We start from the raw sequence: 144,179 nt of genomic DNA on the forward strand, positions 1-144,179 counted from the left end.
TTTCCAGAATTAACAGATTGTATCATATGTAATTTTTCCCATAAAATAACCTCATCACACGGATCTTAGAACATTTAGTGGTTTTGGTAGATATAATATTTTATTCTTGTCTGCTCATTTAATCATGGATTGTACTATGTAGAGGCTAATTTTTGCAGATAAGGGATTTTCTAAGTGAAGAAAAGGCATGCAATTTTTTCAAAAGAAGAGAAAGAACTTAAAAAGCATTGATGAGTAGTCAGTCAAGTAAGAGGTTTACAGTTTCTTTCCTAGAATCTACTAATTGCTATAATTTCTCAGATGTACTAGAAAAGGTTTTTTTTTTTTTTTTTTTTTGTCTGAGCAGCATATAGGATCTTAGTTCCCCAGCCAGTGATCAAACCCTCGCCCCCAGCAGTAGAAGCCCCGAGTCCTAACCACTGGCCCACCAGGGAAGTCTGGAAACCATTCTTTCAATGGTTTTAATTCTTTAAATTCTCTGAAACCATTCTTTTAATTAATAAATTAATTAATTTATTTTGGCCGCACCGGGTCTTGGTTGCGGCATGCGTACTCTTAGTTGTGGCGTGCGAGATCTAGTTCCCCAACCAGGGATGCAACCTGGCTCCTTGCATTGGGAGCTCGGGGTCTAACCCACCGGATCACCAGGGAAGTCGTCCCTGAAACCATTCTTTTGACATGCATCTTAACTATCCAGGGCCAGTATCCTGTTTTCTCCCTCCTGAATCCCCTCAGGGCACACCTTGGGATGGGAGTTGGGATGCCATCCCTGAGGGCTTTATGACCACAACGCCTTTTGTTTACTGATAGGACACTTTTTTGTCCACATGACCCAAGTTAATATTCCGCTTTGACAAAAGAAAAAATGCATTTGGATTAGCTTTAAAAAGTTTTCTCATAAATATTTGATTTAGTACATAAAATCTAATACCTATCTGAATTTTTGAAAATTAGTCTATATCTGTTTCTGCAGATTAGAGTCCTAAAGTTAGAATGAGAGATCATTGCTCATTTCAGCAGCACATGTACTAAAATTGGAACGGTACAGAGACGATTAGCATGGCTCCTGTGCAAGGATGACATGCAAATTTGTGAAGCGTTCCATTTTTTTTTTAATTTTCAAAAAAAATGTAAAAAAAGAATGAGATCATAGTATATGCAAATTTTACCTCTAACAGACATCTGTATTCATCTACCAGTTTGTATTCCAACTATTAGTACTTGAGATTAACTCTTTTTCTCATACTTCATCAGCACTGGTTTTTAACAGTTTTTATTGTTATTTAAGAAGCAAAAAATTGTAAGAAGTTAAAAATTGTAAGATTTTTGTTTCAGGATGCCTACTGCAGCGAAATTTGTGATTGTAAAAAAATTGAAAATACCCTAAGCAGTAATTAATATACAAATAATTACAAATTAGGGAATGTACTTATTGCAGAATATCTACTATTAGCCATGAAGAAGGAGGTGGAACTACAGGGTATTTCTCCCAAACTTAGGCAGTTCATATCCCGTGTGCCTCTCCTAAGTTCTCCACGTATATCAAAGCTTCCAACTCTCATTACAACCCCATGTAGACAGTACTATCATCATACCTAACTTGTGTTTAAAACAAAATTCACCTAAGTTTGGAGAGCTAATTGGCTTTATTCAAAGATTCATGAAGCAGGCAGCATCCCTTCTAGCAGATGGAAGGGCCCTCCGCAGAGCTGTACAGAATGGAAGGTTTTTATAAGCTGGAGGGTGGGGCAAGTAAGTCATTAGCAAAAGAAAAGAAAGGGTTATTTGGGGCCAGGACATCACTTTTTGGGATAAAGGACTGGGCAAGGGTTTTGTCATGCAGACTGCCTCTGCTTCCTCTTGGTTGGGGGCGGGGGGAGGGGCGGGGGTGAGGATGGTATTATTTCATTGGTGCCAACCAGAAAATTCCAAACTGGTTGGTTAAGATTACATTTCTGGGGAAGGTTGAAACTGTAATTAGATTAGGTGTTAAATCTTGGCTTTAGCACAAGTGATGCCATTTTGGGCCTATGGTTTTTTTCCTTTAACAATTACAAATAAGGGTACTTATTGCTATGTGGTACCACATAGCAATACTGTAGACTACTAAGCAGCAATTTAAAAGGATTAGGTGGGCGGCTTCCCTGGTGGCACAGTGTTTAAGAACTTGCCTGCCAGTGCAGGGGACACGGGTTCGAGCCCCGGTCCGGGAGGATCCCACATGCCGTGGAGCAACTAAGCCCGTGAGCCACAACTACTGAGCCCGTGCGCCTAGAGCCCGTGCTCTGCAACAAGAGAAGCCACCACAATGAGAAGCCCGAGCACTGCAACGAAGAGTAGCCCCTGCTGCAACTAGAGAGAAAAGCACGTACAAAGACCCAATGTAGCCAAAAATAAATAGATAAATAAATAAATTTATATATATAAAAAAAGGATTAGGTGGACCTATTTGTACTGATCTGGCACATGTCTGTACCATATCATTAACTGAAAAAGCCAATGTGAGAGTGATAAATGATACGATTCCATTTTACATTTTAAGAGTATAAATGTTTATGTAAACATACCTGTGTAAGCATAGAATCAAATACAGAATATTATTCTATTAATAATTTGGACTTGAAAGATTTGTGAAGAGCGTTCCGACTGATGTCTTAATGTCTAATTTACCTAATTTTAAAGGAAAGAAAGAAAAAAGAGGAGGAAGGAAAAGAAAGAAGTAAAAGAAAGAAGTGAAGTAGGGTTCATCCTTGGGACCTCCCTGGCAGTCAAGTGGTTAAGACTCCATACTTCCAATGCAGGGGACGCGGGTTCGATTCCTGGTGGATCCCACATGCTTCGTGCTCAAAAAAAAAAAAGTGTTCATCCTTAATGGTAAGCCAAAATTGGGTGCCACCATGGTTAAGCAGCTTTTTTCTTCCACGTAGTGATGGAGAGAAGAAAATTATTAACCTACTCAGAATTTGGAAGCGATTCAAAGCAAATGTGTCCCCTTAGTTTATTTAAACAAAGTCATTATAACCGTCTGATTATTACACGATCTGATATTTACTACATTACACACTGGTCACTACCACACCAGCTTCCTCCCCATTCCCCACTTGCAATACTAACTGGCCTCCAAATTTTTTTCTGAAAACAACAAAAGATTTTGTTTCTTAAGCCAATTAGTTCCAAATAACTCTTACATCTTCACTTAGCTTTCCCGATGTTTCTGTAAGAGAGGCCCACTGGACTATATTGCAAATGGCTTGGGGCCATTTACTTTGTTTCAATTCAGTTTCTCTAGGTAGAACCAGACATTTTGTCAGTGCATTTGGGGATTACAATGCATATTTCCCCAGAGACACGCTATAACCTATTCCCACTTTAAACTCTAGGACATGCCCTATATTAGGAACATTTTTATGAACTATATAATAGAAATAAATTAGTAAGTATATGTTCTGCATCTATAGTTACAACGCGCATGGGAATACAAAGATAAATAACCTATCATTCCTGCCCCCCAAGAGAACAGGGAGAAGACCTGTAGACAACAAATATTTCCACCTACGTTACAGTATTTTCTTCACTGTAGCAAAGTTCTGCGGAAGAGGAGGGGAAAAGGGTAAGGGAAATTCGACAGAGGAAGTAATGTTTCAGCTGGACCTTCAAACAACAGCCTTAAACTTTTGCTCACATACTTTCTAGAAAGATTTTGATGAAATATAAACCCTTTTACACATATAACGTGACATCTAACATAATTTCTGTGTAGTGCAAATATGTCCATTAAAAATACAAATTTTTTTTTTTTTTTAATTTATTTATTCATTTATTTATTTTTGGCTGTGTTGGGTCTTCGTTTCTGTGTGAGGGCTTTCTCTAGTTGTGGCAAGCGGGGGCCACTCCTCATCGCGGTGCGCGGGCCTCTCACTGTCGCGGCCTCTCTTGCTGCGGAGCACAGGCTCCAGACGCGCAGAGCTCAGTATTTATAGCTCACGGGCCCAGCCGCTCCGTGGCACGTGGGATCCTCCCAGATCAGGGCTCGAACCCGTGTCCCCTGCCTTGGCAGGCAGACTCCCAACCACTGCGCCACCAGGGAAGCCCAAAATACAAATCTTAAATCACTTTTATTAATGTGTTCAATGGCATCTAAATACTGTATTGTCAGGCTTCCCTGGTGGTGCAGTGGTTAAGAATCCACCTGTCAATGCAGGGGACACGGGTTCGAGCCCTGGTCCAGGAAGATCCCACATGCCGCGGAGCTGCTAAGCCCATGAGCTACAACTACTGAAGCCCGTGCTCCCTAGAGTCCGTGAGCCACAACTACTGAATGCGCATGCCACAACTACTGAGGCCTGCGTGTTCTAGAGCCCATGCTCCGCAACAAGAGAAGCCACCGCAATGAGAAGCCCACGCACCACAATGAAGAGGAGCCCCTGCTCGCCGCAACTAGAGCAAGCCTGCGCACAGCAATGGAGACCCAACGCAACCAAAATAAATAAATAAATAAAAATTTAAAAAGTACATGAACAAGAAATTCTTCAGTAGTAGGAAATTTTACATGATTCGTTCTTCTCGCTTGAACTTCATTTCCTTTCTACTTCCCCCATAGAATTTTATCCTAGTGTAATATATATCTGTTCTTAAAAGTCTGCTGGCAATCATCCTATGATATTGCTCTGCAACAAAAATATGTAAATAAGCTTTCATTGAAAAATTTCTAGGCCCATAAAGCTAAGTGTTAGACATTTTTTAATCAATGAAATATGAATTACATTGCTAACTTTGAGTAAACCGACACAAGGTACTATGCACTTCAATTAATAATGTATAAAAAGTAGAATTTTATAGAAACTCTTACTTAAGGTATTTTTTAATTCCCTTTTTGATTTCCTCGTTGACCCACTGGGTTTTTTTAGTCGCATGTTGTTTAGTCTCCATGTAATGATTTTTTCCCCATTTCTTTTTCTGTGGTTGACTTCCAGCTTCATGTTGTTGTGGTCAGAGAAGATGCTTGGCCACAGGGAAGATGGCGCCAAGGACCACGCAGCGCACGACCCAGTGGCCAGGGGATGGGGCCCGCGGCTCTGTAGGTGCCTCGAGCTCTCACAGATGGGGTGCTGTTCAGGCCACTAAGACCAGGACGATGCAGAGCAAGAAAGCTGACCCCAGGAGCCTGCTTCTTTCCCTCACGTCCTCTGCTTCCCCGGCCAGCATTAAACTCACAGCATCCAGGGCAGAGGGGATCCACCGTGGCCACCAAGCAGGGAAGAAGGGACAGGTGTCAGCACGGGACAAAGGGTCCTGTGGTCCACCATGGGTGGCATGGGAGGCCTGCGAGACACCCAGGAAGAGGATCATTCCTCCCGGTGATCCCTGTGAAAAGGGGCGGCGAGACGTATCACTCGGGCCTGCAGTCTGATCCTGAACGACGTCTTTCGGTATGAGACGAAGTTTCTAGCGCTTCGTTACGTCCCTGGGCTGAACAGTAGAACTCTGCCCACACCTCCGCCCCGGCTCCAGAGGACGGCCAACCCCCGGACCGCCTGGACGGATCCTGGAGCCGCGGAAAGGCCTTCTACTCTCTACCCTCCTGCGGGAAGGTGGACCCAGAAGACCGTCCTGACGGCGCTCCCAGCGCAGCAGGCCCGGGGGCCGCAGCTCCGGGGGCAGGACTGGGTGGGCAATGACCTAGCGCCGGGCAGGGGGCGTGAGGGAGAGGATCGAGGGCTCAACAAGCAGGCCGAGGTCGGGGGATGGCACCGTCCATCGCCCTCACCTGATATCCAGCCGCTCACCGCGGGTCGGCCCCCGGCCCGGGCACCAGGAGGCTCTGCAGCCACCGCCCACCGTCCGGCCCCCCACCGGCCCCCGCGGAGCTCGTTCCCCCCAACCCCGCCCCGGGCCGGCCCCCGCCTCCTTCCCCGGCCGCGGCCCGTACCCCAGGCCTCCCCAGAGGGGCTCCCGCCCCGCGGCGCGCGCCGGCCGGGGGTCTCTAGAGCCCGAGGCCCCTCTCCCGAGCCCGGCCTCCCGCCCTCCACCGGCACGTTTCCGAAACGGGCCGAGGCTGCACAGTCACCTCGGGCCCCGCTGCTGCAGCCGGTCCGCACCCGGGAAGCAGGCTGCGGGACGCGAGCTCCCCGGGGCCGGCCTCGTCCGCGGCTTCGCGCTCCCGCACCTGCACGGCGGCTGCCGCTCTGCCCTCGGGCTGCGCAGCCTGCCTCGCGCTTCTCACATCGCGTCTGCTGGCTGCCCCTCGGCCCCTCCTCAGCCGGCAGGGGGACGTCCGGCGGGGCCTGCGGCGGGGGCTGCGCCTTGCAGGCGGGGGCCCGTGTGTCCTAGGGTGGGACTGGGGGCCCTGCCCCACTGGCCACCCAAAGACCCGCGCCACGCCCGTCAGGTCCCGCCGGCCCAGGTCTTTTTCCGGGACACCGGCAGCTGGGCGACGATAGATAGACAGATACATAGATAGTTAGATAGATACCTGGGCAGCTGAGTGATCCTGTATATACACCTGGGCAGTTGGCGACGATAGATAGATAGATAGATAGTTAGATAGATACCTGGGCAGCTGGGCGACGATAGATAGATAGATAGATAGTTAGATAGATACCTGGGCAGCTGGGCGACTCCAGGGCAGCTCGGTTAACTGAAAAACACATAAAACAAGAACAAAATGAAAGAAAAAACGCTTCAAAGTTATTTCTAATATTATAAAGAACTATTATGGTATTATATGAAAATAATTAAATTGGAAAAACAGAACTTGGACAGCTTTGAAATTAGTTACAAATAACAGTCATTTATTTGTATTCAGAAGCATTAATGTATTCCTAACAGCTGTTTTTCCAAGTTTGTGGAAAAAGAAAGTAAAAAGCACTCATGAGTAGATCGCTCAATAACGTTTTACTTACAAAAGTTTGGACTATATTTCTTTCCAAAATCCAGTCAATTCAAATTAGGATTACTTTCTTGTTCTCCTATCAGCTGCTCTTCTTGATAGATAGATTTTTGTGTGTGTGAATCTTCTCATCTTTTCTTGAACAAAATTTTTTTTTTTGGCCGTACGCGGGCCTCTCACTGTTGTGGCCTCTCCCATCGCGGAGCACAGGCTCCGGACGCGCAGGCTCAGCGGCCATGTCTCACGGGCCCAGCCGTTCCGCGGCATGTGGGATCTTCCCGGACCGGGGCACGAACCCGTGTCCCCTGCATCGGCAGGCGGACTCTCAACCACTGCACCACCAGGGAAGCCCTCTTGAACAAAATTGATCAGATTTGCTAACACTTTAATATCAGAAAGTCTTTGCGTCTAAACTTTAAACTAGCTTCTAAGTTTTTTTGTTTTGTTTTGTTTTTTAATTTTGTTGGCCACACAGCGCGGCTTGTAGGATCAACAGTGGCAGCCTGGAGTCCTAACCACTGGACCGCCAGGCAACTCCCTCCTAAGTCTCAGAAGTGACTTTCAGTGTGCATTTGTACCCCGCACCCTTCTATCTCAGTGCAACCTACTGACTGCTCTACCTCCCTGCTGAGGCCAGTAGCATCAATTCTTGCCCAGACCACAAATCAGCTTCCCAAATTCTGCTCTTGCTGCCCTCGAGCCATCCTCCACAAAGTGGCCAGCGTTATCCGCTTAACATTCACATCATACTGTATCACTTTTTCACTTAAAAATCCTCTTTATGGCTTCTCCAGGCACGAAAAGAAAATTCAGACTCCTCAGCACGGCCTACAAAACCCTCCTTGAACTGCTCTTGCTGGGCACTGCCTGCTCAGGAGGTGTCACTGCTTCCCCTGGTCCGCTACGCTCCACCCTGTTCATCTCCACTTCTTAGGATGGGTTTAATTCTTGCTTTGCCGGCAGTCTAGAACAATATTCCCCTTGTTATTCTAATGGCTGCTCCTAGGGCAGATCTCCATTTAAATGTTACTTGCTCAGAAAGGTCTCCCACGATCAGTAGCACAGGTCTCCACTGATATTCCCTATTAAGAAGCTCTGTTTAATTCCTTCCTAGCACTCAACTGTAATTATTTTATTCATATTCATTCATTTTAGTGTTTGTCAGATCTTTCTAATCGAGTGTAGACCATACTCTCTATGAGGCTAGGGATTATATCTGTCTTATTCACTGTTCTATCCCTTGAACTCTTATCATAGTACCTGGCATAACTCAGTTAACATTTGTGGTGGAATGAACGAACATCAAAGATCTGAGGGACTTCCCTCGTGGCTCAGTGGATAATAAGAGTCCGCACTCCCAATGCAGGGAGACCAGATTCAATCCCTGGTCAGGGAACTAGATCCCACACACATGTTGCAACTAAGAGTTCTCATGCCACAACTAAGGAGCCCGCGTGCCGCAACTAAGACCCGGTGCAACCAAATAATAAATTAATTAATTTTTAAAAATCTTAAAAGTTCCACACAATGCTAATAACATGACTAATTTTTGTTACTACCACTAAGCGTTAGGGTTGTTTTTTTTTTTCATTTTATTGGAGCATAGTTGATTTAAAATGTTGTGTTAATTTCTGCTGTACAGCAAAGTGACTCAGTTACACATATATATATTCTTTTTCATATTCTTTTCCATTACGGTTTACCACAAGATATTGAATATAGTTCCTGTGCTATACAGTACCACTAAGCATTAGCTGATAAAACTTTTCTGTCTTATCATGCTTGATGACTCTAACCCTGATTACAATTCTTATTTATTACATTTAAAAAATGACAATTGAATTCAAAATTAGTTTCTTATCGACATATATATGGTGTCTCAAAAGTATTTCCCACAAACCGTTTTATATCACATCACACATAAAAAATAAGCATGTCTTCCTCTTTTTAAAAAAATTTTGCTACCTGTCATGAGTATGCAGTCATTCCGGGTCCCACTTTTCCATGGAGAGATCCTTGGACATGATTTCTGTTTTAGGGGTAGAGGAAAGCCAAAGCGCAAGTCTTCTGTAGCTACATATTAGTCTCCACTGTATGCATCTCATCTTAAAATCTTTTTACTTATCTGACAACAACAAAACAGAGATGACGATTCTATTCTCAATGACGATTTTTTTAAAACAGGTTTTTTTTCTTCATTTATTTTTATTTTTGGCTGCCTTGGGTCTTCATTGCTGCTTGCGGGCTTTCTGTAGTTGTGGTGCAGGGGCTTCTCATTGCGGTGGCTTCTCTTGTTGTGGAGCATGGGCTCTAGGCATGCAGGCTTCAGTAGTTGTGGCACATGGGTTCAGTAGTTTTGGGTCATGGGCTGTAGAGAGCAGGCTCAATAGTTGTGGCGCGCCGGCTTAGTAGTTGTGGCTCGCGGGCTCTAGGGCGCAGGCTCAGTAGTTGTGGTGCACGGGCTTAGTTGCTCCGCAGCATGTGGGATCTTCCCGGACCAGGGCTTGAACCCGTGTCGCCTGCATTGGCAGGCGGATTCTTAACCACTGTGCCACTAGGGAAGTCTTCAATGATGATTTTATTCTAGATATCACCAGTTTTTTACTGGATCTCTTCTTCACTTCTAATAAGATATATTTTTTATTGGTGATATAAATATTTGAAAACATTCTGTGGGAAAATATTGATACATCAACATGTTAACAATGTAAAATAGCAAGGAGAGACCACTACACACCTATTAAGTGGTGAGACTGCAAAACACTGACAGCACCAAATGCTGATGAAGATGTAGACACCAGGAACTCTCATCATTACCAGTGGAAATGCAAAAGTTCACTTTGATCCATGGTATTTATCCAAATGAGTTGTAAATATGTCCATACAAAAACCTGAACATGGATGTTTACAGGAGCTTTATTCATAACTGCCAAAAACTTGGAAGCAACCAAGATGCCCTTCTGTGGGTGAATGGATAAATAAACTGTGGTGCATCCAGACAATGGAATATTACTCAGCGCTAAAAAGAAGTGAGCTGTCAAGCCAAAAAAGCCATGGAGGAATGTTAAATGCTTACTGCTTAGTGGAGAAAGTCAATCTGAAAAGGCTGTGTAACCAGCCTTTGGAATCATAGTATGATTCCAAGTATAAGACATTTTGGAAAATATAAAACTATAGACCTTTTCACTAAAGGTCAGGGATTGGCACAAGTTACGGGGATGGAGTTCCATAGGTGGAACACAGAGGATTTTTAGGCCAGGAAACCATTCTTATGATGGTATAATGTTGGGTACATGCTATCATGTGTTTGTTAAAACTCACAGAATGTACAACATCGAGAGTGAACCCTAGTGTAACCTATGGACTTGGAGTATGTTGTGTCAATGTGGGTTCATCCACATTGACACAACAAATGCACCACTTTGGGACTTCCCCGGTGGCACAGTGGATAAGACTCCACGCTCCCAATGCAGGGGGCACGGGTTAGATCCCTGGTCAGGGAACTAGATCCCACATGCATGCTGCAACTAAGGAGCCCACGTGTTGCAACTAAGGAGCCCACCTGCAGCAACTAAAACCCCATGAAACCAAATAAATAAATACTTTAAAAAAAAACCCCAAAAACAAATGCACCACTTTGGTGGACATTGTTGATAGTGGGGTGGGCTGTGCATGTGTAGGGGCAGTGGGTACATGGAAACTCTGTACTTCCTGCTCAATTTTGCTGTGAACCTAAAACTGCTAAAAAAAAAAAAATGTCTGTTGAAAAAAAATGTTACCAATAGCCATCCTTGGGTAAAGAATTACAGGTAATTTTCTTTTTCTTTTGCACTTTTTGCACAGGTTTTCCAAGTTTTGTTGTTGTTTGTGCTTTGCTTTTGTCACTGACTGTGAATTTATTAACTATGGAAGTAGGAAAAATATTTTAAAAAGTAAGTATGCTAAATTCAAAACTGTTAGACTTGCTTAATTTTAGGTTTTAATCTCTTAGAGCATAATAGCTACCTAGTAGAGAAACTCAAAAAAAAAAAGTTGATAATATAAGGAATACTTAAATGGGCAAAAATTAAGCTTTAAATCATTATTTTCAGCTTATGATTTTATAAAAACCATAGAATTTAATTACTGGAGAGAACCTCCATAATCACTGGATATAATTTTCTTTGTAAAAATTTGCTTCTGGTTGCAGTCAGGACCTCTAAAGCTCAGAAGGCACTTGGGTGGGCAATGCTGCCTGCGAGATAAAATGAGAAACATGGTGGGTTTTGTACTCAAGTGTGAAACAGGTAAGGTGGAGCGAAGAATATAGTTAAGAACATAGTGGTATGGGACTTCCTTGGCAGTCCAGTGGTTAAGACTTCATGCATCCGATGCAGAGGGTGTAGGTTCGATCTCTGGTTGGGAAACAAAGATCCTGCAAGCAGCATGGTGTGGCCAAAAAAAAAATACACACACACACACACGTATACACACACACATATGTATATACACATATATGTATATATGCACACACATATATGTATACACACATATATGTATATATACACACATATATATGTGTATATATATATATATATATACACACACATATATAGTGGTAAACATTGGAATATTTAATAATAAAAAAGCCACAGGAACTGAGAGGAAGGCAACCTTCATAATAAGTTAGGATAGTGAGAGGGGCTGGAGGAGACACTGGGATCCTGAGGGATGAGAAGGCTGTGAAGATAAAAGTGGACTTTACTTCAAGAGCATATTATGCACAATTCCCTTATTTTATTGAAGGAGAAACTGAGGCTCCAGAAGGTCCAGGGTCACAGAGCTGATGAATGGTGGAGTCACATCAATGTCAGTTCTGCGTTCTCTTCCAGCTCATTACAATGCTTGTCCAGAGACTTGCTCATCAGCTGCATTTCAGTCTCATCAAATGTAATGCAGTTTTTTAGAAAGGAATAAGTTTTCATATATTAGGAAGAATGGCCACTTAAATCTCTATGTTTTAAAAAATGAGTTTTTCAACCTATAGTTCATTCCAGACTACTCTCAGTGTTCAGTATCATCTTGTGTTTTCACTTCTGTTTTAGAATCTGAATTTATCCACGATTTGCTTTCTCTAGAATAATGTTTTTCAAACCACAGTTTGTAAGCCATGTAGTCAACTTGGTGGGCTGGAACCAGTTCATTAAAAAACAAACAAATAGGGGCTTCCCTGGTGGCGCAGTGGTTGAGAGTCCGCCTGCGGAAGCAGGGGACACGGGTTCGTGCCCCGGTCCGGGAGGATCCCACATGCCGCAGAGCGGCTGCGCCCGTGAGCCATGGCCGCTGGGCCTGCGCGTCCGGAGCCTGTGCTCCGCAACGGGAGAGGCCACAACGGTGAGAGGCCCGCGTACCGAAAAAAAAAAAAAAAAAAAAACAAACAAATAAACAAAAAACAAAACAAAAAACAGTATAGACTAGATCTAAATAGATTAGAAAATATTAAAATCCATCTAAGATAGTAAATGAAACAATTCTATGAAACTTTTGATTCAGATATGTAATTAGGTATGAAGGTGGGTTTGCACTATGTCTCCATGTATAATATATATCCTAGTGATTGTCATGATCAAAAAATTTCATAACCCCTAGCCACAGCAATCAGGCAAGAAAAAGAGATAAAAGGAATACAAATTGGAAAGGAAGAAGTAAAACTGTCACTGTTTGCAGATGACATGATACTGTACGTAGAAAATCCTAAAGATGCCACCAGAAAACTGGGAGAGCTCATCAAATGAATTTGGTAAAGTTGCAGGATACAAAATTAATATATAGAAATCTGTTGCATTTCTATACACTAACAACGAACTATCAGGAAGAGAAGTTAAGAAAACAATCAAAACAATCTTGAGAAAGAAGAACGGAGCTGGAGGAATTATGCATCCTTACTTCAGACTATACTACAAAGCTACAGTAATCAAAACAGTATGGTGCTGGCACAAAAACAGATGCATAGATCAATGGAACATAATAGAGAGCTCAGAAATAAACCCACACACTTATGAACAATTAATCTATGACAAAGAGACAGGAATAAACAATAGAGAAAAGACAGTCTGTTCAATAACTGTTGCTGGGAAAACTGGACAGTTACATGTAAAAGAATGAAATTGAGGGCTTCCTTGTTGGTGCAGTGGTTGAGAGTCCACCTGCTGATGCAGGGGACACGGGTTCGTGCCCCGGTCCGGGAAGATCCCACATGCCGCGGAGTGGCTGGGCCCGTGAGCCATGGCTGCTGAGCCTGTGCGTCCGGAGCCTGTGCTCCGCAATGGGAGAGGCCACAACAGTGAGAGGCCCGCGTATCGCAAAAAAAAGAAAAAAAAAATGAAATTGAAACATTTTCTCACACTATGTAAAAAAATGAACTCAAAATGGATTAAAGTCCTAACTGTAAGACTAGAAACCATAAAACTCCTGTAAAAAGCATGGTCAGGAAAGTCTTTGACATAAATGGTAGCAATAGTCTTTTGAGTCTGTCTCCTAAGGCAAAGGAAACAAAAGCAAATACAAACAATGGGACCTAATTAAACTTAAAAGCTTTTGCACAGCAAAGGAAACCATCAACAAAATGAAAAACCTACTGAATGGGAGAAAATATTTGCATATGATATGACTGATAAGGGGTTATTATCCAAAATATATAGACAGCTCATACAGCTCAATATTAAAAAAACAAACAACCTGATAAAAAAAAAATGAGCAGAAAAGTTGGGGAGTGATAAATTGGGAGATTGGGATTGACATATACACACTACAATATAGAAAACAGATAACTAATAGGGACCTACTGGGAACTCTATTCAACACTCTGTAATGACCTAAATGGGAAAAGAATCTAAAAAAGAATGCATATATGAATATGTATAACTGATTTACTTTGCTGTACAGCAGAAACTGATGCAACATTGTGAATGAACTGTACTCCAATAAAAATTAATTTAAAAAACGTGGGCAGAAGATCTGAATAGACATTTTTCCAAAGAAGACTTACAGTGGGCCAACAGGCACACAAAAAGATGCTTAACATTGCTAAGCACTAGAGAAATGCAAATCAACATCACAATGTGATATCACTTCACACCTGCCAGAATGGCTACCAATCACATGGAGAAAAGGGAACACTTGTACACTGTTGGTGGGAATGTAAACTGGTGCAGTCACTGTGGAAAACAGCATGGAGGTTCTTCAAAAAATTAACATATGCCAGGGCTTCCCTGGTGGCACAGTGGTTAAGAATCCACCTGCCAATGCAGGGGACATGGGTTCGAGCCTTGGTCTGGGAGGATCCCACACGCCATGGAGCAACTAAGACCGTGCACCACAACTACTGAGCCTGTGCTCTAGAGCCCACAAGCCACAACTACTGAGCCCATTCACCTAGAGCCCATGCTCCACAATGAGAAGCCACAGCAATGAGAAGCCCGTGCGCCACAACGAAGAGTAGCCTCCACTCGCCGCAACTAGAGAAAGTCCGCGTGCAGCAACAAAGACCCAATGCAGCCAAATAAATAAATAAATTTATTTAAAAAAAAATTAACATATGCCTAAAATCACCCAGCTCGTTGTGGGTAAAGCAAGTTCAAACTAGGGCAGCCTGCCTCCTAAGCTGTTATATTGCATCTCAATTACTGGTGAGCTCTTGGTTTCCAAAAATACAATTGTACCTAACACTTATTTGTATTGAGGTATAATTGACATATAATATTATATTAATTTCAAGTGTAAAACATAATGACTTGATATATGTATACATTGTGACATGATCACCAAAGTAACTCTAGCTAACATTATGACCACAGAGTTACAATTTTTTTTCTCCTGATGAGGAATTTTTTAATTAAAAAAAAATATTTATTTACTAATTTGGCTGCTCTGGGTCTTCATTGTGGCATGCGGGACCTTTCGTTATGGCATGCGAGTTCTTAGTTGTGGCATGTGGGACCTAGTTCGAACCTGGGCCCCCTGCCTTGGGATCATGGAGTCTTAGCCACTGGACCACCAGGGAAGTCCTGTGATGAGAACCTTTAAGATCTACTCTCTTAGCAACTTCTAATATTTGTATATTGCTTTCCTAGGAGTTATTTGGTCCTTACAACACTGCATTACTATATATTATAAATGGCTAAACTGAGCCTTAGAAGATAACTTGCTCAAGGGTTTGAGTGGCCAAACAAGTATTTGAAATGCAAGTCCTCTGCTCAAGACTTCATGTTGCCTTCCAGCAAAGCTTAGTATGCTTTTGTGATTAGTACAGAATAACTCCACACACACACATACACACACACAATTTTAGTAACAGACTTATCAAGTTATAATTCCGTACCATACAATTCATCCACTTAAAGTGAACAATTCCATAGTTTTCAATATATTCAGAGTTGTCCAATCATCATTACAATCAATTTGCTCCAAAAAGACACTCCATACACTTTAGCTATAACTCCTCACCTCCCTAGGCCTAGGGAACTAATATTCTACTTCCTATTTCTATAAATTTGCCTCACCTGGATAATTCACATAAATGGAATCATATAATGTATGGTGTTTTGTGTCTGGCTTACTTCCTTTAGCATCATGTCTTCAAGGTTCACCCATGTGGCAGCCTGTGTCAGAACTTCATGCCTTGTTATTGCTGAATAATATTCCATTGTATGGATCTACCAGATTTTGTTTATGCATTCATCAGTTAATGGACATTTGGGTTGTTTCTACCTTTTGGAAATTATGAATAGTTCTGTTGTGAACATTCAAATAATTATTTTTATAAGTACTTTTCTATATAATTAAGTGTAGTTTTTCTTTAAATTATGACACAAAACTTTTTTTTTCCCCAGCTTTCAACTCTCAGCTAAAATTCTCCCTGATATCATGTAGGTAACCCAGTGAACATTTTCATGCACAAATGGATTTGAATGAATACAAAATGTGACTAATATATACTACAGTAATTATTAGTCTTGTTAATTAATTATAAAACATCAATAATTTCATAATTAGTAGCAGTATAGAGCTTCCTTAAATTGAACAGCACACAGCAATCCAATCTATCGCTGAAGTCTATGACAGAGCTTATTTGGAAGTACCTCTACTTAAGCCTTCTAACTAACTATAAATTCAATGAAGAGAAGTTACTGCAACAGTACATGGTGACAGGAAAGGGATGGTACTGTAAGTTTTCACGGAGTGATTACAGTGTTGCCCTGCATTTGGTAACAGGGGACATTTCTGTTGTGAAGATACTGACATCGAGAATGTCAATGTAGAACAGTACTGTGTGATACACAGAGTCTTACAAGGATATTTTGTTTTACCAAAAATTGAAAAAATTTATAATTAAGAAATAAAATGCAGAAAAATAAACGATGCCATTTTGAGAAAGTGGTTTTAAATACATATTGGACATCCTCCAATTTAAATAAAGAGCAGTATATTTATTGCATTTAGCCATAGGTGTGAGGACTACTTGATTGTTTTATTCATAATGAATCTCACTTTCTACTAGACTATGCTAAGTGGCATCTCTATAAAGTCAGTCTTTATTGAGAACTTCATGGATAACTTCATTAAAAAGTTCACGTTGACTTACTTCACTCTGTATGACAGGCTCTAGGTCCATCCACCTCGCTACAAATAGCTCAATTTCGTTTCTTTTTATGGCTGAGTAATAGTCCATCGCATATATGTGCCACATCTTCTTTAACCATTCATCTGTCGATGGACACTTAGGTTGCTTCTATGTCCTGGCAATTGTAAAGAGTGCTGCGATGGAACATTGTGGTGGGAAGCTGCTGCATAGCACCGGGAGATCAGCTCGGTGCTTTGCGACCACCTAGAGGGGTGAGATAAGGAGGGTGGGAGGGAGACGCAAGAGGGAGGGGTTATGGGGATAAATGTATGCATATAGCTGATTCACTTTGTTATACAGCAGAAACCAACACACCAGTGTTAAGCATTATACTACAATAAAGATGTAAAAAAAAAAGTTCATGCTGTTCACCATCGTGTTGAACTTTAAAGTGTAACAACACCCGTCTATTTACGAGTAGGCAATCCTGAAATCTGGGTCCACTTTATCCATCCATTTACTCCCCAACATCGTCGGCTGCAGTCCCACCGACGGCCGCCAGGGCGGCCTCCCCGCTCGCCTCCTACGTGGAACCTCGGGACCCGCACAGCCCGTGACGTGCGCCCGGGACATAGGTGTAGACGGCGAACAAAAGCCGAGTCCTGCCGCCCAGGTGGCTCCTTGGTCGCAACTCGCCCGGCCCGACCGGGCCCAGCGCGGCCGGCACCTGCGTTCCCTCCCGCCACGGGGACGGCCCGTCCGCCTCGGGGCCAACGAGGGCAGAGGCCCAGGGGCTGGGACGCGGCGGCCCCGCCGGGGGCGGCCCAGCCCTTCCGACAGGCGGGCGCCCGGCTCGGGGACCCGCAGCCGCCTCCATCTTGGCTAGCGGAGGCGGGAGCGGCGTCCGGCCCGGGCCCGTCGCGCCGGCCGGGGCCAGGTGCGGAGCCGGCAACGGGCGCCGTCCCGGCGGCCGGGCGGCGGGGCCCAGCCCGGGCTTCCCGGGACGAGTCGGAGTTGCCCCCAGTTCCCCCCGCGGCCCCGACAAGATGGAGGACGTAGTCTCCTCCCGCAGCCATGACGGGAGCGAGGGACGCCTCCCCACGGGGCTGAGGCGAGGGGAAGCGCTTCCAGCCTTCGGAGCGCGCGGTCCCCCCTGCCGCCGGCCTCCCGGCCCCCGGCTCCCGCCCGCGTCGCCGTAGCCCCTGCCCGCTCGGCCCTCACGGGGCTCCCAGACACTGGACAGGGAGGGCGTGGGGGACATCGAGGCCGTGGCGCTCCTCGGGCGGCGTCGCTCGCGGCCGCTGCAGGGTCAGGCGGCCCAGCTTAGGCCCTCGGGCCGCCCGGCCCCGATAGCTCTCTGCCCCCAGGGGCCGAGACGAGGCGGGTGCGGCGGGCAAGGCACTCAGCGGCCCGACCCTGACGGGCCGGGCCGGAGTGGGGGCGGGGAAGGGGGGGGGAAATGGAGGTGCGGGGGTGTGGCCTACGCCTGAAGGACAGGACGTCGGACCACCCCCTCGAGGGGGGGTCCTGAAGGAAGGCGGACGCAGCCAATGGGCGTGCTCGAGGCCCCTGGCCCGCCCTCCCCGGCCGCCAGTGAGGGCGTCGGGGGCGGGGCTTGCCGGGCCGGGCCGCGCCGCCGCGGCCGCAGCCTCCGCCTACTCACCAGCGCTAAAGCCGGGACTGGACCGAGCGGAGTTGCGCGTGTTGCCGAAGGGGGGGGGGGGTCGGGGGCGGGGAGGTTCGTTCCGCGGAGCCGCAGCCAGAACCGGGTGAGGCTTGTCCCCGCCGAGTCTCCAGCCCAGGGCCGCCGACAGTGGGGGTGGCCGGGAGCGGCGCAGCCTCCGGAGGCGGAGGCGGAGGCGGAGGCGCCGGGAGGCGGAGATGGGTGAGGGCGGCCTCCGGAGCCTCCCACCGACCCGGGACAAGCGCCCTGCGGCGCGGCCGCCGTCGCCGCTAGCGCGTCGGGGCCTCGGGCTGCCGGCGGCTCCGCTGATGTCCCAGGCGCCTTGGCGGGCGGCCCGCGGGCTGCGGGAGTGCGGGCGCGGCCGCGAGGGCCTGGTGAGGCGGCCGCCGGCGGCTGGGGTCGCTCGGGGCCGCCCGGGGCGGGGGCCGGTGGCGGGGGTCGCGGGGGTGGGGTGGGGGTGGGGCGGGGTGGGGGAGGGGCGCCTCCGTGGGTGCTCGGGGCCGCCCTCGCACCCTCTCGGCGGCGGCGCGAGGTCCCCAAGTTTGCCGGCGAGGGCTCGGGCACCCCGCGCCGGTCCCCTTCTCTGCCGCCCCGGCCCCGGCGCGCGCGCGTCTCGGCTCCGCACGTATTGTTTGGCCGGGTCTCTAATGGCGGACGGGGAGGCAGCGCTGCCGGTCGCCGACTGCGGGGGGGCAAGTCTCGGGCCCGGGGCAAGAGCTCGGGGTAAATGCGGGGGGTTTCCGCCCCGCGCTGACGCGAGCCGCCCCCCGCCCCTGAGTGGATGCGGGCGCGATGGGGACGGCGCTGGGTGGGCCGATTCGGGGGATAGGATTCCCCGCTGGCGTCGAGGCTGCGCTCGCCCTTCCCCCTCCCCCTCCCGGAGCAGGCCTGCTGCCCTCCGCCTCCTCCCTCCAGGGTTTGCCTTTCACGTGGGTTTTGGTCCCAAATAAAAATTTTACGTCGTTTGTCTCTACGTAGGAGGGGGTTGTTGGTCACGGGCTGGGCAGCAATAATCGAAGGTCCGAACCTCCTTGACCTCTTATTCCCTTCTCTGTCTTCTCCTGGTGGAAAGGGCTTGGTTCTCCCACCTGGTTAGGTGTTCTTGACCCATTTTTCATTTTTCCTCTTACCCAGGACCAGGAGTTGCCTTCATCTCTACCTGGTGCATCCCTGGCAGAACGTGAGGAGGAAAACACCCCCATTGTGAGTCTTTTGCCCCTCATTTGAGGCTCTTAGAGGACGTTGTCAGGTTGTCGGGCCGGAGCGTCTCCGTTGTTTTGAGGGGGAGGAGCTTTTCCCTGGGTGGCAGCTGCCCCCGGGGCGCAGCCTGGGTAATGGCTGGTGAGGCAGCTGGGAGTGGGCGCTGCTGTTTGCACCGCTGCAGACATCTCTCCTGCTGCAATACCAACCTCAGCAACCAGACGACGGGCTCCTGCAGCTGCTCACGTTACCCGGGAGGAGGGGTGGGGGAAGGAGGGCATATTGCTGGCGCCCTCTAGAGTTCCAGGGCGGGAAGTGAAGTTGTTGCGTTTCCGATGCTCGGTGTGCAACCATCTTTAACACTTTCTCTTCCTTTAAATGGAGAATTGATCGAAGGGGTTGGAGGAACAGAAAGACGGATTTAACTCTGTGTGTACGACGTAAAACACAGATTTTGACTCTTGGGGTTCACGAATTGGTAGATGTCTTTGATATGTTTGCTTAGGAAAGGGCATGAGGTCCACTCCTCCAGTTCTCTTAGTTTACCAGCTAGTGTGCTGGTGAGACCAGTCCGCTGCTCTAGTTACTCTTAGTCCCCCATATTTTGGGATGCTTAGTCTTCACTCGAGTTGTTCTTGAACGTGTTATCTGAGGGTTATCGTTTATTGCTTGCAGTTTGTTGGTTTTAAGGTAGTCTTGGAATGTGCGAGACACTAAGGTAAACATAACGAGTCATTTTCCATCAATTGAAATTAGTTACAAAATATCAGTGAATTTTAGCATTCTAGAAAATTGTATCTCTGGAGCCTCCTGACAGTTGGTATTGTAACTTGCAGATCTCTGTCAGAGGTGAGTCATGAGTATAGTAGCTCATGCTTCAATATTAAGTCCCAAATGGGCCAAAAAATAATTGATGATGAACATACTGATTGTGAAGGATGGTGTGAGGATGACAACTCGTATGAAACAAACACTAATTGAGGCAGGTGCCGGGCACTTTCATGTATTATTTCCTTTACTCTTGGCAAATAGGCTGCAGGGTAATAAAAATAGCATGTATTGAGCCCTTATTGTATGCCAGCACAATAGTAAGCTAAGCTTTTTTAAAAAGTTAACTATGAAAACTTTGAATTTATGAGTGATAATAGTATATTGAACCTCTTTGTACCTATCATTTACATTCTATAATTATCAACACATGTCCAGACTAATTTTTAACATGTATTAAGTAATTTAATCCTCGTGAAAACCTAGTGTTTTTATTCCTAATTCATAGAGGAGGAAACAGAGGCATAGACAGATACCCAGGTAGTAGTAGTATTTGGTAGAGCAAGGATTTGAACTTAACCGGTTTGATTACAGGCCTAAGTTCAGCAACTGTGTTGTCCTGTTTTTTTACATTATTTATTTATTTTATTTTATTTTGTTTTATTTTTTGGCCACGAGGGGGTGGGGGGTGGAATGTGGGATCTTAGTTCCCCCACCAGGGATTGAACCCATGCCCCCTGCATTGGCAGCTTGGAGTCCTAACCACTGGACTGCCAGGGAAGTCCCATGTGTTGTCCTGTTTTAAAGTATATAATATGCTTGCTTTACAAATTTAGAAATTGAAACTGAAAAAAATTGAAGCTTACAATTTTCTCAGCGTATATTGTTTTCATGGAGAACAGTGGGTAAACAAATACGAAATGTTTGACTCTTACTGAGTACCTTTTAAAAAAATAGTAGTACCACAGTTATCAATTAGATTATTTGACTGCCTTAAAACTAACAGGGTCTGTTTGAAACAGAAATAATATTTTCTCTTTTTTCAGTGTGTCTGCAATTCAGTATCTATAGTTGTTTCCTAAATACTGCAACTTGAATGACTATGACTTCTGTAATGAGTTTAAAGCTCTTTTCAGGCATTAGATCATTCAGAAACAGTGGAGCAAGGATTAGATCTTTCAACTAGATGGGCAGCGCTTATTTTATCACCCCATATTTTCACAAAAGATTTACCTTTCTGAAGTTTTTTTCTCTGTTCTTATTTGTGATGTTGATGGGGAAAGGTCGATTGGTTAAGTAAACATTTGGAGATGAGGACATAAAAAAATGTATAATCAGGACTTTTCTGTAATGTCAACACATGTATACTAATGAAAACCATGGTTCTTTCTAATACAGTTGATCCTTGAACTACATGGGTTTGAATTGTTGGTCCACTTAACCCAGATTTTTTTCAATAGTACTACACCATCTGCAGGCAGTTGGATCTGCGGTCACGGAGGAACTCAGTAATAGGAAGGACCAACTATAAGTTATACATGGATTTTCTTCCTCCCTCCCTCCCTCCCTCCCTCCCTCCCTCCCTCCTTCCTTCCTTCCTCTTTCCGTGCATGAGGGATCAAACCTGTGCCCCCTGCAGTGGAAGCTTGGAGTCATAACTACTGGACCGCCAGAGAATTCCCTATACATGGATTTTCAACTGCTACCCCCTGACTCCCCCAGTTTTTGAAGGGATGTAGTTCTTGTTTTCCTTAATGATTTAGCTCAGAATTAAAAATTCTTTTACTTAAGAACACCAACTAATGGTGCTTTAATGTGCCAGACAATAAGATGAAGATAAGCTGACAGTTTTAAATTGACATTGATTAAATCAAAGTTCTTTATTATACATAAATTTGTTGCACACTTAATGTGAGTTAGATGCTTTTAGATGTACTTAAAAGTATTTTGATATTTAAAAATACTTCACATATTTATGGTACCTTTCTTTAATGCATCCTTAAGAGTATGTATTCTTCCCACTGTCCTTTTAAACAGTTGAGCGAAAGAGAGTGGTCCCTGCTTTTCCATGTTCTGCTTATATAATCTCATGGGCTGGAGTTTTGTACCTCATGTGGTGGGACATCTCTGAATCACTCAGATGACCCACAGATGCTGACAACGAACGTTTCAGACTTTTGTGTGGATATGGAGCTTGACATACCATCTTTGTACAACAGTGTTCATATCCTTAAAAGTTTTATTGTATGTTGCCCTTGTTTGAGGTACATAAGTGCCTAAACTTAATGCATTTGAGACAAAATGAATCTTCACCTTTAGTCAGATGCTGTGTTATTACTGTGATGGAAACAATGTGTATGAACGCTGGAACTCTGTCTTTGTTGTCGAAAGGTGTGGTATAATTAGAAATTTTATATCTTTTTCTAGGCATTCATGTCTATCTGCCCCAATAACAATATTATTCACACATATTATTATATTGAATAACACTTGCTCTAGGAGGACTTTGGCGTATTCAACTTGCAGGTGTTTTTTTTAGGCAATGCAAGATGAGCCTAAACCCAAGTGCTTTCTCCCGTCGGATTATCTAACAGTATTTTATGTAGGACATTTTAAGTTAGGGAACAAGTACACAGAGAGATTGTGTTGATTCCATGCATTTTCCATTTTTTCATTTCAGTTGGTTAATTTTTTTCTGTTCCTGTCAGAGCATAGAATTGGGATTTTAGAATTGAACAGGACTTCTGAGCTAATGAAATCTCAGAGTTCTTATGGACAACTCCAGTATGTAAGAACCATAAAGTTGTCACTGAGAAAAGTTGCTTTTAGATAAATCAGTAATTTTGAACTATGGGGCTCTGGGTAACAACTGTAGTTTTTTGTTATGGTTGTTTACCAGCAAGAGAATTGTTTTACGTAGTTGGAATTGTAAATTTTTATATCTGTAACCTGTTTTTTAAACAAGTCACTTTTGTAATCTTAGGTTTCTGTTGTTAAAATAGTAATGAGAAGAGAATTATGAAGGCCAGCACTAAACACTTAACTTAGTAACAAGATAAGTTGGTCATCTTGAAGTGTGTTAAAAGTTGGATTACAACACATTTGAGCATATCTGTTGTTTTATTGCGTATTTTTAAATGTATTAATCTTTTGGATCAAGTTTTGCACAACACTTGAAGCACTTTGTAACTGCAGAATAAATTTTTGTGAACTATTGAAAAGTCTAGAGTTAAAATGTGTAGAGAGGTTTGCTAAATTGCTTGCTCACATGACTAGTTTGGGATTTGTTCTTAGTTCTATTTTATTTTTAACTTCATAGCAGTCCGTTGAAAATTACAAGTAATAAAATTTAAGAAAAATTTGGGGTCTTTAATTTGAAAGAAGGGTATGACTGACTGTTGGGGGTTTTATTTTTACTGATTTGATCAATGTCCCATAAGTGTTAATGTTTACTACTTCAAGAAATGATTTAAGAGTAAACTTTGGATATTAGGGTAAATATTTGATAGTCCTGGCTTTAAAAAAAAAACAACAGACTTTCACATATTTGTGTTATTAATGTGATCTTGTTTTTATCTTTCTTAAAGAGTTACCAAATTATTGTTAGAGAATTTCAGCCATTCTCTTTAATATCAATAGGGTGCCAGGGGTCAGATTTCTCTTCCCCAGAGGGTTCTAGATATTTTTCTCTCTATGTTCCTAGTGAATTTGAAGGTCAGATTTGTTTTTGTGAATTTAAAGTATTTTATCCTTAAATTATTAAATATTTTAGTGTGATATATTAAATTGTGATTTAAGATAAATTTACTAGGAATAGGATTAATTGTTGCAGCCTCATTAAAATTTTTGGGAAGGATCTGTTATAGTTCTTGCAATAAACATTTTTTTTCTAACTATACATTTTGATTGGATAAGAAGAATACTTAGGACTTCCCCGGCGGTCCAGTGGTTAAGACTCCGTGCTTCAACTGCAGGGGCTGTGGGTATGATTCCTGATGGGGGTAAGACCCCACATGCTGTGCAGCACGGCCAAAAAAAGAAAAATACTTTTTAAGTAAATATTTTAAGTAAAATTGTGATGCGCAGTTAGCGGTTTCAGACAGAAGAAAGTTTATAAAATGTGACTTAATACAATGAAACAACTTATTCAGTTGTTTTACTTTATAGCAGTGCCATGTATATGTTACTTTTTCTGTAGTAGCCTAGATTCCTTTATTTATTGTAAGAATTTAATCTGAAATTATGGTTTTGTAACTTAAAAACATTAAAGAAACTTCGTAATACTGGAACAGTTTCATAATCATTTGTTTCAAAGAGGTATATCTTTTGCCTAGGAAGAGTGGTGTTTCTTGGACTATTGAGCTGGACCAGACTGAGAATAGTTCAGGGTAATCAGGGTACTGTGGAAATCATTTATTTAACAAATTGTGTATCGTATACTATCTATTATATATCAGGTAGTCATAAAAGATGTGTTCTGTTAATGTTGGTTAGCAGTTTCTTTGGTGCTAATGCTATTTGGGGTGGCCCCAATGATTATCAGATTAGTGAACTTTGTTTCCAGTTCTGTGGAAGTAAAGAAATATTAGAGTGGAAGTGAAAATTTAGGTTAAAGGAAATTTTTATCTTGTCTTTTTGTTTTAGATTTCTATTGGTATTTTTTTCTTTGAAGCTTGTTCTATTTTAATTATTTTAGTTTATTTTGATTATTTCTGGCCCTCATGTGGTATCTGAATTCTTGTATGTTCATGTTTGTTTTTTCCCTAAATTCTTTTTTTAAAAATAATTAATTTCTGGCTGCGCTGGGTCTTCGTTGCTGCACGCGGGTTTTCTCTAGTTGGGGCGAGTGGGGGCTACTCTTCATTGCAGAGTACGGGCTCTAGGCGTGTGGGCTTCAGTAGTTGTGTCGTGCGGGCTCAGTAGTTGTGGCTCAGGGACTTAGTTGCTCCGCTGGACCGGGATTGAATCTGTGTCCCCTGCATTGGCAGGCGATTCTTAACCACTACGCCACCAGGGAAGTCCTGTTTGTTTGTTTTGAAGTAGTGAAAAATTTGCTCTTGTTTTAATTATATAAATTTGTCGCTTTAAAATTAAACTTGTTTTAGCTTTACAACTTTTATTACTATGAATATTGTCTTACTCTCTATGTTTATTTTTGTATGTCTGTTTTAATACTCTGAAGTCCTGTTTCCAGGAAGTCATTACATTCTATATCTGCGAACAGTTTTTGTTGCCCATCAAAGCTTGTGTTGAAGTTGGTCTTTTTCTTCCATGGCACAGGCTCCTGACTGCCACTCTTCCTTGTTGTCTTCATTTCATCCTATCTTCCTCTTGGACTTAAGTGTTCATTTGCCTTTCCTAACTTCCTTTTGCATTAAAAAAAAGAAAAATTACCACACAGTATCTGAAAAAGCATCCTATGTTGTAAGTCTGATTTTGCTGTATTTATATGAGGCGTATCCAGATTTTATTAAACTTTTGAATTTGGTGAGATCATGGAAGAAATTTGCTGAAAATTATCAAATTTCACTTAAAATAAATTTTATTTTATATAAATTATGCCTCAGTAAAACCGTTAAAAACCATTTTTGTTACACCATTTACCAATTTGTGGTCTCTGGTAAGTCATTTAACCTCTAAGCCTTAATTTACTCATGACAAATAAGTATAGTACTGCCTGCTTTCTTGAGATTGCTGTTAGGTGGGTTAAAAGTAATACAGAGAATGTGATTGGCCAATAGTAGGTGCTCAGTTAACAGCAGCTACAGTTCTTCCCTGTTTATACAGAGCAAACATCATGAATTTGTTGCCACCAGTGGGACAGTAAACTCAGTGAATGCTCATGCGATAGAAGGAATTATGTTCCTGTTCACAGCCTTCTCTCTGACGGCTCCTTCATTAGTCTTTTAAGTGTGCTAACATGCTCTCTCCTCCAGAATCTCTGTACCTTTCCCAAACTTCCTTTTCCTGTACTTTTCCAAAGAAACTCACTGATTTGCACTCTCAACACTATACCAAATCTGCTGTTTTGAGGTCACTAGTGACTTAATTTTCAAATCTTAGGTGCCTTTTTTTGGTCTTAATTCTGTAAGATTTGAAATTTATTATATTCCTTGAAACTCTGTTGACTTCTGGGACTTTGAACTTAACATTATCTTATACTTTTTTTTTTTTTTTTTTTTTTTATCTTATACTTCTGATGATCTCCTTCACTTCCCCTCATTAGATTCAAATATGGAGACCTTTATGTATCCTTATTTCCTAAGGTACTTAGCCCTCTCTTGTTTTGTTTTGTACTTTGACCTTAGTCCATTTTGTTAGAAAGTGGGAGTTATATTTACAAGGCACTTTCATCCTATTTCTTTCTGCAGTCTACAGCCAGATTAATTTTCCCTAAAGCCCAGTCTGATCACATCACTCACTTTCCAAAATCTTCAGGGATTCTTGCTGGCATGTGAAACAAAATACAAACTTACAAACTAAGCCTGGGCTTTAAAACCCTTAAAAAGAAGAAATCAATTAGGAAATGCGTAATATGTGATTTTTTTTTTTTTTAAGGTAGATTCTCAGTGTTCAGTTTGTGGAGACAGTCATGTAAATGAATAACTGTAAACAATGAAGCATAATCGGTGACCTACAGAAATGAGTAGTTGTATGCATATCAGAAAGGACAGTTCTTAATATTTTGGTTATAAAGATAAAATGTGCCCTTACAATCAAGTAATAAAGAAGTATGTGACATAGAAAGTGTAAGTTCCCCCATAATTCCATGATGATTTTTTCCTGCTCATCATACTAATAATTTTGCATATATATTGTTATCAACAGTCAACATTTTCGATAATTGCTTCCCTATCCTTATGTTGCCAAAGTCTTCAGCTGATCAGTGTTTGAATTCTACTAATCAGTGTATTAGAGCAGGTCACAAGTCTCAGTTCTATATGATAGAGGGTAATGTGGTAGCATTAGTTCAGCAGAAGCTTAATGAGCAAGGTGGGAAGAGTGGTGCTGAAACTGAGCCTGTCCTGAAGGCAGGGTCAGATCAGGCAGGAGTCTTATAATGGAAGTAGACTGGAAAGCCACGGAAGAAGCAATTGATGTAGTCTGATTTAATTTTTAAAAAGATCTTTAGATAGTCTGGGGAATATAGTAGGTGACGTCAGTAATCCAGCAGAAAAATGGTGATGAATTTCTAGGGCTAGAGGAGTGTCAGAAGAGATGGTTAAAAGTGGACAGTTTCAAGATTTATTTTGGAAGTAGGATAGGAATTGGGGATGGCATGGGTGTAGGTGAAGAATGGAGAAGAAATTAAGGCCTCCAGACTTCTGGTATGACTAGCTAGACACATAACATCCCCAAATGGCAGAGGCTGGAGGAGGGGCAGATAAAGAGTGAAAGAGCGTGCTTGAATAACTAGATGTAGGGAGTAGGCAGTTGGGGGCTTTGAAACATCTTGATTGAGATAAATTAAGGACTCTGGGACATTGAGGTATTATTTAAAATCATGGGAGTGGATGAGATCCCCAAAGGAAGTTCAAATTACTTTAAAGTACATTGCAGTTAAAGTTGGTCCTATGGGAAAGAAGAGATTATTCCTTACCCCAGAAATTCTGTGCCCTAGAGCTAACCTGAATCAATCAATTAATTAATTAATTTACTAGATCAAAAGGGATTTTTGTTTAGACGCTGTCATAGCCCTTGAATGGATTTTTAGTATGTTAATTAAATGATTCCTGTCAGCTTCTAAAGCCAGAGTAGCATTGTTGTGGATCTCTGATAAAGATATGTTATAAAATGATTTTGCAGCTAGATGGTAAGCAGCATGAGGTCATATGCAGAGGCCATAATCTGTGTTCGTCTGTCACTGACCCCTGTCCCCTTCGCTCACTCCCCAGAGGTTGGTGGTAGCATCAGTTTAGTGTGTATTACTATAAATCCTTTTTGTGCATATACTAACATGTACCTATAAGAGTAATAAAGTAAATTTATATGGGCATTTTAAAAACATGGGTATGTATCTTTCTGCAACTTGCTTTTTTCACTTAGTGGTACGTCTTAGACATTTTTCTGAGTTAGTATGTAAAGGTCTCTTTAAACTGTTGTGTGATACTTCATGACATGGATTTAACAGTTTAGCTATTCTGTTGGTAGACACTTAGTCTATTTGGAATTTTTTGTTATATATAAAATTCTGCATGAAATATACATGTAGTAGTTTCTTTGGGTTCATGTGTGTTTTCTCTGGGGGAGATTCTGGAGAATAGGAATTACTGAGTCAGTATGTGCATATTACATGTTTTTATAGGTACTGCCTAATTGCCTTCCACTGGAACACAGTACTGACTACCCTTTCTACTAGTTTCTCCACATTCTTGACAATACTGGATGTTCTCAAATAGTTAAAGTTTTGTCAATTTAATTTATGTTCTTTCTAAAGAATGGATATCAGTTCTTGTTATATCGATTACAAGTGTATATACACATTATATATTATATATAACATATATCTTTTTTTTTTTTTTTTTTTTTTTTTTTTGCTGTACGCGGGCCTCTCACTGTTGTGGCCTCTCCCATTGCGGAGCACAGGCTCCGGACGCGCAGGCTCAGCGGCCATGGCTCACGGGCCCAGCCGCTCCGCGGCATGTGGGATCTTCCCAGACCGGGGCACGAACCTGTGTCCCCTGCATCAGCAGGCGGACTCTCAACCACTGCGCCACCAGGGAAGCCCAACATATATCTTTTGTAAAATTTTATACCTTACTTATGGTGCTTCTTTGCTATGTAAACATTTTATAATGTAACGGGAAAAATCCATTTCACTATTGCAAGAAATAGGAGCAGTTATAATGAATATGCAAGACTTTTATGAAGGAAATTGTAAAATAATACAGTAGGACATACGAGAAAACCAGAATGGACAGATATACATATATCTGGATGGGAAGACTTCAATAATGTAAAAAAATTAATATTTTTGTCTTCAAATATCTCTAAATTCAGTGAAATCCTAACTAAATACCAGAATAGATACATATGGTACCAAATTTGAAAAGTAAAAAGGGTAGAAAGGTTAAAAAACAAAACAAAACAAAAAAGGAAGACTCCCCCCTCTCCATCCACACAGTTCTCTTCCTTCGAAGCAAATCACTGTTGTCGTATTCTTGGCCGTTTACTCTGTGCATGTGTGCGCGTGCTCATGGTGCGTGTGTTTATCCTTTGTTAGGTGCCTTGCTTGCATTTATTTTATGGGAGAGGTGGTTCCATGTTAGTGTGGAAGTATGTTGAGAGCTGCCTCAGTTGTTTCCAAGGCTGCCTAATGTTTCACTGTTTGTCTTTATTGTCATTCATTTTATCAGTTGTCTGTTGAGAGACATTTAGGGTGTTTCAGTCTTTTAAGTTTACAATGAATGTCTTTCTATGTTTTGTTCTTAAAAACATGAGATGATATCTGTAGGAAGAATGTCTGGAAGTGGAATTGCTTGGTCAAAGAAATATTTTTTTGAGTTGCTGTCAGTAGAAGTTGTACCAGTTTACACTGATTTACACTATGAGAGTACACAGTTAAACCTTTTGATTTTTGTCAGTGTGTTAGGAGAAAATTGGTGGCTCTTTAGAGTTTTAACTTGGATTTCTCTTAAATATTTCATATATTTAAGAGACATCTGTATTTTCTTTTCTTGTGAACTCTGTTCACATCTTTTTGGTCCTTTATTCTCACTGGTTGTTGGTTTATCTCATTGTAGGACCTCTTTGTCTTCATTTTTTTAGGCTATGAGTTGCAAATATTTCCTTTGTAGTTAATCATTGTCGTATGTTTGGTATTTTTTTCCCCCATAGAGGTGTCTTCTATTTTGTTTTTTCAGAAAAAATTCTGGTAAAATGTATTAACATAAAATTTACCGTTTTTACCTTTTTTAAATGTATAGTTCAGTGGTATTAAGTATATACATAAGTGTTTCTTAAAAATCACCACTGTTAATTTCCAGAGCCTTTTCATCATTCCCAAACATAAGCATCATACTCATTAAACATAATGCCCGGTGCCTCTTTACCACAGCTCCTAGTGACGTCTCTTCTACCTTCTGTCTCTATGAAATTGCCTATTGTAGGTACCTTAAATAAGTAGGATCTTAAAATGTTTGCCATTTTGTGCCTGGCTTATTTCACCTAGCATGTTTGCAAGGTTCATCTATGTTGTGGCATATATCAGAATTTCTTTCCTTTTTAGGAGTGAGTAATATTCCATTGTATGCCTACATTTTGTTTATCCATTCATTTGTTGATGGACCCTTGGGCTCATTCTACCTTTTGGTCATTGTGAATAAGACTGCTGTGAACATTGGTATGCAAGTATCCATTTGAGTCCTGGCTTTCAGTTCTTCTGTATATGTGTATATAAATAAATCTAGACGTGGAATTGACTGCTCATATGTTAATTCTACATATAACTAATTTTTGTACGTCTCTCCAGGACTTGTTATTTTCCTTTTTTAAAAAATAACATCCAGGGCTTCCCTGGTGGTACAGTGGTTGAGAGTCCGCCTGCCGATGCAGGGGACGCAGGTTCGTGCCCCGGTCTGGGAGGATCCCACGTGCCGCGGAGCGGCTGGGCCCGTGAGCCATGGCCGCTGAGCCTGCGCGTCCGGAGCCTGTGCTCCACAACGGGAGAGGCCACAACAGTGAGAGGCCCACGTATCGCAAAAATAAATAAATAAATAAAAATAACATCCAGGGCCTCCCTGGTGGCGCAGTGGTTAAGAATCTGCCTGCCAGTGCAGGGACCGTGGGTTCGAGACTTGGTCCAGGAGATCCCACATGGCGTGGAGCAACTGAGCCTGTGCGCCACAACTACTGAGCCTGCACTCTAGAGCCCACGTGCCACAGCTACTGAGCCCACGTGCCACAGCTACTGAAGCCAGTGCACCTAGAGCCCATACTCTGCAACAAGAGAAGCCACCACAAGGAGATGCCCACGCACCACAACGAAGAGTAGCTCCCCCTCGCCGCAACTAGAGAAAGCCTGCGCACAGCAGCAAAGACGCAACGCAGCCAATAAATAAATAAATAAATAAATTTATTAAAACAAAACAAAACATTCAGGGACTTCCTGGTGGTCCAGTGGTTAAGACTTCGTGCTTCCACAACAGGGGGCATGGGTTTGATCCCTTGTTGAGGAACTAAGATCCCACATGCCGAATGGCACAGCCAAAATCAAATAAACACACAAACAATCAAAAAATCCATCTTCATTGCTGTGAAATGGTATCTCATTTTTTTTTTAATTTTTACTTTTAACTGTGGTAAAAAAACACATAGCATAAAATTTATCATCTTGGCCATTTTTAAGTGTGTAGATCAGTAGTGTTAAGTACATTCACCTTATTGTGCAGCAGACCTCCAGAACTTTTTCATCTTGAAAAGCCGAAACTAACGATTAAACAGTTCCACATCTGCTCCTCAGCACCATCCTACTTTATATTTGTATGATTTTTGACTTCTTGAGATACATTGTATCATTTATGTGTGATCATACAGTGTTTATCTTTTTTCACTTAGCACAGTGATCTCAAGGTACATCATTGCTGTAGCATATAACAGGATTTCCTTTCTTTTTAATGCTGAATAATATTCCATTGTACGTATGTACCACATTTGGTTTATACATTCATCTGCTCGTGGAACTTTTGGTTGCATCTACCTTTTGGCTATTATGAATAATGCTGCTGTGAACATAAACATGCAAGTATCTCTTCGAGATCTTGATTTTAGTTATTTTGGGTATACCCAGAGTTGGATTGCTGAATCTTATGGTAATTCAATTTTTAATTGCTTGAGTAACCTCCATGCTGTTTTCTGTAGCTGCTGCACCTTTTTACATTCCCATCAGCAGTGCACAAGGGATCAAGTTTCTTCAACCAACCAACCAACCAACCAACCAGTTTCTCTTCACTAATACGTGTTACTTTTTGTTTGTTTTGATAGTAGGCATCCTAATGGATGTGACATGTTTCCTGGTTTTGATTTGCATTTCCCTAATGAAGGATGAAGTTGAGCATAGCATCACTGGGAAGAATTTGAGAAGGATCAGTGTTAATTCTTCTGTAAATGTTTGGTAGAATTCACCTGTGAACCCCTCTGGTCCTGGTTTCTTTGTTGGGAGATTTTTGATTACTGATTCAATCTCTTTGCATATTATAATTCTATTCAGAGTTTATATTTCTTCTTGAGTCAGTTTTGGTAGTTTGTATTAGGAATTTGTCCATTTTATCTTGGTTATCCAGTTTGTTGGCATATAATTGCTCATAATGTTCTCTTATTCATTTCTGTAAAATCAGTAGTGATATCTTATTTTCATTTCTGATTTTTTTTTTTAACTTTTTTATTTTTGGTCTGCTATTCACATATCAATTACTTTCTTTCTTTGTTTTTGGCCGCACCACATGGCTTGTGGGATCTTAGTTCCCTGACCAGTGAAAGCGCCAAGTCCTAACCACTGGACCCCCCAGGGAATTCCGTTCGTTTCTGGTTTTAATAATTTGAGATTTTGTTTCTTTGTCATACTGGCTAAAGATTTAATATTTTCAAGGAACCACTTATTTTTTTCTGTATTTTTCTGCTTTCTGTTTTGTTTATCTGTGTACTCATCTTTATTACTGCATTCTTTCTGCTAGCTTTAGTTTGCTCTTTTTCTGGTTTCTTAAGGTGTAAAGTTGGTTTATTGATTTGAGATTTTTAACCTAGGCATTAATAGCAGTAAGTTTTCTGCTGAGCACAGCTTTCATTGCATCCCATAAGTTTTTTAAATTAATTAATTAATTTGGCTGTGTTGGGTCTTCATTTCTGTGCGAGGGCTTTCTCTAGTTGTGGCAAGCGGGGGCCACTCTTCATCGCAGTGCGCGGGCCTCTCACTGTCGCGGCCTCTCTTGTTGCGGAGCACAGGCTCCAGATGCGCAGGCTCAGTAGTTGTGGCTCACGGGCCCAGTTGCTCCGCGGCATGTGGGATCTTCCCAGACCAGGGCTCGAACCCATGTCCCCTGCATTGGCAGGCAGATTCTCAACCACTGCGCCACCAGGGAAGCCCCATTGCATCCCTTAAGTTTTGATATGTTGTGTTTCTGTTTTTTGTTTCAAAGTATTTCTTCACTTTCCCTAGTGATTTCTTCTTTGACCCATTGGTTGTTTAAGTGTGTTAATTTCTACCTATTTGTGATTTTTCATTTATGCTTCTGTTATTTCTAATACCATTCCATTGTGATTAGAAAAAATACTGTATCATTTTGATCCTTTTAAATTAAAAAAAATAAGTTTATTTTATTTGTTTGGCTGTGTTGGGTCTTTGTTGCTGCATACTGGCTTTCTCTAGTTGCGTTGAGCGGGGGCTACCCTTCGTTGCCGTGTGCGGGCTTCTCATTGCGGTGGCCTCTTGTTGTGGAGTACGGGCTCTAGGTGCACAGGCTTCAGTAGTTGCAGAATGCGGGCTCAGTAGTTGAGGCATGTGGGCCCTAGAGCGAGTGGGCTTCAGTAGTTGTGGCGCATGGACTTAGTTGCTCTGTGGCACGTGGGGTCTTCTGGACTGGGGCTCGAACCCATGTCCCCTGCATTGGCAGATGGATTCTTAACCACTGCACCACCAGAGAAGTCCCTCATTAACATATATTGATAATTATTGTTTTATGCATTTGCCTTTTAAATCATAGGGAAAAAAGTAGTTATAAACCGAAAGTACATTAATACTGGCTTTCTAGTGATTTTCTGTATTTACTTTATATATATATTTATATATTCATTTGTATTCTTTATTTCCTATGGCTTCAGTTTACTCTATGGTGTGTTTTTAGTTTTGCCTGAAGGATTCCCTTTAGCTTTTCACGTTGGGTAGGTCTGCTGGTAATAAATTCCCTTTTGTTTATCTGGAAACGTCTTAATTTCTCCTTAATTTTGGAGGAGTGTTTTTGTTGGATATAGAATTCCTGGTTGGCAGGTTTTGTTGTTGTTGTTCATCTCTTTAAATGTCACGCCGTAGCTTTTGGCTTCCATGGTGTCGGATGAGAAATACACTGATGATGCAGATCTTTTTGAGAACCCATTGCATGTGACGAGTCACTTCTCTCTTAGTTTCAGAATTCTCTTTTACTGTCGGGTCCACGGTTTGATTATCACCTGTCTTGGTGTGGCTATCTTTGAGCTTAACTGGCTTGAAGTTTGTTGAGCTTCCTGGGTGTGTATATGCATCTTCATCATATTCGGGAAGTTTGCAGCCATTGTGTGTTCAAATATATTTTTTGTCCTTTTTTTCTCTTTTTATGTTACATGTGTTGGTGCACATGGTTTTGTTTCACAGATCCTTCAGGCTCTGTTCATTTTTCTTCATTCTTTTTTTCCTTCTCCTCAGACTGGATAATTTTAATTATTCTGCCTTTCAGTTTACTGATTCTTTCTTCTGCTTGCTCACGTCTGCTATTGATCCCCTCCAGTGAGTTCTTCATTTCTGCTATTATATTTTTCATCTCCAGAATTTCTGTTTGGCTACTTTTTTTTTTTTTAATTGAAGTATAGTTGATTTACAATGTTGTGTTAGTTTCAGGTATACAGCGAAGTGATTCAGTTATACATATATATATTTTTCATATTTTTCTTCATTATAGGTTATTACACGATATTGAGTATAGTTCCCTGTGCTATACAGCGGGTCCTGTTTATCTATTTTATGTATAAGAGTAGTGTGTATTTATTATAAAAGTAGTGTTTATCTATTTTATATATAAAAGTAGCATGTATCTGTTAATCTGAAACTCCTAATTTATCCCCCCCCATTTCCCTTTTGGTAACCATAAGTTATTTTCTCTGTCTGTGAGTCTGTTTCTGTTTTATAAATAAGTTCATTTGTATCATTTTTTTAGATTCCACAAGTAAGTGATACCAAGTGATATTTGTTTTTCTCTGTTTGACTTCCCTCACTTAGTATGATAATCTGTGGGTCCATCCATGTTGCTGCAAATGGCGTTATTTCATTCTTTCTTCTCGCTGAGTAATATTCCGTTGCATATATGCACCAATCTTCTTTATCCATTCACCTGTCGATGGACACTTAGGTTGCTTCCATGTCTTGGCTATTGTAAACAGTGCTGCTATGAACACTGAGGTGCACGTATCTTTTTGACTGAGAGTTTTTATCTTTTCCGGATGTGTGCCCAGGAGTGGTATTGCTGGATCATATGGTAGTTCTATTTTTAGTTTTCTAAGGAACCTCCATACTCTTCTCCACAGTGGCTGCACCAATCTACAGTCCCACAAACAGTGCAGGAGGGTTCACTTTTGTCCACACCCGCTTCAGCTGTTTGGTTACTTTTTTTTGGCTATGCCACATGGCTTGCAGGATCTCAGTTCCCCAACCAGGGATTGAACCCATGCCCCCTGCATTGGAAGTGTGGAATCTTTTTTTTTTTTTTTTAATATAAATTTATTTATTTATTTATGGCTGTGTTGGGTCTTTGTTGTGGTGTGCAGGCTTCTCATTGTGGTAGAGCATGGGCTCTAGGCGCATGGGCTCAGTAGTTGTGGCTTGCGGGCTCTAGAGCACAGGCTCAGTAGTTGTGGCGCACAGGCTTAGTTGCTCCGCGGCATGTGGGATCTTCCTGGACCAGGGCTCGAACCCGTGTCCCCTGCATTGGCAGGCGGATTCTTAACCACTGAACCACCAGGGAAGCCCTGGAAGCCTGGAATCTTAACCACTGGACCGCTAGGGAAGTCCCTGTTTGGTTACTTTTTATGATTTGTATCTGTTTATTTATGTTTTCATTTTGTCCATACCTTGTTTTCGGATTTCCTTTAATTCTTTGTCCATGCTCTCTGTTAGCTCATTGAGCATATTTAAGGTAGTTGACCTAATTTTTTTTTTTTAATATTTATTTTTTTATTTGGCTGTGTGAGGTCTTAATTGCAGCATGCGGGCTCTTTTAGTTGTGGCGTACAGGATCTAGTTCCCTGACCAGGGATTGAACTCAGGCCCCCTGCGTTGGGAGCGCAGAGTCTTAGCCACTGGGCCACCAGGGAAGTCCTGATTTAATGTTTTTGGCTAGTTACTCCAGTATTTGGGATTCCTCAGGGATGGTTTCTGATTCTTTTATTCCTGTGAATAGGGCATACTTTTCTGTTTCTTTGTGTGTTTATACCATTCTGAGAATATTATACCTCTGGATATCTGATTCTCCTTAGATTGCTGATTTTTCCTTGGGGATGGAGCTGTTTATTTTTGACTGTTTAAACATTTTTTTGCAGAGTGTGAATTTCTTATTGCTTGTGTCCTTGAAGTTAATGTTCTATCACCCCTGTGGTGAGCTAGTGACCTGACAAAAAGTTTTTGTAAATGTCTGGTAGAAAAGAAGAAGAACGTTATACAGGGTTGTGTTTCATTAAATCTGAGAGATGCTACTGGGAATGCTTCTGCTGCCCAGAGGGCTGAGGCCAAGAGGAGCCCAAGCCACAATCCCAGATTTTGTTGGAAGTCCCTCACCGCCATTCCTGTGTTCAGCCAGACCCCGGAGGACTGCAGGTGCTGTCCCCTTGGCCGACCTGGGGGGAGGAAGGCGGGGGCTGCTCACCCACTTAAAGTGAGCAGCAGCCTCTTCTTCACACACTCCCCTGGCGCTTAGTGTCCAGTCAGGTGCAGAGACCCCAGAGATTGCTTCCAGTCCCTCTGTCCAGCTCATTAGTTACTCAGGTAAGGGGACCCATACCCAGAACTTCTGATGCTGCCATTTGGGGTGACATCTGTCTACATCTGTTTTTAAGGACCTGTGAGGACCTGTTGCCTTATTCTTCTAAAAATTATGTTGATCAAGATACTTCCTACTTTATGAGAAGTGAATGTTGACTATAAGTTTAACTTCATTTGTAATCCAGTCATTTCAAAACCTTATTTACCGTGGGTTTTTGAGGTGTGCTGAGTCGGGTACAATGAGTCATGCTCCTTTGCTTTCCCTCTTCCAAAGTTTTGGTGCTGTTGAATTATCACTTGTTCTCCTTGTTCTTGTGGGTTTGTCTTTTTTTTTTTTAATCTCCTTATTTAGTTGGTCTTTTGATGGAAGCAACATTTTATCTCTGTCTCCAGTTGACCATCCAATTAATTTAATATTAATTTCTACATATTAAGTTTATACCCATCACTTGACTAAGTTACAGGCATACCTCGTTTCATTGCACTTGTCAGATGTTGCACTTTATTACAAATTGAAAGTTTTTGTTAAAAATTGAAGGTAGGGCTTCCCTGGTGGTGCAGAGGTTGAGAGTCCGCCTGCCAATGTAGGGGACGCGGGTTTGTGCCCCGGTCCGGGAAGATCCCACATGCTGCGGAGCGGCTGGGCCCGTGAGCCATGGCCGCTGAGCCTGCGGGTCCGGAGCCTGTGCTCCGCTGCGGGAGACGCCACAGCAGTGAGAGGCCCGCGTACCAAAAAAAAAAAAAAAAAATATTGAAGGTGTATTGAGCAAGTCTATCAGTGTCATTTTTCTAACAGCATTTTAAAATTAAGGTATGTACTTGTGTTTGACATAATGCTGTTGCACACTTAATAGACAACAGTATAGTGTAAACATAACTTTTATATGCACTGGGAAACCAAAAAATGCATGTGACTCACTTTACTGCGATATTTGCTTTCTTGCGGTGGTCTGGAAGTGAACCCACAATATCTCTGAGGTATGTCTGTATCTCACTGTAGTAGTTTTTTGGGTAAATTATTTGAGTCTTTGAGGTAATGCTAATATAATTTGCATATAATGATAATTTTCCTTATTTCAAATTGTTATATCTTTTTCATATTATTACATTGGATGGTACTTCCAGAGCAGTGCTGTGTAGTAATAATAAAGAATATCCTTACCTTAACCTTGACTTTAATGCTAGTATTTTAATGTCTCCCATTAAGCTGGATGATATCTTTTGGTTTGATACATATATATTTATAAATCCATTTTTCCCATTTTATTAGGAAATTTTATTCTTTCTTTTTTTTCTTTTTTTTTTTTTTTTTGTGGTACGCGGGCCTCTCACTGCGGTGGTCTGTCCCGTCGCGGAGCACAGGCTCTGGACGCGCAGGCTCAGCGGCCATGGCTCACGGGCCCAGCTGCTCCGCGGCATGTGGGGTCTTCCCGGACTGGGGCACGAACCCGTGTCCCCTGCATCGGCAGGCGGACTCCCAACCACCGCGCCACCAGGGAAGCCCCCTGTTCTTTCTTTATTTTGTGGCCACGCTGTGTGGCTTGTGGGATCTTAGTTCCCTTACCAGGAATTGAACCTGGGCCACCGCAGTGAAAGTGCCAAGTCCTAACCACTGGACTGCCAGGGAACTCCCAAGAAATTTTATTCTTAAAAATTTTAATTTGGGGCTTCCCTGGTGGCACAGTGGTTAAGAGTCCGCCTGCCGATGCAGGGGACACGGGTTCGTGCCCCGGTCTGGGAAGATCCCACATGCCGTGGAGCGGCTGGGCCCGTGAGCCATGGCCGCTGAGCCTACGTGTCCGGAGCCTGTGCTCCGCAATGGGAGAGGCCACAGCAGTGAGAGGCCCGCGTAACGGAAAAAAAAAAAAAAAATTTGTTATACTGCCTCAGAACTGTTAGAAGTGCCATTAACACATGTTGAATAATACCCTTTCCTCTAGAGTAGAGTAATTCACCTTAGCTTTCTTTGTACCGCTTATGGCACCTAGAAAGCTCTGGGGCTTATTAATGAGAAAGTGATGAATGTTTTTCTTGAATCACTTTGAAATGCTTTCTTTGTGATTTTCTTTGAAAGTTCATACGCTTTTCTCAGCAACTACTGATACTTTATTGTTATGAACGTCAACATTTTATTTTTTAACTACCTTTTCTTTGTTTTTTCATGAGAACATCGAGTATTATGTTGATTCTCACTGAATCAAAATATAAAGCTGAAAGCATTTATAATTTATGATGATTGTCTCAGTCCATTTGGGCTAGTATAACAGAAGTACCATAGACAACAGACATTCATTTCTCAGAGTTCTGGAGGCTGGGAAGTCCGTGATCAAGGCTCCTGCAGATCGGGTTGTGTAGTGAGAGCTTGTTCCTGGTTCATAGAAAGACTGCCATCTTGCTGTGTCCTCACATGGTTGGGGGGGAAAGGAGCTCTCTTGGTGTCTTTTACAAAATGGTCCCTAATCCCACTTAGAGGACTCCACCTTTCTGACTTTAATCACTGCTCAGAGGCCCCGCCTCCTACTACCATCTCTTTGGAGGCCAGGATTTCATCATATGAATTTGAGGGGAGACACAAGCATTTGGTCCATAACAATGATGGAGTGGAAGCTTAAAAATGAACCTTAAAAATGAAATCTTGAGGTATAGGCAAAAACTGCCTGGTGGTTATTAGGAGTTAACTGTGTTAATTGATTTTCACATTCAGTTATTTATCTCTTTAAATTCTAAGAAAAACCCTGGGAACTATATTTATACCCTTTTATTCTAGGGAAAATTGAAGCCCAGAGAAGTGAAGTTATTTGCTTGACGTTAAATAGCTAATTAGCATTGACTTAATGTAGAAAAGTGGCTAAAAGGAATAGATTTTATTTGGATAAGGTAGAAATGATCAACTTTAATCAGATTCTTTTCTTTATAGGACTAAATGAGTGTTTGGTAGTTGAAGCCTATTCTCAGTGACATATAGAAGTTACCAAATTTATTTATAGTATAGGATTTGAAAATAACTGTTACAGTTGAGTAATTATTCTGCTTGGGAAGTGGATTACTGCAGAGAACTGTGTAGTAAGGAAAGTCCTATTCTCTGCTCCACGGTTATCTCGTGAGGAGAATGAATGGATACCTTGCAGCCACCAGAGGGCACTGTGGATTCAGTTGTGGCTTAAGCCCCAGAAATTGTTGTCTTCTGTTTTAGGTATGCTAAAACATAGACAAGATCGAGAAAACTCGTGCTTTAAAACCCTTTGCATTCCATAACCTCAGTAGATTTACGCCACATTCCTCTGAAAATTGTTATTGTTGATGAGGATACTTCCTACCTTCTGGCAAATGAATGTTAACTAGTTCAGCTCCATTTGTGTTTAAAAAGCTCAGCTCAGTGCTCTGTGTCGACCTAGAGACGGGTGAGATGGCGGTGGGGGTGGGAGGGGCATACATACAGCTGATTCACTTCGTTGTGCAGCAGAAACTAACGTAACATTGTAAAGCAATTATACTCTACTTTAGAAAAAAATCTCATTTTAGCTTGGCACTTTGGGCTTGATATTTTTCTTTTGATACTTGTGTATTTTGAATATTGATTTGGTTACTGTTCTATTGAATGGCTGTGTCCTTTTTTAATTAATAAGAGCTGTGCTACATTATTTAATACTTAATCACATATTACAAAGTAGTTATGAATATTCAAATCCTGACCTCTCCCACTTCCTGGCTGTGGTTTTGGACAGCTTACTTTTTTTTTTATTTATAAATTTATTTATTTTTGGCTGCGTTGGGTCTTCATTGCTGCACGTGGTCTTTCTCTAGTTGTGGCGAGCGGGGGCTGCTCTTCGTTGCGGTGCACAGGCTTCTCATTGCAGTGGCTTCTCTTGTTGCAGAGCACGGGCTCTAGGCGCTTGGGCTTCAGTAGTTGTGGCACAAGGGCTCAGTAGTTGTGGCTCGTGGGCTCTAGAGTCCAGGCTCAGTAGTTGTGGTGCATGGGCTTAGCTCTTCTGCGGCATGTGGGATCTTCCCGGACCAGGGCTCGAACCCATGTCCCCTGCATTGGCAGGTGGATTTTTAACCACTGTGCCACCAGGGAAGTCCCTTGGGCAGCCTACTTTTTTTTTTTTTTTTTTTTTTTTTTGCGGTACGCGGGCCTCTCACTGTTGTGGCCTCTCCCGCTGCGGAGCACAGGCTCCGGACGCGCAGGCTCAGCGGCCATGGCTCACGGGCCCAGCCGCTCCGCGGCACGTGGGATCTTCCCGGACCGGGGCACGAACCCGTGTCCCCTGCATCGGCAGGCAGACTCTTAACCACTGCGCCACCAGGGAAGCCCGGGCAGCTTACTTTTGAGGATTGGGTTTTTTTTAAAAAAATAAGGGAGATAATGATTTTACTTCATGGTGTTGGTTTAATGTTTAACCATCATGAATATTTGGCTCATACTAAGCATTAAATAAATGTTAACTGTTACCGGATGAATGTACTTGTATTTTAAGAGAACCTAATTGAATTAGTTATAAAAATTTTGAATCAAATATTATTCAGCTTATTTCAACCTTTAAAACTTTCTGTAATGGTAATGTTAAAAGATTTTTCATGTTTGCTTAAAATTAAGTGAAGGCCTTATGTGAGGGTTTCCCAGCACATTGCTATTGTTTTACCATAAAGAAGTCTTTCTCACTGAGGAGCTGTTCTGGGGTAATGTAGTATATATCTTAGTATTTGAAAGTATATTTAAAGTGTCTTAGACTATGGAATGGTAATTGGTAGCTCGTTGGGTAAGGCAGATAGTCACCCCTTAAGTTTTTAAATGGAATTATCCATTTTCTTTAAAGCAGATATAAATGTGTCTTTTCCCATTTTCCAATATTAGCATGTCTTCCATCCTGACACACACAGCTTTGGTTTAAGAGGAACAAAGAGGGTTTTAGCATCAAGCTTGATTGATAGTGCTTGAATCCTGATGTTGTCTTGGAACCTTGGGCACTTTTAATTAATGTATCTGAGCTACTGTTTTTTTCTTAATTGAGGTGTAGTTGATTTATGATATTATAAAAGTTTCAGGTGTACAACCTAGTGATTCAGTTTTTTTGTTGTTTTTTTTTGGCCATGCTGTGTGGCTTGTGGGATTTTAGTTCCCTGACCAGGGATTGAATCCGGGCCTTAGCAGTGAAAGCCCAGAATCCTAACCACTAGACCACCAGGGAACTCCCAAATTCATGATTTCTGACGGCGGGGATGTTTATCTGTTTTGTTTATTGATTTTTCTCAAGTGTCTAAGACAGTGTCTTGTGGATATTGGGTGCTCCATAAATCTTTGTTGAATGCAGTTAATTACTTGTTGCCTTTGGTAAGTTCTGTGCTTGTCTTTATATCTCATCTCATCCAGTTCTTCCCCACCTACCTTGTTCCAGCCACATTGGCCTTTATTCTGTTGCTTGACCTTCCCAGCCTCACTCCCTTTAGGCTTTTGCAGGAGCTGCCCTTACCTCAGTTTTCCCCCAGTTAGATGTTGCTCATCTCTCCAGATCTCAGCAGATACCGCCTGCTCGAAGAGGCCTTCTCTGACTCCAGAGTACAGTACTTCTCTCTTTGTTCTGTTACTATCCCTGTTTTTTTTTTTAAGTTTAGCTTTAAAAAATAAGTGAGAAATCATGCTCAAAGATTAAGAAAATGCAACAAAATATACAGTGAATAATTTCTCCATCCCTGTCAGCTGTCTGTCAAAGTGATACTTATTTATATTAGTGTTGCCCTCATCCTTCCAGAGGCTTTTATAACAATGAAAGCAAAGGGCAATATATATGAAACAGTAAGTGTTCTTTAAGCCCCTTTGTTTTGAGACTGGGCTGAGTGGCCTTATAAGAGAGAGGATTACCGAAGAGCTAGGAGTTGGCCTTGGGGCCCTTAAGCCAGTCTTAATGCCTGTACAGCTGGTGTCTCCTCACCTTCTCTGAGGCTGCAGTGAATAAACCACTTCACACTCGTATCTGTCCGTCTGCAAATTGACCTGCAGTCTATACTCACCCTTCATTTTCCCTTCTAGTTGGTTTTTTCCTTGTTTAGTCTCTGCGATTAAGGTGATCCATGTTCCGGACTAGTTGTACTACCACCTGTGCCCATGACCTCATCCTCTCTGTGTGCTCAATAACTTATTTTCTTTCTTTTCTGGCCTTTTTTTAACCATTAACTGTCTGCTGTCTCTTTGGCTTTAGCACAGCTCTGCATATCTAATAGGTGCACAGAAATACGAGTTAACTATGGCAGTCATGAAGAGTTCGGATTGTTGAGTTATAAAGAACTGGGAATGAATTCTAGCTGTGTGACTTGGGTTAGTTAGCATCTCTAAGCCACAAAATGGGACAATATTGTAACCATATCAAGGGTTGCTTTGAAGATGTAACCAAGGAGTGGATGATATTTTCCTAGGGCTGTTGTAACAAGTCGCCGCAGACTTGGTGGCTTAAAACAGACCTTGTTTCCTTTAACAGTTCTAGAGGTCACAAGTCAGAAGTCAGTGGCCCTGGGCTCAAACCAGGGCGTCAGCAGGGCCATACTCGCTCAGGAGGCTCTGGGGGAGGGCTCACTCCCTGCTTCCTTTAAGTTCTGGTGCTGCCAACATTCCTTGGCTACATCACTTTCATCTCCTCCTGGCACCTCTGTGCTTACGTTGCCTGGAATCTCCTTCCACCTCTGTTGATGAGGCCACTTAAGATGCAGGTAGGGCCTGCCCAGGTAATCTCATTTTTAAGTCCTTAACCATAATCATCTCTGCAAAGACCCCCTTTCCATCCGAGGTAACATTTACAGCTTCCAGGGATTAGTATCTGATTTCTTTGGGGCCATTATTCAGCCTGATACATGGATATAAAGGACATGGCAGATGGGGATTTAAGCTTTCTAGGTGGGGTCAAGAAAGATTTCAGATTCTCAGAAGGATTTAATCATACAGCTGTGGGAGCCAGGGAATATGAGAACAGTGGATTAAAAAAAAAAGATAAGGGAAATTAGGGATTAAATCATGTCATTTTATTTAATACAGTAGATAAATGGGATAGATATGGAGAAGAGATTTTTATGATCAGATTTTAGTTATATTTTTGTTCACATGTGTGTAGAAGGATTTATCTGTGTTTTCAGTGTTAAAATTATAGGGTAAGCAGTGGTGGAAAGGAGGTGGTAGAGATGGGAACATACTGCATATTCTTACTGAAAATTCAATAATTACCTTTCTTTTTATATTGCAAGAAGTTCACATGTAAACTTTATGAAATGATTAGTGAATGAGAGAAGATCACAGAATGCATATAAAAATTTTCCTGGATATTAGATAAGAATGACTTTCATTTAGAGTAAGAAAGAAAGTAAAAGTACCTTTAAGAAATTTTTTGAATTAGAATAACATCAAAAGCCATACAGTGACATTTGTAAAAAAAATTTTTTTCCATCTCCTTAACAGGTTCTTTGGCATGGACACAGGTTCATCAGGAGGATTAGAATTGACTGATGAGACTCCTGTTCTGCTGGGGAGGACGGCCATGGCAGCTAGCCTCACGGACGTAGGAAATTCATTTAGTGGGCCACCTAACCCTTTAGTGAATAGATCTAGTAAATTTCAGAACTCATCAGTGGAAGATGATGATGATGTTGTGTTTATCGAACCTGTACAACCTCCTCCGCCTTCTGCACCAGTGGTAGCCGATCAAAGAACCATAACATTTACGTCATCGAAAAATGAAGAGCTACAAGGAAATGATTCCAAAATTCTTCCTTCCTCAAAAGAATTGGCTTCTCAGAAGGGAAGTGTAAGTGAGACAATTGTCATCGATGATGAAGAGGACATGGAAACAAATCAAGGGCAAGAGAAAAATTCCTCCAATTTTATTGAACGGAGACCACCCGAGTCTAAAAACAGAACCAATGATGTGGATTTCTCCACTTCCAGTTTTTCAAGAAGTAAGGTAAATGCAGGAATGGGTAATAGTGGTATCACCACAGAACCAGACTCTGAAATTCAGATTGCTAATGTTACGACCTTAGAAACAGGTGTCAGCTCTGTGAGTGATGGCCAATTAGAAAATACTGACGGGCGAGATATGAACCTAATGATCACACACGTAACATCACTGCAGAATACCAGCTTGGGAGATGTCTCTAACGGACTGCAGTCGAGTAACTTTGGTGTTAATATGCAAACATACACCCCGTCTTTAACTTCACAGACCAAGACTGCAGTAGGACCTTTTAATCCTGGTAGAATGAATGTGACAGGAGACGTATTTCAGAACGGAGAGTCTGCAGCTCATCACAATCCTGGTAAGCTTGGAGGGGGCTTCTGCCCCGTGGAAGGGATTTTGCACTGGTGGATTCTTTTTTTTATTATAGTAATTGGTGCTACTTTGGTTAGTTTATTCATGTAAGATATATTAATTCTATTGACTTTTAAGTTTGAAATTTTAACTAATAAGAGATGTAAAACCATGTATATAGTATTTCTCTGTAGATAATTAGAAAATCAGATAAATTAATGTCTAAAGGAAGTAAAACAAAATACTCTTTATATTCACCACCACTAAAGTCTAATAATTTGGCATCTTATTTGTCACATACTGACTTTATGCTAGTGTATTTTTTTTTAATTCATTTATTTTTGGCTGCACACGGGCCCTCTCCAGTTGCAGCGAGTGGGGGGCACTCTTTGGTGTGGTGCGCGGGCCTCTCATTGTGGTGGCTTCTCTTATTGTGGAGCATGGGCTCTAGGCACAAGGGCTTCAGTAGTTGTGGCGCACGGGCTTAGTTGCTCTGCAGCATGTGGGATCCTCCTGGACCAGGGCTCGAACCCGCGTCCCCTGCGTTGGCAGGCGGACTCTCAACCACTGTGCCACCAGGGAAGCCCTATGCTAGTGTATTTTTAATAGTATTGTTTTTATGTGTAAAAAGAGAACAAAAAGATAAATAGCACATGTAAAGAGCAATATGTTGTATAATTGCATTTAGATTTGTTTTTACTTTCCCTGTGTTTATAATTTTGACTGCCTATCTGATTATGATTTTTACTTATTAGCACTTTGTTATTTTTTCTTATATTTAAAGATTGGTAAATTTCTTGACTACTTGAAAACATTTTCTGCAGGCATCTTTGCTCTGTGGAAGCTGTGAGAAGAGCTCTGTGGCTTTTCCTGACTGTGTCTGTGTCTGCCCCAGGCCTCTGTATGGCCTGCCTGTCTCCCACGTACCTTCTCTCTGTCCTTCTCGGGCTTCATCGTTGTAGGCTCATTAGCAGCTTTATCACCCTAGGATTGTGGAGAATAATAAGGAATGACTGAAAGCTAGGCCGTGTAGAATGTTCTGTGAAATGCTAGTTTTTCCTTTCATACTTACTATTCTTTTGGTTATGAGAGTAATGTGTAATTATTGAAGAATGTTTGGAAAATCCATAATTAAAAAATGATGAAGAAAGGTTACCACTGTTGTTAATGCTTTGAGTGGTTGTCTTTCAGTGTTTTTCCTTTGTATTAACTTGGTTGAAGTGCAGTTCTTCATAATTTTGCTTCCTGTTTCCCCCCATTTAATATTACTCTGTATTTTCTCAAACAATTAAAATTATTTATACACAGAAGTTTTAATGACTGCACAATGGATTTGGTTATACCATTCCCATATTTGGTTTTTACATCGTTTCCCTTTTTTGCTCTTGTCGGTCTATGATGAACTTTTTTTTTTTTTTTTTTTCAAATTTCTGATTATTTCTTAGAGTATATTCTAGAAGTGAAGTTACTGGGCCAAAGACTATCACTACTCCCATCCCTCCAAAGAGTTTTGGTTGTAAAAATTTTCTGCTTTGTAGTGATTTTGAAAGAAATATGTTTCTTATTACTCAGTTTTGAAAATTCCTAATGTCTTCCAAGATCCTTTCCCCCGTATGTATTTATATATATCTGTTGGTAGGTCATCGTATGCATATATGTGTATGTGACGTCGTATGAACATTTTTAAGTTGTGGAAATACATTGTCATACGGCCTTCTGGAAAGTTTTTACCAATTTATACTGCTATCAGCTGTGTATTAGAGGGTCTTTCCTTCTAGCTCACATAAAAGTTTAAGACATGATAATAGTCAAAGTAGTTTCAAAATAGCTATTTTGTCTTTCTTATAAGTATATTAAAAACATAAGTGTATGAAAAAGAACATAATGTTCAGGCTTACTGTTGAGAATATGGTACATTTAATTCCAACCTGAGATTGCAATAGAGGTATAGCTTTGCAAACTTTCCCTTTCTCCTGCTCCTTTAAATACCTAACAATAATCTTGAACTTTTGACCATATCAAGAGTATATGTTTGATTTTGTTAATTCTCTATTTAGTTCACTTACAGTTTTTACTACTTAAATAACTCTTTTTTTTTTTTTTTTTTTAAATTCATTTATTTATTTTTTGGCTGTGTAGGGTCTTCGTTTCTGTGCGAGGGCTTTCTCTAGTTGCGGCGAGCGGGGGCCACTCTTCATCGCCGTGCATGGGCCTCTCACTGTCGTGGCCTCTCTTGTTGCGGAGCACAGGCTCCAGACACACAGGCTCAGTAGTTGTGGCTCACGGGCCCAGTCGCTCCGTGGCATGTGGGATCTTCCCAGACCAGGGCTCGAACCCGTGTCCCCTGCATTGGCAGGCAGATTCTCAACCACTGCGCCACCAGGGAAGCCCTTAAATAACTCTTAAGAATATTCTTATCCATGTATGTCGGGATAATGTAGTACCTGAGGACTATTGCTGGGTCAAAGCACATTTATTATAAGAATTGTGTTCCTGTTCACACAAACTCTTAACACAGGGAATGTAAAGTATGCATCAGGAAACCAGACAGATACACCTCTTGCTCCTGAGTTTATGGATTAGCTCCCGTTTGTGCTGTCTTTGTTTGTCATAGAGAATTATAACATCTTGGCTGTTTATACTGGCTCTCAGACCAATGGTGACTTGGGCAAATTAACCTCTGTCCCTTAGTGTCCATTGTATAAAGTAGAGAATGATTAGGTCTCTTCCATTCCTAGAAGTATTTTGATATTGGAGGAGGTGAAAATTTGAAAGTAGGGGAATGTAAGAACTGAAGCATAGATAAAAGGAGCCATTGCATTATTTATACAGGGCCTAGCACGAAATTGAGAATAATTGCCATTTTTCAAAATCAAGTTAATAGATAGATGCCTTTAGGTTTAACTAGGTTCCTTTTTTAAAAAAAAAAAATTATTTATTTATTCTGGCTCTGCCGGGTGTTAGTTGTGGCACGTGGTATATTTAGTTGAGGCATGCGGACTCTTAGCTGTGGCATGCATGTGGGATCTAGTTCCCCAACCAGGGATCAAACCCAGGCTCCCTGCATTGGGATCAGGGAGTCTTACCCACTGGACCACCAGGGAAGTCCCTAACTAGGTTCCTTTAAGTATATATTCAAATGACAAGCCTGCAGGATTGAAAATCCTAAGGAGCCACTATTTATGTTGCAAAAGCTATTACTTCTAACATGTATTCAAATATAAATTTTTTAAAAAATTATTTATTTATTTTTGGCTGCATTGGGTCTTCGTTGCTGTGCATGGGCTTTTCTCTAATTGCAGTGAGCAGGGGCTACTCTTCATTGCGGTGAGTGGACTTCTCATTGCGGTGGCTTCTCGTTGCAGAGCACAGGCTCTAGGCACATGGGCTTCAGTAGTTATGGCATGCGGGCTCAGTAGTTGTGGCTCGCAGGCTCTAGAGTGCAGGCTCAGTAGTTGTGGTGCACGGGCTTAGTTGCTCCGCAGTATGTGGGATCTTCCTGGACCAGGGATCGAACCCGTGTCCCCTGCATTGGCAGGTGGATTTTTAACCACTGCGCCACCAGGGACGTCCTCAAATATAATTTTTGATTGAAGGCCCTTCATAATATGGAATTGCCAGTTTGTTTCAGTGATTTGCTTTCTTGGTGTTCCTTAGTATTTTTACCTCTTTATTAAAACAGGTCAGTTACCCTGATGATAGCAGGATAACAGGATTCCAGAAGGTACTCTGTTTACTCTGTGTATAGAACATATATTTATTTGGAGGGGTTGTGGCGTAAAGTAGAATTTGAATAGCAGTATATGTAGCCCCTTGAAACCATTAGGTTGATGGACTGGGTCAGAACCAGGAAATTGCCCTCTTCAAGGTTTTGGTAGTAAAGAAATTTCCTCATACTCTGGATATATTTATACATTGTTTCTCATATGAAAGGGCATCTTTTTTGTATGGAAATACAAATTTCAGAAGAAACTAGAAAGGAAAAGTATTACAAGAGACCAAAGTAGTAGAAATTATAATAGAAGTGGTAGCATGAAAAGTTTCAAAATGAAAAAACATTATGGTGTATTGGTATTGTAGTGTGAGTCTGTGTAACAGTAAGTAGTATGGTGAGCTGGAGACATCCTGCTAAGTCCCAAAGAAGCTTACTAAGAAGAGGAGGGAGAACTTAGCACCCTGGCGGTCGGTTCCCCAGGCCTTAATGCTGTGCCGTTGAAGCTGTGCTGCTGGCAGCGGTAGAGCAACGGGATGTCTCATCGGTCACTGGACGTTGGCTTAACATCACCACTTCTGTGTAACACTCTAATTTCTTTGCTATTATGTGGTATACTTAGAAGCCATGAAATGAAACATGTATGTGGAAAAGCTGTTCTTAGAAAGGTTTTTTAAAAAATTTTTTGGGGCTTCCCTGGTGGCGCAGTGGTTGAGGATCCGCCTGCCGATGCAGGGGACATGGGTTCATGCCCCGGTCCGGGAAGATCCCACATGCCGCGGAGCGGCTGGGCCCGTGAGCCATGGCTGCTGAGCCCGCGCGTCCGGAGCCTGTGCTCCGCAACGGCAGAGGCCACAACAGTGAGAGGCCCGCGTACCGCAAAAAAAAAAAAAAAAAAAAAAAATTTTTTGGCTGCACCACGTGGCATGTGGGGATCTTAGTTTTCCGACCAGGGATCGAACCTGAACCTCTCGCATTGGAAGCGTGGAGTCTTAACCGCTGGACCACCAGGGACGTCCCTAGAAAGATGTTTTGAATATAGTCATTTGTAAACTTTATCCGAGCTATATTGTATTTTTTTTTTCTTTTCTTTTTGCGGTACGCGGGCCCCTCACTGTTGTGGCCTCTCCCATTGCGGAGCACAGGCTCTGGACGCGCAGGCTCAGCGGCCATGGCTCACGGGCCCAGCCGCTCTGCTGCATGTGGGATCTTCCCGGACCGGGGCACGAACCTGCGTCCCCTGCGTCGGCAGGTGGACTCTCAACCACTGTGCCACCAGGGAAGCGCAATCCGAGCTATATTGTATTTGTCAAAGGTTCTGGTTGGTAAAGATTTTATTATTTATATATGTTGATGTATGTGTTCCTCGCTTAAAGTAATATTTTGTAAATTCTTCCTGTTTAGTAACTAATGGCTAATATTTTTTAGTGCTGCATATGTGCCAGTGATTGTGGTTTATAAACCATGTACTATCTCATTTAAAGTTACCATTTCCAGTTTAGAGAAGAGTTAGGCACAGGGTTAGTAACTTCCCAGTCTAGTAGATAATGGGGCCTGAATGTCAGCCATCAATTCTGACTCCAAAGTTTGTGCCCTTGACCGCTCTGCTATACTGCGCCTTATCGATGTCTGAAACTTGGACAGAATGGGAAGTTAAAACTGTGTCTCTGATATAAATTTCAGTGTATGTGTTTTTGTTTTGGTTTGTTTTTTTAGATTCTTGGATCTCCCAGTCAGCATCATTTCCCCGAAATCAGAAACAGCCAGGGGTGGATTCCTTATCACCAGTGGCCTCTCTTCCTAAACAGATTTTCCAGCCTTCTGCCCAACAGCAGCCCACTAAACCAGTTAAAGTCACTTGTGCAAACTGCAAAAAGCCTTTACAGAAGGGACAGACAGCTTATCAGCGAAAAGGATCAGCTCACCTCTTCTGTTCTACCACCTGCCTCTCTTCCTTCTCTCACAAGCCTGCTCCAAAGAAACTTTGTGTTATGTGTAAAAAGTAAGGTTTACCTTCCAGTATATTTCCTTATGGTTGAATATTGGTGGTATAAAATGTGAGAAAAATTGTTTTAGAGGTGAATTACTATGTTTTAAAAATTTGTAAGCTTGTTTGAATATTAAAGCCAAACTCAAATTTGTAATGGCTTTGGAGTGTTCTCTATCAAGCTGAGGTGGCTTAGGATTAAAAGCCTTCCTATTTGGATAGGCTTTGGGGTTGATTTAGATACTAGGCCCTTATAATTAATTTTATCTGTAATCTCCATTGGACTTGAATTCGTAAAAATACATACATGCTTATTTACATTATTAATTATAAGAATTTAGTTCTAGCCAGACAAAATTGTTAAGCAATTTATGTATGACTAGTTTTGTATTAAAATAGGTCAAAATTTGGACTACCTTCATGTTAAGATTATTAAAAATTGGCAAATCTTTGGATATTATATGCATTTATTTATGTTTGTCTTGAATGTTGTCATTTTAATCCTCACCTCTTCAAGACTCAGGTACCTTTTTTTTTGACAGCCTTGGAGTGACAGGATCCTCTTCTGCCATTTTTTAGGTCTGGTCTCACTAGTTAAAAATGAGCTGAATATGTATGGTATGTTGTGTGCAAGGTTAAACAGGTAGCTTTTCTGTACCATCTCTTGAAGCAGCCCAAGTTTGTAAAGATATTTTTAGATATTAGAACTGGAAAAGGCTGAGTGCTCTGTATAGGTTTAGTAAATTCAAATATTGGAACAATTGTTATGCAGTTTTTTGGTTGCTTTACAGTAGTAGACTTGCATACAGCAATATAAGACCTGGAACTTCAGAATTAAAGGAAAACTTCAACGGTCACCAATATTGTCATTTCCTAACATTTCTAATTGTAGTTGAAAGCTGTATAGAATGGTAGGTGGGGTTCTTTTGGGTTATGGGATGTATTTAAGTTCACTTATCCTCTCCATATTCCTGTGACCTAGGTACCTCATGCTTTCTACTTACCCACGAGAGGGAAATTGAATAGGTATTGTAAATTTATACCTCAGTAAATTAGGCCTTGACATTAAACTCCATGTAAATAACAACAGTTTTGTTGTTTTTTTTTTAAGTGGTTCCAATATCTGAAAGCCTTGTTAAGGAGCTTGAAGATAAATTGAGTAGTGGCTAGGGTTTAATAGTATTGCTTCTCAGTCTTCTGTGTTCATATTTTATTGCCAAGAGTTTTTAAATAGTAAAAGTGAGTTAATGAATCTAAAAATGGGTTTTAGTCTATGGAAATTAAAAATGTCAGTTATTACTCTTTGATTTATTTTAAAGTAGAGTTTGACTTTGCTGCTCCTCGTATTTTTCAGAGATATAACTACAATGAAAGGAACCATTGTTGCCCAAGTGGATTCGAGCGAATCCTTCCAGGAATTCTGTAGTACATCTTGTCTGTCTCTTTATGAAGACAAACAGAATCCTACTAAAGGAGCGCTGAATAAATCAAGATGTACAATTTGTGGTAAACTAACAGAGGTTTGTGTTTTTGTGCTTTATCATTTAGTTCTAACTAATGGGAATATTTTTGACTTTTAACTGTTTTGACATAATCTTTCATCAGTATGTATTTCCTTAAAAGTGAGGGTATATAAAACCTATCTTATAAATATCCCATTATGTAATCCCATTCTCCCATGGGGAGAATGATTTACAAAAAAATTGAAATATAACATCAGTTGACTTATTTCCTGAGGTTGGAGCACTCACAGAAAACCCATAGTGTTTAAATAGGCTGACTGCACGTGAGAGCCAGCAAACGATCTTGCTTAAGAAGCGGAACGAGCGGAGGGGATGTTTTTGAGGACTTCGTTAAAAATGTATTACGGTTTTTGCATTTGATGAAATAAAAAGAAATCTGTGCATACATGCTTCATTTGAATTATTTATAATGTTAGTCCTCTCCTCCCTGTTGTACAGCAGTGTACTTATATTTAAATAATTTCCTTTTAGATTTATCTAAAGATTTCCAATCTGTTTGGAAGTTTTATACTAACACTGCCCAAACTGGGTTGTTTCCTGTCACTTTTAGATACGTCTAGAGAAGTTTGTACGATGACCCTGGTGGTCCTCTCTGCCTTGCACCGTATATATGTGTGTATAAAAAAGTTGAAAGAAGAATGAAATGTACTTTGTCTTGCCTTTTCCCTAAACAAGCTTTACACAGAAAAACTGAGGCATTTTCTTTCTATTGGAGCACCTTGTTACTTAGCTACGTGTCATATATTAATTTGTTTTTTAAAATTTTGCTTGTTTTTCTTTTAGATTCGCCATGAAGTTAGCTTTAAAAATATGACTCATAAGCTGTGCAGTGACCACTGCTTTAATAGATACAGAATGGCCAATGGTCTAATAATGAATTGCTGTGAGCAGTGTGGGGAGTACTTGCCCAGCAAAGGTGCTGGGAACAATGTCTTGGTCATTGATGGTCAGCAGAAGAGATTTTGCTGCCAGAGTTGTGTCAGTGAATACAAGCAGGTAATTCATGATCTGATCAGAATCAACCGTTGTTTTGAAAGTGCTTTTAAATTGCTATAATAGTTTCACTCTAACAGCATTAATTAACCAGATTTGTCTTGAAGTCTCATTTAATTCCATTGTTGTCTTAACATCGTAGAGATAACCAATCTCAAGTGAATACTGAAATACATGTAGGTTATTGGAAATAAGTTTGTGATTTTACATAGAAAGGTAAATGCTTACCAAAGTGATTCCTTTTTTGGGTGGTGGAGAGGGGTCGTAAATATGGTTTTTCAAATTGTTGATGCTTAGCATAGGAGTGATTATTTTATTTCCATTTGATTGTTAATTTAAAATTTAAGGTCTTTGACTTAGCTTAGTTTATTTTTTAGTATATACCTGTGGTTTCAAAAGTCAGAGCAGTCTAGCTCCCATTTCTTTCTTCTCTTGGTTCCTACTTCTCCTTTATACATACCATTCCCTTAATTCTTACTATTTTGTTTTCTTTCTGAAGAAGTAAGGGAATAATGTATTTGTAGTTTCTCTTTCATCTGTACAAAAGGCAGCATACTGTATGTACTGTACTGCACCCTGCATTTGTATCTTGGAATCATTCCCTGTGAGTATATTCCTTATTCTTCCTTATTCCTTTTACGGCTGAGTTAAATTTTCAGGAATTCTGTGAGCCAGTTGTTAAAACACCCATTATTAAAAAATTAAGTTATAGAAACTTACACGTAAATTATCTTTGTATTAGTCTGCTGGGGCTGCTGTAACAAAATACTGAAGGGCTCAGACAACCAAGAATTTATTTTCTCACAGTTCTTGAGACTTAAAATCTTAAGATCAAGGTGCCTTTCTGGGGTGGTTTCTGGTGAGGCCACTCCTCCAGGCTTGTAGCTAACCTCCTTCTTGCTGTGTCTTCACTTGGTCTTTCCTTTGTGCTCAGAAGGAGAGAGTGTCCTGGTCTGTCTTCTTGGACCTAACCTGTAGGGCTTCATTCAACCCTAACCACCCCCCTTAAAGGCCCTATCCCAAATACAGTCTTGTTGCGGTTAGGGCTTCAAGATACTCATTTGAGGTGGGGGGAGACACAATATTGAAGACAAAGAAAATAAATACTTAAAATGTACCACTTCCTAATTATCTTATTACATTTCAGTATTACCTGTGCTCTTGAGGTTATTTACATTATTTGTGAGATGGAAATATTATACATAATGGTGTGCTTCTGTGTATCTCTTCCCAATTTCATGTTTAGTTTTATGTTGGTGGCCTGAAATTAGCCACGGTGGGGAGAGTCTCATGGTAGATGCTACAATAAATATGGTACTTACTTTTACCTCCCGAGAGCTAGTGGTTAACCATATACAAGACAGTACGGGGCTGACTGTTGTTTATTTGGTCACTTTGCTGTCGGTGGTGTTTGGGTTATTTCGTGGTTTGCCGCTGCAGATGACAGATGATGAGTAACCTGTGCAGGAACAACCCCGAGGTCTTGCGGGTTCAGTTCCAGACCAGTGCAGTGGAGCGAATGTCGTAGTAGAGCGAGTCATGGGAAGTTTTTGGTTTCTCGTGCACATAAGTTATGTTTACTATTAGGTGTGCAATAGCACTGTGTCTAAACAGTGTACACACCTTAATTAAAAAAATATTAACCGTCATCTGAGCCTCAGTGAATCATAGTAGTAGCATTCCAAGATCACTGATTATACCAAGAGATCACCGTAACAAATAGAGTAATAATGAAAAAGTTTGAAATGTCGCAAGAATTACCAAAATGTGATACAGAGACACGAGGTGAGCAGATGCTGTTGGGAAAATGGCACTGATGAAGTTGCTCGACTCAGGGTTGCCACAGACCTCCAGTCTGTAAAAAAGGCACTACGACAAGGTCTCCCTGTATATATCCTTGACTCTGTGGAGATGTTGTTTCAGGGTAGATTCTTAGAAGCAGGATTGCTCAGCCAGAGGTACGTGAACATGTTAGTTTGTTAGATACTGTTAAATTGCCTCTGTTAGAGGTGGACCAGTTTGCATGCCTTTCAGCAGTGTATGTGGAAGTGCCCGTTTCTCCGTAGCCTCTCCAGCAGGGACTTTTAGCACTTTATTCTGTTTGGTGAAAACAGTATGTTTAGTAAAATTTGTATTTCTCTTATTAGGAATGCTGATGATTAGCTTTTCATATTTCAGAGCTCATTGTCTTTCCTTTTCTGTGAACTGTTTGTTTACCTCTTATACCCATTTTTCTGTTTGGGCTTTGGTTTGTCTTAGTATTTCCCCCATTAAGTCAGACTTTTAATGAGCAAAACGCATCTGTAATTTGTTCATGAAACAATTATTTAGCAACTATTATGTTGCAGGTACTGTGCTAATTGCTTGAAATAGTCTGATAGGAAGTACAGTAGACAGTTCCTGCTTTCGTGGGATTTGCATTGTGCTGGTATAGTTCAGATTTGTTAACATAAGGAAGGTTTTGCGGTGATTGAAAGGATCAGATTAATTATAATCTCCAGAACTCAATGTGGTGTTTGATGTTGGTGATGTCATTGCATTAGTTATCTTCTGATACCTAGGTTTGGTAAGAGCTTGCTGCCCTGGGTTAAAGTCGTGGCCCAGCACTCATCCTCTGTGTCCTGGGCATTTGCTTAAATCCACCCCCCTGCCCCCCCCCCCCCACCGGCACCCTGCCTTTTTTCATCACGTGTCTTGCCTGATGGTATTTCCTACAGTTTTTAAAAAATTTTATTTATTTTTGGCTGTGTTTGGTCCTTGTTGCTGCTTGCGGGCTTTCTCTAGTTGTGGCGAGCCAGGGCTTCTCTTGTTGTGGAGCACAGGCTCTAGGCACGCGGGCTTCAGTAGTTGTGGCTCATAGGCTTAGTTGCTCCGCGGCATGTGGGATCTTCCCGGACCAGGGCTCAAACCCGTGTACCCTGCATTGGCAGGCAGATTCTTAACCACTGCGCCCCCAGGGAAAACCCCTACAATTTTTTTTTTTGTTTGTTTGCGGTACGCGGGCCTCTCACTGTTGTGGCCTCTCCCGCTGCCGAGCACAGGCTTCGGACGCACAGGCTCAGCGGCCATGGCTCACGGGCCCAGCCGCTCCGTGGCACGTAGGATCTTCCTGGACCGGGGCACGAACCCGCGTCCCCTGCATCGGCAGGCAGATTCTCAACCACTGCGCCACCAGGGAAGCCCCCCCCTACAATTTTTAATGAGTGGAAATAGTAAGTACCTTTTTCTTTTCCCAGTGGTAGTGCCTTTGGTGTTTCCTCATTAAATTAGATGCCAACTTCAGAGTTGGTAAATATATTTTATCACATTAAAGAAGAATCCATGGATTTCTTTCATTAAATGTTTTATCAGAAATGAGAATTGAGTTTTGAAGGTCTTTTCGGTGTCTATGGCAGTGATTGTATGATTCCCCCCCACACCTTTATTTATTTATTTTTTTGGCTGTATCAGGTCTTAGTTGTGGCATGTAGGATCTTCTTTGAGGCATGCGGGATATTTCGTTGCAGCGTGTGGGCTTCTTTCTAGTTGTGCCGTGCAGGTTCCAGAGCGCGTGGGCTCTGTAGTTTGCAGCACATGGGCTCTCTTGTTGAGGAATGCGAGCTCAGTAGTTGTGGCACGGGGGCTTAGTTGCCTCGTGGCATGTGGGGTCTTAGTTCCCCCACCTGGGGTAGAACTCGTGTCCCCTGTATTGGAAGGTGCAGATTCTTTACCACTAGACCACCAGGGGTGTCCCTCCCCATCCCTTTAAATCTATTAATATGTGAATTATTTTAATGGATTTCCTAATTCATCTAAACATTCTTGCATTATTAGAATAAACCATACCAGATCATTATTGTATTTTAAATTTTATTTCTAATTGTTAATATTTAGTACTTTTCCATTGGTATTCATAAGTGAGATTAGTCTTGAATTTCCTTTTTTTGGTGCAGTCTTTAAGATATCAGTGTTATATTTGCTTTATAAAAATGCTCAGAGGAAAATTCATACCCTTATATACTTAAATGAGTAAAAATGAACATAAATGAATTAACTATTAAACTCAAAGTTGTAAAAAGAAAATGAATTAAAGCAAAAGACAAGAAAAAAGATAAAAGTAGAAATTAATGAATTAGGATATAAAAATAGTACTAAAATAATTCAAAATGCTGCTTCTATAGGAAATCAAGTCTTTGAAAAACTAGACAAACCGATTGTCAATCAGGAACAGAGGTTTAAAAATGCACAGATTCACAAAGATAAGAAATGACAAGTTGGACTTACCCATCAAAACAGAGAAAATTGAAGAAAATCAACAAGGGACTACTTTGTACAACCCTATGTAGAAATGTTGAAAACCTAGATCAAGTGAGTAATTTTCTATCAAAATATAATTTCCCTAAATTGACTCCAGAGCAGATAGAATAAGGCAGAGAAATTTCCATAGAAGAAATAGAGATAGTTATCAAAGAACTACCCCACAAAATGAAATAGGCTCAGATGGTTTTACAGGGAAATTCCATCAGATTTGAACTAGGTAACCTTAATGTTATTTAAACCATTCCAAAGCATTAAAAAGGGTGAAAACTACTCATGTTAAAAAAAAATTGTGGTAAGTGTATATAATATAATATTCCTAATTTTAAACATTTTAAACTATACAATTGAGTGGCATTAATTGCAGTCATAATTTGTGCAGTCATTACCTCTATTTCCAGAACTTTTTCGTGACCCAAACAGAAACTCTGTGACAATGAAGCCAATAACGCCTCATCCTCCCCTTCACCCTTGACCCTGGTAATCTCTCATCTACTTTCTGTCGATGAATTTGCTGATTCTAGGTATTTCATATAAGTGGAGTCATACAATATCTGTCCTTTTTGTCTGGTTTATTTGCTTAACATAATGTTTTGAGTTTCAGCCATGTTGTAGCATTGTTGTTTATGGCTGAATAATATTGTATGCATATACATTTTGCTTATTCATTTATTTGATGATGGACATTTGGGTTGTTTCCATCTTTTGACTATTGTGAATCATACTGCAATGAACATTAGCATATAAGTATCAGTTTGAGGTCTGTTTTAAAGTTCTTGTGGGTGTATACCTAGGAGTGGAATTGTTGGGTCATAGGGTAATTCTATGTTTAGCTTTTTGAAGAATGGTTAAACTGTTTTCCACAACAACTGTATCAGTTTAAATTCCTACCAGCAATACATGAGGGTTCCATTTGCTGTCCATCTTTGCCAACACTTGTTACTTTCCATTAAAATTTTTTTTTTTATCATAGACATCACAGTAGGAGTGGAGTGCTATATCTTTGTGGTTTTGACTTGCATTTCCCTAATGACTAATGATGTTGAGTATGTTTTCGTGTGCTTTTTGGCCATTTGTATGACTTCCTATAGAAGTCATATATAGTTTTTTTAAAATGTTTATTTGTTTTTTTGGCTGTGTCAGGTCTTTAGTTGTGGCATGTGGGCTCTTAGTTGCGGCATGCGACATCTAGTTCCCTGACCAGGGGATCAAACCCAGGCCCCCTGCATTGGGAGCACAGAGTCTTAACCGCTGGACCACCAGGGGAGTCCCTCATTTTACTTTCTTGATAATGTCATTTGCAGAAAACTTTTTAATTTTAATGAAGGCCAGTTTACCTCCTTTTCTTTTGTTGATTGTGTTTTTGGCACCATATCTAAGAATTCGTTACCAAATCAAAGGTCAAGGTGGTTTATCCCTATGCTTTCTTCTAAGAGTTTTATGGTTTTAACACATATTTAGGTCTTTGGTCCATTTTGAGTTAATTTTGTTGATGATGTGAGGCAGGCATCCAACTTCGTTCTCTTGTGTTTGGAAATCCAGTTGTCCCAGCACCATCTGTTATTGGACTTGTGTGGATTTTTTTGTTGTTGTTTTTAATTTTTTTACTTTTTCATTTATTTATTTAGTTTTTTGGCTGCGTCATGTGGCATGTGGGATCTTAGTTCCCCAACCAGGAATCAAACCCGCGCCCTCTGCAGTAGAGGCTTGGAGTCTTAACCACTGGGCCACCAGCGAAGTCCCTGTTAATTGGTCTTGTGATATTTGTCAAATATTAATTGGCCATAGATGAGTAGGTTTATTTCTGATAACCATCTTTGTAGGAAGTTTTGAAATCAGGAAATGAGTCCTCCAACTTTGTTCTTCTGTTTGGATACTCTAACCCCATTCTAGTTTTGTATGACTTTTCCATTTCTGCAGAAAAGGCTTTTATAATTTTGATAGTGATTGCATTGATTCTGTAGATCGCTTTGGGTAGTACTGACATTTCTGCAATGTCAAAGCTTCCTATGTATGAACATGGGATGTTTTCTCATTTACTTAGGTCTTTATTAGCTCTGGTAGCTTTATTGTTGACCCCTTGGGGTTTTCTTTTTTTTCCTTTTTTTATAAATGTATTTGTTTTTATTTTTGGCTGCGTTGGGTTTTCGTTGCTGCGTGCGGGCTTTCTCTAGCTGCGGTGAGCGGGGGCTACTCTTCGTTGTGGTGTGCAGGCTTCTCATTGCAGTGGCTTCTCTTGTTGCAGAGCTCAGGCTCTAGGTGCGTAGGCTTCAGTAGTTATGGCACGTGGGCTCAGTAGTTGTGGCTCTCAGGCTCTAGACGCAGGCTCAGTAGTTGTGGTACACAGGCTTAGTTGCACCCTGGCATGTGGGATCTTCCCGGACCAGGGCTCTACCCCGTGTCCCACTGCATTGGCAGGCGGATTCTTAACCACTGTACCACCAGGGAAGTCCCTGGGTTTTCTTTATATAGTCAGTTCATCTCCAGTAGTGATAGTTTTACTTCTTCCTTTCCAATTTAGATGTCTTTTATTTCTTTTTCTAACTTGTTCTGGCTAGAACTTTCACTATCATGTTGAATAGAAGTGGCAAAAGTAGGCATCCTTTTCTTGTTCCTGACCTTAGAGGGAAAGATTTGTGTCTTTTCTCCTTTGAGTATGCTGTTAGCTATGGGTTGTGCATATATGGCATTTGTTACGTTGAGATGGTTTTCTATTCCTAGTTTGTTGATTGTCTTTTATCATAAAAGGGTGTTGAAGTTTGTTAAACTTTTTCTTCATCATTTGAGATGATCATGTGGTTTTTACCTTCATTCTGTTCATGTGGTGTATTACATTGATTATTTTACGTTGACATAACTGGGATAAACCCCACTCGGTTATGGTGTGTAATATTTTTAATATGCTGCTGAATTTGCCTTACTGATACTTTCCTTTAGATTTTTGTATGTATATTTGTAAGAGATATTTGTCTGTAATGTCTGTCTGTCTTTGGATTCAGAGCAATGGGGGCCCAATGGAATAGGAGTGGGAGGTGTCCACCGTGTTCTGACCTGGGGAGGGTTTGAGAAGAATCTGTGTTAGCTCCTCTTTGAATGTTTGGCGGAATGTCCCAGTGAAGTCATTTGATCCTAGCTTTACTTTGCTGCAACGCTTTTGATGACTGATTCAGTCTCTTTACTTCTTACAGGTCTGTTGATATTTTCTGTTTCCACTCCAGGTATTTATTTATTCATTTAATTTCTTTTTTTACCTTTGGCTGTGTTGGGTCCCCGTTGTGGCGCACGGGCTTCTCACTGCAGTGGCCTCTCCCACTGCGGAGCACGGGCTCCAGGCGCATGGGCTTCAGTAGCTGTGGCGCAGGGGCCCAGCCGCTCTGTGTCATGTGGGATCCTCCCAGACCAGGGCTTGAACCCGAGCCACCTGCATTTGGCAGGCAGACCCCCAACCACTGTGCCACCAGGGAAGCCCCTGGTTTGCATTTTTTAAGGGATTTCTGTTTCATCCAGGTTATCCAGTTGTTGGTGTATAATTATTCATAGCATTTTCTCACAGTCCTTTCCTAGGGAATATTGTAGTATTGTCCCTACTTTCGTTTCTCTGTTTTGTTCTTTGCGTCTTTTTTCTTAGTATAACTAAAGGTTTGTTGACTTTTTTGATCTCTTCATTGGCCAGCTTTTTGTTTCAGTGATTATATTTTCATACTCGTTATTTCTCTGCACTCTATTATTTCCTTTCTTCTACTGGCTTGGGTTTAGCTTTCTCTCTTTTTCTGTTTCTTTAAGGTGTAAGTTATATTATCGATTTAGATCTTCTTTTCAAAAATAGGTATTTGCAATTATAATTTTTCCTCTGAGCACTGTTTGCACTGCATCCTGTCACTTTTGGTATATTTTGGTTTTGCCTTGACTCATCTGTTAAGTATTGAAAAATTTCCCTTGTGATTTCTTGTTTGACCCATTGGTTAAGAGTGTGTAGTTTTTATATCCCTGTGTTTGTAAATTTTCTAGTTTTGTTTTTGTTATTCATTTTTTATTTCATTCTGTTATGATTGGAAAAGATACTCTGCGATTTCAATCTTTATACATTTATTGGGACTTTTCCTGAGAATGTTTCATGTGCACTTGGGGAGAACATAGTGGCTTGTAGTGTTATTCAGATCCTGTACATAAGTGCCAAAATCCCGTGTGGCTGGTCTGTCCATTATTGAAATGGGTGTATGTATTGAGTTCTACAGCTGTTACTGTAGAATTGCCTGTTTTTCCCTTCACTTCTGTCAATGTTTGCTTAATATATTTTGGGTCTCTGATATTTGGTGAAAAAGTTTATAGTTGTTATATCTTCTTGATGAATTTACCCTTTTTCCAGTATGGTTTTGTTTTGTTTCTTATATTAGTTTTTTGACTTAAAGTTTATTTTGTTTGATGTTAAAATTTTTTTAGAAATTTGTGGTGTATTGTGGGGATTCTTGTGGTTTATCCATTCTAGGATTCTTTCAGCTTCTTCTCCCTGAAATTAGTCTTTTGCCTAATTTGCAGTGTTTTCAGACTTTTGAGCACTCGTTCAGCCCTGCCCTCTTTTCCTCTCCCTCCGGGACTCTAATAATGTAGTTATTATATTACTGTAGTTACAGTCCTGCAGGTCCCTGAGGCTCTATTCTTCTTTATTTTTACCTCCAAGGCTGTGTTATTTCTGATATTCAGACTGGATAGTTTCTCTTTTCCCCTTCCGTGGTCCTGTCCTCTGTCTTTTCCATTCTGCTCTTGGTCCCATCCATTGGGATTTTTGGTGGTTGTTATTTATTTATTTTACTAATACTTAATTTTGTTTAGAACAGTTCCAGTGTTACAGAAACATTGATCAGATAATACAGAGTTCTCATGGGAGAGCCCCTCCCCTCACCGTTTCCCTCTGTATTGACACCTTAAATTGGTATGATAATTTGTTACAATTAGTGAGCTCATATTGAAATATTATTAGTATGTAAAGTCCATAGTTTACGAAAAAATTAAGAAAATCTGAATAATGTTCATTTCCTGTTCCAGGATCCCATCCAGGATGCCACATCACATTCAGCAGTTGTGTCACCTTAGGCTCCTCTTGGCTGTGACATTTTCTCAGACTTTGACGAGCTTGACAGTTTTTAGGAGTCAAGTGTATTGCAAGAGGCCCCTCTGCTTTCATCTCTAGACAGACCGGGCTCTGGGTTTAGGAGGGAGATGACAGAGGTGTTGGCCTTTTGCACTTTTGCAGTTTTCATCACATAACAAGGATACATGTCTCAACATGACTTATGACTGTTGATGTTGATGTAGATCACCTCGCTCAAGTGGTGTCAGGATTCTCCACCGGAAAGCCCCCGCCGCCCCGTGCCCCCCGTTCCTTGTTTAATGTTTGGAAGAAAGTCACTCTCCTTTAAGGTGGAGTATATAGTTACTTGGAATTTTTCTGCATAGGACTTTTGCCCCTGTTTTCAGTCCTGCAGTTTCCATTTGGACCTTCTATTTCTTTGATGAGCATTTCTATTTTTTAATTGTTGTGGTTTTTTTCCCTTGTTGAAGCATTTTTATCATGGCTGCTTTAAAACCTTTGGCGCATAATCCTAGGGTATCTGTGCTTTCAGTGTGAGCATCTTTTGACTGTCTCCTTCTGTGGCTCTGGCTCCCTCCCCTCTGGGCTCCAGGAGGGCCTGCTACTGCGCTCCTGCAGCCCCACTGGCACCAGGATGATTCTGCTCCAGAGGATACAGAAAGTATTCTTCATAATATCAGAAAATAAAGCTTATTTCAAAGCAGTGTTTCATCTTTTTTTTAGTGGTCATAGTTTTTATATTTCTCATACTATATGTTCATAATTTTAAGTAAATAAGAGGGAATCTGTGTGTATGTTGTTACTGATAAAGGGACATAATCAGACATGTTTGGAGAGCGCTGCAGTGATGCTCTAGTGAATGTCTTCTTTTTCTAAAGCCTGGGAACTAAAACTGTACAGTGATTTTTTTGGTCCCTGCTCTCGCATTCTTCCACCCCCAACCTTTTGTCTCTAACATCTAAGTTGGCCACTCTTGTTGTTTATCCCTGTCCCTGTAGCCCAGTTAGTGTCTGGAGTATACAGATACAGGTGATTAATCATTTAGATCCCGGCAGTGGGGACTGTCTAGTGCTTAACACTTGTCTTTTGGTATTTTCCATTTTCTTAAAAAAAAATTTTATTTAAAATTTTTAAAAATTTTTATTGAAATATAGTTGATTTACAGTGTTGTGTTAGTTTCACGTGTACAGCAAAGTAACTTGGTTATACGTACACATAAATCTATATATTCTTATATTCTCTTCCACTGTAGATTATTACAAGCTGTTGAGTGTAGTTCCCTGTGCTGTACAGTGGGTCTTTGTTGGTTATCTACTTTACATATAGTGGTGTGTGCATATTTTATTTTTTTTATTTTTTTGCGGTACATGGGCCTCTCGCTGTTGTGGCCTCCCCTGCTGCGGAGCACAGGCTCCGGACGCGCAGGCTCAGCGGCCATGGCTCACGGGCCCAGCCGCTCCGTGGCATGTGGGATCTTCCCGGACCGGGGCACAAACTCGTGTCTCCTGCATCAGCAGGCGGACTCTCAACCACTGCACCACCAGGGAAGCCTGGTGTGTGCATATTTTAATCTCAAGCTTCTAATTTATCCCTGACCCCCTCCCCCCGTTTTCCCCTTTGGTAACCATGAGTTTGTTCTATGTCTGTGAGTCTATTTCTGTTTTGTAAATAAGTTCATTTGTATCATTTTTTTTTTTTAATTCCACATATAAGGGATATCATATGATATTTGTCTTTCTGTCTGACTTTACTTAGTGTGATAATCTCTATCTAGGTCCATCCATGTTGCCGCAAATGGCATTATTCCATTCTTTTTATGGCTGAGTAATATTCCATTGTATATATACCACATCTTCTTTATCCATTCCTCTGTCAATGGACATTCAGGTTACTTCCATGTCTTGGCTATTGTAAATAGTGCATCAGTGAACATTGGGGTGCATGTATCTTTTCAAATTATGGTTTCCTCTAGATAGATGCCCAGGAGTGGGATTGCTGGGTCGCATGGTAGTTCTATTTTTAGTTTTCTAAGGAACCTCCTCACTGTTCTCCATAATGGCTGCACCAAATACATTCCCACACAGTGTAGAAAGGTTCCCTTTTCTCCACACTCTCTCTAGCATTTACTGTTTGTAGGTTTCTTGGTGATGGCCATGCTGACTGGCCAGAGGTGACACCTCATTGTAGTTTAGATTTGCATTTCTCTAATGATTAGTGATGTTGAGCATCTTTTCATGTGCCTCTTAGCCATCTATATGTCTTCTTTCAACAAATATCTATTTAGATCTTCTGCCCATTTTTGACTTTTTTTTTTCATATTGATCTGCATGAGCTGTTTGTATATTTTGGAGATTAATCCTTTGTCGGTTGCATCATTTCCAAATATTTTCTCCCATTCTGTAGGTTGTCTTTTCGTGTTGTTTATGGTTTCCATTGCTGTGCAAAAGCTTTTAAGTTTAACTCAATCCCATTTGTTTATTTTATTTTATTATTATTTTTTGTGCGGTACGTGGGCCTCTCACTGTTGTGGCCTCTCTCATTGTGGAGCACAGGCTCTGGACGCGCAGGCTCAGCGGCCATGGCTCACGAGCCCAGCCGCTCCGCAGCCTATGGGATCCTCCTGGACCGGGGCACAAACCTGTGTCCCCTGCATCGGCAGGTGGACTCTCAACCACTGCGCCTCTAGGGAAGCCCCTATTTTTGTTTTTATTTCTATTACTCTAGGAGACTATTTTCCATTTTCTTGCATAGTATTTTGACTTTTAAGGAAAACAGGATGCTTTCTGCAAAGAGTAAGGATATAAATTTCTATGTGCTGGAAGCTGTTATATGTGCTTTAAAAAGAGTTTCCAAAACAACCCATTTGCAGATGATGAAAACTGTAACTGTGTAATTTCCAAATCAGTTTTCTTTTGTTTTTGTTTGTTTGTTTGCTTTGGCCGCACTGCAAGGCTTGTGGGATCTTAGTTCCCTGATCAGGGATTGAACCCAGGGCCACGTCAGTGAAAACTCCGTGTGCTAACCACTGGACTGCCAGGGAACTGCCGAGATACTGTTTTATGTATTATTAATAGATTTTACTGAATACATTTAGCATACGTTGTCATCTAAGAGAAATATGTGATTTTTTTTTTTGCAAGGTCTACTTAGAGGTGAGTCAAATCTAAGGGTCTGTTTTTAATTATTTATCTAGTTACTATTATTTTTCTATAGGATAATTATAAAGTTATGATATATAATATTCTGTAAGCTGGTCAGTGGCACTGTAGGACAGATAGGCATTTTTAAAAGTTGGAACGAGGTTGTAAGTCACAAAACAGGTAATTAAGACTCAACTTTTATAGATTGCTTGTTGACCTTTCGATCTAGCAGCCTTTCTTTATATCTTTTTATAAAGCCTTTTAAAATCTTTTTTTAGGTAGGTAGCCATCCAAGCTTTCTGAAGGAGGTTCGTGATCACATGCAGGACTCTTTCTTAATGCAGCCTGAGGTAAGCAGGAGTGTGGCTGGGGTTAAGGCCTCGACATGACATGCTCTGCTACTGCCTTTATTGTGTGTCTGAAAAATCGTGTACATTTTGAAGTGTATTAACATTTATGGACTTTAAATATGTCAGATGATGATTATTTTCTTACTTTATCTCAAGACCAACGAACTTTCTCATTTCACTAAATTTTACATGTGTTTTCTTGTGTGCACTCATTTGCTTTTAGGTATTTATGTTATTAAAAATTATTTTAAGGGGCTTCCCAGGTGGCGCAGTGGTTGGCAGTCTGCCTGCCGATGCAAGGGACACGGGTTTGCGCCTCGGTCCGGGAGGATCCCAGATGCCGCAGAGTGGCTGGGCCCGTGAGTCATGGCTGCTGAGCCTACCGCAAAAAAAAAAAAAAAAAAAAAATATTTTAAGATATAGATTTTTTTTTTTTTTGTGGTGCGCAGGCCTCTCACCGTTGTGGCCTCTCCCATTGCAGAGCACAGGCTCCGGACGCACAGGCTCAGTGGCTATAGCTCACGGGCCCAGCCCCTCCGCAGCATGTGGGATCTTCCTGGACCGGGGCGCGAACCCGTGTCCCCTGCATTGGCAGGCGGACTCCCAACAACTGCGCCACCAGGGAAGCCCTAAGATATAGATTTTTAATGCACAGTCCTTGACCTCAGTGGGCATTTAAAAAAATAATAAATTTGTTTATTTATTTACTTCTAGCTGTGTTGGGTCTTTGTTGCTATGCACGGGCTTTCTCTAGTTTTGGCGAAGGGGGGCTACTCTTTGTTGTGGTGCACGAGCTTCTCATTGTGGTGGCTTCTGTTCGTTGCAGAGTGTGGGCTCTAGGGTGTGCGGGTTTCAGTAGTTGTTGCACGCGGGCTCAGTAGTTATGGCTCGTGGGCTCTAGAGCACGGGCTCAGTAGTTGTGGCGCACAGGCTTAGTTGCTCCGCAGCATGTGGAATCTTCCCGGACCAGGGCTCGAACCCGTGTCCCCTGCATTGGCAGGCGATTCTTAACCACTGTTCCACTAGGGAAGCCCCCAGTGGGCATTTAAATATAGGATATAAGAGTCCTTCTCTTGTGCCTACCTGAAAGAGGGGGGGAAAAATCCTTTTTTTCAAAAAATGTTTCCAAATCTATGTTCCCATTAAGCCACATGAATAAATTAGGACTTGAATAATAAATGTATACAATTAAGAATAATTATAATTGTAGTACAGTGATCAAAATAAGGAATTTTATATTGATATAATACCACTGATTAACCTATAGACCTTATTCAAATTTTGTTCATTAATGTCTGTTATAGCAAATTGAGGGAAAAAAATTGTATAGCATCCAGTCCAGGATCATAAGCCATTATTTAAAAACAAGTTTTTTTCAGTTTCTCCCTCTGTTCTTCTGAGACCCTAATTCCAGGTGTATTAGAGTTCCTGCTCCTGTCCCATGGTCACGGTGGCTCTATTATTTATTGAGGTTTTTAAAGTCTTGTTTTCCTTCTGGCTTCATTTTAGAGACCTTGTAATGTGTCTTTAGTTTTACTAATCTTTTCTAATCAACTGTTAGTTCCATGTGGTGTATTTTTTGTCTTGGACTTTGTCATCTCTAGAGGTTCCATCTGGGTCTTTTTTATGTCCTCTATTCCTGGCCTCATTGTGTCCATATTTTTCCTCCATGAGTATATCAGCGTATTTATCATAGTAGCTTTTTTAACATCTTTGCCTACTATTTTCCTGTCTGTCCTTTCTATATAAAATTTCTATGTAATGAGTTATACAGTTGACTGAGAGTCAACTTGAGTGAATAAAAGAAGTATAAGGTTTACTTGAATTTATCTCTTAATCTTCACTTAGTATAAAAATTAGTATAATAGCATGTCATTGTTGAAGTTTTATCACTATCCCCCTCTCCACAGGGTTCTTCACTATTTTTATGCTTTGGACTCCCTTGGTAACATGGTTAGATGGTTTCTCAGCATGCTGTTAAATGCATAAAATATCTATGATTACAACTAGAACCAATTATTCCAAACAGAGTTATCAAAATATTTAAAAAATTTTGAAATGTGATATATATATATACTGTATTAATGCATTGTAATAAGGTATAGTGGTTATTAACTATAATGTTATTTATTTATTTATTTATTTTGTTATATAATGTTTTTTGAAGTAATGTTGGACATCAATGATATATTGAGCCACCTGCCAGTATAAGATAAAAAGTTGGGGATTTTTGTTTTAGCGGGTTCTGCTAAAACTAATGTGGTTTATTACCTCTAATCAGAATGAAAAGAAAGCTACGTTTCTGTTAGATGTTAATGAATATAAAGATAATAATTTTTCCATGTGATGTCATGGACCTAAGTTAGTTTTCAGTTGTATCTGGATGTGGCCAGGAAGTCAGTTCTGTGCAGCCACACTTGTGCCCATTTCCTAGATTAGATTTGCAGTAACAAGTCCATCAAGGCTTTGTCTCTTGAGCACCTACCCTTGCCGTCCACTTGCTTGGTTAAAAATGTAGTAAATGAGATGTTTTACTTACATCTAAAAGGAAAAATTAGGGAGAAGTTTTAGAATCTTGTGATGGTTAATTTCGATATTCACGTGGAGCTGGTTAACATGAAAATGTAAGGCACCTTTTTTCAATGAGTAGACTGAAAATGAGCCCATTTGCCGCAAACTCCCCATTATTTTTTCGTTTTACCTCACCAGTGTTGTTTCTATCACATCTACCTCATACTTTTTTTTTTACTGAATTTATAATTTATTTCTTCCCGTGCCTGAATGGGGAATATAATAATTGTGAATTTGTTCCGCTTGATTTTGTTCCTTAAATCACTCAGTGCATATTTATAGGGTGCATGAAATTTAAATATGATTACGTTGTTTACATAGGAAGCAGAGAAAACGTGGCATGACAGCATATATCTTTTTTTGCTAATACTCTCCCGTTAGATGGGCCTTTTTGTTGTTGAAGTAGTGGCAACTGTGAAAGTGGCTGTTAAAGTGTTTTCAGTGTTAATGATTCTGTTTTTCTTAGTTTCACACAAAACTATTTCTCAGTGGGGACCAGTTGCTTAGCTTCTTGCTTACTTGACCCAGATCAATTGGTCTACTTTTTATGGGTACGTCTTAAAACTTACTAATTACTTAGCCATTCTGGCAGTAAAATCATTGTCAAGTTGAAGGATATTTCTAATAAGTTAAAAAATCTAGTGCAAGATTAGAATGGATGATTGGACCTCATTTATATCTGTAAAAGAATTCTTCGTAGATGCTGCTCTGTGGAGGTCTCACATCCACCTGCTGGGAGCTGCTTTATTTTTCTCTCTGTAACTCTGTGATACAATGGCAGGTGTCCTGATATTTTTAGTGTTCCTCATTTGTACTGTGGTGCCAGATTCTAAACATTCTTTTATTTTTCTTCGTTTTATTGATGTGTTTTCCTTGATACTTCTTCCTATATAGATAAAATTTTAATTATTATATTAGGCCCCAGGAAAACATGTTGTCCTTCCAAACAAAACAACAGCCTTCTCCTCTACTGTCCTGAACATTGGGAGAGTCATAATCAGACTTAATAGGTTTGCAGTTATTCTTATTTTTTCCGTGTTAGTATCCTTTTGCTATTGATAAGTATTTCTTTTTGGTTTTTCTTCTCTTTTCTTTTTTTCTGAGCGTATCAGAGCTTGAAGAATGAGTTGGTTTCCACTTTGAAAAGTAAAACTTACGGCTTCCTTTGGGTGACGTTTAAGTAAATAAGGAACCACTAGGAATAGAACACGCGTTCCTGGCATGGAAACAGCTGTGTTTTCTCATGACTTTTATATTAATTGTATGCTGAGAAGGCTTTTTCTTTTTTTGGTGTTGATGTTGCTTTTGGCTAATGTTTTTACCTTCAATTTCTTATTTTATTTTCTCAAATCCTGTGACATTTGTGAAATTTATCCATGCAGTTTACTCATTTTTTTGTTATTTTTGGCCCGATTGTCGTCTTCCCTGACATCTTTTATTCATCCATCCATGGAACGTTGAGCACTTCTTATGTCATCATATTGTACTAGGTGGTGTTGGGTGCGAAGATGCGTGAAGTAATCTAAACATGTGGAAAGACGGATGCTCAAATCCCTTCTATAAAATGACCTTGCGTCTATGAATGCGGAGGACTGACTGTACGATTACTTTGCATCGTGACATGTGATATTTGATTTAACTGATTATGACAGTTCTGTTACAGTTCAGGAAAAAAATCAAATACAAGTTGCAATTAAAGGCTTGCTTTTACTTTTGTTTGATTTCTAATTGTGACTATCAAGTTAATTTTTATTTTTATTATTTTTATATCAAGTTAATTTTTAAATGCAAACACACCAGTTCCTCTGAATTGTATTTTTGTAAGACTGTCTATATTTCAGTGATACTGCTTTTGTCTAGTAATTTCCAAGCTGCACCTCCTTTGGCCTTTCCTCCTTTGGTTTTACCTCATTCTCTGAATTACATCAGGGTTGGCAATATTCACCTTTGATACGATTGACTTTATTATTACCTATTGACTAATTATTAACTTTAATAACCAAAAATCATTTTGAATGAAATTTTTTTAAATTAAAAAAATGTTAAAGTTTTTATATTTTATTTTGGTTGAGCGAGGTTTTAAATGTAGTAGAAAGGTGTTAAATCAGTTTTAAGAGAAGTGTCAGAGTGCTTGGGACAATAGCAGCTCAGCTCTGAAGGAGGGTAGTTGTTTGATTATTAGGACTTATATTTTGTAGGTTCATTTAATTTCTTCTGTTGCATGACAAGGAGGTGTGTCATCACTGTGAACAGAAAACACCGTGCCTTTCTTACATCTTCAGTTTCTACTTATATGTAAGGATTCTATTTAATTAATAGGGCAAACCACTGTTTTTGAAGGAGACTTAGCTTAGATCATGGTTTTGTTTGACCCTAATATAGCTGCATTGCAGTTAACACTTTGCATCAGATGAAGATTTCTGACCCACTAAGCCTGATTAGAGATGAACAGAATTGTTTTGCAGAGAGAAAAAGTATAATGAAAAGTACAATATTTTGTTCTAGTTAAATTTTTAATTTTCTTTTTATGTTTCAAATTTTAGAAATATGGAAAACTGACCACTTGTACTGGCTGCCGAACACAGTGCCGGTTTTTTGATATGACTCAGTGTATAGGTCCTAATGGGTATATGGAGCCTTACTGTTCAACTGCTTGCATGAACAGTCACAAGACAAAATATGCAAAGTCACAAAGTAAGTCTCAGGCGTTTGGACAGTTAAAAACTTCAGTAACGTTAATAATTTCTTAACTACTCTTTCTCCTCTGGCTTTCATTTTATGCTCACTTTTAACTGCATAATTGGTTTATTTTTATTACCACACTAAACTTTCTTAGTGCAAACTTGAATGGTTTTGATCATTTAATTTTTAAATTATTGGTGAAGTTCTGTCCATGTCTGTGTTCCTAACCAAAATTGTTTTTCCATCCAAACATTATCTAAAACTGAGATCGTTTCATGTATCTGTGTATGTTTTAGAGATAGTATCAGAGTCTTCTTTTATGACAGTATTTTTTTAAGGTGCAAATAATCTCAGAAATTAATAAAATTATATTTACATAAAGTTTCATTAAACTATTCTCAGGTCAATTAAGATTTTTTAAAAAAAACTTTGATTATTTTATAAAAAATCAGATATGTACTTTTTCTCTTCTAGGTTTGGGAATTATTTGCCATTTTTGTAAGCGAAACTCTTTACCTCAGTATCAAGCCACAATGCCTGATGGAAAACTGTATAACTTTTGCAATTCCAATTGTGTGGCTAAATTCCAGGTTTGTTATTTACTTTGCCTAATGCTTCCAATAAAATACACAAAGAACATTAGCGGTGTAATATACTTCATCTTTATTCAATGTGCTGATTTTTACATATTTTGTTGAGGGTCAAATTGGAGGGTAGAGATTCTGGAGTCAGAGCAGAGGTAGCTTCACCAGCCCTCTACTTAGCACAGATGCTTGAAATTGACTTCTTATTGTTATTTATGATACAGACTTGGAAGGAAAGTAAATTTTAGCTGTCAACCTTTAAAACAAAAGGGTAAGTAGTCTAGCCAGCAAAATCAAGTTGATTCAGAGTAGCCGAGGAGGCGGCACCACAGGCAAGTCTGGAGACTGAAGGGCGAGATTTGAGCCCGGGGTAGCTGGAGGAGGGCCAGCGTCCCAGGTGGGGCTGCTCATCGCTGGGTTGCTGCTGGGTTGCTGCTGGGTTGCTGCTGGGTTGCTGCTGGGTTGCTGCTGGGTTGCTGCTGGGTTGCTGCTGGGTTGCTGGGCAAGCAGGCAGCTCTCCTCCTGCTGGTCTGAAGTTAGCCGCCCAGCTTCCTGGCCCCATTTTGAATGAGGCTTTTCTTGATTCGTTTTCACATAGTGTCATTGAGCTCAGTGCCTGCCATGCAGTTGTTTCTTAGCAGATGGTTTGAGTAGCATCTGACTTTTACGGGTTCTGTTTTATGTTAAGTGGATGGAGGATGTAGGTACACTTATCCCGGAAGTGACAAGCGTGCACGTTTTCTTCATGTATTAGAAACTTGCTGTGGGACTGGAGATTGGACTTGTCCTGGTCGGCCTTCGTTTCATTCAAGATCAGCTTCGGGGAGACATTTTCCGTTTCGGTCAGTGTAAAGAAGAGCTCTCTGACATAGTTGTCAGAGCTGGAGTATGGATAGTCTCAGGACAGGACTGCTGGATGTGTTCAGGTGTAAGACGGTTGACCAGTGAGGTGGAGTAGTTGGGGATTCAGCATGAGTTAAGTGGTTTACCTGATGTGTATGAAATTTCAGGGCAGATTGAGTTCATTCATCCAACAGCTGTACCGTGTTGCAGGCACTGTGCTCTAGTCAATTGATTTAAATTGAAAATGCGGTCTCTTAACTACCTTAAATTGAGGTAGTTTGAATTCAGCCAGGGGAATGTTGTTTTTGTTAATAGTTATACCTTGCCTGAGCTTAGGTAATTAACCACATTCAAGATTAAACTTTTCTTTTGGAAGTTGGGATGTGGCCACTGATACGTCCTGAGAGTGGTAAACATTGCTTTCGACTTGTTGGTTCTTCTCAAAACAGAAATTAAGGACTAAGGATTAATTATGGGAGAGGAGGACAGTGTCTTTGCTGTTTGTCAGATTTTTAACTTTCTTCCATTTTGATGTTGGGTAAACTGAAATGTTAACTGAAAATGTTTTAACTACATTTTCATTTAATTGAAACTTGTATTGCCCATCATTTGATAAGAACATTTGTGTATGTACATTGTATATTTTAAAGAAACAATTTACTCTTAATTCGGAGGAATGCATCCAAGATAAGCTTGTAGGGCAGCCTCATCACTCTGTGACTGCGCGAAAGTACAAAGTTGACAAATAGAAGAGCAGCATTTTTTCTTTATCTTAAAGTAGACCGTAGATCGTGAAGTTTTGTGTCTTCCTTAGATGTTTTTCCATTTCATAGTAAGATAATAGGATAACATTTCATTTGTTGTGAAAGGATAATTAACTTTAACGGACTTCAGTTTTTTGGAAACACTAAGGGTATTGTTGCTGGGTTTTATTTTTTTAAATAATTCATTCACCTGGTAGTTACAGTCTTAAATATGCGTGTTTTCTTTCTTTTCACAAATTCTCATTGTGTTGTATGATGTTTATCGAAGTTTTAAAATGTTAAAGGTTTTTTTCTCCCTCCATTGCTGCCTTGAAAAATTTTGTACTATTTCATACATTCAACAGACTGTATGTAATATGGATTAAAGAGTGATAATTAAATATCAGCATACTCATCACTCAGGTTAGAACAAATTCCCCGCGCGTGCCCCCACCCCACCCCCCACCCCCCCCCCCCGCCGGGCACGCTGCCTGGCTCCCCGACCAGGGACTGAACCCAGGCCATCAGCAGTGAAAGTGCGAGTCCTGATCACTGGATCACCAGGGAAGTCCCAGAACAAAACTCTTAAAGCCCACGTATGCTTATATCTTTTTCTACTCTGTAAATCGTTCTAACTCTTAAAAATGTAATAAAACTAAAATAAATTTCTGGCATCAATGCCAGTCTGTAAAGCTTACCCCCCAACTTTGTTTAAAAACAAGTATAAAAAGTATTAAAAGGCTATTTTCACTGATGGACTTGGAATGAAAATGATGGCAATAATGCAACAAATCATTAGTAAATTAGCTACTAGAGGCAGAACTAGGAGCTAGGTTCTTTTGTGTTTATTTACTAGTTCAGAACTTGGTGAACTGACCTCACTATTTGCTTGTATTTTCTTAAAGAAGAAATCATAATTGAACTTTATGATTTTTTTTCCTTTTCCGTATTATTTTAAATAATTAGTAGTAATCATGTGGTAGAAAATGAACTTAGCATACTAGTATTTTTAAAGACAAAATTCAGAAATGTAATTTTATACGTTGAGGAAATAAGTATTTAAGAAAGATAGGTACTATTTTCCTGGACGTCGTTGATATTTGATGGTGGTCACAAAAAAAACCTAAAATCCACCTCAGACTCGGTGTGTTCTGTGCTTTGTTTTAGGCTCTCAGCATGCAGTCATCTCCCAACGGCCAGTTTGTAGCTCCAAGTGATATTCAGTTGAAGTGCAACTATTGCAAAAATTCCTTTTGTTCAAAGCCAGAAATCCTGGAATGGGAGGCAAGTCCTATTTTGTTAATGTATGTTATCTAGTGCTAAAATGAAAGTCTGGTATAGTAACTATGACATTTCCATTTGAGAACCTATTTCTTAGTGGATAAGGATTAGTTTTTCCGATTTTGTGATGATTGGATTATTTGCTTTTTTTATGTGGGAGTAGCACCAAGAAAGGATCTGGGTTTTTTTAGGTCAAACAGAAAATTATTGAAGTCATATCCACAATATATTATGTTCATAGTAGTGCACAGAACGTCATTTTAGCCACATACCTGGGGTGTCTTTTGTTTGTGCAGTGTTGTTCCCATCTCCTTCCCCACCCCGAACCTTTATAAGTATTGTCTGTTAACTGTAGTATCTTACATTGCCTTATGTTTACCATGTTGTCATTTACAGTTTTATAATTGTGTTTTAATAAAGGAATCCTAATATAAATTTTATTCTCCCTTTCTCATCACTCTTTCCTTCACCAGTTTATTAATTTACTTTGCCACGTCTTTTTGCCATAGCAGAAACTCTGAGCATTATTAATGTTTGGTTCAGTAAGGGGGCAGTAATGAATGGATGGATGGATGGGGGTGGGAGGAGGATGGGGCAGGGTGGCCCTGGCTGGATGCTGCTGCTTGAGCAGTGTTCACCTTCGGCTATTCTTTCTTTCCATGTTTTCAAGGGCATGGAGTATGTAATAAATGGTGTACAAGATGTAGTGCTAACAACAGCTGCCCTTGAGCCAAACTTAATAGTGGCTCTTGGCAAATCCCTCAGTGTCTGAGTCTTAGGCAGAAGGTGATCCCCAGAACTGGACTACATGATTTCTAAAGTACTTCGGCAATCTGAAATTTTATTATTTAGTCCCTAGAAAATTTTTTAGTTTTGTAATTGTGTTTGGTGCTGTCTCAAGAGCATTTAAACCAGTATTTCTTTGAGACTGTTGTCAGCACCCAGTGATGAGTTTTAGTGACTGTTACCGTCTTTAAATCACAGCAGGAAGGATGTTGAAGGCCCTGAAAAAACAGAAACAAAGTTAAATCATTTACCTATTTAATGTTACAATCCTTAGCGATACATTTCCTATAGGCCACAGACATCCAGTTTAACTAATTCACTGCTGCATTTAGACATAGCTCCACAAAATTCAATACCATTAACTACCCTAAAATTACTCAGTGAAAGAATAAAAGTATAAGTATCGCTAAGACAAGATGGCAGTCTGGTGTTGCTAACAGAACTGGAGAAATGGGAAAAGAAAAGCTGCCGCCCTTTCCTGGTCGGCTGGATATTTGAGAAGTAGCTCTGGCTCTTGTGGATTTGGGGCCAGGAGAAAAAACTAAATAATTACTAACCTTGCTGTATTCAAGGGAACCAACTCAGTCTCACACTTGGCCGCACACCGTGTGATGACCCCCAGTCGAATACTTTACCCATAGTAGGTCTGTCACTGTTAAGCTGTGGTAGGAATGTGATCCAGTCTGCTTGACTGTACTCAACAAAGAATATTTCTCTTTTTTTTTAAGAATATTTCTTTTTGAGTGAAAATGGTATGATTGTCATAGTTCTTATCTTTTTGTAGCTTATCCATGTTGTATCTTCCATTGTTTTCTTCCCATTTCTCCAGTTCTGTTAGCAACACCAGACTGCCATCTTGTCTTAGTGATACTTATACTTCTATTCTTTCACTGAGTAACTTTAAGGTAGTTAATGGTATTGAATTTTGTGGAGTTATGTCTAAATGCAGCAGTGAATTAGTTAAACTGGGTGTCTGTGGCCTATAGGAAATGTATCACTAGGGATTATAACATTAAGTAGGTAAATGATTTGACTTTGTTTCTGTAAAAGTGGCTTGTGTATTTCTTACACTTGTTCTTGAGGTGGATGTCGTATACTTACAAGGTTCCCGTTGTGCGTGTAGAACAAAGTGCATCAGTTCTGCAGCAGGACTTGTTCAGATGACTATAAGAAGCTGCACTGCATAGTTACGTATTGTGAATACTGCCAAGAGGAGAAGACTCTTCACGAAACAGTGAATTTCTCTGGAGTTAAGAGACCTTTCTGTAGTGAAGGCAAGTGCATATACAGTGTTGTTCATAACTTTCTTTAATATTTAATGTTAATTTTTTGCCAAAATATTTTCAAAATATGTAACTACATATGTTCAGAGTAGTGGTACAATTTTAGTATAGCTGAGAGAAAAATTGAGTTAGCTTTTCTACTGTTACATGTATTTATAGACCTCTGGGCCCCAGGGTGTTTTATCTCTAAGAATTTGGTAACATGTTTTTCCATTACAAGGAAGCTTTGAGAATAAACTAAAAGCATTATCATACCACGTTATTTCTAAACAGACAGATTGTGATCTGAAAGTTGATTTTCCAAGTGGATTAGAATTATTTTCCATTGGCTTCATTCCCTGCCCGTTTACTGCCTAGTCTACAAAGGTATTCAGTATACCAGAAGGAACATCACACGAGGCATTACTACAGGCAGAAAAGACTTTTAGGTTTTCAATTTGGGATGCCAGGGAGACACTGGCTTTTGTAATAGTACATTCAGGAATTCTCTTTCCTCTCATTTATACTTTTTGCTGCTTTGGTGCCAGGCGGCAGATTAGAAAAATGAAGTTTGTTTTTCATTCTGATTCTCCAGAGATAGGAGCCAGGATTGTAGCTAAGGGTTTTGGGCTTTTTCTATTTTTACTTTTCCCCAAATGTCCTATTCTGCTCTGTGGCTCTCACTGTCTGTTCTTTCTTTGGCCCCAGGCACTGGACTCCCAGCTTTCCTACCTGCTGTCCTCTTCAGTTATTTTCCAGTTTTGTTTTTTTTTTTTCCCCTTCATCCTGGATCCACTTTTTCTATCGATTTCTACCACTAGTTAGAGGCAATAAAAAGGTTGGAAAATCCTAAAAGCAGTAGGGAATGGCAGCAATATCAAAAGATTATTAGTCCATTCAACAAGTGCCTCCGTTTATACATTAAGCATTTCACACTTGAGGTCATGTCTGCAAGAGGGTACTGCTGTATCACAGCAGGCATTCCTATTCATGTAGGCTCAGTCCCCCAGATGAAAAGTAACCACGTTTACTGTTAAGATTGCAGCTATAATGAAAAGTGACATAATGTTGCATTAAAGACATTGATTCTGAATTTAATTTAGCTCTTTTACCTGAATTTTTGTGCAGTGATTCACAAAGCAGAGTGCCTTAGTGCTGAGGGCTAGCGCACATAGCATTTGGATTATGTGGATCTTACTAAAGTGAAAGACAAGTTGCAACAAAAAGATAATTGACATTAAAGAACATCATTTTCAATTGGAAGGACTTTCTGGGCAATAAAAGGTTAAAAAGGACGTCTATTTTTTTCCTGTTTAATAATATATTTTGTGCTTTCTCTAACTGCACCTAATTCTCTGCTGGAACCTGTCAGAAATAACAAAACATGTAATACCTGGTACTACCATCAAAACCTAGTTAGAAAGATAAAGCTAATAAAGGTAAAATATTAAACATGTTTTAAGATATAGTTCAAAGTAACAGAAAAGAAGCCATAAGGACAGTTCATAAGTAATTGCCAAGTAAATTACATAGGAAACAGTTGCAGTCCCTATTAAAGGATGGGTAGGGGCTTCCCTGGTGGCGCAGTGGTTGAGAGTCCGCCTGCCGACGCAGGGGACGTGGGTTCGTGCCCCGGTCGGGGAGGATCCCACATGCCGCGGAGCGGCTGGGCCCGTGAGCCATGGCCGCTGAGCCTGCGCGTCCGGAGCCTGTGCTCCGCAACCGGAGAGGCCACAACAGTGAGAGGCCCGCACACTGCAAAAAAAAAAAAAAAAAGGATGGGTAGTATTTTGGTAGATACAAAAGTGGAAGCAACACCAGAGTGGAAGGTCATTCTTAAGTGCACAGCATGAGTAGACGTATGAAGGTTATTTAATCCTTTATAGAGATGTCATAGGGAATAAATAAGATTTAAATGTAAGGACCGTTAAAATAATGCATTTATATAGTTGGGAAAGGAAGTGTTTTGCTTAAAGAATAGAATAACAACATGCTGTTTTTGGACAAGTCATTAAACCAGTTTTACTTCCCTGAAGGTCCTTTAGGGTGACAGAGATGGGTAAGGCTAGAGAATTGAGCTAAAATGCCTGCTTAGCTGAATGTATCTTTAAGTTTGCTCATTGCCTCTCAACAGTCTCCACTTTTCATTTCTCTAAAATGCCCATTTGCGGTGTGTTTGTGATACTTAAGCAGGATTATATTGGATTATATTTACACAGAGCAGGTACAACAGTTTTGAAGTGTTACTAGACTTGAAAGTCTTAGAAAATGAATTATTTGAACCCACACCATATCTAATGTAATATTCCATGTTCTGTTTTAGTTTTCACAGGCTGATGTTGATCACAGTAGATTTCACAGTTTTGATCAGAATAGAAAGAGGACTGTGTATGTGAATTTATAAACACTTTCTGAAGCCAGTGGTACTCTGTTTGACCTGTAAACTCTTTCTTACCTCAAAAATGAGTTTTTGTTTTAATAATGAAACCTTATATTTCTCAGGCTGCAAACTGTTGTACAAACAGGATTTTGCAAGGCGTTTAGGATTGAGGTGTGTGACTTGCAACTACTGCTCTCAGCTGTGTAAGAAGGGTGCGACAAAGGAGCTGGACGGCGTGGTGAGGGACTTCTGCAGCGAGGACTGCTGCCGGCGGTTCCAGGACTGGTACTACAAGGCAAGTACCGCCGGCCCCGTGGGCCCCCAAACTGGAATGTATCTGTATTTTCAGCAGTGTAGTTTAACAAAATGGATTATTTATCTAAAATTTATCTCACTAAATAGAAGTGTTTTTGATGAGTACTTTATCAATTATGAACATTGGCAGGTAATTGTTTTAGATACTTAGGATGTGTTTTTGTTTATTTTTTTCCCCTAAGTCCATAGTTTATAACAGGGTTCAATCTTTTTTTTTCTTTTACACATTTATTATTTATTTATCTATCTATTTGGCTACGTTGGGTCATTGTTGCTGTACGCGGGCTTTCTCTATTTGCAGCGAGCGGGGGCTACTCTTCGTCACGGTGCACAGGCTTCTCATTGCGGTGGCTTCTCTTGTTGCGGAGCACGGGCTCTAGGCGTGCGGGCTTCAGTAGTTGTGGCACGTGGGCTCAGTAGCTGTGGTGCACGGGCTTAGTTGCTCCATGGCATGTGGGATCTTCCCGGACCAGGGCTCAAACCCATGTCTCCTGCATTGGCAGGCAGATTCCCAACTACTGCACCACCAGGGAAGTCCCCAAACATCTTTTTAAATAAAGAGAGGAGCAAGATACTTTCCAAGTTGTTATAGGCTAAGATTTTGCTGCACTTTTAAAGTTACTTCACTATTTTACTGTTATTTCTGACTACTTTAAGCCCTTGAATTAAGGTTCACATTTTAGAAACACACAGCACAAATACTAACACACTGGAGGCTGCGTCCCTTTCCGTCTGAAGCAGCACCTTGTTACAGACAGATGAGAAGTCACTCAGGAAATGTTACTTTGATGGCTCTAAGCGCTCAGTTTCAGTTTAGCACACAAATATACCTTTTCCTCCACTGTTGAGGAGGTTTTATTCTTAGAAACTGGTTTTGGATGCAGGTATTTATTGGACACAGATGTGGAAACTCCACTTTGTTCTTACTGTCTGTCACCCTTTTCACCATTTGCTTTGCTGTTTGAGACAGAGGTTGTTACCGTGTGATACTGAGGAACCCGTGTCATTAGTTCATCATACAGATTTCTGTCCAGTCGTATAATTGTGAACTCAAAACTTCAGTTCTTTCAAATAGTCTTTCTTGGAGGATATTGTTTTTTGTTCACAGCATGTGGACTGTATTTCTCTGTTTGGCTTCTTTCTTTGATTCTTCCTGTTCTCTTTTATATTACTTATAATTAAAAGAGAGAAATCTTTTGGTTTCCTCTTTTTTCTTTTTTGGGAAGCAAAGAAGTGTTCTTTGGCAAAAGACCAAATTATTCTAATGTTGCCATTTGTTCCAGTTTCCTATTTAAAGGGTAACTGTAGCTAATGTTTTTATAAGTTCAATGATGAAATTTCAATGAGGCAGTGCATTTCAGAAAGTTCGTTAAATAAGTAGTGACAATTATCTGTTTATGTTTAATGTCAGTATTCTATACGTTAAACATTTTTATTATTCCTTGTCTTATTTTAAACCCCACAGATCTTTGTGTAATGTATACAACAGCATTATTACAAACTGTGCTAATCGGAGGAGTAAAGACACATGATAGGAATTGGTAAAAGCAAGCAACAACGATGATTTTTAATGTAATCAATAGGATTACAACCTTCAAAATGAGGAAACAGTTGCCCCTCCTAATGAATTGGGCCCTGTGTGGAGGCAGCCAGTGCTGAGTCAGAGAATCCCTGTGTTCTGTGCTTTCTGCTTGAGCAGCGTCTTTTCTGACATTTCTCATGAGTCCCCTTATCCACTGCTACCATTACATGGTCATCTTGAAAATGTGTTAAATTGAGTCCCAACCAAATTATGATTTTTTTCCTGACCTTCTTTCCCCTTCCACTTTTTAAATTTAAGAACTCAGAATTTTAGATTTTAGTTCATTAGAAAATGTGACCCATAGTCTATAAAAAGTGCCTCATCAAGGAATGTTTACAACGAGAGCAGCCAGCCCAGCTGATGCCGCCACAGAGGAGCACACGCCGTATTTACCTAGAGTCTCAAGAGCTTTACATTTTTGTTTGTTTAAATTTAAGTATTTGATATTATATTTTTAAAATTAAAAATATTTACACCTATGTTTGTTTAACTTGACAAGACATTTTGAATAATCTGTGTTTTCCGGCCTGTAAAATGGTTTGCTTTTGGATTTAAAATAGAGGTTAGTTAAATACTGTCTCTTCAAAATTAGAATACAAAAGCCATTGAAATCATGCAACCAAAAAACGCTGAGAATAAAATTAATGTTTTTTTCTTCTCCCAGATAACTCTTTCGAAGGAAGTAGGTTTTACTTTTCCTCAAAGTTAATGTTTCCAGGCATAATGTGAAACCAGGTGGGAGGATAGTTCTTTTCATTTCTATAAGTTTAAATTTTTTGGAGAAAAAGGATTTAGTATTGTAATACAATAAAAGCTAGGTGTTTGACATACGGTGAAGATAATTCAGAAGTCCCACTGTTTCCCAAGAATACTTTCATAGTACTTCTTAATAGAACTAATAAGCTTTTCTTAAACTTTCTTCAAATTACAGTTTTTTAATACAGGCTTTTTAAAAAAAAATTTATTTATTTTTGGCTGCGTTGGGTCTTCATTGCTGCGCGCAGGCTTTCTCTAGGTGTGGCGAGCAGGGGCTACTCTTCGTTGCAGTGCGTGCGGGCTTCTCATTGCAGTGGCTTCTCTTGTTGCGGAGCATGGACTCTAGGCGCGCGGGCTTCAGTAGTTTTGGCACGTGGGCTCAGTAGTTGTGGCTCACGGGCTCTAGAGCGCAGGCTCAGCAGTTGGGGTACACAGGCTTAGCTGCTCCGTGGCATGTGGGATCTTCCCGGACCAGGGCTCGAACCCGTGTCCCCTGCATTGGCAGGCAGACTCTTAACCACTGCACCACCAGAGAAGCCCTAATATAGGCTTCGATTTGCCTTAAAAACCAGTAGTGAAGGGTGACAGTGTTAAATTCTTCAGTGCAAATGCCCCAACAGTCGAACAGCATGACTGGGCTGTAATCAAATTAATACTTACATTTTAATAAGCCTTATTCATAAAAGGATACCTGAATGGAAAATGTTTTGGGGCTTCTATGTTTTTCTTTTTTGTCTATAAACTGCCAGAAATATTGATTTTAGAAAATCATTCATTGTTTTTGACATGAAGTTTCTAAAGGAATTACCTAATATTCTCGCTTTAAATGTACCTTTGGGTAACAGAAGAATTCTTATCACTTGAATGCTTTGCATAGTATCCAGTGCCCAATCTTTTATTACTGCATTCTTTTTTTAAATAAATGACTATTAAAATCCCCTGTTTCATTTTGTTCGTGGTTCCCCCTTGCAAAATTAGGTCTGATTGGGGAAGTGGGCAACAAGAAGGTGGAAGGTTACAAGGATGTGTATACATCAACCCAGACTGTCCAAGACAGGTAAGGGGCTGTGTCAGTGTAGGTCCAATGACCTTTCCTCAGTTACTGCAGAGGAGGCTCCTGGATTAGCTGAGCAGTTGGATTAAGGTTTTTGAATTGAGTTTTGTTAGTACCTGCCTATTATTTAGATTGTTTGAATCAGTAACTTTTTTTTTTCCCTCCTCAAAATAATACACAACCCTTGATTTTTCACAGTGACAGGAAAACCACGAAGTGTTTGTTAAACCAGAAACGTGTTCTTACGCTGTAGGAATGTTAAGCTTTCCTAAGAGTCCCGTCTCATGAGTAGGAGGTAGTGGTGTTGGTGTTGGTAACAAATGATGGGCATTAATGAGATTTTCCATTTAGCATGGTTCCAGACATTTTACCAGGAATTTGTATGAGTGGCTGCAAAAGGAAAAAACAAGCCAAAAAATAAGAGGTTCACAACCTCTAAAATTTTGATTATGGTATTAAGCTTGAATTAGTATTGAGTTCTATTATTATCCTTTTTCCTGAAAAAAATACATACATATTTTGTTGCCATTTGCAAATTAGCACTAATCTTGCTCCTTTTTTTTTTTTAATTGAAATCATCTAAATTTGTTTTGAACTTCCTGGAAGAAAGGAGCTTAAAGTGTTGTTAGGACAGAATTCCAAATGTCTATAATTATAAAATAATGAAGCGATTTTATTGTTCAGATTCTTTGGGTGGAATGTGCTTGGTTGTAGGCTCTAGGCCTATTAAATTATTGTGTAAGTGGAAATATTACCATATACAGAGAGTCAGCACAGTACTTTTTATACAAATACAAATTGTATACAAATTGATTTGGGTTTTACATGTTACACTGAGAACTTTCTTGCAGCATTTTACATGTTAGGATTTTTATTTCTAGTTATTCATATTAACTCATTTGTTTTTCCATTGTCTTTGGAACTTGGTGCACTAAATAAAGCCTTGGTTTTGACTTGGACTGTCTGCTTTGAATCCTACCTCTGCACTTTGGTATTTGGCCCTAAGAAGTCACTTACTGTATTGGGACTTGAGTTTCCCCGCCCTGTTGTGAGGCTTGTGGAATGGAGAGGGCAGCCTGGCCTTTGTTTTCAGGTTCTCATCTTCACTTTTGCTGTGTTCTCGACTGTTTAGACTCAGTTTCTCCCGTGGTGCTTTGGCTTTTCTTTGAGTATAAAGTATAAAAAGAAAAAAAATCCCGGAAACCTGGAGCACTTAAATGATTATTTTAAAGAACAGTCTTTGCTGGTGAGAGTTTTATATAGGGACTTCTTTTTACTATTGAGTAAACTAGGACCTGGTTGATAGTGAGTGCTAATGTTACTGAGATTACCATGTTATATTACCAGCAGTATAACATTTAAGCTCACAAGTTTTTGGACAAGAGATGCGATATTGGCATCACTTAATAGTCATAATTTATACTGCAAATCTTCTTCATTGGTTTAACATTTATTTGGCAGGAGAAATCCCTGACCTGGAGAAATAAAGTGCCTGTGTTCTAACCCTGGGTGGGTATGTCTGTTACATAAGACCTGTTTACCCACACAGCCCTTTGTTCATGTGCCAGCCAGGAATTTGTTGTAGTGTTGATTCATGGGACTCCTGTGGAGACATAAAGTGAGTGGTTTCGGGCTTCCCTGGTGGTGCAGTGGTTGAGAGTCTGCCTGCTGATGCACGGGACACAGGTTCGTGCCCCGGTCCAGGAAGATCCCACATGCCACGGAGCGGCTGGGCCCATGAGCCATGGCCGCTGAGCCTGCGCGTCTGGAGCCTGTGCTCTACAACAGGAGAGGCCACAGCAGTGAGGGGCCCGCGTACCGCAAAAAAAAAATAATAATAATAAAAAAAAATAAAGTGAGTGGTTTCCAAACCCGCAGTATAAAAGTCTAGGTGATTAGAGCAGTGAGGGAAAGCTACAGCTGTGACTGTTACCACCTATCAAGTACTTAATATTTACTGCTTTGTCAAAACTTCTAAGTTGGTGGCTAAATTAAAGGGCAATTTTTAAAATTGCAGTAATTTATTTCTACTGTAAGTAGATTAAAAACTTAATTATGGGGCTTCCCTGGTGGCGCAGTGGTTGAGAGTCCGCCTGCCAGGGCGCAGGGGACACGGGTTCGAGCCCTGGTCCGGGAAGATCCCACATGCCACGGAGCAACTAAGCCCATGTGCCGCAACTGCTGGAGCCTGCGCTCTAGAGCCTGTGAGCCACAGCTGCTGAAGCCCACGCACCTAGAGCCCGTGCTCCGCAACAAGAGAAGCCAACGCAACTAGAGAAAGCCCCTGTGCAACAACAAAGACCCAGTGCAGCGAAAAATAAATTAAAAAAAAAAAAGTATTAAAGCCCTTCAAATTTATTATATTAAACTACTGAAACAAAACATTTCAAATTAACATCCATGACTTTCTCAGCATAAGAGCTGGTTTCAAAATTATTCTGGTCTGTACAGTTGTATAAATGGGTCCATTATGAGCTCAGTTGAACCTGGGAAATCTGTTCATTAATCAGAGATTTTCAGTGTAGCATGATTGTGGGAGACTTCGACCAGTATATCATTATGGCTCTCAAAATTATTTTGTAATATTAAAATGCATTGTACCGTGACTTCCCTGGTGGTCCAGTGGTTAAGACTTTGCCTTCCAATCCAGGGGGTGCGGGTTCGATCCCTGGTCAGGGAACTGAGATCCTACATACCTTGGGCCAAAAAACCAAAACATAAAACAGAAGCAGTATTGTAACAAATTTAATAAATACTTTAAGAATGGTCCATATCAAAAAAAAATCTTAAAAAAACATTGTACCAATTTGGTCTACTACCACTGTTCAGATTTTTTGGTTATAGCCTGTCTTTGTAATGCTGGTCTTTGACTTCTGGTAAGTATAGAAAGGGATTTTGACAATTAGGTAAATTGCTACTTTTAAAACTTTTGTGGATTTTACTGTATGTTTATGATACAATTTTATTTTTTCTTTATCTGACATTGTTTTATCACATTTGACAACAGTCATTGAAATGTCTAGAAATCTTGTAAAATACATGTCTGACTTTTTAAACCTTGTCGTGGGAGATGTCTGACACCTTCCTTTTGTCGTCAAGGCTGCAAGGTGTGACTGCTGTAAATCTCAAGGCACCCTGAGGGAGAGGGTGCAGTGGCGAGGCGAGATGAAACATTTCTGCGACCAGCACTGCTTGTTGCGTTTCTACTGTCAGCAGAACGAGCCCAACATGACAACCCAGAAAGGACCTGAAAACTTACATTATGGTATGTGATCGTTTAGGTTAGTAACTTGAAAAACCTGTAAAGCAGTTTTTAGTTTCAGAGATCTGGATTCAAGGTAACGATAATAAGCAGTTGATTTCAAAGATGGTTTAAGAGCAACTTCTGTAGTTTCCCTGGGTGGAAGTGCCTTCAGTGGTGTTTCTGTAGATGTACTGCTTTTTATTTTATTCTCTTAAAAATGTAATGCTAGTTGAAAAAAATAGAGTCTACTTGGGGGTAGAGAGCAGCTAAACAGAATTATAAAAAAAAAATTGTAAAAAAGTTGATCTGCCTATCATGTGTCACTTGCAATTTTAAATGAAAACTATTTTTAGCAAATTGTATGTGCTGGGGGTAGGTAGGAGAAACAAAGAAAACCCTTTAGACTTAATTAATAATTGAGTTAAATCTAAGAGCATAGTATTGCTCCCAAAGCAGTGTATACTTTCTGAGGGGACAAAACGGGGAGAGAGTTAATTCCACTACTTATCTCTGTATTTCAGCTCTCAGATCTCATATTCTTTATTTGAAAGAACTTAAAATATATTTTCTTCAGTAACTATTTTAAAAATCAGTAAAAATTAATGAGAGATATGGATTTAGAAAATCCTGAAGAAAGTGATATTTGTCTTATTTTAAATTTGTTTGTTTTTAGATCAAGGTTGTCAGACGTCCCGAACCAAAATGACAGTAAGTATTGCTTAATAAGTAAAGTGCTAAATACTGACTTTCATCATGTGGGGAGGAAAAGTAATTAGTCCGTTTTAATCTGATTGTAATAATAAAAGATTTTTTTACTTTCCTCTGTTGAGACAGTTGAAGCATTCATATTGTGCTAAGTTACCCGATATAAAAACAGGTCCTTTTCTACCTGCTAAGGAATATAAAGGTGAATTAATTGTGGCCTTTACCCCCATTGGGCGAGATAGACATATAAATACTTGCGTTGAAGCGCTCATCCCAGCTGCATCTTAAGGGCAGTAGCAATGGTGCGTTTGAAATGGTTGAGTGTATGCGGTCCTGGCAGCTGTGACAAGACTTCTGAACAGCTGAGTAGAAGGTTGCCAGTAGACGATGAAAAGTCAGAGGAATAATAATGTCCAGAGGTGTGCATGTTTGGCCAAACTGTTCACTGGGGCCGAACTTGGAGGGACCTGAGGGGGATCCTGGGAAGCGGGAGGCAGGCCGGGCTAGCAGATGCCCCTGAGACAGGTCTGGAGATCTGTCCTAGGGGCCAGGCCCTGGGAGTTTGTAAACTTGAGGAGTTCTTCCATATGCTTTCTCCTGGGTTTTTTTCTGTTTTCTTTTTTTTTTCTGTAGTGTTTTTCTTTCTCATAGTGTAATACATCAGATTCTGCTTTTACATTAGCATTTCAAGGCTCCTGTGGGCTGAAAGTGGCCGTTTCTGTATAAAAGGAGCCTTGCACTGAACAGTGGGCTGGCCCTCTTGTGCCCGCCTGCAGGAGCCACCCTGATCCCAGGGGCTTCTGTGGGAGCCATTTACCAGCATCAGGGTGAGCCTCTGCTCGTGTGTTCCTGGGCAGAAGGAGTTAACCAGCTCTGGCTACAGATTGGAATTACCTGGGGAGTTTTCAAAACCTTTGGAATACCTGGGCTCCAACTCAGAACTTCTGTAGTTTTGAAAAGTTCTTTAGGTGATTTTAACATGTAACCACAGTTTAGGATCTCTGATGTAGATGAAAGGTTGGTGTTTTTATATTATTCCATTCAGTGTTTGTTTTTGGCGGGGTCTTAGTTCGCCCACGCAGGGCTCAAGTGGAATGGAAGTGCAGAGTCCTAACCACTGTACTACCAGGGAATTCCCAGCTTTTGGTTTTGATGTTAATAGTTAGAATCCTAGACAAGTTAAGAGTGCTTTTTTCTTTGCTTTCCTCCCCTATCTGTTCTGCCCTTGTGGTAATATATTTTTAAGTCAGATAATTCAGGAGTATTCAGCTGAATTGTCAGATTCTAACCAGGCACTTGATCCACGCTGAGGAGTGTAAAGATGATCACCCCGTTTGGCGTCTGCATGCAGCCGTAAGGCAACTCCCAACCTTGTTTCAAAGCTTTGACCAAGGCTTCAAGACACCCTTCCGCCCGCACAGAAGCAGGTACTCTTCTCCTGCAGCAACACTGAGGCCACCTCATGGGACCGATGGAAGGATGGGCCTTTGCAGCCATCACCTCCTGTCACGTAGAGCCCCTCCCACCTTGTCCTTGGATGAGAGCTCAGCTGTAGAGTTTGGGGCAAGTCACTTTACGGTTCTTTGTGTGACTTTCCCCTTATCTGTAATGTGGGCATGAAGACAGAACCTCATCGGGGTCGTCACCAAGAGCGCTGACCCATGGGGCAGGGTGTGTGGTGTTGGGAGACATAGGGCCTGCATCGGGGAAGCCACTTGAACCCTGACTTTAGAACTCTTCTCTGTCACCTCCACTGGGCTGTACAGCTTCTGAGCCTCAGTTTCCTCATCTGTAAAATGGGAGTGAGAAAACACCTACTACCCCTTGTGGTGCTGAGAGGGTTAAAGAATTCATTTCATCAGGTGTGTGACTTTGGTGCTTTGCATAGTGTCCTAGTCCGTTTGAGCTACTATATATTGTATAACAGGATGCCATAAGCGAGGCAGCTTACAAACAACAGAAGGTATTTCTTCGAGTTCTGGAGGCTGAAGTCTGAGATCATGGCTCCAGCAGACCTGGTGTCTGTTGAGGGCCTGCTTCCTGGTTCCCAGACGGCCGTCTTGTCGCATGTCCTCACGTGGGGGAGGGGTTTTTTGGGGTCTCTTCTATGAGTGGCACTGATCCCATTCACAAGGGCTCTGCTCTCATGACCGAATCACCACCTAAGGGTCACACCTTCACATGACATCCCCTTGGGGATTAGATCTGAGTGTGAATTTTAGGGAGACATAGACATTGTCTATAGCTTATAGTCCCTGGCCATATAGCAAATACTCAAGAGGTGTGGTGGCTTTCGTCATTATAATTTTCATTATTTGTGGTCCTTCAGAATTTATCATCAGTAGGTATAGATCCTGCCTGTTGACCAACAGAAAAGTAAGAAGCGTTATCAAGTGTCGGTTTTTACCAGGTGGCACAGCTTAGTCGACATGGTGCCCTGTCGGCAGAAGGATGAGTAACCTAGGATGTCTGTGACTTTGACCCCTGGTTCATAAGGGGGTTCTAGAGTATTTCCCAGTCCAGACCCAACCTCCCCAGGTTTGGTGTGTAGTAGACACTCAGTAGCTGGTGTTAACTGTTCCTCCCGCTCTACAGTTGAGGAACTTGAGGCTCAGGAGACCCAGTGACTTGCCTGATGTTGCACGGCGGTGCCGTCAGACCAGCCTCCGTGGCACGGGGTTGGAAATCCTGGTGAGCGTAGAATGAGCTCACACGGGACCAGCCCCCTTGGCCATGAGCATGACTTGAAACTTAGGAGAGATCCACTGTGCACCGTTTTTTATTAGTACCCTTTCACGTTTGTGAATTGGACTGCTCTCTAAGATGTGTCTGTCACCCCTGAATCAGTGCCCACTAGCTGTCGAGGTCACGTGCAGACCGTGAGTGTCCAGGGGTGTGGGCCCCTGGGGCTGCTTGACCATCTCCTCTCAGCTTATGCTTTAAGCAAGTGTCCTCTTCACAGTCTGACGAGTGCCAGTGTTTCCTATTTTTGTGCTTTGTGTTGGTGATTTTGCTGCTGGGTTAAGCACCAGAAAGTGCTGTGTGTTGGGGGACCCATGTGAGTTCAGTTTCGTGGATGAACGATATGGTTCATCTATAAAGAGTGATAAGAAATCCAGCGTCTGTAGGGCTAAGGTAAACTCTAGTGCGTGGGGAAGCTGTGGGAAAGATGGTATGTTGACTAAATTTGTGGATTTGTGAGCTTATGACTGATTACAACACAGCACAGTGACTAGCAGTGTGGTGAGACTGTCAGCTCACAGCCGGTCACCAGGATCAGGGAAAGGGTGGCCTCTTTGTGCTGGTGCTGGCCCACTCACATGTGAAAAATGCGGGTCTTGCAGGCCCCGGTGGGTTCTGCAGGTCTGGGCTCTGCAGAGGGGGCTGCTGGGGGTTACGCAGGAAGATGCAGGTTGGCTAGTTTGCAAGGTCATTGGTAAAACGAACCTATCGAATGCAAGTGGGCTCGAAGCCCTGACTTGAATCCTTCTGAGACTCTGTGTCCTTGCTCTTGGGCCAAGGCCAAGGGTGACCAAGTGCAACCCTCTGGTGCGTAGAGCCCCAGACCACGAGCACTTAGAGGGGAACCTAGCCCGTGTGCCCGTATGTGGGGTGGGACAGAAAAAGCAGGGGTGGTGTCCGAAATATTCTGGGGTTGGTTTCGCAGCTGCATCATCCTAGAAGTTGAACTCAGCCTCCAGAATGAAAACCTTGAGCCTTCGGGTTTTGATTACCGGATGTTAGCTATTGCGGTGGAGGACTCAGAAACCACCCCCAGACGCTGAGTACCCCTCTCCCTCCCCCTCCCCCTTCCCCACCCCCAGCAGGGCGCACTGGGCTTTCAGGGCCCAGTTGCAGCGAGGATGCGGGGACGGGCTCCGCCCGGCGCAGCATCAGGAGGCCGCTTGGGAAATGAGTGGCGTTGGAAGATGTTTGACGAGACTGTGTGGAAAATGTCCGTCTTTGAAGGTGTTACAGAAAATAAAAAGAGGAGCGTTGAAAACATGGTGCGCATCGCACACAGATGAGTGGAGGTGGTTGTGGCAGAAAAGGTGGCCAAGCCCAGCGGGGAGACTGGACAAGGTGGCAGAGCAAAGCCGCAGAATGGCTGCTGGAAGACGGCCCAAGACCCCCAGAGTTGTGCGCTGACCCCGGCTGAGATACTGTCCTGGGGTCCTGCCGCGGGGCCGGGATGGGCCGTGGCGAAGCGCCGGGAGACCACGCGGGCTTCGTTTCTGACGAGTCCCAGGTTCCCCCGCGCTGCGCAGCGCCGGGTCGGCGGCGAGGCGCTCTCGCTTTCCCGGACACGGGCTCCGCCTACTGCGCATGCGTGTGCGGGGCGGGGCGGGGCGCCGTACGCCGCACGCCGCGTGCGGAGTGAGTTCGTTTTCGGAGTGAGGTCCGTGTCCGCAGGAAGTGTGCGCTTGGCACCCGAAGACCAGGAACTCTGAATTGTGTCCCTTTCCCCGTAGCGATCGGTGGTGTGCACAGCACCTTCATGTCGCCTCTTTAGGCACAGAGCTGCAGCTTGCTTTACAGCGTGTGTGTGTGTTTCTGTGGTGTAAACGGTACTGTGGTGAACAGGCTGAAACATCTGTATCGAGAGGAGACGTTCCTAAAATTGCAGTGGTTGGGACAGAGGAAACAACTTAAAAGTTTGATAACATTTTGGGTAATAATTTTCATCATTTTTCTTTTCAAATTTAGCACCACGTATAAGCAGTTTATGCAGTAGAGAGAGAGTATCAGAAAGCCATAATAAGAGTCTAATTATTTTCAAAATTCAGGTTAACGACCTTGCTTTTTTACTTAAGAGTGAGACTTGTCTTTTATGTTATTTTAAAAAGTACGCTGTGGTATCCTTCGAAAAGCAAATCTGTAGCATGAACGATTACTACTGCTTTTCCTGTAGTCGGGATAGATTCATGTTGATCCTTCCAGATTAACACTTTGGTAGGCACAGTAGAAACGGCATAAACTGATTACATTCTTCCACTCTTGTGTGTTCCCCCCGCTGGACCTAGAAACCAGATATTATTAACAGCATAAAGTAATAAAAATTAGAGGCAGAAATAAAAATGTTTCTCTCTGCTTCTCTGTAGGGCTCAGCACCACCCCCTTCTCCAACCCCCAACAAGGAGATGAAGAACAAGGCAGTTCTGTGCAAACCTTTGACCATGACGAAGGCAACTTACTGCAAACCCCACATGCAGAGCAAGTCCTGTCAGACAGGTGACTCGCATCCGGACCCTCGCTGAGTGAAATCCATGCTTTTCTCAAATAATGGGCTGCAGAATAGATTTGTTGGGTCACTTTGTCACTTTCTGTTGATTTTGCTTACCTGGTTTTAGACATGCCTTCAGAATGCAGCATGTCATTTAAGATCATTAATAAAGAGCAGTCTCTAACAAAGGCCTGCAAGTTATGTCACCGGTGATAAAATGCTGTATCAAAAATTGCCTTGGGGGCCAAGACCCACTAAAGCTACAGTGCTCTTCTCAGAAAACCATCTCTTTGAGTGTGGTCTATAACCATAACTATTCTGTTTCCTTGTCAGAATGAGTTGAAATCACTCAGATATGTATTTTCATCAAATTTAAACGTTAGCTGTATTCTGATTGTTTAAGTAAACCTTTTTGTGGGGTTGTGAAAGTGTCTGGGACCATATAATACTTTAAAAGATGTTTTTTTTCTATTTTAAAAAAAGTCTAGGGACTTCCCTGACGGTCCAGTGGTTAAGACTCTGCTCTTCCACTGCAGGGAGTGCAGGTTCCATCCCTGGTCGGATCCCCACGTGCCACGTGGCCAAAAAAAAAAAAAAAGTCTAAATTCTGTTTGTGCTCTCTATAACTTAGGACAGCTACTGCATTCAGTTTTGTTGTTTTTGGTTTTTTTGTTTGTTTGTTTGTTTGTTTTCGGCCACGCCACGCGGCATGTGGGATCTTAGTTCCCTGACCAGGGATGGAACCTGTGCCCCCTGCACTGGAAGCGTGGAGTCTTAACCATCGGACTGCCAGGGAAGTCCCTGTTGTTTTTAACTTACCTAATTTTGTGAAAACTGGGAACTTCTTTTAAATGGGTACTGAGGCACTTAAATTTTTTTTTGTTACGAAATTACTTTGACTGAGCAGCTGTGTTTAAGTGGTGGTCATGGTTGACGTTGCTCCTTGAACACGTTCTGTGCCCCCAGATGGCGAGTGGAGGACAGAGTATGTCCCGGTGCCCATCCCGGTGCCCGTGTACGTGCCGGTGCCCTTGCACATGTACAGCCAGAGCATCCCCGTGCCCACGACCGTTCCTGTGCCCGTAAGTCAGACTTTCAGCTCCCCTTCCTCCTGAGATCTCTCAGGTGCAGGCGGGGCAGCAGTGGGTTGGCGGTGACTGCTTCAGTGACACTGGTGGGACAGAGGGTGGAGGCTTGGCTTTTCTTCAGCAGTTCACTTGGGTCTGGTTGAGGCTTTGCCAGGGGTTGCTGTGTGTGTAATCAGGTAAGTGCTCGTCCTTGAGAGTGAAGTTCAGCCGATGTCTGCACCTGCTTTACACATACTGTGTAAACATATTTGTGTTCATTTTAGAAAGAAAGATTTGTGAACCATAAGGTTTACAACTGATACATGGAATGGAGGCTCATATAAATGTCATCCCCTGCAGTGCTGGGGACACTGTGTCAGGGCTGGCCTACTGTATTGTAGTCCCCTGGTGACAGAAATGCCTCAAAAATTACTTGTTACTTCAAAAAGTAGCTGCTTGTATTCAGGGCTCTCTTTGTGATACTTAACATATGTGTTCTTCCCAAAACTTCTGACCAGTGCAGCATTATGAAGTAGATCATGTGTCAGAGTGATTTTTAATTTGGAAAAATACCTTGTAATGTTAAGTGAGCCTGAGAGTAAGTCCTTTGGTTACTTAGGTGCCAGTCCCCGTGTTTCTGCCCGTCCCCTCGGACAGCAGTGAGAAGATCCCTGCGGCAGCCGAGGAGCTCAAAAGCACAGTTTCTTCAGATCCCCTGGGCACAGAGCTGCTGACAGTGACCGACATGGCTGAGGACGAGGGGAAGGCAGAGGGCGCCGACATCCACAGTGAGTCCCCCGCTGCTGGGGCGGGGCGGGGGGGGGGGGGGACGACATCGGGGTTGGGGGGCTGCTGTTAGAGCGATGCCGGGCTGTCGCTGTGCTTCAGCCTGAGCGGGTGTGGGCACGCTGCAGCACAAGTGGATTTCGGGTTATGAGGCCCGCACTGTATCTAGCAGGTGCTCCCTGACGTCGAGCCCAGGAACTTGTACGGTCCCTGTTTTAATTGCTAACAGGATTTAACTTGTAAAATCGACTCTAAGTTATTCTTGTTTCAGTGGACGAGCTCAGACACAAAAAACTAAGTTGCAGTAGGCTTTTATAACTCAAACTCTTATTTTGTGATGGTTATCCCCAATTTTGTTTTATTGATTTATCCTAAGAAAGTAAGTTGCATTATCTAAGCCAGCGTTGTCTTAACTTCTGCTAGGGCAGTGCTTGCCAAGTGGTGTAGCAGGACGTGTGTCTGGGAATGCTTCTCCTGCCTCAGCCCTCCGGGGCCGCCCTGAGCTTCCTGCTTCCCTCACCCAGAGCACAGGGCGTCGCGCAGTGACAGTGCTGGGCAAGCACTCGGTTAGGGAGTGGGAAATGAATTTAGTGGGTTGCAGCCAGTGTTTTCTGGGTTTTTTGTTTTTTGTTTTTTGTTTTTTCAAGAAAGAAAGAAACGGAAAAAATATGTCAGCATGAATCCCTCCTAGAAAGGGTATTGTTTTGTGAAACTTTTTTTTCCATTGTGTATGCATGTGTCTCTGTTTCCCACCACTACCCTGAACTCAATAAAATGTCTTTTTTCACTGGGTTGCAGTACAAATGTATTTAAAGCAACCAATCAAAACGTTAGAAGCCGGTTGTGAATAAGCCTATATTGAATGATGTGAAAACCTAGGCCACAGTTAAAAAAGAATGTTGAAAATTAGTTATCCATGCTGGTAAGTTTATTTTTGACAAGAGATTGCTCTTAGAAACACTCTACAGAGTTTTTTTACTATTAAAGCATGCTTTTTAACTTTGTAGAGGGGCAGTCAAAACTTACAAGATTGAAACTTTTTGTGTATTCGTGATTATCTAATACAGAGTTTATAGTAGCTTACATTCCAAGGTAGCTGCATGCTTTTTCGTTTTGTACATGTTAATATAAGTATTCCTATCTTGCATTTACAATTAAATGGCTTTTGCCAGATTATGTGTAGGTATTGTTGCAGTTTTCTATTTTGATTTCTGATGATATTATGGCTTGATTACAGGTGTAATTATTGAAACGGACATAATTGGTTCAGATCTCTTGAAGAACTCTGACCCAGAGACACAGTCCAACATGCCTGATGTACCATATGAACCAGATTTGGACATTGAAATAGATTTCCCCAGAGGTAATAGAAATTCTGTTTTATTCTTTCAGTGGAAGTGTGGTTCTGCACTTTAGTTATGGTGTCATAATCGTGGTTATGATCATTAACAATCTGATGTTCATGTCATTGCCTGTACTGTTATTATTGGTCTTTTCTTTTTTACCCAGATAAAACTCAGCAGTTAACTTCCAAACTGAAGCATATGTTGAATTGTAGAAACTTAAAAGGAATTTCCCAGAGCCTTAAAAGGAAACTTTCTTAAAACTAATTTATTATAGAAACTTTTACAGATACATATTATAGAAACTTTTACAGAACTTAAAAGGAATTTCCCAGAGCCTTAAAAAGAAACTTTCTTAAAACTAATTTATTATAGAAACTTTTACACATATAGAAGTGTTGGTGTTTTTTTATTTAAATAAAATATTGATAGTGTTTTTCTTAAAATCGTTTTGAAAATTAAGTTAACCTTCAAAGGGAAACAAATATTTTCAGGTCTTTTGCTGTAAAAGAAATGTGTTCTGTTTTTCATTGTTTATTTTCTTTATCGATGGCCAATAAGCATATTGAATAGAATGTAAAGCCTTTTACATTGGAAAAGATTTAATAGATTGAAACTAGATTGAAACAGATTTGTACTGAGACCATTTAGATCTTATAATTAAATTTCAGGTTTTAGTAATTTTTCTATCACACACTTCCACAAAATTCCATGTTGATACGCATTGTACATGTGTTTTTTAGGAGTATGAACAGGCGTTATCAGAACTTATAGACCAGGTTAGGTAGAGAAAATGGCTTGTTCTCCACCCAGCACAGGCTGCCCTGTGCATGGTGCTTGTGCGCATTCAGCAGGTGGTCCTTCGTTGGCTGAGTTTATATAGCATAAGTCTGTGCTATTACGTTTGAAATGAAAGTTCTTCTGATTCAATTGTCAGCTGCTGAGGAGCTTGATATGGAAAATGAGTTTTTATTACCACCTGTTTTTGGAGAAGAATATGAGGAACAGCCTAGACCTCGATCTAAAAAAAAGGTATGAAATGTAACAGTATTCTTGCATTCACATCCTGTCTCTGTAATAGAGGGCAAGGGTACTTGAGCTTCAGTTGTGCCTGAGAATGTGGGAAGGTACTTTGTTTTCTGGAATTAAAAAAGACTTACGAGGTAAAGCTTTTATTACTTCATTTCTAGGTAATAAAAATATATCCTATTTAGTTGTAGTTTCATAGAAGAAGAGTGAATATTGCAACTTTTTATTTTTATCTTGATAAAAGGTTGTCATTGATAAAAGGTTTACATATTTGCTAAAAAAGTAAATTCAATTATTGGACAACAACTGAGACTGTTTTCTAGGGAGCTGTTTTTTCCATTGTTATTTTTGATGAGGTTGAGGTACACAGTTGTTATATCTGGTCTCGCTGAAGCATCCCAGCACATAGGAAGACGTGCTGGACAGTTCATTCAGGGATCCCAAATCTAAATGTACAAACGGATATCATTGTTCTGAACATTTTATTAACAACTTTCTGTATTTCTGATTTCCAACATAAAGCAAGGTTTTTTTTAAAAAAAAGATGACTTTCACAAATTTCTCCAAAAAAGAAAGAGAAAGGGAAAATTGAAAAAAGGAGTGAGTACTTGTGGTAGAATGAAATTGGACTCTTACTTGACACCACACACAAAAATGAACTCAAAATGAGTCAAAAACCTAAATGTAAGAACTGAAATTATAAAACTCTTAGAAGAAAACATAGGCCTAAATCTTCATTAACTTGGGTTAGACACTGTTTCTTAGATGCGACACCAAAAGCACGGGAACAAAAGGAAAAAATAGATGAATTGAGTTATATCCAAATTAAAAATTTTTGTACAGCAAACAGTACCATCAAGAAAGTGGGAAGGGGCTTCCCTGGTGGCACAGTGGTTGAGAGTCCGCCTGCTGATGCAGGGGACACGGGTTCGTGCCCTGGTCCGGGAAGATCCCACATGCCGTGGAGCAACTAAGCCCGTGAGCCATGGCCGCTGAGCCTGCACGTCCGGAGCCTGTGCTCCGCAACGGGAGAGGCCACAACAGTGAGAGGCCCGCGTACCGAGAAAAGAGGGAAAAAAAAAAAAAAAAGAAAGAAAATGGGAAGGAGTTGAGGAGTCATCTCCTATGAGGTGGTGTCTTTGAGAAGTTCTTCAGTTTCTCTCTTACATTAATATTTGGAATCCTTCTATTTCAGATTTTAATTATTATGTATGTATTTTCTCATCAGTGACTCTCAACTCACAGCAGTAGTTAATACGATTCTGTTGTGCAAAGTAGTTTATGCAGAAATACAGTATTCCTGGAGAGAGATTTCAAGTAATGTCATAGGTAACTGTTCTCAGATCAGAAATTCCCGTCAGTTCTAATCATGTAAATATATTTCTTTGTAATGTGCATTTGTTGAGAGATGGCTTGCATAAAGTCATGAAATAATATAGGCTTAAGAAAGAGAAGATTTGACAGTGGTGTTTTACTACCAGGGAGCCAAGAGGAAGGCAGTGTCAGGGTACCAGTGTCATGATGACAGCTCTGACAACTCGGAGTGCAGCTTCCCTTTCAAGTACACGTACGGGGTAAACGCCTGGAAACACTGGGTCAGAACGAGGCAGCTTGATGAAGATCTTCTGGTGTTAGATGAGCTAAAATCTCGTAAGTGTTCTGATTTTGTTTCCCCTATGTCCTATTTAAAATCAAGGTTTTTATTCATATTTTGGTAACTATTCTTCTGTGCATCCGTTTATGTGCGTGAGTGAGCTTGCGTGCACACACACACGCACACACACACACGCACACACACACGGGCACGCACCGTGTTGCACAAATGAAGCCCTTACGGTAGTGTCGGTTCATGGAGCTCCTGTTGCTTGCTGGTCAGTACAACTCAAACAAACCTTGTTTCCTTATTGAAGTTGATGATTATGATGATTGTGGGTAAAGAAGAAAGTTTGCTCTAAGCAGATAGAGCCCCTTGCAGCAGGCCAGACTCTTTACTGTGCATGGACCAGTCCGTGGCACCACAAAGAGGGTAGGAAGTATGGCCTTATTGAGGTGCTAGAGTCAGACTGCCAGGGTTCCCTCATGTACTAGCATCTCAGTTCCCCAGCTCTGAAGGGGGGTAACAGTACCCACCTTGTAGGGTTGTCATGAGAATTACATTAGAAAATACATGTAAATTTAGAACATTCCTTCATCCACAGTAAAGGCTTAACGTTGACTGATATTAGAATACCCATAGTATGTGAAAATCCAGAAGGTACTCGAGTAAGTCATTAATTACCATGAAGCTGCATGTACTGTACGTGAAAAATATGTTTTTCCTTGAAAAAACAATCAAGGTTTTTGTTAACTGCCTTTGATTTTAAAAAGCAAGAATGTAGGGCTTCCCTAGTGGCGCAGTGGTTGAGAGTCCGCCTGCCGATGTAGGGGACACGGGTTCGTGCCCCGGTCCGGGAAGATCCCACATGCCGCGGAGCGGCTGGGCCCGTGAGCCATGGCTGCTGAGCCTGCGCGTCCGGAGCCTGTGCTCCGCAGCGGGAGAGGCCACAACAGTGAGAGGCCCGCGTACCCAAAAAAAAAAAAAAAAAAAAAAAAAAAAGCAAGAATGTAGCTTAAAATACTTTACGTTTAAATGTAGCTCTTATTTTACCTGTAAATTCTTACACAGAATAAAGTGATTTCAGAAAGTTTCTTAATCTCAAGACAGTAAATAATAATTATTATTTTAAATTTTATTTCTTTTTAGCTAAGTCAGTAAAGTTAAAAGAGGATCTACTCTGTCACACCACGGCTGAGCTTGACTATGGCTTGGCCCATTTTGTCAATGAGATCCGAAGGCCAAATGGGGAGAACTATGCACCTGACAGCATCTATTACCTTTGCCTCGGGATTCAAGAGGTGAGTGATTCTGTGGTTACTTTCGAATATAATGTTGTTAAGAAAGGTTGTTGTGGTACGTTCTTGGAGAAAAAAATGTTTTGCTTCAGGAATATTACAGAACATCAGGGTTTATTGGCTTACCAAGAAAGGCGAAAGTAATTTATTCGAAAATACTGGGATATTATAAAGGGTTTTCTTAGCTACTTTGTATACAGGTGTTTCTGCTATAATGTGCTGTGTCCCTAAAAGTGAACTTCAGGTTCTCCAAAACTGTGTACCAAAACCAAAAAGAACTTAGGTGAAAAACATAGTTAGTAACGGACCACTCGAAGCTCATGCATCTTTTGTAACAGGACTAATGATGTGTGTGTTTGTTACCATGTATATATATGATAATCAGGTTGATTTCATCCCCACCTTACAATTGCAAATAAATGAATTAACATTCTGAGGCATGGTGTATATATGTATATATAGATCTGTGCTGATATACATGTAAACAGATAAATGACTTCCCTCTGCAAATAGGTCTGTTTCATCTCTGCTGTGTTTCTGACTTGTTAAATAGTGTAAGTACTCGTTAGTTCTTTGGAATCATCTTATAAAAGATTTCATTCTTTAGAGGTTTTAGGTAAACTTCAACCACATGTCTGTGAATCTTGAATGAATACGTTTCCCGTAATAAACATGAAGATCCACTTTCGATAATGACTTTTAGTTTTGAACAGATAGTACAGGTTTGAGCCCAGAGGTCAGAAAAGGTCCTAGCTTTACATCCTATGTATTTGTAAATATGGTAGATGATAGGGGGAAATATTCTTGTGTAGAGTTTTGCTTATAGGCCTAAAGTTAAATATTTCGCTGCTAACAGGTAGTAGGTGCTGCAGTAAGTGACTGGAGAAAACTAGAATTGTCTTCACTTGTATTTCACTTTCCCCCTTCAGGACAGAAATGTGCCTGAGATTATCTAAGCAGTGGTGGGGAATAACACACTAAACTGCTGTGTATTCAGAGACCATCACATATTTTGCAGTAGCAAAATATTTATATATTAGAACTTCAAATACCATTAGAGGTTTGAAAGCTAAATGGATTGTAAATATTAATGATTATAAATTATAAATTATAAATTATGTCTTCAAGTAGGTTCATTTTTTTCCAATTTTTTAATTGCGGTAAAATACATATAACACAAAATTTACCATCTTAGCTGTTTTTAAGTGTACAGTTCTGTGGTATAAAGTACATTGATAATCTTGTGGAAACATGACCACCATCCATCTTCATGACCCTCTTCATCTTGCAAACCTGAGGCTTTGTCCCCATTAAATACTAACTCCTCATCCCTCAGTCCCGCTGCCCCTGGCACCCACCCTTCTTTCTGTTTCTGTGAGTTTGACTCTCCCGGGTACCTCATGTACGTGAAATCAGCATAATGTCCTGAAGTTCATCCATGTTGTAGCACGCGTCAGAATTTCCATTCTTTTTAAAATAGGTTCTTTATAAACTGAAAAATGTTTCCTCAAAATAAATTTTTACTACCAGAACGTACTCTTAAAGATGGTCAAGATGGGGACTTCCCTGGGGGTCCAGTGGTTGGGACTCCGCACTTCCAATGCAGGGGGCTCGGATTCAATCCCTGGTCGGGGAACTAGGATCCCACATGTGGTGCGGCGCAGCCAAAAAATTTATAAAAAAGGTCAAGATGGTAAATTTTATGTTCTGTATATTTTTACCACAATTGGAAAACCAGTTGTTTTACTCTTCTCATCACTGGACAGATTTTCACAGGCTTGATTTAATTTTTTGTAAAAGACTGTATGGTATTTATAACCAGCTTTAAAAATAATCTTCAAACTCACTGTGGTGATAAGATGTCTAAAAGATAGTTTCCAGAAATCATTGCTGTTTGTTGGTACTTCAAGGATGCGTACAGAGGTAGGAGCTATTTTGGAAGAATGTGCGTCTTTCTCTGTGTGATGCGTTTTCTGATTCCGTCCCCGGCTGACAACAAAAGCAGCACGGCTTCCTCTCCAAGCGCTTTGGACGTGTGGGGCAGGTGGTGTGTTGAGAAGTGAGGGTGGGCCAGCCTCTTTTCCTCCCTCACAGATGCGGTAGCTAATCCTGTTCTTCCAATGGTGTAAGGGGTGGTGGCTGTCGCCAGAAGTTCACGTAATATGGAAATGTCTGAGGAAGAAAGAAGGGGCTACGTGAGCCCCACAGTCCCGGTCAGTCTTTCACACACTGTTTTACATCTGTGTGCGAGTCCTTCATACCACGTTTACCCAGAGTGGGTGGTGGGCGCCTGTTCCCCTGGGTCCTCCCACCCCATCGCGCTTGGCTAGATGTGCGTGCAACTCCTTTTTTATGAATGTGGCAAAAGACATGGAACCTTTGTCCCCAAGGACAGGGAACCGTGTTACACACTTTGGTGTCTTTCCTTCCCTCTGCTTCCCAGTTGTTGTGTCAGCCCCTGAAGACGTCTGGGTCAGAGCTCAGTGAATTCAGTCAGTGGCGAGCATTCCCTTTGTTTTATAAACAGTGTGCATCCCCCTCTCCCCCGCCGCCAGATCTTATGTAATTGTCCTGAAGAGCTGGTGCTTTTATTTCTAATCTTCCTTCTGACTAGCGGGAGTAACGTTAGGTCAACTCAGATGATGGTGCTCTGGCCTAGTTGCTGGTCAGCGCACACATGGTTTATGTTCTTCATCCTTCTACTTTCCACTTGCTGTGTCTCCAGGTATAAAGTAGGTGCCTTTTAGGCAGCATATTGTTGGACCTTGTTTTTTATTTATCTTTTTTTTTTTTTTTGCTTGGCTGCATTGGGTCTTCGTTGCGGTGCATGGGCTTCTCATTGTAGTGGCTCCTCTTGCTACAGAGCACGGCACGTGGGCTCAGTAGTTGTGGCTCGCGGGCTCTAGAGCGCAGGCTCAGTACTTGTGGCACACGGGCGTAGTTGCTCCGCGGCATGTGGGATCTTCCCGGACCAGGGCTCAAACCCGTGTCCCCTGCACTGGCAGGTGGATTCTTAACCACTGTGTCACCAGGGAAGTCCCGGCCTTGTTTTTCAAATTAAAAAAATTTTTAATCCAGTCTGATAATATTTGTCTTGGTGTGTTCAGACCAACAAAATTTTTTATTTAAAGAACCGGCTGGTAAACATTTTAGGCTCTGTAGGCCATACTTAATCTGTGGAAAGCAGCCTGGGCGCTTGCACTCTGTTTTAAGAAAACTTGGTTGTATTTGTAAACAGGCAGCGGGCCAGCCTTCAGGACTGTAGTGCAGACCCCAGTTTAGACCTTTTACATTTAATGTAATTAATCACTGGGTTGAAAATCCTGCTTGTTTGTGCTTGTTATACAGTTGACCCCCCTTACCTACAGGGGATACTTCAGGATCCCTACTGGAGGGCTGAAGTCTGTGTATACTACAGTGGCCTCTACACACCTACCTGTGATACAGTTCTGATTTGTAAATTAGGCACAGTAAGAGATTAACAACAATCATTACTAACAGGATGGACAAATTATCATAATATGCTGTGATAAAAGTTCTGTGAATGTGTCTCTCTCTCTCTCTCTCTCAAAAATCTTATTGTACAAATTTAACACCTTTTCCATCTTAACTAAGCACTGACCACCCTCTGTGGCTGTAGCTTTTATAGTTTGAGGTGTGACAGCAAAACTAGCCTGAATTTTTTTCCTGCTTTACGACATCGCAGATAGAAGATTTGTTCTTACCGTGGATCTCAGCAACCTCAGCATCCGATTTTTTTCTTTCCTGATTAAGTCCAGAACTGTCACCTTTTCACTCAAAGGAAGCACTGTGCGTCCTCTCTCTGGCGTGTCCGAATTGCCAGCTTCACTCCTCTTGCTTTGGGGCCATAATTATGTAAAGTAAGGGTCACTTGAGCACAAGCCCTGCAACCCTGCAGTGGATCTGACAACCCGGATGGCCACCAGGTGGCTGATGTGCGGGATGCGCCGGACCAAGGGTGATTCACGTCCCTCCGGGCGGGACGACATGACATCGCAAGATTTCATCATGGCTTCTCAGAATGGCCTGCAATTAAAATTTATGAATTGTTTATTTCTGTCATCTTTCATTTAATAGTTTTGGACCTTGGTTGACTGGGGGTAACTGAAACCACAGAAAGTGAAACTGGATGAGGGGTCACTGTATCTGTTCTTTGTGGGGTTTTTTTGTTTTTGTCTTTTTCTGCTTGCTTTTGAATTATTTTTTGTGATTACATTTATCTCCATCGTTGCTTTATTATTTATGCCTGTTAAATTATTTGTAGTGGGTTTGCAGTGTGCGTCTTCAGTTAATCATTATATACCTTCAGACCTTCTTGCCCTGTCTCCCATGTGGTAACCTCAAGCCCTGTGATCCCAGTTTCCACCTCCCGTTCTTTGGGCTGTTGTCACACATTTTACTTGAGCGTTCTTTTTACCCACTGGAGATGGAGTTCGCAAACTTTGGTGTTTTAAGTCATTCTTTAGCAACCCTCACCGTTTAAGGTTTGTCATAGTAAGTTGTAAGATTCATAAATTTGCACTAACTCAGGGAGAGTGGGGCATAGAGAGGAAGCAAGGGGAAAAGCATCAAGCTCACAGGCTGCTCGGAGAGGCTTCACGCACAGAAACCCTCCCGCCCTGCCCTCACCCTTGGCGTCTGTGGACTGTGTGCTGAGCCTCGGGGCCACGTGCTCTGTTTGCATCTGACAGACTGAAGATTCTCATCCAGTTCTTACGTTCCGAGTTCTTGCCTTTGCATTTCAGCTTTGAGGTTTTTAAGCAACAGATTAATTGGTAACTTATGTTTCTTTGATTTCCAGATATATAGAGAAGGCAGTCATCTCTTATTAGTATGCTAATAAAGACAAAGACGTAAGACGTTTATTTTTTCCTTAGGAAATAGAGTATAAGTGGTCTGTAATTAGCTCATATAAATCTTAAATCCTTCAAGTTTTTTTTTTTTTTTTGTAGTACTTGTATGGTAGTAATCGAAAAGACAACATATTTATTGATCCAGGATTCCAGACATTTGAGCAAGAATTGAATAAAATACTCCGAAGTTGGCAACCAAGCATACTTCCAGATGGTAATGCTCCTTTAAATAAAATGTCGCCCACTTGCTGCTGGGATTTTCTGTGTTTATAGAAAGTGTACTACAGATAATTAGGAAATAATTTAAATGAGAGAGCACTTATTCATGGACGCATCGGTCCGTCTTTCGTTGAATTAGAAATGAATGTGGTTGATAGCTAGTGTTTATGAAGAACTTTGTAATAAACGTGACCCACTTTCTTTGGAGTAAGAAACTGGATGCTCATTTCTTAAGCCCTCCAGTTGAGATTCTGATGTAAATTTCTGTAAGAAACCTCTGTTTTAGATGTATAAAGAAAACTTGTTTGAATGGAAATCACCTATTTTTTTTCAGGATTTCTGCAGATGTAAAATTCCCTTCTGACCATGGTCTGCTTGTCCTCTGGAAGACCAGGAGCAGACTCCAGGCCTGACCCCGGGGGTGCTAGCTGTGTAGTCTGTTGTGTTTCCCGGCTCTGTGTTGTTTCAGAGCCGCATAGGTGATTCTGAAATTCATTCCAGTTGATCTGGAGTGAATGGAGGATTGGACTAGGTTTGTTCTTGAATTAACTTCTATCTGTTTCTAGCTGGTTACATGAAAACTGTTTATTGTAATTCTTTAAAAATCTTTCTCTCTATTTAAGGGTCAATATTTTCTCGAGTTGAAGAAGATTATCTCTGGAGGATAAAACAGCTAGGATCACACTCTCCAGTAGCTCTTCTGAATACCCTGTTCTACTTTAACACTAAGTATTTTGGCCTGAAAACAGTGGAACAGCACTTAAGGCTTTCCTTTGGCACTGTGTTTAGGCATTGGAAAAAAAACCCTTTAACAATGGAAAATAAAGCATGTCTTCGATACCAAGTGTCTTCCTTATGTGGAACAGATAATGAAGGTAGTGTAACAGGTTTTCGTTTTGGGATTGTCTGTGGCAGGGACTGCCACTCCTTGCCTTACTAAAGACCACCTGGTCACTTGTTAAGAACCTAAGGACTGTCATTTTCATAAGATAAGACAGCCTATGTTGTCTTAAAATTAGGAATTACCAGAAGCCACAGTTGAGAGCTCTGAAGCACACCTGGTCCCTTTCTTTGGTGTAAGAGATACTGGGAGTGATCAGAGTGAATAGTGTCACCTTTCTTCAAGGTTGGTCTTAGAAAGTTTATGTGATTTTTGTTTAAGATAAAATTACTACTGGAAAAAGAAAACATGAAGATGATGAGCCAGTATTTGAACAAATTGAAAATACAGCCAATCCTTCTAGATGTCCTGTGAAAATGTTTGAATGCTACTTGTCTAAAAGGTAAGTGTTAATGACATTTGATTTTTTTTAATGGTAGTAACAGTTAGTTGCTGTGAATTTATGTCACCAAGAGGTGACATTTTTTTCCTTGGTCCTTTTTTTTAGATTTCTCTCTTTTCTCACTTATGAAGTCCTTTCAGTTATAACGTTTTTAGTCCTGTTATTGTAAAATACCCAGCTTATACTTCATGTTTTAAGCACATGTTAAGAAATCGCTCTCTACTAACGAAATGACTGCTGTACTTGCAGAGGGTCAGACAGTACATGTCTTAGGCTTTTTGGGCTGAGGCTTTTTGGGCTGTGGTGTCTCTGTTGCAGCCAGCTCTGCTGTGGCAGGCAGAGAGCAGTCCTGCCTGGGCCTGGGTCCCAGTGACGCCCTGGTGAGAAGGTGGAGAGAGGCGAGTCCTCGGTTCTGGAGGGAGATCCCTGAGGTGTCGGCAGGGCGCAGCGTCTTCTCAGGGCCCTGTGTGTTCCAACTGCACCACTACTTTCTCCCGCGGGTACCAACAGGCGTTTAAAATATTTTAAACCAGTGAAATTTTTGGAGACCACAAATTATTTTATGCTTGTTCATTATTTTAAGTATGCACTCTAATTTTTAAAAGGCAAGCATGAACTCAGAATGTGTTTTCTTATGTAAACAGTTTTGTAAATTGTTTTTATAAATTTTCTCCAGGTTAACTCTCAAGAACCATAAAAGCAGTAATGTCACCTATAGGATGATTATTTTTAATAATTAATATTTCTGACGATAGTTTTGGGTGGCCCTGCACCAGTATCTGGATCTTCCAATGGTAGTAACTATTTATTAGTTGGAAATTCCTATCTCAGTATTATCTTATTTTAAAAACTATTTCTTTTGTGTAACGCTGTTAAGTATTTTTATTTTATGTTTTACTGTATTTCATCAATTCTAAGACACATTTCTCACATTTTATACTGTCTCTGAAACTGGGATGCATATTATAATTGATGCATCTTGAAATTATAATTGGCAGTGCTTTACTTGTTTAATGGCAATATTAAAATAATGATTAAAGATAATGTTTCTATCGATGGTGTCTTGGATTCAGTGAAATACAGAAATTATAGTGGGAAAATAATCTTTTATTGTAGAAATTAACTTTTAGAATATCTCAGTGATAGAATATTTAATGTAGGTGATTATGCATGTGGTCTGCCCATGTAATGTGGTTAATGGTAGCAGAATTATTCTTGAAAGAAAAGAAGGAAGTTGTGAGGAATTTCGTGTACATACTGTGACATGGACTTTCTCCTTTCTCCTGAAGTCCACAGAATCTTAATCAAAGAATGGATGTTTTCTATTTGCAACCAGAACGCTCTAGCTCTGCAGACAGCCCTGTCTGGTACACGTCTGCTTCGCTGGACCGAAACACCTTGGAAAATATGCTCGTACGGGTTCTTTTAGTAAAAGATATTTATGATAAAGACAATTATGAACTGGACGAAGACACAGAGTAAAAGGAACGTTTTAGAAGCAATCGGGAGAAAACAGCATTAGATAGTCATGCTGCTAGATCTTTACTATGGAAAACATTTCAAGTTTACTCCTTCTGTTTTGAGTTTTGTAGCAGTGTACCCACACTGGGTATTACCTTGTAAATAATCTGTGAGTGAAAGTTGCCATTATTCTATGTAGTGGTTTTAGGATACTTACAAATACATTCAAATTCTTTTTTTATTATTATTTATTTGATTAGGTATGTTTGTAACTTTTTACATTACAAGATATGAGTGAGAATGTGCCATGTATAAGTTTTTCTTGTGGTAAGAAACACCCATATCGCACACGTCTGCTGTTGCAAAGCTTCCTGGAGAGGGGGCTCTTCTGCTGGGTTCTTGACAAGATGGTTGTGTGTGGGGAGCACCTACTAAAAGTTTAGAACTTGCAGTGTCTTTCAGAATTTTTAAAATAAACTGTAAACTAATAGGCTGGGTTTTTTGTTTTGTTTTTTTGCGGGGGTTTTGTTTGTTTGTTTTATGCTTTAGTTACTGAAGCCTTACCAGGTTATGTAGAGAGATGCCATCTTCTGTACCAAAAATAGACAAGAAAATGCTGTCGATACTGGTGTACTGTAATGTGAATCTATACTGGTGAACAGAACTTTTTGTTCCCCTTATTAAAACCTTAGTGTCCTTTTCTCATTTGTGGCTTTCTGCATCACCCCAAACAATAATAATTATGTATGTATACTTACATATGTGTGTGTGTATATGTACATATGTGTATACACACACATATAAAGAATGATGTTGATAACATGATCATGGAGACATTTTCTTTGCAAAAATGATGAAAATATAAAATTCTGTTTTCTGTGTCAACCCTAAGTATCCCAAATCCCCTTCATTTATAAGCGTTTGGTTTTTCTCTCCCCTTGAAGATACAAGTCATGTTTCCATCCCCAGGTGGTACTCCACAGCTTCACCAACTTTATGAGAATTCTTGTGCCTGCCCTCAAATATGACTGATGCACACGCTGGGTATTTAAAAATGCCACTCCTGAGACTGTTGTCACGGAAAGTTGAGCTAGTTTAAGTAAGATAGCACCCGTTTCACTATGAGGGTTAGCAGGGCAGTGACTGACGGTTCAGGCTGATGGATAAAGTGTATCTTGAAGGAAATTACTTACGTTCGATGTTAGATTGTTTGGCTCTTACATTTTAATTACTTCTTACAGAAGATTGCATTAAAAAACTTTGTACTTCTGCATAGCGATTTATCCATTCAGACCTTTTCTTTTAGAACAAGAAGTTTACATAAAATCCTACCTTCTAAAAGACCGAGGAAGTGCCGGCTGCAGTTATCATGAAGAAATCCTTTGGCTGACTTCACAGAGCTTGAGTGTGGTCATGTAGTCTTGTTTCCAGTTCCTCAGTCACCACAGTGATGTTCGTTATTAAAACTGTTTGGGGGAAATTGGGCTATTTTCCACAGTGGTTAAGCAATGTCTACACATCCCTTAAATATTTCTCTCTTCCTTGGGATAAACGTTAACATTCAGAAGAAATCTTCTCATTTATGATTTGGAAAATTTCACGAGTGTAATCAGCTGTATATTTAAGCAATAATTAACAAATATTTTTGGCATAAAAATTACTTTTTAATGTTCTAACTTGTTTTATAAGTTTGAATAACGTTTCTGTCCCTTAATTGATTTTGTATTTCTGGATTTGATAATCAGACTGACAGTAGCAAATCTCATACACTTAAATAGGTATAGATTGCTTGTTGTCTGTTTAATGAAGTAGTTAACATATTTAAAATACATAATACAAAACATTTCTCATCCTCACCTTTTTCCAGAACTACTGCTTTAAGCACTTTTCATATAAATGCATATTGTTGACTAAAGGTGATTAATCCTAACCATCTTTTATTCTTTGAACTGGTGCTATATTCCATCAAGAGCAATAAAGTTTTCCCCAAATGTCACTTAATGTATATTTTACCAAATACCCTACATTTCTGCTATGATCCCACTATTAATGGCACCTTGTCTTGCTATTTTCATTTCCTTTATTGTACATTTTGGCTTTTCTAAACAGAAGTGTCTACATAGTTTTGATATTGATAATGATTAAGGATTTAGAGCTCTTGTCTTTGTCTTGATTGCAATCCAGGGATTGGGTAACTTGACTCTCGGGGGGGGGGGAAGAAAAAAATAATACTATTTTATGAGAATTGTTTGTCCTGTGAAACTTGCTTCATCTAGAATATGTTTCGTTAGTTCCTGAATCTCCTTAGTTTGTGTGGTCCTAGATGACTGCTGAGAAAAGGGTAGTGAAATGATAGTTTCTTTCTGCTGCTTAGTGATTTCTGATGATGGCATCCTGTAAATATAATATTGTTGCCTTTAGATGTCTGTTGGAGATGCTATATTTTTCTGTTTTGAAGATTTTGCCATTTAAAATGAATCAATGCAAAAGTTTTTATCCATATTGAGAAAATGAATTCCCCATGCTGAATTGAATCTTCATTAACACTTTGCTTTTTTTTTTTTTTTTTTTTTTAAGACTTTTAACTGTATTGGGTAATGTAAGATATTAAAGGACTTTTCTAGGCAAGAAGCTCAACTCTTCTTTTGGCCATAAAAATACTTTCTGTTTGAATAGTAGTTCATGTTTCTTTCTCTCCTCCTGCGTGGAGTTGTTACCAGTGGATCGCACACACTGAGCTAGGGAGAGGGTGCGTGTTGTGCTGTGCGTTCAGACTTCCGTCACTGTTTTCTGATGGGCTTTCCCTCGGTCCCGGGCGACTGCTTTGTGGTTGCGGTGGTTAGGAGTGCACCGTGTTAGGGTCACAGTGACGCAGAAGTGGCAACATCGCACAGTTTTGGTCTGTACTACTCTAATATTAACCGGTCCATTTAATCTGAGATCTTAAATGTCTTGCAGTCTTAAACCACTATGAAAATTTACACTTTTATTTTGCCAGTTATTTCCAAAATGTATTGTTACACGCGTATCACTTACGTTCTGAGTGGACCCTGCCTGTAGGATCGTCTCCTCACCCCCTCAAACAACGCGGTCGTGCAAGTGTGCATGAAAGTTTTTTTAAAGAATACATTTCTTTAACGAAATTACAATGCCGTTGAATTTTCCCCCTTAATAAGCCCCTTGCTCATTTTTAGAGAAGTTCTTTGGATTGTAATTTTTCCATTCTGCTGTGTTCTTAGGAATAGACCATTGTTAATGTTGTTTTCCTGTATTAAGTACTTTTTTGGTCATTTCTGGCTATATCATGCTTGAAAATGATACCACGTAACAAAATCTTATAAATTTAGAAGTTGATGACCAGAACAGGTTAAGTGTGTCAGTCTGGATCTGAGAGCAGAAACACTTAAAATGCTGTCTCAATTTGTGCTTTTTTTTCCCCCCTCTTTACTTAGAAGCTAGGTACCCCAAAATACCTAGAGGGTATTTACTTAGAGGGGTACCCCAAATAAGTTGCTGTAATCCCCTGCCTTATAATGAACTGGACAAGAGAAAGTTGTTCTTAATATCTGGACATATAATGTCCTAATTGATTACTGAGTTAAACAATCCATGAATTTAGACCTTTTGAGAAAAAAGAACCAAAGAGAAACTAAGATTTAATCTGTAAATTACATATTAGGAATAGAACTGGAGGGGGGTCCACAGATCCTGTGGGTATACCAGCGGAGGTCATTGTATCGTTGGATAACTCCTCAGAGGTAAACTCAGCACATGAAAATTCACTATCCCAAAATCTAAACAACAGATCTTTGTTTCATATTTCCCCTGTGCTAAAGAGCTACTGCCAACCATGGTAGTTAGGGAGGGAGAGAAAATAAAAGATTAAGACAGCAGTGTTCCAAAGGTTACAATTATGAAGGTAAACAAGATACACTTGTATGGTTATTTAACTCCTAGGGAACACGTAGGGAATTTATCCATAATAGTTTAAAACAGACAAGATTGTGGACACTCAGAAATACCCTAAAAGGCTCTTACGGTCTAGAGTAATTTTCATAGAATTAGCACCACCTGTGGTTTATTTAGATTCTTGTAACCTTGAGATTGCTTATGGCTCTGTAAGAAATGGTCAGTGGAGCAATTTCTGGTTATTTTAATGGTTCCATTTTGGTGGCATCAGTCCTCACCTCTGGCCTTCAGACTAACTTGTAATAGCACCCAAAGGGGTCGCTAGAGCATGAGTTAGAGATAATACTGAAAAGTATGAAACCACATTGAATTAAGATAATTCCGCTTCTAGGTTATGTGATGTGGATGGAACATACGAGGTCCAATACATTATAGAAATTTAAAAGAACTTCAGCCACTGAGGATTTATTTCATAGCAATTGCTTTTGAAAAAAATATAATCTCAAATTTATTTTAAATCACCGGTGTCGCTGCTCGTAACCCTATGAGCAGATGAAACGTTTCCCTTTTGATTACGTATTTGTACTTCTAAACTGCCGTCAGCAGATGGCAGTAGTGTACAGCACCAGGCTTCAGTTGCTTTTTTGTCTCTATACGACTGTAAGTATACCGACTGTAAGTATACCGTAGTCCCTTAGCAGAAATTCTTGGGGGTTTAGAATTCAGAATTTTCTTTTTCAAAAATAACGTGTGCTTGTAGGTTACATAGGACCCTCAGTGGGCTCGGGGTAACACCCTGTAATCAGTATCTTCTCAGCGATAAATTAGGTATCGGTAGTGACGGGGTGAGCGGTGTGCGGCCACAGAAAGCTTTGCATGGCTTAGCTCGGCTTTTGTCACAAGCGCAAAAAGCTAGATTTTCAAACTTCTTGGATCTCAGACTTGCTGATGAGGAATTGCAAGCGTGTAATAAAACTAGTGGCAGATCTAGTATTTTCCTTCAGTAAAACATCTAGTATTTTTTCTCTCTTGTATCGCTTAGTTTGGGTAGAGGTAACTGAAGGCTTACCGTAAAATTTGCGTATTCAATTTAAAGGAAAATGCAAGGAATGCTTAGAACCGGCATAAATAAAATGGCAGTTGTAGAGCCATTATTGAATGCTGAGACTTAAGAACAACTGCTTTCTTTTACTTTCCCTTTTGCCTCAGTATTTGTAGCATGGCTGTTCTACATAAATGTGATAGGGCTTTCTGAGCGGCTGCTGTCGTTTCCTGGAGCCATTGTTTATTCATTCAGTAAACACTCGGGTGATGGTTCTCTCAGGTACCCTAAGCCGGGTACTGGGAGCACAGTGCCTCTCCTCAAAGACTTAGTCTAGTTGGAGAGAAGTGAAAGTGCGATGGAATGTCAGAATAAGATGGGGCCATGGGCCTTATTGAGCACAATCACTTGTACGATGAAATAAATTTAATACACAGGTCTCGACACTTACCAAGCCCCTGCTCTTAGTGAGCCCAGCTCTCCAGTCCTGAGTGCAGGCCAGGTCTCTGTCGTGTGCCCCCTGCTTCCCGTCCTGCGGAGGGAGAGTGGGCGCCGACTGCCCGGATAGGGCAGGGCCCCACCACCGGCCACGGTCACGGGCGCCATGCTGCAGGAGCAGGTGTTTCACCAGAAGGTAAGGTCACGGGCTGGGGCAAGTGTGCTTCCCTGCTCTGTCCCGAGCACCTGGAGAAGCTCCCAGCATACACTAGGTGGTCATAAATGTTTGTTGAGTGAATTTTAATTTTTTATTTTTTTTATTTTGGACAATTCTCATTCTTTTTGGTAAATATTCTGCTTTAGATTTAAAAAAATATTTTGGGTAAGATTATTTTGTAAAAGCAGTAAAGAATATTAAATTGTCATAATAAAGGGGAAACATTTTAATACAACAAATATATCTGAAACCTCACCCTCTTGGCATATCAATATTTCCTCCATCTGGTCCTTATGCATATGTTCATGTGATTTGTATATAAATTACATTTATATTCTACCTTTGCATTGATAGATCATAAGTATTTTTAATGTAGTTCCCCTGAGCATTTTTTTGTGTGTGTGTGGTACGCGGGCCTCTCTCACTGTTGTGGCCTCTCCCATTGCGGAGCACAGGCTCCGGACGCGCAGGCTCAGCGGCCATGGCTCACGGGCCCAGCCACTCCACGGCACGTGGGATCCTCCCGGACCGGGGCACGAACCCGCGTCCTCTGCATCGGCAGGTGGACTCTCAACCACTGTGCCACCAGGGACGCCCTGAGTGAATTATTGATTGTAAGTACCTTAACATTCAAGCACCTTGAAAGTGAACCATGGGGAGCATGACCTACGATCCATGAAATAACGCCTGCTTTTTGGTTCGCCTTTGACGCTAGTCTCCTGGATACTTTGTGTGTGTCCGTCCGATTTGCCCTGCGTTCGCTGGTGCTGCTTGAGCTCCTGTAACCTTCCATTTATGACGGCCGAGGGGTTGGGATGTAGGTCTTGATGATTTGTAGTCGTGATCAAAATAGAAACACTTAAAAATCACTTGTGAAGTTTGTTAAAAATGCAAATTTCTGGGACTTCCCTGGTGGTCCAGTAGTTAAGAAGCCGCCTTCCAATGCAGAGGACACGGGTTCGAGCCCTGGTCTGGGAAGATCCCACGTGCTGTGGAGCAACTAAGCCCGTGCGCCACAACTACTGAGCCTGCGCTCTAGAGCCTTCGAGCCACAGCTACTGAAGCCCGTCCGCCTAGAGCCCGTGCTCCACAAGAGAAGCCACTGCAATGAGAAGCCCGCGCACCGCAATGAAGAGCAGCCCCCGCTCGCCGCAACTAGAGAAAGCCCACGTGCAGCAATGAAGACCCAACGCAGTGAAACATAAATAAATTTATTTTAAAATATCTGCCACAAACATTTTTTTAAAAAAATGAAATAGAATTGAACAGAATAGAACTTAATACGGGCATTTTTCTCATGAAAGTTGTTCTGTACTTGTGTACTGAAATATGCTTTTCGGTCAGAGTTTGAAAGACCCCCTGTAGGAAACTCACTGAGAGAAGCCATATATCCGTGGAAGGACTCGCTGTTAACGGGAGCCTTCTGTGTTTTCAGTCCCGCTTTCTTAGTTTTACCTACATCGAGCTACAGCGAATTGTGAACACGCAAGCTTTTCGTTTCGCCGTAACTAAGTGGCCGCCCGGCTCATTGGAGATGGACATTTTGTCTGCCTGTTCCCATAAGTTAGAGGCTTTTTTTTCTTCCAGGGTGGCTGTGGGAATGAGATGAATAGTTGCTGGAGTGCTTTCTGTGGGAAAGCCCATGAGGCATTGTTGATATGGTCTCCAAGTAAAGCTCGATGAGTGGTGCAGCTGTGAGCCCAGTTCAGATGTTCCCCGGGTCTGAGTGCCCCTTCACCCCTCTGCTGTCCACTGCCTGTTCTGCTCGACGCCGGCCATCCAGGAACTGCTTCCACTGATAGAAGGAATGTCGCGTAAGCATCTACCAAGACCAGAGTAAAGGCTGAGCAGCAGCAGAATTCTGGAAGGTAGGCAGATGGACTTGGGGGCCACGGACAGCCGGCCCTGGAGCAGGTGCCCTGCCTGCCCCTCACCCACTGCTCTGGCCACCCACTGTTCCTCCTCAATTATCTTCAGACCTTTTCCTCTCTCCTCAAATCTAACACTTTCCCCCATACTGAAGCTCAGGGGTCAGCAAACTCACGTAAAGGACCAGAGAGTCAATATTTGAGACAACATGAAGCACGGTATGTGGGAACTTGCAAGAGAAAACAAATTTCCACAGATTTTTTACTGACCAAATTCGAAATATAATAATTGAGTACAACATTTCCTAATACACGGCTACAATGAGGAGGATGGGAGTTTGCACTGTCATCAGAGTTGATTGCAAATGTTCATCTCTTAGCTCTTATGTATTTCTCTTTGGAAAATGTGTTTTCAAACGTAAGTACGGCCACATGTTGCGCTCAGTCAGTGAGCACCGGGATTTAATTAAGCACGGCTCTCACTTGGGAGGCGTTTGTGCAACTTCCCTGATTTCGGTGTCAGTTGGATGCTGCCTCTTAGCAGGTCATTGCGTTGCAGGTTCATCACTTCCAAATGAAGATAGAGGGAGTCTCCTCAGCTGCAAAAGCTAAGTAAAGTTTGAAATACGGAATTTTCCTTTACAATTGCATGGGTCTTTGAAAAACACTGCTGGAGCTGTCATTTGAGTTTGGAAGATGTACCTGCTCTGCGTGTATGGGAAACGTGTGTGGGAACCGAGGTGCTGCTGCTTTCGCTTGGGAGCCTGAGAAGTGACGTTACTTGGGATTCAGGCAGCATTTGCTGCTGGAAGTAACGGCAGTGTGTTTCGTGTACAAGCACTGCCTCGGAGAACACTGTTTTGACGTGGTGGGTTTGCACTGGTAAGAAATAAATACGTGCCATGGGGGCGCAGGGCGGTACACCCCGCGTTCGTCATTTTAGGTTGACTTTATTCGGGAACTTCATCAAGCCTGCAACAACAGCTGATTTCCCGTGACAGTGGTTGGGTGCCGTTCCGCCTGTTCGGCCCGGGGGCCGCCTGGCCGTGGACCGCGTGTGGCCTGTGACCCAACACCCAGAACTGATGGCGGGAGAGTCCCCGCGAGGGGCTTGCCGTGACACCTCTGGCTCAGTGTTCACCTCAGGGCCCGCTGGTGAGCGGATAACCCCCTGAACACTTCCATTTCAACGAAGGCAGCTTCTACTCCACGCGCGTTTTTGCACCGTTAGTCACATCTTCCCAGATGCCGCTTTCAGGTTTTCCCGAGTGAGTGTTGCGTCAGCTTGTTTGAAGACATTCTCGTCTGTAGTTGTCCCTACAGACAAATCATGGAGGCCAGTCTTCAGTCCCTTCAGACTCGGCATTGACTTCTCGGAGAGACAGCTAAGCAATTTGGGTAAAAAAATCTTTTCACTCTTCAAGAGCTGAGGAAAAGCACTTGAAAACGTTTGCCTCATTTTTCAATTTTTTTTTTTTTTTTTTTTTTTTTTGCGGTACGCGGGCCTCTCACTGTTGTGGCCTCTCCCGTTGCGGAGAACAGGCCCTGGACGCCAGGCTCAGCGGCCATGGCTCACGGGCCCAGCTGCTCCGCAGCATGTGGGATCTTCCCGGACCGGGGCACGAACCCGTGTCCCCTGCATCGGCAGGCGGACTCTCAACCACTGCGCCACCAGGGAAGCCCCTCATTTTTCAATTTTTGACTCTTCAACTCTGAGCTACTCTTTTGGCAAAAGGCTGAGCTTGTTTTCTCTGGATGCATTTCTGTGGCTGCTGCAATCAGATGATTTGCTCCATAAATAAGCACCTGGCCGACGGATGAGCCGCTTGGAAACTGACTTTGGTTGCCGCCTCATTCGGATGTTTATATGTTCTGTGAGGAAGTCCTGCTGGAATGAGGTATTCCATCTCGCGTTTTCTAGCTTTCTGACCGTCGCTCTCTCGTCGGGATGGAGCCCCCGTCTGGTCGTGTTGTGCATATCGCATTCCTTCAGCACGGCTGGGGGTCTTTGCAAAAGCAGCACAACAAACGCCCTGTAATTCAATAACAGCGACGCGGCGTGACATCTGGAGAACGTTTTGTTTCAACGTGGTGGGTTTGCACTGGTAAATAAATACGTGACACGGGGGCACTAGCAATACACCCAGCGCATGAAGCCCTGCCCGCCCGCGGCTGGGAGAGGCCGGACTGCCCTGTGCGTCTAAGCTGCCCTGGAGGGCACGCAGCTGCAAGGCATGGCTGTGTTCCAAAAAGACTTTAGTTGTGGACACTGAAATGTAAACTTCTTATGTCACGAAATATTTTAAATTAATTTCTGAACCATTAAAAAATGTAAAAAAGTCATCGTTGGCTAGTGTTCTGCACAGAGACAGGCAGCGGGCGAGGTGTGCTGAGCTGCTTGCCCTGCCTCTCACTTCAGTGGAAAACACGAGAGGTGTCCAAGCCGGCAGAAGGCTCCGTGGGTCCCCGTCACATTCACCTACAGCACGTGGGCCTCTCCTGCCAGCCTGCGGTCCCTTGTAGGGCTTGTCTTTCAAAATCCTCTGAAATTGCCCTCACACTGTGGCAGAATTCCTCAGAGTTGTCTGTCCTCGTGGTCCTTAACTCCTGTTTTCTCTTAAATGTTGAGAAGTTTTCTGTCCATCATCCCACTAGGCGAGCTCACTGTGTCACCAGGACCCGTGGAGACTCTGAGGCCTCGTGTTACTAGCCAGCCAGCAGCTGCAGGTCACTGCCTCTTTCTGAAATGCTTTTTAAAACTTAGTTTCCCGTATTCTACGTTCTCCTGATTCTTCTACTTTGTATAACGCCTCTTCTTGGTATTTTGATGATATCCCCCTTGTTCTCTGACCTCTAAAAGCTGGGGTGTCTGTTCTATTAACTGACCCCTTTGGGCTCTCGTGTGGGCTCAGTGGCTCTAAGTGCTGTCGATACGCTATGGACTTCATCACACGTGTGAAAGTAAACATCTCCAAACTGAGGAATAAAGGGAAGGATGGCTTTATTTTGCTCTAGTACTTGAGCTGCATTAATTCAGTTGAGGCAATCGCCCTGAAAGCCAGGCTTTTACGATCTGTAAAAGGCCAGATAGGAACCATTTTAGGCTTTGTGGGCCTCTTAACAGTTTTGTCTCATGTTCTTTGAGTTTTTTCAACCTTTTAAAAATGTAAAAATCATTCTCAGCTCACAGGCCACGCAGACACAGGTTGCGGGCCAGATCTGGGCTGTGGGTTGTGTGCTGGCCTCACTAGGAGCCATTGTAGGGTAGTTGTATTATCCCCATTTTGCAGATGGAGAAACTGAGGTACAAAGAGGCTGAGTAACCTGCCCAAGCTCACCAGCTAGGAGGTGATGGAGCTAGGGTTCCCATGGGTGGCTCCAGACACCACGTGTTCAGTCACTACACTGGTGTCTAGAAGGCTAAATACATCCAACAAAGAGCTAGTGATTTATGCCCCAGCACCCCAGGAATTGGATTAAGCAGATACCCTGAAGATAGGGTGTAGTAGATGGTTTAAAAGTCTGTAAAGTAACCTGTTTAGCCCTTTCCAAAATCCTCTGCCCCAGCAATGCAGCGTTCCCCACGCCCACGGGGTCTGGAGGCTCAGGGGAGGGTGAGGCTGAGAGCCACAGACGCCAGGCGGGACTGACAGGAGGGCTGGTGGGAGACCCAGCCTAGCGCCCAGGAAGCTGGAGATCTGGGGCACACCCCCACCGCGGGAAACAGACGAGCCCAGGACAAGAGGCAGAGACCCCAGTCTGCTCCCCACGGTGAGCCTCCCCTGAGTCTGGCAGGAGCCCCTGCTCATGTCCACAGCCTCCTGTCTGGTGTCTTCTCGTTCTGGAGAAAGGACGGAAACTTCCAACTGGAAAGATGGACATCCAAATAAAAGGAAGGTGCAAGAAAAAACTACCGTGGAGGAAGCAGAAGAAAACTTTTAAAAAATTTAAAAGTTACATCTGAGGGAAGGTAAACATACAGGAAGCAATCAGAAGCTATGGAAAAGAAATGTTAAGACAGATTAAAAATGCGATGGAGGGACTTCCCTGGTGGCACAGTGGTTAAGAATCCGCCTGCCGATGCAGTGGACATGGGTTCAATCCCTGGTCCGGGAAGATCCCACATGCCGCGGAGCAACTAAGCCTGTGCACCACAGCTACTAAGCCTGCGCTCTAGAGCCGGCGAGCCACAACTGCTGAGCACGTGTGCCACAGCTACTGAAGCCCGCGTGCCTAGAGCCCGTGCTCCCCAACAAGAGAAGCCGCCGCAATGAGAAGCCCCCACACGGCAATGTAGAGTAGCACCCGCTCGCCACAACTAGAGAAAGCCCACGCACAGCAACGAAGACCCAACGCAGCCAAAAATAAATTTTAAAAATATATACGATGGAAATACCCAGTAGAAAGACTGGATAACAAGGTTGAGAAGATTTGCATAAAGTCGAGCAAGAAGATGAAAAAGGGCAAAGTATGAGACAAAAGAAAACCTGAGCTTCAGCCTAGGAGGTCCGACACGAAACAACCAGAACTTCCAGAAAGAACAGGAAATGCAGGGGAGGAAGACGGAAGAGGGCCCAGGGCACACGGAGTGACTATAGACTGTGACCCAAGACACACTGTTGGGAAATGTAAACGGTCTGCATGTGAAGAAAAGATTCTAAAGGGATCCACAGAGGAAGGATTAAAAAAACAGATCACATACAAAAGATGAAGAGTGAGATGTCATCAGGCTTTTCGGCAGCAGTGCTGGGAGATAGAAAATGATGGCACAGTGCCTTTAAAATTGTGACAGAAGTGGTTTCCAGTTTGGAGTTCTGTAGCGTGCCAGACTTCCAGGGTGTGTTCAGGTATGCAAGTTCTCAGGAAGTTTACCTTTTGGACACATTTGTCAAAAAGCAATGCAATTCCTCCCCAAAATGAGGTGACCAAGGAGGAAAGGGAAAAATGGGGGTCCAGGAACAGGATGGGCGGGAGGTGACGGGTCGGGACCAGGGTGCGTCCCTCCCGGCCCTGCCTTGTAGTGCTGGAGCTGGGCCCGCACACGTCTCCTCTGTGATGTCACAGTGTCAGGTCTCGCTGGAGGGCCTGGAGAGAGTAAGGGGCTGGCTTCTCTTGGGTTTCAGGCGTTGGTTTTCTCTTTTCCAGGCAAGACGGCCAGGTTTCACTGAAACCTCAACATTGGCACATCACCCACCTTTTCTGCCAACAGGAGGTCGCAAGCACAGGTCTCTGCCCGGGGTGGGGGGGAGGGCAGAGACAGCAGCTGCTCCCTAGCCCCGATGTTTCCACACTTAGAGTTGTCAATTCCCTAATTACTAGTTAATAATTGTGTTAAATTTTCTCTGTTCATATTACTGGTGTGCTGTCTCCTGGCTGGACCCTGACTGCACACACGGTACTATAAACACTGAAACGTATTTTGCCAAAATGTGGGATGTGGTTGTGTTGGGACAGTGGTGTAGGGAGACGTTTCTGGGTGGGTACGCGAAGGGTGGGTGTAGAAGCAGGGCCAGTCTTCTGTGGTGGGGAGTCAAGAGATGACACACATTTTAAAACTCAAGAAAATGCACTGCAAGTATGTTTAGAAATACGGTTGTAATGACCAGAGGAAAGAGCTAAGTGATATGGAAGTTCTTGCCTTTGGGCAACAGGACAGGAATCAGGAGTGTGACAGGAGGCGGCTAGGCCTTGTTATTTGCCCTTGGTACCGCTTTGTTTTTAAATCATGTAAATGTACTACTGAAAAAAAAAATTAATTCACAATAACCAAAAGGTGGAAACAACCCAAATATTTATCGATAGATTATGGATAAACAATGTGTGTAGATACAATGAGATATTATTTAACCTTGAAAGGGAAGGAAATTCTGATACATGCTACAACATGGATGAACCTTAAAAACATTGTGCTAGGTGAAATAAGCCAGACACAGAAGGAAAAGACTTCTGATTCCATTTATATGAAGTACCTAGAATAGGGAAACTCATTGAGACAAAGGAGAATGGTGTGTGCCAGGGGCTGAGGGGAGGGAGAATGGGGAATTAGTATTTAATGGATACAGAGTTTCAGCTTGGGAAGATGGAAAAGTTCTGGAGCTGGATGGAGATGACGGCACATCAGTGTGGATGTACTTAATGCCGCTGAACCACACACTGAAAAATGGTTACAGTGGAGAGTTCCATGTATATTTTATAAGAATGAGAAAATTTAAGTCTGATAAAAATTGGTGCATAAAAATATGAGTCTCAGAGAAGGAGCATTAATTCACGTTCGCGACTTGAAATAGGAACGTCTGTGAGGAGCTTGAGCCTCAGCCTGAGCGTGAATTTTAATTCGGTCGTCTCTGTGCCAGCGTCAATGTCCCCCTTCCTCACCTGGGCCGCCGCCTCGCCTCCTTATCTGGCTCGTGATTTCGCCCCAGCGACGAACCAGGTGTGTGGGGAGCTGCACTTGGGTCCCAGCACCGCCCCCCCACCAGGGCGTACGTGGACGCCCTGGAAGTGGGACAGCGGCCCTCTCGGGGTCCCCGCGATCACAGAGGACAGACGGCGGATGGACAGACGGACGGGGAGGGGAGACGCGGGGGCGTGGGGCGAGCCTGCGGTCGGGTACCTGTGTCCTGTGGGTGGGGGGGAGGTGGGGCGCTCGTTTCTGCCGCGGGTCCGCCGACCCCCTACCAAGCGCTGTGCTCGGAGCCCCGGGGCCGAGGCTCCAACAAGCGCGACCCGGACGTTCCGGGAGAGTCACCGTCGGGCACTCACCGAGAGGCCTTGCGGGGTTAGGGGGTGCGCCGAGGGTGGGGCTGCTTCTGCACCGACAGACTGGCGCGGGGCCCCCGGGATGCGCGGAGTCCGTGGGATGTGCGGGGTCCCGGGATGCCCGGGGTCCCCGGGATGCGCGGGGTCCCTGAGGCGCCTGGCCCGGGTGCGGCCGGGTGCGACCGGGAGCGGCCCCATCGCAGACAGGCTCCGCAGGGGGCGCCGCGGGCGGGCGGGCTGAGCGCGCTGCTGGAGCCGTTTCCGAATAATCCTTTTAAACATTTGCTCGCTCGTTACTTTAACAGAGATGCTGATCCGGGAGTGGTGGCGGGTGGAGAGGCTTGGAGGATGGATCAGCCTCTCTGAAGACCGCCGGGGAGGCGTCGGGTTTGCACCCAGTCGGCGGACAGAGGGTCCCCTGGGGCCTTCCTTGGAGGCGGTGGCGGGGCAGCCTTCCCGGGGGCCTGGCCTCCTCCCCAGACGGCCCAGGACAACGTGTCTTCTCCCCACACCTGCTGCTCCTTCTGCAAAGTCCGTCTTTCTCCGCCTGGTTCCGTTCTGGTCAAGTTTTGTGCCCGTAGACGGGCCCCAGGACCACCGGACACCCCAACTGCCGGCCACGTGCCCGGGTCCAGAGGTGGGGCTGGCCTTGCAGTAGGGCTTGGCGCACAGTGGGCACTGAAGGGTAACTCTTGTTATTATTATTACAGGAAGTCGATAGCTTACAACATTCTTCAGTTGAGAAGCTGCAGGAGAAAAACTATGCCCTTTCCCCAGAACTTGAAAGGAAAAAAAAATCTTTACTGAAGTACTAGCTGTTGTTCCGGAGCCTGTCTGGATAACACTTGAGCTTGTTCCTTTGTGTGGAAAACAGTCTGTTTTGACTTAAGCTGGTGGGTAGTTAAGCAGCTTCATACCTCCACGTCTTGAAAGCCTTGTATGTGTTGGTCGGGCGAATTCATGATCTTGTTCCCCACCGTGTGTGCAAGAAGGAACGAGGTTTTCTCTTTGGCAACGTGGGATGGATTCCTGTGCGTGACATTTCCAGTGACTCGGGGGAGCGTCAACCAAGAAAGAAACGGGTTGATTTTGTAACTGAAATGTCAACTCTGCGGTAGATTCCAGAAGCCCTCAAATCTAGGTGAGTTTTGCTCAAAGACTGTGAAAAAGCAAACCTTCCGAAATAAGAGGTAATGGTTTAAATCCCCGTTTGTCTTTCTTCTCCCCCTGGTCTGGTGATGTGGACCGGAAGCTTCTCCATCCTATTGAATTGAATCTCTGAGGTAACCATGTGGTCAAGCTTTCAGTCAACACACAACAAAGAGCCACAGCTACACAGTGACACTGTGATGAGGGGCTGATGGACCACATTTTGGTGACCTGCAGGGAACCAGGAGCAAGAAGCAAAAAAGATTCTAAAGAGCTTTTTTAATCAGACATAGTAGAAAGTAATTAATTACATTTTGGAGTTAAGATTTTTAAATAATAGCTTTCTGGACAATTCTCATTCTTTTTGGTAAATATTCTGCTTTAGATTTTAAAAAAATATTTTGGGTAAGATTATTTTGTAAAAGCAGTAAAGAATATTAAATTGTTATAATAAAGGGGAAACATTTTAATACAACAAATATATCTGAAACCTCACCCTCTTGGCATATCAATATTTCCTCCATCTGGTCCTTATGCATATGTTCATGTGATTTGTATATAAATACAATTACATTTATATTCTACCTTTGCATTGATAGATCATAAGTATTTTTAATGTAGTTCCCCTGAGCAATTTTGTGTGTGTGTGTGTGGTACGCGGGCCTCTCACTGTTGTGGCCTCTCCCATTGCGGAGCACAGGCTCCGGACGCGCAGGCTCAGCGGCCATGGCTCACGGGCCCAGCCACTCCGCGGCACGTGGGATCCTCCCGGACCGGGGCACGAACCCGCGTCCCCTGCATCGGCAGGCGGACTCTCAACCACCGCGCCACCAGGGAAGCCCTCGAAGCTTTATTTAAATAGGACCCACAGATGGTTTTTAAATAGGTGAGTGACTTCAAAATGGAGCTTTAAAATATTAATATGAGTGGTTTTGTTCAGGATGGGCTGAACTGGGCCCAGTCTGCAGGCAGAGAACGCAGTCCGGTGGCCAGGGAGCAGGTGGTAGGAATAAACGTGAGAGTTGCCAGGCAGGGGAACTGGGGCAGAAGCGCGGGCGGGATGTGGGATTGAAGGGGACGGGGGCTGGCGGTCGTTCTCAGGTTCTGAAGGAGGGCCATGGCGAGCAGCACACAGCCCGGGCAGACCTTTCATCAGCTTTGCTGTGTGCTGTCGGGATCCAGGTGCGACCCTGAAGAGCAAGGGCACCTCCGTGATGACAGACTAGGCATGGACGGGATCTCAGGAGAACCCTAAAGGGAAGAGAGCAAAGGACAGGGACTCTGGGAATGGCCATATTTAAGGAGAAGAGAGAGAAGAACAAATAGGGCACGTCCAGGAGCTAGGCGGGCGGGGCTGAAGAGGGTCCCGGGCATCAGATGCACTGGGGCCAACAAGGATGCTGAGTTAAGAACACAGACCAGGAGCTTGGGAAGAGGAGGCCGCCCCCATCTGAGGACTTCGCTGGTGAAGGGAGTGGAGATCAGAGCCCAGCCTCCCTCTGGAGGCCGCCCTGGAAGCAGACTCTGCAACTGTCAGAGGGCAATGTGTTCCCACTCACTGGCCTCTGAAAGGCTCTGTGAGGGCAGACTCAGCCCACTGGCCCTTTCGCATCCACACCGTCTCGTCGTGAGCTTATGCCTGGCCTCTGATGCAGTGAAGGTTCCTCTCCTTACGTGAGGAGGCTTCCGTCCACAGGAGGTGAAGTGTCCTCGTCACAAGACCGTCTGGGAACAGGTTTAACAGATCGGTAGACTGGAAGATTTACCCTGACTGAAGAGAATTTAACAGGATCTGAGTTAAAAAGAAAACAAGACTCGAACGTCAACATCTAAGCCAAGAGACAAAGGCAGGGAGCGGGCCGTTTAGTCTCCACGGCTGGCGGGTGTTACTGCCAGGGTCTGTCTGCCTCTGCAGATTGGAGCAATTTCCTCTCCCTCCACCCTCATCCCCACACCAGCCGGCATCGGGCAACCTAATCCACATGCCACATGCCAAGCCTACTGACAGATTCAAAGGACTTCAAGGGTGGAGGGGCCCCTCGAGGTGACTGTCGGCTGAGAACCAGGGCCTGGCAAAGCTGCTGCCTGCAGGCCAGGTCCTGCCCCGGCCTCTGGGGGGTTTCCTGGTGTGCGGGGACACCGGGGGCTCGCACAGTCTGGCTGCTCTAGAGCAGCAACAGCAGAACCGAACAGTTGCACCAGAGACCGTCTGGCTTGAAAATCTAAACTATTTACCACCCAGCCCTTTACAGAAAATTTGAGGAACCTGGCTGATATGGCTGGCTACCTAGCTAGCTGTGCTCCTATCGTGAGCAGGCGGACCTTTCTCTTTCAACCTGGGCGAATTGTGATGCTTGAAAAAAGAACCAGGAATAATTTTTAGAAGTCAGAGTTTTCCATTAAGTGGCTTGGCCGGATTCCAGAGAGTTTCTATTCATTGACGGTAGAGCAGGACCGGGCACATGTCGTGCACACAATCCTCAGACCTCACTTTTGTTTCTGCTCAATCCCTTGTCCTTTGAACCAGCACAATAAAAGTGCTTCAATAAGCAGGGTCAAGTAGGATGGACCAGAGAGAAATGTGAAAACGAGATTACGGCTGTGATTAGAGGCCGAATGCCCTCAGCCACACAGCATGAACTGAGAGCACCTTTATTATAGGCAGCTGCCTGGCTGGTATAGAATAGATGGCAACTGCATTTTAAACTGTTTTGTCCGAGTGAGTGAAGCACGGTCATTTTGGAGAACAGGGAAGCAAAGTTTTAAAAGAGCTGAAAAGCTTTTCAAATGCCCATATTTTCTATGTTCCTGAGGGACTTTGGTCACTTCAGTTCCTACGTGGGATGTGAAGTGGTCCCACATCAGGGGGGCTCTGATCTCCCCTCCCTTCACCAGCAAAGTCCTCAGCCGGGGGCGGCCTCCCCTTCCCAAGCTCCTGGTCTGTGTTCTTCCACAAGTATAGAAGCATCAGCTCTTTTAGTTTGGGACTGATGTGTAAATGAGAATCAGTTAACTTGGGAAGTGCGTCCACCAAGCCGTCCAGAGTTAGCTGGACATCCTCTCCTTAGGTGAGGAGACTTCTGTCCACGGGAACTGCTGGTCTCTTTGGGAAGCAGGGGGGCAGATACGTCAAAAGTCTCAATGGAGTTTATGTCTTTTGACCCAGCAATTCCACTTCGAAGAATGTGTCCTAAAGAAGAAGTGATGTGGAAAAGATTTATGTACCACACTCACTATTTAAAATAGCCAAAAATCGGAAATAATTTAAATGTCCGACAATTGGATTCTGCTTAAACAAATTGTCATACATTTATATGGTGGAATGTCATGAAGCCTTTAAAGTTACGATTTAGAAGAAAATGTATTAACCTGGAAAATGTTCATAGTATATTAGGAAAAAAATATCAGAATAAATATGATCACTTGGAAAATATCTCAAAGAAAATAAATCAAAACATTAGCCAAGTTTATCTCTGGGGGTGGGGTTTTAAGCGTCCTGTGCATTTTTCTTCATGCTTTGGTGTTTGTACTTTCAGTATCATGTGTAGATATTTTTTCCTTGGACTTGAGATCTGTTGGGCTTTTGAGTCTATGGATAGGATCTTCGATTAATCCTGGCAAATTCTCAGCTGTGATCTTTTCAAATATTGTCTCTGCTCCTTCTCTGTTTCCTGTCCTCTGGTTACTGATTAGACCTACCCTGGACCCTCTCTCTCTGTCCTCACGTCCTTGAACCTCTTTTTCATTCTCCCCATTTCTGTGGCTCTCCCTGCAACATTCTAATCATTCCTTCAACTGTATCTTTAGTGTTTCTTCATCTGTGTGTTCAGTCTATCCATTGAGTCTTAAGTTTCAAATATCATTATTATTTTTTAAAATTTCTAGAACTTCTATTTGGCCATCAGTTATGATTTCTTGTTCTCTGCACATATTTTTAATCTTGCCTTTAATTCTTTAGACATAGTAATGTAGCTCAATTCCATTCTGTCTGATAATTCTAAAACCTAAAGTCCTTGCAGGTCTATTTCTGCTGTCTGCTGTTTCTGTTTATTCTCAATCATGGAGCCTCATTTCTGTTTCTTTTTTTTTTTTTTTTTTTTTTTTTTTTGCTGTATGTGGGCTTCTCACTGTTGTGGCCTCTCCCGTTGTGGAGCACATGCTCTGGACGCGCAGGCTCAGCGGCCATGGCTCACGGGCCCAGCCGCTCTGCGGCATGTGGGATCTTCCTGGACTGGGGCACAAACCCATGTCTCCTGCATCGACAGGCAGACTCTCAACCACTGCGCCACCAGGGAAGCCCTCTTTTTTTTTTTTTAATATTTTATTTTTTAATTTTTTGGCCGAGTGGCTTGTGGGATCTTAGTTCCCGGACCAGGGATCAAACTCGCACCCTCAGCTGTGAAAGCGCCGAGTCCTAACCGCTGGACCGCCAGGGAAGTCCCTGGAGGCTCATTTCTTTTGTGCCTCTATGAGTTTTATCTGTGAGCTCTGTAAGAGTAAAGTAAAAAATGAAACTTTCTCGTTGCTGAAAGGGAAAGAGAGTATTACCTCTCCAGTTGCTACTCACTGGAAAATCCTTTGTGGGTTTCTTAGAGATGAAAGATAAAGAAAAATTCCTCCAGAGAGGAAGTGCAGGGTTTTTTTTTCCCCGTTTGGAGATGCCTTAAGTCCAGCTCTCAGTGTGAAGGGACTTTATTGAACTAGGAACGTGTGTTTAGGCTGCAAATCTGCAGTGAGAACTAGCGATGGTTGTAAGTACCTGGGGCAGGATACCCCGTCCCCTGGGCACCAAGGTTTAAAGCAGCAACGTTTCTTGCAGTCTTTGGAGCAGGGGAGGGACTTCTAATTCTTTTCTTCTAATTTTTTTTTTTAGAACATAAAACCTGCTTTTTTAAAACAAATTTATTTATTTTTGGCTGCGTTGGGTCTTCGTTGCTGCGTGCGGGCTGTCTCTAGCTGCGGCGAGCAGGGGCTACTCTTCATTGTGATGCGCGGGCTTCTCATTGCGGTGGCTTCTCTTGTTGCAGAGCACGGGCTCTAGGCACGTGGGCTTCAGTAGTTGTGGCACACATGCTCAGTAGTTGTGGCTCGTGGGAGCAGTAGTTGTGGCTCACAGGCTCTAGAGCGCAGGCTCAGTAGTTGCGGCGCGCGGGCTTAGTTGCTCCACGGCATGTGGGATCTTCCCGGACCAGGGCTTGAACCCGTGTCCCCTGCATCGGCAGGTGGACTCTCAACCACTGCGCCACCGGGGAAGCCCCCTTGATCCCTTTCTTCCTCTCTGTTTTGCACCATGAATCCGAGAGGACATCACAGTGGCTTGTCTTTAGTTCTGTCTGGAGTCTGACCTCTTCTCACGACCCCCTTCCGCTGTCCCCTCTGGCCTCCCCTCTAGCCTCATCGCTGGCACTGCCGCTGAGCATTTCCTCGGCCATTCTCTCCCCTGGTCCTGCGTTCGGCTGTGGACTCGCCGCAGCCGTGGGGGGTTGGCAGGTGTGGCACCAGCAGAGGCTGAGACACGTGTTGGCCTGTGTCCGCCACTCCCGCGGCCTTGAGCGTGGGCCCTGGTCCTCCTGTCGGCAGACGCCCTGCGTCAGCCAATGGCCAGCCACTGTCAACCTTCCTGCCACCCTGCAGGTGACCACGGTCCCGACCAACACTGACAGCCCGGCCCGGCCCAGCCGAAGCCCGCAGCATAGAAAAGAAACTGTGTTTCCTGCAGCTGCCACGGCCTGTTAGGCAACGCAAAACGCAGACACGCAGGTTCCTGAAAGGTAACTTGGGATTTTCCTTTTCCACTGAATTAACTGCCAAAGATATAATCAAGTAACTAACCCCTAAAAACAGCATGTAAAGAAATCTGAGATCTCTGTGTATATTTCATGATTCCTCTATTTTCAATAAAAATATTTATCTTCCATGTTTATTTATTTGCCAAGAACTAGGCAGCTTTACCTGAAGCTCTCCTACTCCGTTGGTGGATTTCCCACTCTTGTTTTCCTCTATGGCTGTTTCCTTAGGAAGTTCAGTGTGCACTCACCCCACGACCCAGTGGTCAGACTCTCAGAACTGAAATGTGTCTCCACGAAGGCTTGTGCACAAGTGTTCACATGAGCCCCAAACAGCAAACCGTTCGTGATGGTTAACTGTGCCAACTTGACAGGCCACGCACGGGGTGCCCAGGTATCTGGCCAAACGTGATCGCGGGTGTGTCTGGGAAGGTGTTTGAGGATGAGATGAGCAATGGAGCTGCACGCCTCGCCTCCTGAGGGTGGGCCCCATCCGAGCAGCTGAAGGCCTGACCAGAATGAAAAGACTGACCCCCCATGGGGAAGAGCGAATTCTCCTGCCTTTAGTCTCGGACTGAATCATTGGCTTCTCTTGGGTCTCAAACCTACTGGCCTTTGGACGGGAGTTTACGCAATGGGCTCCCGAGGCCCGCAGCCCGTCGACCGCAGACCTCGGGGGTCATCAGCCTCTACAGCCATGGGAGGCATTTCCTCAGCATACACCCCCATGCCGCCCAGAGGGTTCACTAGCGGGTGAATGGACGAATCCTGGAATTCTCAGCAGTAAGAAGGCATAAACTACCGAGACGGCAACAACAGACAGGAATCTTGAGAGCCCTGTGTGGAGTGAAAAGGACACAGATGAGTCCATACTGTGTTTCCATTTGTGTGAAATTCCAGAGAAGATGGGTCTGTGATGCTGGAGGGCAGCCTGGCAGTGCTGGTGAAGGGGAGGTGACCTGAGGGGCACGGGGAACCCGTGGGGTGACGGGCACGGCCCCAGTGGCGGTGGCACTTTGGTGCACGCGGGGCAAACGCGCGTTCTGTCTCAGTAGAGCTGGTTTTGCAGAAAGAATCAGCCAGCCTGGCGGGAGTGAACTTCTCTGAAACCGTGTCCTTTGCTGCCCCAACCTGCAACAGAGGACGTTTAGATGGTCGGACAGAAACCAAGTTGGGCCCAGCCCATCTGAAGCACAGGGGCCGGGGCGGGTGTGTCCCTCCTGCTACTGTCCCTTCCAGGTAGGCGGTGATGCTGGCCCTGCCCCTCCCTCACCCCGTGGGGGACCTGAGGAGGCAGAGGCCGGGCTGGAACAGAACGTGGGGTGTCCCTGGCCCTCGGGCCTCCAGCCGGCCTCACCCTCAGTCTCACGGTGCCTGGAGGTCTGGGCCGAGCCGACTCCCACCTTCAACATGATCTGGAGGCCGCAGATCACTTCTCACCAGGGAAAGCTTCCCCAGACAGAGTGTAGAGGGCACGAAGAGCAAACGGAAGTCTCACGAGGCCTGGAACACAGGTGAACAGGGAGGAACTGTTTCCACTTTAGCCGGACTTGCCAAACGGGTCAGTTCCAAATGGGTGCGAGGATTCTCGGCAGCTGTTCGCGTCTCGTCCGAACCAGCCCCGTCTGACTAGTAGAGGCGGTCCTAGGGGATCTGCTCGTGCGGCCCACGCTGGGTGGCGACTTTGCTGCTGTAGTTAAAGAATTAGTTTCTTAACCACGCCTTCAGCCATGTTAACACCACTCCCCAGATTTGAGAACTCATTAAAAGAGAAACGCCGGATCATAGAAGCAATAACCTGAATTTTGTCCAATGTACTGAGAATTCATTTTAAATGGAAACGTGTTTTCTTGCTGAGGACTTTGGGGGGTGCCTCGGGATGCGAAGGAGCCAGTGCCTAGCTGACGTGCGCGATGTCCCCTGCAGGCTCAGAGCGCCCCTCTCGGTGCTGGAGAGAAGGTGCTCTGTGACCTGGGGCAGGTGCCTGGGCGTCTCTGTGCCTCAGCTTTTGCCGGTGAGAAGGAGGTGGCGATGGGAGCCCCCCACACACACACACAGGCCGCTGCCAAGGACGAGGGCAGAGAACACACCGGCTGTGATGTGAGGGGCGTGATTCATACTTTGCTTTTGGTCTAATTTGCAGCTTTTGCCTTTGACGACATTATATGCCTCGCGTGGTTGTTATGAGGATTAAATGAGATGATTTAGGTAAACTGATAAGTTCAATAAGTCAAAGTTATTTATTTCGGAAGTAACTAAAACTTGTTAATGTTGGATGGTGCCTTTGAGCCTAAAGTTAGGTGTCATTTGCCTGTTTTCATTTGGAGGCGGCCTCTTCACGTGTTCTCTGGGTGTCGATCTCACCACGACCCCATGAAGTGAAAACCCCGACCCGAGGCAGCCTCTAATCTGCCTTCTGTCAGTGTCAGTGTCACATCTTGTATATCGGATATTTAATATGTCCGTAATCTTTAGGAGAATCTGGCATATTAGGGAGTCTGACGAAATAGGTTTGTAATTTCTATGTAAAGAGTATAATTAAGTGTAGACTTGTAATTTTTTTTAGCATCTTTATTGGAGTATAATTGCTTTACAGTGTTGGGTTAGTTTCTGCTGTATAACAAAGTGAATCAGCCATATGTATACATACATCCCCATATCTCCTCCCTCTTGCGTCTCCCTCCCACCCTCCCTATCCCACCCCTCTAGGTGGTCACAAAGCACCGAGCTGATCTCCCTGTGCTATGCAGCTGCTTCCCACTAGCTATCTATTTTACATTTGGTAGTGTATATATGTCCATGCCACTCTCTCACTTCGTCCCAGCTTACCCTTCCCCCTCCCCGTGTCCTCAAGTCCATTCTCTGCATCTGTGTCTTTATTCCTGTCCTGCCCCTAGGTTCTTCAGAACCTTTTTTTTTTTAGATTCCATATATATGCGTTAGCATACGGTATTTGTTTTTCTCTTTCTGACTTACTTCACTCTGTATGACGGACTCTAGGTCCATCCACCACCTCACTACGAATAACTCAGTTTCGTTTCTTTTTATGGCTGATAGACTTGTAATTTTTAAATTAAAAAGTTTAAGAGCATTTGACAAAGTTTGTAAATGCTATTGGAACGTATACAAGAAGTTGAAAGTTCCTGTACTTACAACTTTGATTTATTGGATTTTTAACGAGTTGTTTAAGGTTGTCGTAAGTTTTTTTGAGTTGGGGATATAGATTGCATGCGCCCTTCAGACATTTGAAATATTTAAGAAGAAAAATGAATATATTAAATTTATAAGTGCAGTTCAAAATGTGGAGAAGAATTTAATTAAATGGATTGATTTTTAGGAATTTAGTTGGTTCAACTAATTGAAGGTGATTCTTACGTTATCTGAAGTTTTACACATACTAGAACATGACATAAGATTTGTACAATGAACATAAAAGCTAGAGGAAAAAAAGGTTTTTTTGAATTTGAACTTTAATAAGGCATCATTCATTTGAAATTTAAGTAGCTGTAAAGTTCTTTCTGTGCATTAAAGTCCCTGTTGCTCATTAAAAAAACAAAAACAAAAAACCCAAAGACCCAAACCACACATAGACACAGTCTCACAACTTTCATTTATACAGAGCTGGACACAGTCCACACATAACTGAATGGGCCTTGGCGTTTCGTGCACAGTCCTGGCTCCCAGCTTTCGGAGTCGGGGAGGGGAGGGAGGGGGAGGGGTTGCCTGGCGATGACCTCATCGTGGTGATGTCGGCCCTGAGCTCTACCCGGAGTGAGCAGTTGGGAGAGGAACCTGCAGACTGATGCTTGGGTCTGTGATATTAGTGTTGGCCTTTTCTTAAGAAAAGAAAAAACCCTTCCTCTCCAGAACACACTGGGTTTCCTCTGATCGCTCTGCTCTTGATATGTGGCACGATGCCCCGGTACCAACCCCCAACACCCGAGAGGTGCCCTAGGACTGGTGTCCTAGCACCTCTGAGCGAGGGAAGCAGGACCCCAAGCGCACCCTCAGCCGCAGCCTCCATCGCAGCGAACGGCAGGAAATCATACTCGGTTCTGCGTCTGCCTCGCGTTTCGTCTGGTTTGGGCCCTAAACAGTTGAAGAACAAACCTGAAAGGACGACGGGGAGGACCGGGGTCCGCACACACTCACACGCTCGGGATAAACGCTAGAAGGCAGGGGCGCGCTTTCTGAAGGGGTTTTGAGGGTCTTGGGAATGAAAGTTCTTAGCTTCCATGTTTCCTCCTTCGTGGGGACCCCGCGGCCGGCGCCGGGGGCCTCACCTGGGACCGGGGCGCTGCGGTGAGGACGGAGGGCCGCCCTGAGCAGGTCCGAGCTCCCGCCAGAGAACCGCTGACTTCTGAGGGTGACTTTGTTGTTGCTGTTGATCTCGCTTTCAACTTTGAGAGGAAACTAGAAGGGGGGCGCGGCCTCTATCCCACGAGAGTCTCTAGCTCCCTATTTGGGCCTCCACCCCATGGACGCCCTCGGAGCCCAGCCGTCATCATCTTATCCCTGGGCGTTCCGGGGTGCCGCCCAGCCCGCCCCACTGTGGACCACGGGACCTGCAGTTCTGGCGGCCGGGAAAGGTCCAGGTCTGGTTCTGTCGGCGTCGCACACAGTAAAGCTGCACGTGCATAGACTCCAGGGAGGGGTCGGCGCCTGTTCCTTGAGCAGCAGACCGTTCGGAACCCAGGGGAGGTCCCTGCAGAGGCGGCGAGTTTTGATCCAGCGGCCCCATGTGTGACTCCTGTGGCCTCAGGCCAGGGGGACGTTTACATGCCTTCACTCGATATTCACACGTGTTTGAGAACTTATTCAATAAAACTATAAGCCATTTAAAAAACTATAAACCATTTTGTTTTTCCCACTAAAAAATGTCATGAAAACTCCTAGAGTGGCTCGAAGAAGATTCCCAGGGACGACAGTAGTTTCTGGGCCGTGTTCAGAGCTCGCTATGCTCTCGTCTCTGGGAGCAGCGGGGCTGGACGGCTTCTGACGGTGAGACTTCGCCACCTGCTTCCCTCCACGCGGTTCCTCCTTCCCCCTCCCGAAGGTCCCCCAGAAGGAATACTTTCAGAGTGAATGAAAACAACAGGAAAAGCGTGACACAGAAAAGAAAAAAGAGAGGGAGGCTTTGGGGAGGAGAAAAGTTCTGTTTCTTGCCAAGGTGTGTTCAATTCATCAAGCTGTGTCCTCCTATGTGTACATTTTAGTTCAATGTAAAACTTAAAAAAATTTTGCATAGATATATATATGTGTATATATCTATATTTTCTAATCATGGTAAAATACACAACATGAAATCTACTATCTTGGCCATTTTTAAGCGGCATTAAGTCACGTCGTTGTGCAACCATCGCTGCCATCATTTCCAGAACGTTGTCATCTTGCAAAACTGAAACTCTTCCCAGATAACACCTCTACATCGCCCTCCCCTAGCCTGACACCCACCCTCCTTTCTGCCTCTGTGGATCCGGCTCCTCCAGGGACCTCCTGCAAGTGGAGTCACGCAGAGCTTGACCTTTGTGTCTGGCTTATTTGACTGAGCATAACGTCCTCAAGGTTCATGCATGTTTAGCAGGTGTCAGGATTCCCTTCCTTTTTAGGGCTGAATAATATTCCACGATATGGAATAAACCCTTCCATTTCCATGGTATAAACCCTTCTGTTTTAAAACAAAGGTAAAAGGTAGGAATGCATAGACACAAGAAAACTTTGGCAGCCCGTGGATAATGTTAATTCGTTGACCCGGAGGGTTTGTGTGGTGCTTCTGTGGGTCAGGGTTACACGTAGCATTTTCTGTCCATTCTGGTCTACTCCCCACAACTTTATTTCCGTTTTTCGGATGAGAAAACATCAATAAAGGCAGAGAGGTGAAACCACTTCCGCGAAGTCATGGGGCTGGAAAGGAGCGGTGCTGAGCGCAGACCCGCTCCTGTGACCGAGGCCGAGCCTGGGCTGGGTTGGACCTGCCCACCTTGCAGGGTGGCTGCGCTGGGGGAGAGGGGACCTTCCGAGAGTTACAGGACGCGTGATGGCACCACTGAGCCTGCGCGGAAGCCCTGACTTCCTGCCGACCACTTCGGGGTCACCTCGGGCCTGGCTGAGCGGGGCCTGCAGCCTGGTGGCCTGGGGTCGTCTTCCCCAAAGGGGCCCGCAGAGCGCGCACCTGGGCACCTGCCCGTGGCCCTAGTCCCCTCGGCTGCGGAGAGTCCCCTCGCCGCCCCCGTGCGCTTGACCGCCCCCGGGAATGCCTGGCGGGGGCGGGGCGATGGGTGCCACCTCCCCTCAGAGCGCCGCTCGTGTGTGCGTGGCGACGGGTCGGGACGCGCCCCTGGAGCCCCGTGCGTGCAGCTCAGGCCTGGCACCGCCGGTGACGCGCTGCCCGCAGGGCCAAGCCCCTTCCCAAAACTATCCATGGGGACAGCTTTGGCACCCATGGTCACAACCAGTGAAGAGTATGGGAACTTCCCGCCAATTCTTGTCTGGTGGGGTTGCATTTTGAATTTGGGTTTCTTTCGAGCCTTCGAAGCATCTGGGCTGGTCTTGGTGGTGTCATGCTGTGTCCTGCATCCATCCAGAAGTGGGTTTGCCAGGCGGGGGCAGTGTGAGTGGGAATATTGCATTTCTGATTAAGAACTTGCCATTAGACACACACAGGTATCGCCCCGCGTCATAAAAGCAGAGCTACAATTATGTGTAATTATACACAGAAGAGTCTCCCCCGAGAACCACAAACTCCGGCCTTGCTGGGGGAAAGATCTCTTGGGCGTCATGCTGAGTGAGGTAAGTCAGAGAAAGGCGAATACTGTGTGTTTCCACTAAAATGTGGAATCTAAAAAACACAACAAACTAGTGACTATGACAAAAAAGGAACAGACCCACAGATGGAGAACAAACTAGTAGTTACCAGTGTGGAGGTACAAACTGCTATGTATAAAATAAAAAAGCAACGAGAATATATTGTACAGCACTGGGATACAGCCAGTGGTCTCTAATAACTATAAATGGAGTAGGACTTTTAAAAATTGTGAATCACTTTGTTGTACAACTGAAACTTATATAATAATGACATCAACTATACCTCAAAAAAAAAGTTTTCAAAAGTTAAAAAAAGGAAAAACAACTCACTACAGAACTAGTGATTTAAATTTAAGGCCAGTTTTAATTACTTATCTGGTAAAATGCTTATTTTCAGTTACAGTTTAATCTATGAAAGATACTGTTATAGCACAAAAAGTTTTAGTAAGAGTTTTGTAAACATTAGGACCTAAGTTACCATTCACATATATGGTACTAGGCACAGTTCACTGTTTTAGAGTTATTTGAATTCCTAACTGACCATAAAAAGTCTTGCTATGGCATTCCATAATGCAAAGGGGAAAAAAAATCTTTTGGGCAGTAAGAAATCTTAGAGTGAATAAACTGAAGCTTTGCAGTGTAATGTGGAATTAGGAAGAGAAATACATTTTCTGACTTTAATGTACAATGTCTACATGTTATTTTAAAAAGTTATTCCGAGAATGCCCTGAGCCCTCTGAAGGCAGGGGTGGGGTGGCAGGGTCTTTACAGAAGATTCACCCTTTGAAATCATGCAGTGCTCTGTAGAGTTTTGTTTTGGTGGAGATCCAAAAATTGATCCATAAGTCAATGTTACAAATATCAGAAGAATAAGTTCAAAAGAAAGCATTTTAGAAAAAGCACTTTATTCAGTAACACTAAAGAATTAAAGAAAGTGTTAATAGAAGGAAAAAAAAAAAGCCCAAACAGAAAAGAGACCTAAATCTCATCAGGTTAACTTTTGTAAAGGATGTTTGAATTGTCTTCACAGTTCTTATTCTAGGTGTTCTCGTACAAGAAACCTATGATCTAGCCACTTATTTAAAGATCAAAGAAGCTGGGCTATATCGGAAATCGTCTGGCTTGCTCTTCTTGCCTTTCTCTTTTCTTTTTAAACTTAAGGTATCTTTTTTGTTAATTTCATGGGGAAAAACAACTCAGTAAAATAAAGTTTAAAAAAGGGAAAGTGAGTGATGATGTATGAAGTGTTTTAGGATTTTAAACACTGGATTTCGGCACTGTGAATGTAGTAATACTTGACATTCTGTAACCACTATAGGTTGTACAGTGCCAGCCGGATGACGGGGCTTCCAAAAACAGGAGTGGAAGAATATAATTGTCTTGTACGCTGTGGATTAAAGAAACAGAGTGTGTAAATGTAATAGGTATGGCATTTCAGTTTAAAAATAAGCTTAGGGATTTAAAAAATTTCTATTAAATTGGGAAAAAATAGTTTCAGTGCAATTTCCAAATAATTAACAAGCCAGAAGAAATACATCTGGAATCTTGACCACAGGGGTGATGGTTTCTGTTTTTAACACACGTATCAGTGCTAAAAGTGATTGAATAGAGGCAACCGTTTCCCTGGCCATGTCCCTGTGAGGGAGGAGGACCCTGGCCTTCAGGGTCACGGACGCCCCAAATAGCAACATAATGTAAGACATGCTTTCATTTTTTACACGAACTGAAATCAAAATACTAACCTGAAGAAAGACTACAGGCACCGTGGAATTGTGAAATTTTGCTTCTTTATCAATTAGTGGCTTTCAAGTAGGAGCATCTAATTTTACCCTCCCGACCCGGCACCGAGCGGCCCTACTAGACTATAGACCAAACTGGCACCTTCACCAACATGCAGGGAATAAAGTCCACATTTAAAGTGTAGAAATGAACTACAGTTACAGTTCTCGCTTCCATCTCCAGCCCCACTCAGAATCACATCGTGGGTCACGATTGTACCTGACGTTTGTCCTGGTGGAACCTGGGGTACTGAGAACATTCACAGCCACCCAGTGAGCTGTCCTTTCACCGTCTGGTCACTGCGACAGCGGCTGAAGCTTTTTTATCAGAAAGCTTTTCAAATTTGGATTTTCTAGTGGCCCTTCTCGCCCAGGAAGACTCAGCCCCACAGCCGGGGGCCTGAGGCATCCCCTGTGGGTGAGGAATTACCTTCTCTCCTGTGCACCAGCCTGGGGAGATGGAGAAAATAGCCACTTGGATAAGTCTCTCCATCAGTCTGCTGGGAAAGCCTTTAATTTCCAAGCCGGCGGTCACCAGCCAGCTGCACACAGTCATCTTTTCATCAGATTGTCAGTGGGTCGCTCTTTATGATATAAGACACAGCCTGGGCTTCCCTCTGGTGCACTGGTTAAGAATCCGCCTGCCAATGCAGGGGACACGGGTTCGAGCCCTGGTCCGAGAAGATCCCACATGCCGCGGAGCAACTAAGCCCGGGCACCACAACTACTGGGCCTGCGCTCTAGAGCCCGCAAGCCACAACTACTGAAGCCCACGAGCCACAACTACTGAAGCCCGCACGCCTAGAGCCCACACTCCACAGCAAGAGAAGCCACCGAGATGAGAAGCCCGCGCACCGCAACGAAGAGTAGCCCCCGCTCGCCGCAACTAGAGAAAGCCCGCGTGCAGCCATGAAGACCCAACGCAGCCAAAAATAAATAAAAAATTAAAAAGAAAAAACAACAGTCTGCTGTGGAGTCTGGCCCCAAATACATCATCAGGAAGTTACAGTAATTCACAAAAAGATGAATCAGGTGGGGCAGGGTGCCGTTTTGTGGGACAAGAACTGACAAGCCGCAGAGGAGGTAGGATGTGAGGTGTGACAAGGCCCAGGCTCAACATCACCAGTGTACACTGGCTTGTACACAAACAGCGACGGGACCCCTGTGTCATCTTCCAGCCTCCCCGGTCAGCGCAGGATCCGTGTAGACGCCAAACGGGGCCCTCGTCCCAACCAGCACATGCACTCACGCGGGCAGGAGACCCCGACACTGTCACTCATGCTTCAGAAAGCAAAGAGGCTGCCCACAAAGAATGGTTAGGAAACTTGAAGAGTTTTATTTTGTACTGTTAAAAAATGTAGGTCGTGGATTCATCTGTATAAATAATTTTTCTGGCAACAGTAGTTAACTTTTAACCTCCCGTTCAAAAACTTCACAACTTCAAGCGTTTGAAATGCACTTAAAGATTTCCCCTGCTTTTGTTTTCTATGGTCCATTTTCATAGTAATTAGCCGACTCATAAAGTCAAAGAATTTCTTTCAAAATAAAGTTCAAATCTTTACTAGTATGTAATGGGACACATTTGCATTCTCTTGGTCAGTATCCATTTTAATACTTTTATTTTCTTTCATTTTTTTCCTGAAAGATAGAAAGTGGGGGAAATAGGCTTACCTGTACGATTCAGATCAAAGCACAAAATGTCATTTAAAAAATAAATACCTAAGGCATACCGGCCACACTTTTACTCAGTTTCCTCGGCTGTTCAGACTTATCTCAAGGGTCTGCTCTCCCCCTGCCGCGGCTCTGCCTCTGATGGGCGGCTGCTTCCTGTCACTCGTCATGAAGTGTGTGGCTTGATATCCTGGGCTTCACATGCCGGTTCAGAAACTCAGTGACGCTACATGGACTTGCTCAAAATCTTTTTTTAGTGCGGTTTGGCAAATATCCCAAATGAAATTCAACTCTAAGTTAAAGTCTCACACAGAGATAAGGCTAAGAGCATCTAGACTTGCTGGGCCGTCCAGGGGCTCCGGGGCGGGGATGGGGGCGTAGGAAAGGAAAACCGAATTGCCTGCCACAGACACCCCTGCTTTCCCACCACAGAACAGCGCCCCGCGGAGACCGCAGCACCTGCGGAGGCAGCCGGGGTGCTGGGCGCGGGGGCTGTTGGGAGAATCTCTGGCGGCCCCGCCCCTGCGCCCCCTCCCTGCCTCGGACGCGCTCCCCACTACCTCCCAGCGTTAGGAACAGCAAGCACTGACACACGAGCCCGACCCTCGCTCGCCCCCTCCTCCCGCCTCCAGGCTCCACCGCCGGTGTGAGCCCCCTGGGTCTTGGATGCTAGGCCACCGCTAGATGGCCAAGTCACTGGCCCTGGCCCGGCCGCCGCTGGACTTACTGGCCTTGCTGGACCGGCCGGGGTCTGCGGGGAGCTCGGGGGGCGCGTGCAGCTCCACGGCAGTCACCGCCCCCTCCCCGTCGCTGTCGCCCGAGCTCCCCGCCCCGCCCTCCGGAGGAGGCTGCTGGGGGCCGGCCGGGGGCTTCGGGGCTGCGGGCGCGGACGACGGCGGGGAGGCCTTCCCGGCAGAAGTCTGCTGCTCGGCCTCCCGGCCGGCCCAGTTCGGCGCCGTCGCGAGCAGGTGCTGGTGGCCGCCGGGGGAGCCGGCCGGGTGGCCCTCGCCGGGGGTCCCGGGCAGGGCTGCCGGCGGAGGGGGCTCGGGGTAGCCTGGGGCCGACGCCTGCCCCAGGGAAGAGGCCGAGGGCGCGTAGGAGGGCGGGAACCCGATGGTGAGGGCGGGTGGGTTGGAGTGGGAGGGCAGCAGGAAGGGGCGCCCACACGCAGGCTTTGCGGCCCTCACGCTGGAGCCGGGAGTGTCCGGGCGGTAAGGGTCGGTCATGCCCTGTTTCAGCTTCTTCCAGCCCAGGTGGTAGATCTCCAGCATGTTGAGCAAGAGGGACACGCAGGCCACGGCCAGCATGAAGACGATGAAGATGGTCTTCTCCGTGGGCCGCGAGATGAAGCAGTCCACCGTGTTCGGGCAGGGCCACCGGTCACAGCGGTACAGCGGCTTCAGCTGGAAGCCGTACAGGAAGTACTGCCCGGCGATGAAGCCCACCTCGAACAGCGTCTTGAAGATGATGTTGAAGACGTAGGTGCGGAGCAGGGCGCCGGCCAGGCGGACCTTGCCCCGGTCGTCGCGCACCGGGGGCCTGTCCTGTCCGAGGGGCGGGCCGTCGGCCTTCAGCCGCTCTTCCTCCCGCTCCTTCCTCTTCTCCTCCATGCGCACCAGGTGCAGCACGTGGCCCAGGTAGATGAGGGTGGGCGTGGACACGAAGATGATCTGCAGCACCCAGAAGCGCACGTGCGAGATGGGGAAGGCGCGGTCGTAGCACACGTTCTCGCAGCCCGGCTGCTGTGTGTTACACGTGAAGTCCGACTGCTCGTCCCCCCACACCTCCTCGGCCGCGGCCCCCAGCACCAGGATCCTGAAGATGAACAGCACGGTCAGCCAGACCTTGCCGACCACGGTGGAGTGCTCCTGGGCGTTCTCTAGGAGTCTCCCCAGGAAGCTCCAGTCGCCCATCGCTTCGGATGGCTAACCTGCAAGGGAACAGGCTCGTTACTAGGCAGGCTCGCCAGGTGAGCTGAGGGTGCAGCCCCGGGCAGCCCTGGGCCCCGAGGGCGGTCGGCATTTGCTGTCACGGGGAGCTGTGCTCCTGCCGACCAGCGGGAACTCTCCACGGGAGGGTGTGTGCGTGTACGTGCGCGCACAGGTGTGTGTAGCAGGCACGTGCATGCATATCTCCCGGCTGCCCACCGAGCAGGGTTTGGTGGCTGTCCACAGCACGTGTGGCCCTGAGCGGGCGGCAGCTACACGGCACAGGGGCCAGCGTGAGGGAGACGACCGCAGGCTGCTAACGCTCTCACTTCAGAGCCGAGGACACTGGGAAAGGTGCCGGAGGGGAGGGACCTCTCCCCAGCCTCCCGACTCCCGTCCTGGTCTAGTCCAGCGGCTCTCGGGGGGCATGGTGCTCCGCACACAGCTGGTGGATTCCTAAGCGGACCTTTTTGTTCGTGTGAAATCAGAGTGATTTTCCCAGACGGCCGTGGTTCCCAGGCCACTGCTGTAACTCCTGCCGTGTCCACCTACTGCCTCCCCTCCCCTCCCTTCTCACCAGGCAAATGTTCCACAAACGGTCAGCTCGCTGCAGGCCCAGCCATGCCGCCTCCCCCTGCAAGACGGGACCCGGGCGCACGTGGCCAACTGCCCCACGGGAGGCAGCAGGGGGAACCCGGGGGCCTCCGTGCCCCGATGCAGGGCACTGCCAGCCTCACGGACACACAGACAGACACACACAGACACACACACACACACACACACACACATGCACACACACATATATACACACTCACGGCCCTCCAGTGGAACCAAAGACAACTCTTCTCACATTGAATTTTAAAATGTTTAAAAATATTGATGTTTATGAGTTGGTTCTGAGGCAAAATACAAAACTTTACTGTGACCTAAAGAAACAGAGAAATGTTAGCTCTCTTTAGACCAAATTTCCAACTCTGTTTTGGTTGTTTGAGATCTTTCACGATATCTTACTCTTCTCAGGTCCCACCAGCCCACCTGCCCCTGACTGTGACTGCCACCTGTTCTATTTTGCTTGTTCTCAGAGAGTAAAATATTTCAATTTAGAGACTTAACTTACTGAACGTGAAGGAAGTCAGGTGTCAGGCACTTTCTGGGTTAAACCTGACTCTCACGCAGACACTGCAGCTGCCCATCTGGGCCTGGACGGCACCGCCTCACCCCGGCCCCCCTCCCCCTGCCGCCGCCCTCCCCCTGCCGCCCCCCTCCCCCTGCCGCCCTCCCCCTGCTGCCCGCCAGCCCATCCGGGCAGGACAAGCCCGCTGTGCCCCCAGCGCTTCATTCGAGCTTCCGCACCCGCTGTTTCTTCACCTTAAAGCTTGGCCGGGGGGCGGGGCCCGGCCTGCTGACATCCACACTTAGGCCACCGTGGGGCCGCGCTGGCCCTTCGTCCTCGTCAGGCTGTGCCCGCGGGTCTGCCGCCCTCCCCAACCGCCGCCCGGCCTCAGAGGGTTCCCAGCGGCGTGGCCTCAGGCCTCCACAGAAAACCTCCTGGACGGTCCTGACCACCCGTGGCCTTCCCCTTTGGTTCCAGTTCTGAGGCCACGGCCCTTTGTCCGACACCTGCAGGCAGAGGGGTTGGGCACAGGGCACTCAGGGCCTCGCCAGCCGAACACTGTGGGCCATTCGGTCCTTCTCCTGCCTCCCTCGGGATGAGCAGGTGCAGGTCATCCTCGCTGGGGAGCCGTCGGAGGGATGCTCCAGACCGAGGGCAGCAGGTCCGCACACCCAGCGCCCAGAGGGAGGGGACCTGGAGACTGGAGAGTGTTGCTGGCATCTCTCCGCGGGGCCAGGGAGGCGAAATGTCCCGCAGTGTGTGTGTGTGCGCACGTGGGAGGGGGGCAGCACCCACGGCGTCTGCCCTTTTATTAGGAAACCAGACACAGGAAGGAACCGTCCCACCCCAAACGCCCTCTGCTGAGAGACACGGGCTATCAATGGGCCCGTTCAGTCACCCAGAGGGAGGAGGGGCGGCGGCCCAGCCTCTCCAAAGCCCTTGGGTCCAGGGGCCGCAAAACACTTTCAAACAATGTGCCTTAAAGCTGCACCACGACCCCCAAGTGCAGCCTACAGAAGGCGGTTACCACCTGCAAACCCAGCGGGCATCTGGCAGCTTCCAAGGCTCGCTAAGTCCACGACGGTACCCGTGAGCATGTGTGTGTCCCCGCGCGGGTGGGACTGCGTCCCCGGGGGCAGCACCCACCCCCTGCACTGAGTGGCGGTACAGCCTGGGAGGCTTTCCTGGGAAGGAGCTTCGTCTCACGTGTGAAGAGCTGTGGATGACATCCTGACCCACAATTCTGCTTCCAGGACGTCACACTAAGGAGCTAATCAGAGCCTTTGATAAGTGGTGCACACGGATGTTTACTGTTACTGCTGATAAGAAGGAACACTTGGGAACGAAGCGTCCCCTGAGAGACAAACAGTTAAATGAAGAAGAGCAGCTGTCTGTCCACGGCGACATCACGGTCTGGTGACCCAGCTGCCACGCGCACTGCTACTCTTCTCTAACATGGCCAGGAAGGGAATTCTTGCTTTCCCATCTCCTTGTGTGGCTGGCAGTGACTATAAAAGGCAGTTCTATCCAATGATGTGTAAGAAGTCAGCTGGGGAACCTCTAGGAAAGCTTTTGATATCTAATAAAAGGGCAGATGCTACTCATGCTGTCCCTTCTCCCTTCTTTCCACATTGAGTACAGATGTGATGCCTGGAGCTGGGCAGCCATCTTGCAACCATGTGTCATAAGCGTGAGGGAACCATCAAAAAAGTCCCCAGGCCCCTGCTGTGACACTGTGGACCTGCTGAATTGACCCCAGCTGCCACCTCCAGACTCACGGGAGAGGAGGAACCCTATTTGCTTGTCAGATTTTCTGTCGTCTGCAGACAAAAGAATTCCCAACTGATATGCTATCTTAAAATCTTTATAAAATAAGGCCAGGCATAAGTGAAAAGCCACGGTTCATTCATAACTCCCAAAATGTAAGGTATTCATTAGATTTTGCAAACATTTGTACGTGCAAATAGGAAAAGGAAGGGCAGGGATGATACTGCAATGTTAGCTGCAGGGTTTCTGAGAACTGGGCAATTTTCTGTTCTTTTCATATTTGTTTGCATTTCCCATTATAACTTATCACATTTATCATCATAAAAGATTAATGACCATGACTTTCATTTTCTGAAGTTCTGGTTTTGGAAAAAGTCTGCCAATTCCTTTCTCATTGTTCTCTCATTATGGTCTGTAACCTTAGATCTCTTAAATCGTGTCCCTAATAAACACGCAAAGGACGAGCACAATACGTGTTGCACCACTGGCCCAACAGTGGCCGTCACGGAGGACGCAGGGCTTGCCCTGGGCTACGTTCTCCCCCGACGGTGGGGCCCCAGGTGCGCAGGGGCCGGACTGTCTCCACCTGCTCCCGGCCTTCCTACCACACTTTGAAACTTTGGTTTTGCTGTGGAAAATGCATGAATGAATGAACTAAAAAGTTAACCAAAGGGTTGAGCATCTTTTGGGAGACCGGCAAACATGGGGCCAGGTCGGATCCAAACGGGAGCCTCCGAAGCTCC

At 43.1% G+C, this 144,179-nt stretch overlaps 2 protein-coding genes, 1 long non-coding RNA gene and 1 other non-coding gene across 10 annotated transcripts; 2 read left to right on the forward strand and 2 right to left on the reverse strand.

Annotated features, from left to right (window-relative positions):
• The first annotated feature begins 1,004 nt into the window (after positions 1 to 1,004).
• Positions 1,005 to 1,111, forward strand: LOC116743367. Its single transcript, XR_004346754.1, has one exon. It is a non-coding gene; the product is annotated as a U6 spliceosomal RNA (small nuclear RNA).
• Positions 1,112 to 6,600: 5,489 nt separating this feature from the next.
• On the reverse strand, positions 6,601 to 16,560 carry LOC116742867. The gene is made up of 3 exons (XR_004346612.1): positions 16,512 to 16,560; positions 8,855 to 9,559; positions 6,601 to 6,637 (listed from the first exon to the last, which is right to left on the reverse strand). It is a non-coding gene; the product is annotated as an uncharacterized LOC116742867 (long non-coding RNA).
• Positions 16,561 to 18,097: 1,537 nt separating this feature from the next.
• On the forward strand, positions 18,098 to 108,091 carry ZMYM2 (zinc finger MYM-type containing 2). Of its 7 annotated transcripts, none has more exons than XM_032610851.1 (26): positions 18,270 to 18,375; positions 19,309 to 19,377; positions 44,301 to 44,802; positions 45,064 to 45,157; positions 50,579 to 50,864; positions 52,204 to 52,369; positions 53,156 to 53,368; positions 66,169 to 66,240; positions 71,355 to 71,505; positions 71,968 to 72,083; positions 74,831 to 74,947; positions 76,854 to 77,004; positions 79,495 to 79,667; positions 86,179 to 86,344; positions 86,997 to 87,031; positions 92,131 to 92,260; positions 93,219 to 93,334; positions 93,939 to 94,107; positions 95,343 to 95,468; positions 96,386 to 96,480; positions 97,959 to 98,127; positions 99,221 to 99,372; positions 104,343 to 104,457; positions 105,086 to 105,337; positions 105,625 to 105,745; positions 107,035 to 107,696. In XM_032610851.1, the coding sequence occupies exons 3-26, from the start codon at positions 44,311 to 44,313 to the stop codon at positions 107,225 to 107,227; spliced, it is 3,870 nt and encodes a 1,289-aa protein (XP_032466742.1). In that variant the 5' UTR covers positions 18,270 to 18,375; positions 19,309 to 19,377; positions 44,301 to 44,310; the 3' UTR covers positions 107,228 to 107,696. The 7 variants fall into 7 exon arrangements, with proteins under 7 accessions (XP_032466740.1, XP_032466738.1, XP_032466739.1 ...); XM_032610850.1 differs by lacking the exon at positions 18,270 to 18,375 and adding an exon at positions 18,403 to 18,548; XM_032610847.1 differs by lacking the exon at positions 18,270 to 18,375 and adding an exon at positions 18,147 to 18,259 and having other exon boundaries at positions 44,301 to 45,157.
• Positions 108,092 to 139,307: 31,216 nt separating this feature from the next.
• Positions 139,308 to 140,540, reverse strand: GJA3 (gap junction protein alpha 3). Its single transcript, XM_032611506.1, has one exon. The coding sequence runs from the start codon at positions 140,538 to 140,540 to the stop codon at positions 139,308 to 139,310; it is 1,233 nt and encodes a 410-aa protein (XP_032467397.1).
• Between the last annotated feature and the right edge of the window lie 3,639 nt (positions 140,541 to 144,179).

Source organism: Phocoena sinus, chromosome 18, assembly GCF_008692025.1.
Source record: "Phocoena sinus isolate mPhoSin1 chromosome 18, mPhoSin1.pri, whole genome shotgun sequence".
NCBI lineage: Eukaryota > Metazoa > Chordata > Mammalia > Artiodactyla > Phocoenidae > Phocoena > Phocoena sinus.

Coding starts and splice junctions, on each gene's coding strand:
- GJA3 (XM_032611506.1), bottom strand. CDS start 140,540: ATGGGCGACTGGAGCTTCCTGGGGAGACTCCTAGAGAACGCCCAGGAG.
- ZMYM2 (XM_032610847.1), top strand. CDS start 44,311: ATGGACACAGGTTCATCAGGAGGATTAGAATTGACTGATGAGACTCCT. Junction 66,241..71,354: donor CTTTCTTAATGCAGCCTGAG/GTAAGCAGGAGT, acceptor TTCAAATTTTAG/AAATATGGAAAACTGACCAC. Junction 105,338..105,624: donor ATGTGGAACAGATAATGAAG/GTAGTGTAACAG, acceptor TTTTTGTTTAAG/ATAAAATTACTACTGGAAAA.